General features: G+C 41.5%; 1 protein-coding gene and 1 long non-coding RNA gene across 2 annotated transcripts; both read right to left on the bottom strand.

The window, feature by feature from the left end:
- Positions 1-29,293: 29,293 nt before the first annotated feature.
- LOC116184311 (uncharacterized) lies at positions 29,294-91,340 on the bottom strand. The gene is made up of 4 exons (XR_004149074.2): positions 91,308-91,340; positions 49,577-49,700; positions 49,094-49,333; positions 29,294-29,356 (listed from the first exon to the last, which is right to left on the bottom strand). It is a non-coding gene; the product is annotated as an uncharacterized LOC116184311 (long non-coding RNA).
- On the bottom strand, positions 82,922-84,020 carry CYSLTR2 (cysteinyl leukotriene receptor 2). Its single transcript, XM_021528477.2, has one exon. The coding sequence runs from the start codon at positions 83,962-83,964 to the stop codon at positions 83,020-83,022; it is 945 nt and encodes a 314-aa protein (XP_021384152.1). The 5' UTR covers positions 83,965-84,020; the 3' UTR covers positions 82,922-83,019.
- Positions 91,341-101,453: the final 10,113 nt, after the last annotated feature.

The following is a 101,453-nucleotide window of genomic DNA, read 5'->3' as shown; positions in this document are numbered from 1 at the left end:
AAAGATTAAATACATGGTTTAGAACTCAAATTAATGTATCTTACTTTATTAAAATGGAAAAAATATATTATGTAAACTTACTTGTTATAATATCACTTTTCAAACTCATGTAAAAAAGCTAAAATGCAAACAATGAAAAATGCCTCACAGTTATGTAGACCTTGGCATTCTTGCAACTGATCATTTTGTACCTTGCAAATCTTTATTTGTTGAAATCAGCCACTTAGTTGGACTGTGATTTTCCCATAATGAATTAAAGCTATGTTTTCTTATTATTTTTTGCCTTGCAGTGATATTCAAAACAGTGGTTGTGGGCACCAACAAAGCAATATTTATTGTCCTCATCACTTTTAGAAAACACTGATGTTTTGTTTTCACTTTATGAATTGAGGTATCTCTGAACTGTCTTTAGCCATCTCCTAGTTAACAGTTGGCTTGTGATAAATAAAGTTGAATAATCAGCCAGCCCTGGTTGTAATGAAATTGTTTACCAGAAGCATACTTTGAGTTTGTGCTTCTGATTTTTGTTGGTTGGAAATAATTTTGTAGCCTTCCTTTTCAAACTGTGGTGAAAAGTTAGACATTAAAAGCTCCATTGTATGGAAACAAAGACTCAGGAAATTCAGGTGCAGAATTCAACTAAATATGTTACTGAACTACATTTATTGAGGACCTTTCTCCTTCTTGAATATTCAGGAATTTCTTATGCAAGTTTAGATTTTTCCAGGAGATTTTCGCTTGGGATGAATAGTAGCTTTTATCTGATGGACTACTGAGAGTCAAATGTGAATATCTTTCTTTTGGTGAAGAGCTGTATCTGGCAGAATTTAGGAGGGACTGATTGTGCTTAGGACTTTTTGACCTAGCTGAGTTGAGAGGAAGTTACCTGTCCTATTTGAGCAGCTGTCCCCCTATACTGAGGAGTTCTAAAAAGCACAAGATTTCCATTATCTCTTCCTGAAATGCTGAGTTTGGGGGTTTTGCTGTGAATCTTTTTTTTCCAGCCCTTTGAAACTCATGTTGTGCTTGAAAACAAAGAAGTTGAAGGAAGTTTTCATCAACCTCTTCACATAAGAGTGTATTTCAAGCTTGTTCAATAAAAGATCTTGCAGTGTAAGTCCTTGTCTGGCAAGATAACAGCCTGAGTTTGGTGTGCTCATGGAATACTAATTAGTCTCTTCATTCAGATTTTCCTGGTTTGGTTTTTTTGTTTGTTTGGTTTTTCCCCAATAAGTCTGAATATTTAGCATGTCGCCAACATTCTTTGTGGTTTTCCAGAAGAATTTAACTGTTTCATGGTGGCTTGGAGGTTCCTCTCATATTTATTTCAAGTATTTTTCTTCTAAATGAAGGATCCAGATGGTGTGAAAGCATAATCTGTGTATTTAGGCAAATGCTGTTCACACCTAAAAACTCCATGACAGTGGAAATCAGGTATACTTCATCAGCTTCTGAATAATGAAGCCATTGAAAAATCTTCAAACCAGGATGAGTACAAAGAACAGTCTTGTCTTCTGAAGTTCTGTGCAGTGAAAAGCTCAAATCATGGTTCATGAGATGTCTCAGACATGTTAGCAGTGTCAAGCAACTGGCAATTGGTTCCTGTGACAGGAAATAACTATGGCAGCTCAGTGTTACAAGCAGTAGAAACTGTCCATATTGTTATTGGAATTGTAGTTTCCTCATTTTTAATCATCATGTGTTCTAAGTGAATTTGTTTTAGCCCCCAGAAAAAAACATCTTTTGCTTTTATGTGGTCTCTGTTGATCTGGGAAGAATGGTACTGGTTAATGTGCACACAACTTCTCAGCAAACTGAAATATTTAGCTGGTCACTTGGGTAATGCAAGTGCATTGGCTGCAGAATAGTTTGCAGCATGGCAGGATTAAAAAGGGGAATAAACTTGCCATGAAGGGCTATTAAAAAGAAACACCACCCCTGGCTTAGGAGTCTTTGAGATACGAACTTCTAAAGGATGGGAAAATATTGGTAAGTATTCCTGTGCAGCTGTCCCATTGTGTTGCTGGAAGCAGGGCTGCAGCCAGGCTTTTACAAAGAGCTGCTCTTTGGTCTGATCTATTGGGCCTTTTCATCTACATCTGCTTTTATATTTTTTTTATGTGCAAAATGATTGTTACAAAAAGTAGGTTATCAAGAAATTAAATTACATTGTGTTCATGTGTAAGGAAAAATTATTCCCTGAAATGAGAGACCCCAGACAAGGTTTTGTCCAGCTCTGTATGTTGGTGTAGTTGGTGATGAACATTATTATATCTGAGGCATGAGCAGAAAACATAAGTACCTCCTGTGGTCTTAGATTCTTGGCAGAAAAACTTGCTTAATGAAGTGAAATCCCTCTGTTTACCTTGAAGCGTCTCTTTGGTTCCAGCTGATTTTGTTTTATCTCTGTAAACTATTTTATTCTGCTTTAATTTTCTCCCAAGCAGCCTGTAATCTTTCCATGCACTTCAAGCAGAGACAGTAGGTAGTTAAAACTTGTCTGTGTCTGATTTGGAAGGCTACTGCAGACACTTCTGTGCAAACTAAAAGACTCCACTGAGTCTCCACTGTAGAAGTGAGCAGCTTCTGTTTATTGTTGCATGTTTTTACAAATAGACAACAGACAAGAATAATAAACAAAAAAGAATTAAAACAAACAGTCAATAATAAACAAAAAAGAATCAAACAGTCTGAGCTTCTATTTGATAGTTTTTCACTTCAATGTTCTTTGAATCCGAGGAATGGATATGTTCAGTGATGGTAACTCAAGCTAACTTTCCAAATGAAAACAGCCCTAGAATTCTTGGATCTGTCTTTGGAAACAAGGGTCACACAGCTTGAAATTTCACTGATGGTGTAAAAAAAGGCTAACTATATTTCTTCTTCATTGTCTTTGATCTTGTAGGAATCACTCCTCATTTATTCCAGGGTAGATGAGCATGACCCCAAAGGCCCTGGCAAGTGAGAAGAGTCCAGGGATACAATCTACACAGCATAACCCTCTTGCCTCAGTAGATAACTCTTAAGATCTGTGTTATGCTGGGAAGTTCTATGACTGTCTCTCCCTCTATTGTGCTAAAAATACCGCCCATGTTTGCAGATCAGATTCTCCCTTCAAAAGATGAAACCTACAATATAGTGAAGTTCTCTGTGGACAAAACTGTAATTTGAAACTTTTGTCAGAAAAAGAGGAATCAAGTTAGTAAGAAACAACTGCCCCTCCCCTTCGTCTTTCGTCAACTTTTCAGTTTAGGTGTTAAGTTTGTTCTTAATATCAGTAACTGAAGTGACTGAAGCATGAATGTCACATTTCAAAAGAAAAACATTTGCTTCAGACCTTTGTTCATGTAGTGTTTTGGGGTTTCATGTTGCTGAGGACATTCAAGTATGGTCCTTACACAGTAACATTTATTCTGGAGTGAGCAATTTGTTTCATGCAAAGTTTGAGATGTTTTGGGAAATGTTAATTTCGGATTTCCTAGTAAAGGCATGCAAATTACACGATTTTCCCCCATTTTAGATTCTGGTCACAGTGTGGCCTGTCATTGAAGCCTTGGTTAACTCTTCTTTTTCAGTGCAGGTTACTGGGTCTTCACTCTTAGATCAGTCACAGATCCTTTCAATTTGGTATAATTTTTTATACCTTTGATTTAGACACAAGTATTCTATTTTATATTCAGTATGGTGCAGCCCACATTTTTTTTTTTTCTTTTCCATGTTTTTTGACTTCTGTCTGACTTTAGGTGAAAATTAGTAGAGAACAACTCTGCCCAAATTGTCTGGTGTCAGACATAAATATCTCTTGCAATCTTTCTTTCCATTGGCACTTAGTGATGGAAGATATAGAGTGACACAATGCATAATTTTTTTTGTTGTTGTTATCTTCTGTGATCTGTAGGGTTTCAGTTCCTCTGGCACTTTAACTAGTTTAACTTCAATTTAGGATTATTTTCTTTAATTTACTTCTGCTGCTGACACAATGGCATGCTCATTAACCACTACAGTCCAAGGTGCTTGAAAGAATTCTCTTTATCTGGTGACACAGTTCCAACACTTTTGTCTAATGGAACATGTACTTTTACAGAGCTCCTTCTCTGGATATTTTTGTGTGTCTGGACAGAGAGCCCACTGAAAGGTATGACTGACTGCTACAGGGAGAACAGTTTGGCTGCAAGATAAGGAAATCAGTCTAGACAGATCTATCTATGCACACAGGATAAGATTATTTTGCCTATCTAAAGTCCTGTTCCAATCATTTAGGGCATATTTATATTTTCAGCAATGGCATCTTACTTCTTCAAGGATTTTTATGAGAAGCAGTAAGACTCCTCTAGCCTCACAACCTCCTGCAATTCACAGGATGTTTGAGATTTTAGGTCCTGTGCTCAGGTCTGCAAGTCTTACCAAAGTAATTTGCTTTCAGTGGAGGAAGAATTTCCATACTCTGAATAAAGAATTTTGATGTGCAGTAGCTAAAGAATTTATGGTTATTCTGGTGTTAGGTGTTTTAACATTTCATAGTGTTGGGGTATTTGATGCAAGGTATGTCAAAAAGATGTGGGACTATTTGGGAAATACTAAAGGCTAATGTGGACCATGCTAAGATACTACATTTTTACAGAATCTGTAAGTGCCTTTTTTGGAATAGATTTGTGCATACCATGAGAATAACCCCCAAATATATGCAAGACTAAATTTGTGGGCTGTTAGGCAGAGAACCTGTCTTAGTGTCTTGCACACATCTCTTGGACCACTTTTTGAATTTTCCAGGAAATGTCTGTTGCCTGTAGACAATCTGCCAAGGAATCTCGTGTTAGTGGAAAGCAAGTCCAGTAGCATTTTAGAAAACCTTGTTGGAAAGTGGTTTATCTGGAGTCGCTTACTTCAGATCCTCTCTGAAGTAAGAATACAGCAGGAAAAGGTTCAGAGGAAGGAATAAAACTAGGCTGCTGCGTGAGGCAGTGACAGAAAGGTCAGGCTATTAGATGCTGTGTAGGAACAAACAAGGGATGATACAGTAGCTATAAGCAAGATTTTCCTTCGGTTCTGCAAAAGAATGAGCTCAAGAAGTTCCTGGAGAGGTTAAAATGGCAATACCCTTCAAACTGATGAAATGTGTCTCTCCAAAAAGCACACAGACTTTCAGAACTCATTACTCAAGCATATGTTTTAGCAGGAGTTGAATAAGAATTTCTGCTGCTGCCTTAAATAGAAAACTACATGCAAAAAGTTATAAAACTTAATGTTCCAGGATGAAAGTTAGACACTTCCTATTTAGGGTCAGGAAGACACTTCCTCTCGAAGCACAGTAATAAGAATTGTCCATTACACAACTTTTTGGCTTTCTATCTCAATCCAAATGTCATCATTTATGACAGTGTTTCTCTAGATGAACCCCTGTTTGGCAGCTGCTAGTCTGCTCTCTTCTAAATTTAAATACTCTTCTCAAATGTCTCAGACACTAGTGTCCTAAAACTTGTTTTTTTATTTTGTTATACACAAGCATAAGAAATAACAGGAAATAGTTTCCCAGCTGATCTGAATACATGCCCACTGACTTGTTTAACTAGGATTATGTGTGTAGAGACAGTTTTCTGATAGTTTATTTTCCCTAAGATACTATAGGCTAAATTCCATTCACCTTGGGTAACAAAAGTCAGATTGAAGCAGTGGTTTCTAGTTTAGTACCAGTGTATTTGTACATGTGAGAACAATGAAATACTCCTACATTTTTTGCTCTGGAACTTACCATGAGGGAGAAAGCTACCTGTTAAAGGCATTACTGATGCACCTTATTGTCTGTCCTACTTAAGGAGACTGAAAGTGGATGGGACATTGTCAAAGTGGACAACAGCAAGGAAATGGGTCATCAAGCAGTCCTCAGTGTAGAAAGCAGAAAAATGCAATTAATCTTGAAGTATGAGAAAATCTGCTGTCATTTTCCACAAAATAACCTCAATCAACTGAAAGTTGTTTCAACCAGTTTTTTAAGTGGTAAAATATTAAGTAAGGATGTTCTTTCAGAGACACTGATTTCTGATCTGCTTTAAGAGGTAAATATGAAAGCTATGTTTGGAACTCTCCCTGAAATACTTGTACAGAAGAATCTTGTTCACACGGTAAGCATCCTCTTTTCCTTGATCCCCTACATGGGATGATCTCTATGATCCCTCTGTGATCTCTCCATCACTATGTTGGCAATAGCACACATATTTTGGGCTGTATGCCAAAGTCTGATTCATGAAAGTTGAGGTGTGTAGAAAAAAGCTTTGGTTCACCAATAAAGCTGTATCTCTGAGTGGTAAAACAGTGTATCTTTTATTTTATTAGGCAGACTAATTACAGGGTTGTAGCTATCATCCTGCAGTTAAATCACAGGAGTATTTTTTTTTACTCTGTTACTTAAATTGATCTCTCAAAAGAGAACTTATTTTGCACACAGAAAGCTAAAATGAACTTTACCAAACCATTATGTTACTCAAAGAAGTAGCATTTCTTCAAAAATACAAATATATTCCTATGGGTTTATGCAGTCAATAGCTCAAAATAGCTTGTGTTTACTACAGCGCAGAAGTCACAGACATAGTCCTTCTCACAGAGAAACTTTCTTATGTGTGAAAACCAGCAATTTTGAAATCAAATAATCTGGTTCTTGTTTACATTGATGTGCCAAGAGGTCTTATAGTGGTTGCAGGGGACATTGCACAGACCTTCTGGTCTTGAGCACTGAAGCATGAGACCTTCGCAATGTATATGACCTGTTTTCTGGCCTGTGTGCAGCAGAGCCCTGTGATCCTTTCCTGGCAGTGTGCTGTGGTCTTTGGACACTTTGATGGAACATTTCAGCTAGTTTCTCCTGGCAGTACCACATGGATTTCTTTACATTTTTAATATTGTCTCACCTCCATGTTACTATGTAAGTGAATTTTTTTTTCAGGATCTGGCTATGTCATGATTTATGTGTGGGTGTGTTTGTAGTACTTCATCACTCAGTATGCTGAATAAAGTTACCTTTTACCATAGTCAGAGAAGTATGCTTACCTGGTTTGTATGCATGGGGGTTGTACACATTTTGAAGCAATGTCTCTTTGGTGTGAACTAGAACTTCTCCAAAAAATGTTGAGCAAGGTCATTACTGTAACAGCAGTTTTCATTTCCTGTTAGGAGTGTTCAATGCTTCAAATTTGCTGCTCCTTGGAGCAGTAGTTTTCATCCTTTACCTCTGGTATCAACTTAGGACTACTTCAGATTAGTGAGTTTCTTAATTAAATATTCCTTATATATATACACATACATACATACATACATATATATGTGTGTGTGTATATATATATATATATATATATATACATATATATATGTAAGAACATGATAAGTTATTTAATCTGGCTTTTGGCTTAAATTCTTTTTATATGGTGACGATTTCCATCTCCACTCTATTATTGTTCAGCTGTAGTATCTCCTTCCCTTTGAAGACAATTTATGACGTAATTTGCCATGGAAGGTTCTGAAGCATTATTTATGAGTGCATTCTGTCACCCTCAGACAGTATTCTGAGATGATGTAATACGGCTGTACATAGCATTTCTATATTTTCCTATGCTTTTTTTTTCCCTATACTTTTCTATTTAAAATATAAAGTATAATAATTATTTTATTTTGTGCTAGAATTCTGTAAGAAGACACATAAAAGCTCTGCTCCATTTTTGAAGTTGTTGGATTAATTCCTATAGTGCAAAAGGTCTAGGTAAATTCTGATCAGTTTAATTGAGAGTATAGGCCAACTCCATACTTCTTAATGTTTGTTATATCTGGATTTGTCATTTCAAAGTGTTTTTGAGACTATTTTTATTGTTAGGAAGATAAGTGACTTTTTTTAGAATTCTTCAATGGCTGAGTTCACAGTTAGCATGACATATGAGACTCATTTCCTCATTTGTCACTATTTAAAATGTATACTTATCCTCCCACTCTTCCTGAAAAAGTTCTGTTTCTTGTAGATTCTCTGCCCAAAAACCTCTATAAAAGCTAACTTAGCTCCTTCATCTGACAGACAGTGTGCAGTCCTTTTGAATAATGAATAGGAACAGCTGATGCCTGTGAAGGTCATGTCTCCATGGGCATTTGATAGGGGTTTCTGTGGCAATGCTGTGAATGTTCTGTGCACCAGCCAGGCACTCTAAGTTGCCTTGTAGTCATGGAGAGGAATAGGCACTTCTTGGGTGCAATTCATCTGCACTGAAAGCAGACATGTTAAAGATGTGGATGGGTTGCTCTCTCTGCCTGTGAGTTTCTTGTGCTCCCTGGTCCTGAAAATAATCTCTGCCTGGTTCCAGGTGTAGCACAAAGCTGCTCAGAGCTGCAGTGCCTACCTACAATTTTAGTGCAGCTTGCAGAAGTGACTGAGGTGCAATGCCCAGATAGACTACTTGGTGAGAATAAGTATTATTCACTTTATGGGGCTGCATTTCCTTGGTTCATGGATTCCTCCTTCACACCAAGATTTGCACCATGGGTGTTCTCAATTGTAGAGCTCATTCTGCACTCTGAATATTTGTAAAATATGCTGCATTACACTGGTTAGAAGTACATTATTTTTCATCCCAGCTGCCTATTCTTTTCTTATATCAGTGCTATTGTGTGATCTCCTGGACTTTTGAGATTTTTATACGTAAAAACTCTTACCCCAGGTTTAGTCATTCTTACAAAACTGCAAGCAGACAGAGTGTACAAAGAATAAGAATACTGATTTGCAGGGTGATATTTAATGAAAATTTGCCAATGATATCTTCTTCTAGAGATTTAATGAAATTCAAAGTTGTTTATGATGACCCTATAATGAAAAGGAAAATGTTATCTCCTCTTGTGGTTACTCATGTATTGCTATGTTCAGTTGTGGCAAATTAAGTTGCATCTGAAATTTTGTTTCCTTCATCATGTTTGCTGGAAGATCCACACAGAGTGTTTTAATGTGTTTTCTCATCTTAGCTTTCATTGAATTCCTTGGATTTCTATTACCTGAAGTTTGTAAAATAATTCTGATTTTTTTGCTTGTTTTGCCTTGAATTCCAACCTGAATTCCACAACATTTTATTGTTCTTACTTCACATGTAAATCATTGTTTTCTCCAATTTTCCTTTAAGGAAAGCATCAGGAAAATAAAGCTCAGCCTTTGTAGAAAACTGTCTCCTAAATAGAGAACTATTTTCAGTCTTGCAGACAAAATAGCTACTTTGAGTTGCTTTAGGGCAAATGTAGTTATGCTTTTTTGTTTGTTTGTTTGTTTTTATTTTGGTTTGGGTTTTTTTTGGTTTTGTGTTTTTATCTGACAGAATCATAGGTGAAATGGTGGATTTGGTGCCAAGAAATTTCTAAGTGTGTCCATGATTTTTTTTCCTCTTCTTCATAGCTTTTATGAAGAAAAATTTCTCCCAGCAGGGGAAAAAAAAAAAAAGGCAAAATTTTGATGCTTCTTCTGTGCTTGTTCAAGCAATGCTTCTGCTCAGTCTCCCATATTGACTTTATAGTCCAGACTCTGTCTGTAGATAAAGTAGATAAATCTACTTGATAGAGTTATTTGGCTAAAATATAGCAATTAACAGTCAAATTGTGTTAAGATTTAGCAACTGGTTAATCAAATACAGTTGTCCACTAGCTAAGTCATACATTATTTTAATATAACCTCTGTTTTTTCTAACTTGTCTTTTCCTTGTTCTATTTGAATATTTAATTAAAGCAATCAATTCTGGGTATAAATGGGACATAAGGTATGAGGAATGCATGAGTCCAGACTAAGCTGTGCTGCACCATGTTAAGAGCATAGAACACGGTCAAGGCTCTCCAGTGACTCTTACTGCCCAGAGGAAAATTTGGGGATTTTTCAGATTCGTGCTTTTCTGGTCTGCAACTGAAGACATTAATGGAACCATCAGTACTGACAACAGTCTGGATCTGAGCGGTAAAATAGTATTTCCTCTTTAAAATAGTTTTTCAGTGCTGGTGGTTTAGAGCAGACAGGTTGTGGTTGTGGTTATTGGTGTTGCAGGGACTTCAGAAAACAGAATGGGAGCAGGGGCAAAAAAGGTACAAAACCTGAGTGGGGGCATCTGGACCAGAGCTTCATCTTCCTACACAAGCAGTGGATGAGGATACACCCGAGTGTTATTGCTCACTCTGAGTTGTCCTTGAGAGTGACCTTCCCCTTTCTACTGACTGCCAAGGGAGGTAGGAAGGGTAGTTGTCTAATTGAAGCACCTAAGTCTGGTACTGACAATTGGTAAGACATGAAGGGTGACATAATAATGGGATTGTCCTTATGAATTTTCCTGTGAGGTGTGCTGGCCAGTTAATACTTGCTGATGGTGGTGTTGATGAGACTCGCCAAGTTTAGAGCAGGAAATTGTAGATGATATCTGGGTGCCACCAAACTGTGCAATACTGAATCCATTGGATTTGGTATTTTACCCATTGCTATGCAATGCAGCAAGACATACATTCATCCTGTCCTAGGCTTCCTGATTGGTGCTCTTTGTGAGCACTTTGGGATGTGCAGGGAAAAGATGTTCAGATCCAAAATTTCACTTTACCCCCCTTACACAGAAGGAATTCAATTTTCTCCATTATTGCAGGGAAACACAGAGGGGAACAGGAGATGTTACTAAGAAATGAATGCAGAAAGCAATTTGTCGTTTTCATGTCCAAATCTGTATGACAGTGATACTCTCTTAATTGAAAACCATGTTTTTCTGCGAAAGAAAAAGAAAACCTGTCTTTTCTACCCCACAAAGTTAATTTTGGTTGTTAAAAAGAGCTTTGAAGAGACTTTAGTGATTATTTAAGCCTGCTTTTACTGAGAGTTTCCCCTGGATCTCTCACAATAGAATTAAATGGTGGTCTGAGTAACTGATTATTAGCTATTACTGGACATATCCTTATGTTTATGTTGAGATCAGAGATTACAAAATGGATTTACCAGACTTCTCCACTCAGAGGAAGAGAGTTTGCCAAGGCATACATCTGAGGTATGTCTGGGCTGTGCATGGTGTTAAGAATCCTTGCCTTAGGTCTGGATACGTGGCTGTTCCTGGCTCCAGATCTGGTGTTTTCAGGGCTGGTTTGGTGATCCTCCAGAGTCCTTTGTGCCAATGCCCCATTATGCAGATATATTACCCCCAGATTTTATGGAGAACTGTTAGGTAGGAGCTAATAGAAAGTGGCTCACCAGGTTCGAAGTGATGTCTTACTCCTGAAGAGAGCAAAATAAATTTTAATGGAGTTATCCAGCAGCTTAAGTATTCACACTTCTCACAGAGCTTGCCAGAAAGAATAAGACATCTGTCATGAAACAGTACACAGCAGATGGTCTACAAACTCCCCTGAACTTTTGCTCATCTCACCTTCTAATCGTACTGCCAGCACTGAACTCTGCCATCTTAAAACAAACCATTGAGGAAGACGGTCATCTACCGACCAAGGCTTTCTTTCCCTAGTTTTGCATTTGTGCTTGTAAGCACTGTTCTGGCTGTCCTAACAAGGTGAGATCAAAGAAGCACCTTCCCCATATCCAGGGGAACTTAACTGCTGAGGGGGTATGCTTTCTTAAAGTGATTCTTTTCCCTGAAGTTAACATGTATGACTCACCCCAGACACAGAAAGGGGAGAGTATGTGGGTGTGAGAGGTTTGCACAAAATTATTGTACTCTCTCAATTGCCTGTGTTTCTTGTCACCTGTTTGTAGTTTCAGAGAATCCAAAAATTAACCCTGGATGGAAAGCAAAGCATAGTATTTAAATAATTATTTTCCTTTACTTTCATTTTCTGAGATGCTTTTCTGGAAGTATACTTAACTGACTTCAAAAAACATTTGAGATGTGATTTACACAGAGAGGATGACATGAGTCCCTCCCTCAAAGCAACATGTGCACATATGCTATGTTTGGCTTGTCTTACAGGAAAACAGAGAGATGGGATGGATGTTTGTGTTTTCTGTCTGGGCAAAATGCTCCTGAAGATACTGTTACTGTATTTTTGGGAGGGGTTTACAGTGTGGTTTGCTCAGAAGTCTTTGGGAAGGCTTTATTTAATGTTAATTATTTTTCATAGGTGGCCCCTTGGAACACGTGCGAACAGCTTCTAAATGAAGGAGACAGAGGCAGATACCATATCAGATAAGACCAGAAGAGGAGAAATAAAGAAGCGGAGAAATAAAACTGGAGTGTATTTCCCTGAAGGGGAAAAACTTCTGGAGTTTTAACAACTTTGCTCATAATCCAAGAGTATTTTGGTGGCAAAAGAATAATGTCATATGGCCAACACCAACAGCAGGGGAAAAAGCCATTTATTTGGCAACAGAGTGAGTGCCATGGAAAATGAACTGGGAAACAACAGTGGAGAAACAACCTGGAGAATAGAATGGTGAGAAGCCAGGTGAAATAAAAAAAAGTTCACTGCACAAAAGAAGACAGAAGACACAGGTGAGAAAATGTGAGAAGATGGAAAAGCTAGGAAAAGAGATTAAGAGCTGGTTTTTTGTTTTTGTTTTTTTTTTTTTTCAGAAAGGAAGAAGACAAGAAAGAATAAGAGAGGTAATTGTAGCAGTGGAGAAAGAGGCTAAGCCAGATATAGTTAGAAGAAATAAGATTTTGTAAGAAAAGTAGGCTTAAGGAAATGTTCTTGGAGATCAAACCATAAGTAAATTTGGTAAAATGTTTGGAAGAAAAATGGAAGAGTGAAAAATAAAGTTGCATAAGGCAGAATTAATAAGTAGAGTGAACAAGTAAAGGAGAACAAAGTCAAGGGAGAAAATCTCTGTGCTCTAGGAAACTTGATTCAGACCTATTTTGCTATAACGTGTCTTTAATATACTGAACAGACAACACCAAGGGGGTTTGAGGGAGCCAATCTGGCTGAATCTAAAAGACAGTGATGCTGCCTGAAGCTCTGCAATGGGGAGGGCAAAGGTTGATTCTGAACTTTCAACCCCAGCAAGTAAGCCTCCCTGACCTTTGCAAACTTCTGTAGGGACTTCTACCAGCCCCTCTCTGCCTGGTAACAGGGAGGCAGAGGGTCAGGTTTCAGTTTTTAAGTACAAAAACACTGTCTCAAACCACACCTAGAAACCTGGTGAGGTCAAATCACTTCCTGGGCTATACAACTTTATTTGCCAAAACAGGATGAAGTAATTTAGGTTTACCAGAACAGTACTGAACACAGAGAAGAAAAAAGAAGGGGTAAAGAATGGAATAATAAAATAATTTAAATTAAAAGATCCTCTGTATGTCTCCAAAATACAAATAGTACTGCAACCCCAGGCACTTTGATGGTGCCCTGCAGGACTTATTCCATCATTCCAGAGTTTGTCTTGGACTGAGGAGCCTGAAATCACACACAGTATTCCACACAAGGTTTTTCATCAGAGGAAAAGGCTTTGGGGCTTATATACTAAAAAACCCCTGAAGGTTATAAAGAGAGAGAAAATGTTAGAAAATATCTGTAGCTGCTCTGTTATTAAATTTTCAAATTATAGTAATTTCCATTTTAGCATGACTGCATTCAGTGTTTTAACTCTGATTCAAGAAAAACAATCTTCCAATAGTCTAAAAGCATGCAGTTTAAAAGCCATGTCCACTTAAGAAGTAATTTCTTTAATTTGATATTTAATTTCTTCCTTCTCTCAGATTCCAGAGGGCTTTTTGTAGGGAAAGGAAGTGTTGCTATATCACATCTGATATTACAGAGATTGAAAATAGCAAAAAGCACCAGCCAAATTTAGCATTACCTTGTGCTCAACCATGTTTCTCCATATCTACTATGAAATAATACAGTTTATTGTCATATATTTGTGGTTCATCCACTTTTGATCAAACAAACCCCTCTTACTTGAGGCAATAGAAAACTCTATTAGACACAGATATAGACAAAAAATGACTCGTTAAATTTGTCTTTTTCAGGGATAATGTTAAGAGTGTGGAGCCAAAACTTCATTCAGAGGCTGCCCTGAGGTCCTTTGGGGTTACATTTTTTTAAAAACAGTCAATAACTCTCACCTCCAGAAAGGCAAAACTCATTTCACTGACTCATCTTTCCAATAACAGTCACGTCATCCCTTTGAAAACAAGCAAACCCAACGACCAAATCCAAACAATTTCCTTGAAGGGAGTGTCAGGGAGAGACTGAGCTTTTATTTTACCTCCTAGCTCTACAGTGACAGTCAGAGGTGCCTGATGGGCACCTCAGAGGGTGAGGGAATACACATAAAATAAAATCATTGTAGGTGCTACCTTAGGACATTAGTATCCCTCTACTCTTAAGCAAACCCTGCTGTTATCACAGGGAAATTTTGCTCTGCATTACCCAATGCATACCATTTGCATTCCAAATACCCATTTCATAAATATTTGTCATCCTCACTTGTTTTGCTATGAGCTAGGTAAGCTCTTTAGGGCTGTGCCTCGTGATCTTGACACTGCATTCATTTAGCCATGTTCCAGTCCACTCCCCTATGATTTTTCCTGTTACTTCTGACTGTTAGTAAAGTTCTTTTGTACTTCAGCTCATGACTTATAAAATAGGATCCAGGGCTCTTGCTGGCCAAAGAAAAAGCCATTAACCCTTATGAGGCTCTTGCACACCCAGGTAAGAGGTTGTATTCAGAGGACTCAGGAAGAGCAGTAGGTCTGTTAGAATAAAGGGCTGATAATGTTTTGTAAGAACAGATATAGCCCTCTCTGGGTGGGTGTGTCCCCTTCACCAGGGACACACATACCCACCATGGAATGAGGGAAAGGATCTTCAGTTTCTCCCTGCAAACATAAGTACATGCATTATTATTTACCTTTAATTAATTTAATTAACACACATACTTACAATTAAGACATACCTAGCTGATCTAGTGGAAGGTGTCCCTGCCCATGACAAGGAGTTTGGAACTAGGTGATCTTTAAAGTCCCTTCCAACCCAAACCATGATTCTATGATTTATCAGCTGTCTTTAAAAAACTTATACAAATAGACACTTTCTACGGTTCCTGTGGTGCAGTTAATAAGGTTCTGAACAGTATAAAATGCTCACAGTTATAAAATGCTACAGATAGAGAGACTGCAAGTTAGATAAAGGGTATGATAGATATGAGGTTGCATGCAATTTTTTTTGCATAGTCCTGTGTCCCCTAAAGAGCATCTTTAACCAAGCAAAAGGTTTACTTTTACCACAGGCAGATCAGTAGATGTCTGGCTGGCATATATACATATGGACAAGCTGCTACATCACAGGAAAGATGTAAGGCTCTTTGTAATCTGGTCATGTTAGTATAATTTGCTCTTGGCCTTGTGGAGCTGAATAATAACTTGCCTGGCAGAAAGGATGCTGTGAAGATATGCTGTTTTTTAACCACCTTCACTAATACATATGAAAGATAAGATGATATCTCCCACGATCATTCTGGCAGAAATCAATGAACTTACATTTCTTCACTGCTAGAACCAAAATACAGAATACAATTGTTGCCCTCTCCTGAGCTGTCTGGCCATTTTCACTGTGATATTCCTTGAGAAGTAGAGAGATGATTTTCAGGGTATTGAGGTCTTTGTCATCAATCTTCTTTTCTTACAGATTTTTCTTTGAATTTTAAGTTCACAAAGTGAGGGACGAGAAGTACCACCGACACATGGAGAGAGCAAAGGCATTACTTTTTCAGTCTCAGGATCTTTCTCAAGATATATTAAGATCAAGATATTGTCAGTACATGGCAAAATAATTGGAGGTGACGTTTATCCCTTTTAGAAATTTTCAATGGGCCCTGGCTATTTCTATAATTTTTACTTTAGAACTGAGCTGGTTCCATGCAGAAGAAAATTTAAAATAAATGTTTGTCTCTATTCTCAGTGTCTATTCTTTTTTAGACTTCAGGAGTTATAGTTATGCTTGAAGCATAACTATTTTGCAAATGGCATGAACATTATGTCAGCATTGGCAACAACACATGCTATCACTGTTCCTTGTAAGGTGTTTTTTTGGGGGCTGTTTGTGTTGTCTTGTGGTGCCCCTTAGTCCCCACCCACACCTGGTGCTGTGTCCGCTCTGAGGGATGGAAAGATTGGTTTTGTCTAATTTTACCACCCACTCTGAAGTTGTCATAACCTATGCTGAGTCTCTCTACCTCATGCCAGATTTTGTGAATGGCAAAGAAGCCTAAAAGACAACTTTTATAGTGTTAAGCCCCTTTGTAGGAAATTCATTGCAGAAAATTAAGCCAATCACTCCCTGAACTCACTATATGTATGGTGGTGGCCTATACGTTTATTTAGTTTTCCTTTCTTTTCTGTCCCTGCTCACACATTTGTATATATGCCCATGAACATATGCATACACACACTCACACATTTTGAAGACTAGCAGAGCAATTCAATGTTCCCATTCTTATCCCCTCTCTAAACTGTGAAATTGTTAACAATATTAACAGTTAAATCAGTATCACAGGCATCTGACTGGGAACCACTGAAACTAAAACTCAAAAACTGTAGTTTGGTGCTTTACAAGCTCCTTATGTTTCTGCATCAGGCATCCGCATGTTATACTTTGAGGGCATTCCAAAGGCACTGTAAAGACAGGCTTTGCCTTTTAGAAAAGAAAATAACGCAAGAGTTTTTTTGCAAAAACATTAAGTTTACTTGCAAATGAAATAAAAAGGCAGAGGCTGGAGAATCTCTGTAGGATTTATCCATGTCCAGGGGTCATGTTGTGTTTCCTGAAAGCCATGCACCACACGGAGTACAATAACATTTCAGCCTAGGTAGGAGCTGCCTGTGTGTGTCTGTGCAGCACAGAAATACTCACAACCACAGCAGGCCTGTTCCCTGTGCCCTGCCTTGTAGGGCTCCAGGGGTAGGCTGCTGCCGCTGGCTCCCTGCTGCTACCCTGCTGACACCACTGCAGGAACCCCCACTCTGCCAGACCTACGTAACCCTAAAATTGAATGAGAAGGGAACAGAACAAATCCAGAGCTTTGTAATCTGGGTTCTATTCAGTCTTGCCTTTCCCTAGCTGAATTTGGTCAGTTCCAAACAAGTTTATTACAAGTGTCACAGGATGTTTAAAGGGCAAGCATTAGTCATACTGGTGCAGAGCAGTATGGGGAGACTAATATGAGGCTTGATTCATAACCTGGATTAACTGAGGATACTTTTCAATGGGAAGGTAAAAGGGGCAGCTTTAACATGAAAGAATACATAACATTTAACAACGCTTCCTCTCCTGCAGAGAAATCAATTTTTGGTATATGAACTGGATTAAGATGACAGTGCCTGTCCTCATGTGAAATAACATGTGACTCGGTGTTGACAGTTATCACCATCAAGGACAGAGTCTTCATACAGATGTTCTCTGCTTTATGGAAATCTTAAAGCATGTGAAGTTGGGGAAAATGAATAAAAGTCTCTGCAACTCAATTTGCTTTGCTGAGGAATGTTACATGCTAGAGCTGTTTGCCTGAATGAGACAAAAAATATAAATTACTTGTTTCAAAGCTGTAGTGCGAAAAATGCGGTAACAGCTTTGCCCTGTGCTTTGACCAGTTGTACAATGAATGGTGACATTTGACAGTCTTCTCACTGTGAAGGGAAATTTAACACAACTGTGCTGGCGTCTTAAAGGTCAACCGTCCCTCTCCAGCATTCCATTCTTTAGTAAGAGAGCTTGTGGGAAAGTCATGTTCATCTCAGGGTCTGCCCCTAAATAGCCTGCACTATTGTGCACAGTTGCATGAGTCCATTAACACATCCCTCTCAAATGCCTATTATTTTAATTTCAAGATCATTTAAAGATTAAGTATATTTTAGTCCCATACAAATCTTCATTCTCTTTGATTTTTAATGTGGAAAATTATTTGCATTGGAAATATTCTGACATTGCAGGAAGAGCTCACAGGATCATAGAAATGTTGGTTCCAAAGGGCTCTAGTCTGACCTCCCACTTAAAGCAGGAATATCATTGATGCTGGGTCACATGAGAAGTAGTTTTGTACAGTCAAGTAATGAAAACCTTCCAGGCTGGAGATGCCACTGTGTGTCTGGATCCTTGTTCCAATACTGCACTACCCTCCAAAGGAAGAAGTTCTTTATGCCAAAGGCAAGAAATTCCATAGCAATAGAAGTTTCCCTTGTTAATGGTGTTTTTGATTTGTCACATGGTTAGAGTCCTTCATTTGGCACACACTCAGCTGACTGGTATAAGTCAATGTTGCCCTTCAACAGCGTGAATTACAAACCTGTTATGAACTGAGATGGCAAAGTTCATGCCTGCAATGATTTGTAGTAAATTAGCTGTGCAATGACGTCATTAAGCCACTGAGAACTTCTGTTTGCTTTTCACTGCATAAATAAGTGAAAGTCCTTGGAAGAGAGCACAGAATAAAGTAACTTTATACAGTGTGGAAAGCTTAGGATGTTGCTGTTTCTGTTGCAGAGGGGAGAGAAGGACCCCTGACTCCCTTTCTCTTTCTCAGACCTTTCACTGTGCCAGTGTTTCCCTACAGAGAAAAAAGGTGCTTCTCCAGGCAGGAATCTAACCAGGACCCTGCACCTATTTCCCTTGATGGCTTCATTAGTCACCAGATACCAGCCGGGCTGCCATCATCTGTGCACATGGCTATATGCATGGTGTCATCTTCAGCCACCACCTGATGGGATCTAGTGTGAGCTACTGCTGGGTGGCATAACTTGTCATGGACGTGGGCTATGGGCACTCTATGGTGTCACAGCTCTCCTGCTGCATTCTGGTGTGGGGAGGTGCTGGTAGCTCTACTGGAGATGCTGGTGGGTCTACTGATGGGTTTTCAGAAGGGTGTTTCATGTCTTGTCTGTGATTTTGGAGGAATGTCACTTCCACTCTTAAGGGGCTGCAGTGCAAGAGGGCTCTGTGTCAGTGGTGAGTGAGAGGATCTCTTTGTGCAGCTAAATCTTGCCAAATGCTGTGGAGTTTGTCACAACACTTAATTGCTACCTTACACAGAGCAGTTACTCAGCATAGTCCATGGGTGATGAAATTCAAAAGTTCCCTAAATACTTCATCTGGTCTGACTCAGGGAAAAAACCAAGGGAGCGCATAAAGCAGTCTAGTATCACTACACATTATATAAATCTTCTCTGTCTGATGCACAAAAAAATCTCAGCAATCCTTATTTGTTGCTTGCTTGCATCTACACAGATGCTTCTGCTTCTCTGTTAGGGGAGGAAGTGCCAAACTTCTTCCTCTGGCTGGCACTGCCTGTGGGTTTTCTCCTGCACCTCTCCGCAGAGGAACTGGTGTAAAATTTCAGTTCTTCTGAGATGTCAGACTTAGGGTTTTGCACACATAAGATTTGCAAGTCTTACTCTTTGTAAAAAGCATCAAGGGTTGCTATGATTTAGCCATCATAGAGCTCAAACCTTGCAAGTTTTCCCATAGCTTGTGCTTTAACGCTTTGTTGAAGGACTGTGCCTGCTCCTGGAGCCATGTGTGCAATTCCTGTTGACTTTAATAAAAACTGTACTGGGTATCTGAGACAGAAGTAATTTCATCATATTGTTTTCCTTTCTGCCCCATATTGCTGTATCCTGTAGCATCTGTTTAATAAACTTTCTCCCACTGGAGATTCTCTTCAATACACAGTGGACTGATGACTGCAAGCCAACTGACTGTTTTCATTTGAAGTATTTTAGCTGAATATTTGGGTCATAAAGAGTGAGATGCCAGCCATTATTTTGCTTTTTAGATGTCCACCTGCCTCCACTGAATTCTTCACAGGATCCTGCAAAGTTAACGAATCCCATTTAAAGGTGAGGTTTTGATACCTCTGGAGCAAAAGCTGCTTATGAGATGAAATTCCTCCATGGTCCACACCATGATTGCCAATGTGGGCTACAAACATAGGCTGTGTGGAAATTACCGGTTTGCTTTCCCTGGGGGCATGAGATGAGATCACAGTGTTGCAGGTGTCACTGTGATGTAGAAGTGCTCAGAGGTGAAAACAGCAGCCGCTGTGCCATGATCTCTGCATTTGTCAGGGAGAAATGGAGTGTTGAAATGGCAGGGACACATGGCTGAGGTGGCCACAGCTGCTGGAGATTAGAGCCTTGTCACACTGGGCAGCCCCAGCTCTGCAGCCCCTGTTGGGTGGCGTTTGTGTCCAAGGCACGCAAGGAGCAATTATTCCAGTATTGAGTAGGCAGCTGAAAAATATTTCAGCCAAGATTTCAGTTGGAACTTCTTGGTTGTTTTTATTTTATTTCCTCCATTTTTGAGCACAGGAATACAGATGTTAACTTTCTGTCATACATCAACCTGAACATGAAGTTTTAAGAGTGTTTGTGTGTTCAGTCTTGTTTGTTTCCATTTCCCTTCAGTCCTATCCTTCCTCCAAAGTCTGCTGTCCTTGAGAAGACTGAGGGATTTTCCTGGGCTTCCTCTAGAGGAAATGTGCATGTAAAATCATGGAGATACAAGCACTCCCTGGGACTAATCTCTGCTAATTCAGCTGTCACTTTCCTCAGGTGGCAGCTCTTTCAGGGTTGCTGTCAGGGAACCAAGCATTTCCTTCCCTTTCATCTCTCCCCTGCAGACCCACTGGAAGCAGATGATGACTACAGGCTAACAGAAAGCTTTTCAAAGACAGGTGCTTGCTGCCCTGGGCGTGAAGCAGGCTAGTTTTCACTGAAGGCTTCACTGATGCTCACAATGAACAAAAACTCATTTAGGGGGAGGCTTTCCTTCATATATAAGAAATTCGTTGCTTTTTAAAGTGAATTTATTTTGTATTGAAATGTAATTTCTAAGGGTGAGTGGCTGATGCAGCCTTTTCATCCTCCATGACTAATCCTAACTCTGCCCACATCTGTTGTGACTGAACATTTTACCAAGTCACGGTTGCTCAGTGACTTATTTTAAAAGAGCGTAGGTGACTCAGTTCTAGCAACCTCATGGTGAAAGGGTGTGCCATGGTTAGCCTCAATTAAGTGAATTGCAACAGGGATGAATGTATCTTGTGGAGTAAGACCTCCAGTCATGGACTACAGGGGCCAGCCAGAGCAAGCTAAAGGAACTTGTGGTGAGAGTATTAATGCTGGATCACTACGGTTGTCCAGGAGATGGTGGTAATCCAGCACCTGCTGTGTGCATTGCATCCAGGTGAAATGATGAGAGAAACAAGACACTTTGGAAGGACTTTTGCTGGTTAGCACAGGGCCAGGGATTCTACAGGGATGAGTCTGTATTCTCTTTCAGCCCTCTTGAAGCCTGAGGAAGCTGCTCAAGCTGGGTCTTTGTACTTTTCCACCAGAAATGTGAAGGGGTGGGAAATACAGACCCCTCTCAGCTTCTGTACCAACTGCATGCCAGATAGGAGTACAGAATAGGAATATAGAAGATATAATTTGCTGTGTCTGTTTGAAGTTTGTCTTTATTTAGAAATTAATGAACTTAAAAGTAATACATTTTAACCTATGGGACCGCTGAGATATTTATGGAATGCTCCATGATTTACTCTACTTCGTCATGGGTACTTCTTCAGGGTATTTCACAGTTTAAACTCAGCAAATGGAGAAAAGCTCTCATGAGCAATGTATATAATAAATATGCACTGAGGGGGTAGAACATCTTAGCACCCTTTAATCCCAATGAGAGGGGAGGAGTCAGAGGCAATCCACCAGACTTTACTACTGCTAGCAATCTAGACAAAAATAAAGGCTTGCATGGTCCTACTACAGAGGGTAGAAAGGAAAGGTGTGCTGCAAATATTTTCTTGTGGTGTATTGGGAGTTAAAATCAAAGGCAGGACAAGAAGGGAGACAGGAAAATAATGAATAGGTGTCCCAGAGCTGGGAAATGCAGAACTGCTGCATTTGTTGATCAAAGTCAACATTCATGACCAGGACTTAACTGTGCTTCAGCCTAAAGAATTATCAACACCCACATTCAATTCTGTACAAGCATTTGTAAGTTAAGGTTATCATTCTATCAATATCATGATCTAGGATGGTCCTAGCTTCAGCCCTGTATTAGAGTGAACAATGCAAGGGTGCATGGGGCTCCCTTATTGGGCAAGGCAAGTCCCTAATGATTGCTCATAATATTTTAGTGATGGAATAATAGCTATAGGACTTCCTATAGATTTGATGTTGCTGAGAAACATGTTTATCTAATTGCTGTCAGGCAAACTTTTGGTATATAAGGGAAGTCAAATGAAACATCCCCCTGCTGGCATTCCGAATGTTTAGCTCTTGCTCTGTTATTATCTAAATTTATTTTGTAACTAAAGCAAAGCCATTGATTTTCTTAAATCATTCTCCTGACTAAGTAAGGGGCTCTGTTATCTCTGAGCCAGGGAAGCATTCTGCCTGTATCCGTTCTGGATAGTGCAGTGATTCATAGACATTATAAAAGAGAAAAAAAGCTCAAAGTGAGCAAATTAAGTCAAATTCACAGGAATAAGGATGAGCTAGCTACTTCAGGTCACTAAGATGTTGATGTGTTGCTCTGCATTACTGAAATTATGGATCCCAGCTTTAAAGCTTCCACACTTTCCTAATTGTGTCATTCCCCCAAATCAGAACCACAGGTGACTTCTTTGTAATGGTTTCTGGTAGAGTTTCTACAGAGTAGGTGTTCAAAGTGCAGAACTAACTGTATGGTTCAATGCTGTGTTTAAGATATAGCTTTTTATAACCTGAAGAGAAAATGGAGTCTATTTATCTAGAGACTCTAAAGGCTTGAAATTCACCTTAAAACAAGTATCTTGGTTTTGTGGCTTCTGATGTGATCTCAAAAATTGCTGTTTAGTAATTTATTTAGTAATTATATTGCATGAATAGCATAATGGGGTTTCTTTATTACCATGAGTATCTATGACCAGATGTGTTTCTTCTGTTACTTGATTTTAATTGACTTCACATTAGGAACAGGACTAATGTGAATTTGCCCCAGGCACTTGTAATCTAATCTGGGTGTCACTGCTGTGACACTTACAGGCTGTGGCAGGAGCATAACATTGACTTACATGAGACACTCCAGGGAAAAGACGTGGAGGAGACACTTTCATAGTGCCTAGCTTGGAAAGGCAGAGTTGTCACATTGTCTCATCCTCCATGAGCAGCACTGAGTCCTCTCCTCAAGTCATCTGGATTTCTACTGGATTTTTCAGCAGAAATTCCCAAGTTGATTCAGAAGAGCCAATTACAAGTTCCCCTTTCTGTTTTAAAGGTCACCAGGATTCTGAAAGCTGAGGAGTTGTAGATCCTTGACTTTGAATGCCCCCTTGTTCACTGCATAGCCCTTGGCAGAGATTTTATCCTGAGATCTGTATCTACTTAGGATGGCTACAGACTAGGGGTCAAACCCCTGCCTGCCTCTGCACCAGCTCTACAGCTGTAACACCACAGGACTCATAGACAGAAGTTTGCATTAGGTTACAGCAGCAACAAGAGATTTCTTCTGGTTCTAACACATTTCCTGCTTCATTTGAGGATGGGTATAACAGCTTCCAGGGAAGCATAAACTTGGATATTTCCTCTCATTTTTGAGGACCAGCTTTAGCCACAGGCCCATTTAGTAAGGGCCGTTCTCAGGAACCCATCTAGAGTGAGGAGCTGGCCAGACCAGAAAAAAAGAGGAAATCTTTGATCCAGCTAACTTCTTTCTCCCTCTCTTGTGATCATGGTTCAGATATGTCTCTGCTTGTTTGCCAGACAGAGCCCTGCATTCCAGTTCTCCAGCAGCCTGCCTAGTAAAGGCAGAGAGGAGCATCTTTAAGCCCCCATATCCTCTATATGTAGATTGTCCTGACTATAAACTGCTGCAGTCAAAGCAATAGATGTGTTAATTAGCATGGATTCACTCCTGAGGTTTTGCACCTGGGACTGAAAACCTTGTATGAGTGCTCATGATGAGAGCTGAGTGGCTAGACAGCAGCTCACCAGAAGTGGGCCCCAAGCTGAATATGTCACCTGTGTGCCCTTGCAGAGTCTGATGCATACTGGAATACACAGAAAGAGAAGAGCATAGACCAAGAGAAGAGACCAGTCCCCTCTATTTATCACCAGTGAGATTGCATACTGATTGCAGTGTCCAGCTGCAAGAAAGATGCTGAAAAGGTCAAGTAAGTCCAGCTAAGGACCACTAAAATACCCAGAGGGCTGAGATTAGGCTGGAGAAGAGAAAAGATACAGACTGGTTTTTTAATCTGAAAGGGAACTACTACATGGAAGATGTGGCCAGACAGCTATCTGGGTACACAGAGAAAGATGAAAACCAAGCTGCAGCAAAGGAAATTCTGATTAGACATAAGGAAAACTTCTTCAGTGAGGCTGGTCAAATACTAAAACAGGTTTCTCAAAACCTCCACAAATTCTTCGTCTTTAGAGGCATTAAAAACTTCACTCAATGAGGCTGTAAGCCAGCTGACTTAACTTTGGAAACAGTTCTATAACTTCCAGAGGCCACTCCAACCTCAATTCTTGCATGATTCTATGTGTTTGTTCTCCTTCCAGTGCCCTGGATGCACTCGTGTGCTGTGTTATGGAGAAGTGTATATTTAGGCAAGCTGAGTGCAAACTCCTTGGAAAGTAGCATTCCCACAGTGTAAGGGAGAAAAGGCCCCATTCATTTCTACAAGAATCTCTCCACTGTGCTAAGGAAGGGGGAACTTATGTCATTCTCTCCCTTGTCCTCTTCACTGTAGCTCTCTAGCACAGACTAACACTTATATGCTGAGTTTGAAGGCAACGGGCAAACTCATTCTTATTTATTCTAGAAAGGTCACTTCAGACCTCGCATCTGGATTCTGGGAGGTCCAGCCATAATTCAATCATCCAGCCTAGCTGATTTAGGCAGCAAGGAGCCAACTGCATTGCTCATGTTCACACATCCAGCATGAGTCAAAAGTTTGGCCTAAAGTTGGAACTGCAAACCCCCGGCTGCCAGAGCTTTAGTCTCTCACCTGAAGCCTCTTTTTTTTTGTTTGACTTGACCCTGGTCCTAACTCAATGCTGTCAGAAACCAGATGTAGCAGTGTGACCTCTAACATGGTAAATCTGCACTTTCCCAGTGGCTGAAGAAGCCAGTCATCTGCAGCAGATTTCCCTGGCTGGGTGTCTGTCCAGCACGCACTGACAGCCCATTCTCCATCAGCCCGTGAGTGCCAGGCTGGCTTGCAGGGAGTAAAGGTGAGCCAGTGCCCTCACTGGCAGCGGGTCCAGGCAGGTCTGGAGAGCTCAGTCCCAGCCACAAGGTCTGACTTGAAGACAGCATCACATCTGGGATAAGACTCCACTGAAATTTACAGATGGAATTTATTTGTTTGTTGGGTATAGTCCTTCCACTGTGCTTTCTAATGAGCAATTACAGCCTGGGTACAATCCTTCAAGACATGCTACTTGCCTGCACAGCCCTGATCTGGGCAGGTTGATTTGAGCTACTATCTAAGAGCATCTGATTTGTTTAGTCAGGAACAGTTTTGCAATTAATTAATGTTTATATCTGCAAAATACCTCCTGAAACACTGATTTTGTCAAGGCGATCTGACTCCTTGTGAAGTAGAACATCACTGTGTCCAGCCTTGGAGTTTTTGAAAACAGATTTTTTATATTTGTCCAACCTTGGAACCTTTGAAAACAGATTTCATATATTTAGCTTTTTTTTTAAAATGAGCATTTTGTGGCCAAATTTTCCTATGTCCTTTTTCTTTTTTCTGTTTGAGTGGTCTGGAGGGAGGGATTGCCCTGCAGTGCTAACTAGGGATAGGTTTTTGAGGAAGCACAGCTTCTAAAAACCCATGCTGGCATGGATGAGGTTGAGAAGTCATTTGACTGGACCTATTCCCATGTTTAGCCACTGGTGTTGCTCCATTTGCAATGGGTAAATAAAACAATATGTGGTTAGGAAAGGCTTACTTTGGATTTTATTTTACAATTCAAACCCTCAACAACAGTCATGTGCAGTTTCTGTTTCTTCTAGGTTAGCAAAGTTTTGGAAAATAAAAAGTTTGCAGGTTGGCACAGTGAATGTGAGAACAGCAGTTGTATTCTTCCTTTACAATTTTTCTTTCAACATAGTCTGCCAGAAGAAATGACCTCCCACCACAGCTTCCAAATCTTCCATTTACTGAGTTTAGATGACTTTTAACCAGATCATGTTCTGCAACCCTCCCTTAAGTCATCTATCTGCACAGGCTGCTGTCTCCTTCTCTTGTGAAGGGCTGGTCTCCCTGATGATTAAACAATAAATATAATTTTCTCTAGACTGTGTAATTGTTGTGCAGCAATGGAAAGAATAGAATAAAATGGAATTATGACTCAGTGCTTGGCAGGCTGTGGAGAAGAGGGGTGTACAATAAGTGATTAATATTTTGAGGATTTCTGCACAGAAATTCAGTTTTTAAATATACACTTAGCTGATACAATTAATTAAAATATAAAGTGCTTAAGTACTTGAATAATATATCTGGGACAAGGGAATAAAGCAGTCTATATTTCTTTAGAAGTGTGCAAGTCAAAATAGCAGTATCTACCACTATAGATAAATGCCTTGGCAGAATTCCTGTGATAACCCAGATTCCTAAGGCTTTCTAAGTCAGCTCTTTTCCTTTCTACAGCACACAGTCAGCTGATTCCTCTGTTTTTAATGTGAAATCCAGTTTTAATTAATCCATTTCTAGTTTCTAAAAACTACTAGACATATACTTCCTCAGGTATACAAGCATAATTCCTGTTGATTTTAATGGCAGATGGCAATTAGGGAACTGAGAAAAAATTGCAAAAAAAAAAAGCACAACAAAAAACCCTGTACTTTGAGAAGACTGTGTCTAGACAAGGTTTCCAAAAAAGTGCTTTGTTCACAGAATTTCATTTTCAAAGTTAAAAATCTTATTTTCTGAAATAAGGAGACAGTTACTGGCAGAAGCACTTAACTTGCTGGCTGACTTCATTACTAAACAAATGAATGCTTCTCTCAGAAATTTTTCTCACCCTACATAAAACAAAAATGCCTCCAAGAAAGCAGCTGACAGTCATTTTCTTTTTTCATAGTGCCATGACTAGAGCTGGTGCCTTTGAAACCCTATAGGAGAGCTATGCCAGTGATGGAGTTCCAGGGCAACAGTAAGTGAGAAGGTGAAGACAAAGGATTTCATCTGGGCTGTTGAATGTGTCACCTTCTTAGAGGAACAGCCCTTAATTCTTTTGAGGTATTTCACTGGTGTTTCCCTGCTATCTCCTATTACCAAAGGAGGCCCTGGCTCATCTCCATAAGATTTCAAGTGTGCTCCAGTCTAGGAACAAGCCTAGGGCCCTCTCTAGCACTCTGTCCCTATAAACTTGCTGTGGAATTCCCCAAAGCTTTTCAGGCACACCTGATATTATCCCCCTCCCCCTTCAAGTCTAGTTTAAAGCTCTGCCAAGGAGTACCTCAAACCTGTGAGCAAAATGCTCTTCCCTTGTCAGAGAGGTGGATCCCATCTGACACCTGTGGGCCTGGTGCTGTTTAGGTCAGCCCAAAATTGTGGTGGGAACATCAGCCACAGAGCCATGTATTAGTAGACTGGGCCTGTCTTTCAGTGTTGGTGCCCACAACTGGAAGCAAAGAGGAAAAGATAATCTATGCTCCCGACTCCCTTGCCAACTGTCCTAACACCCTGGAGACTCTTATCATCACCCTTGGACTTCTTTGCCACCCAGATGAAGGAATAGTAACAGCTTAAAGTCTGAGGGCTGTGCCTGTCTGGGAATTTTCTTTGTGACATCCTTAACTTAGGCCCCGGGGAGGCAGCAAGTGAATGTACCTAGGTCTTTTTCCTAGGATGGCATGTCTACTTCAAACCCATTTGTATAGTAAAAGATGGTGTGAAAATGTGTTTTGCATTGTTTATACTGAAATTTAGTTGGAAAAAGCTTGGTACTGCCTTTGCCAACCACAGAATCTATTTGAAGGAGGCAGCCTTTATTAACCTTGAGCTATGAGAACCCTTCTGTAATCTTTTGGAATTGGGTTGGCATTGCTGTTGCTGTAGTGTTTGCAAGCACTCTGAATTATATTGAAACACAGAGGGCTCATGTGCCCCTTATAGCCTTAGTGACTTCAGTAAGGTTCTCCACACCGTGTTTGTATTTGTCATGTGTCCCTCTTATACTGAGAGCCAGGAGTGTGCATGATGGAGGAAGGTATTTAGCTCTCTAACATTAAGAATAACCTGCTTCATAGCTCTGTTGTATAAAACCAGTTAGAAGAAAAGACCTCTGGTTTAGGGGAATTGTATGACTTATAGCATCAGCTGTTTACTTTTTCTTTGTGTAAGGTCTTGTGACATGGACTATAAAAAACACACAAAAATTAAATTTTTGCTGGAGAGTGTTTGGAACAGGACTGTGTGTGTGTAAGGAGCAATTACTACATCTATGTGGGTACTGCCAAAATTTTCTAAGACATTATGAATTTCTAATCATTTCCATCAAAGATAAAGAAGTAGGAAGGGTGGATGAGACTGAAATAGAATTGTTACTCTTGACTACAAAGTCTGACCAAAACACTGCTTAAGGAAGTGGCTAAGGCTGCACAGACATCAAAGGGGCAGGAGTCCTTTCCTTTGTAGCTTCCAATGTTTACACACTGCCTCCTAAGAAATGTTGGCAGGACTACAGTTTTTGACAGTGGTACCAGTGACATGTTTCATTTTTTTCATTACAAATGTGATTATTACTAGTAAATGTATAGTGAGTGGCGAACTTCTAAATATAGAGAAAGGCATATCTGTCTTCTTCCTGAATGACACACACTTGTCCTTTAATTTCACTACAGTGTATTACAAACTATGTTTTAATGGTGCAGGTGTGCTGATCAATCCAGATTGGTCTCTGTGGCAAGTTTTGCCCTCCCCATTTCTTGTCTTCCACATTAGTCAGTGATTGGCTTAGTCATGACATTTGCCAGCAGTGACTTTAGATAGCTCCAAATCACCAGTACAGATTCTGCAAAAAAACTGACACTACTTTGCACATAAATGAGTATCTGTGCTCTCTCTCCAAGATGTTTATTTTTCATCTTTCCAAAGGAAGAAGAAGCCTTAAAATAGGGAAAAAAACATCCAAATAATCCTGTCCCTAAATTAATTTTTCCACGAGATTATTCTGAAAACATCAAAAGGAAACAGAAAATCTTCACCCTTCAGTCTAGAGTTTTTCCCAAGGGATGACACCTTTAAGTTGGTACATTAGGAAAAAGAGAAAACCAAAAGCACACTTTTTCTTCTCTGTAAAAGTGTTTGATCTCTGAGCTAAAGTACAAGAAGGCCAATTCCAGTCCAGTCCTCAGGAGGCTCTCACAGAACATTTTCCAATCTCTGTCAGATGGAAAGAAAGAAAAAAAAAAAAAAGAAGTGAGAAACAAATACTAAAAAAATGGAAAGACAATTATTTTCTGGGTTGATATCTTCTGAAATAATGCCTAGCACAATTATACTTAGCAATATTAACACCTACAATTTGGTAATTTCATTTGTTAATCTCATTAACATTATATTTTCTCTCTATTTCAGTTAATTAAGAAGACAGATCTGACCTGACAATGGTCTCCATGGTGCTTGTAATCACACTTTCCTAAACCCTAATACACTGCTGATTGTTATCACATTTTCTTAGGTTTCCCGTTGTTTTTGAAGACATTTTCTCAATTGAATAAGAGCGGATAGGAGATAGCATGCCAAACAAGATTGTGTGAGTTTTTGCTTTGAAAGCAGCAGTGGTGAGAAAGGCATCATTAGGTAAGATTGCTGGGCAAGGGTTTCAGATAAGTACTTAACTGACAAAACACAGGCTGATGAGAACTAAGCTGACTGCAAATGTATAGAAAGAGCCAGAGCTGTCATATCTTGCAAAAAGCAAGGAAAATCATTGAACTGATCTTCTATTCCTTTATTCCAACATAGTAAGAAGTGGCTTTCCAATTTGGGTCCTGATGTATTTGCTTGCGTCACTGTTTACAAAACAAATCAAGCAAAAAGTAAGGGAGAAGATCTCACTGTTAACCCTCATAGCCTTGCAGTTTTCCCTTGACTGATTGCAAAGTGCTTTCCAAATGCTAATTAATCACATTATAAGGCAACTACATATACTGATATTCTGTCAGTTTTCAATTCCAAATATCTTTGAGCCAACAGACAAGAAAAAGTTAATTAATAGAAGAGATTATATATAGGAATAATTCAACTGGTAAAATGATGAGCAAGGAGAAAAATGAGATCCTCTAAGTAGAGGTAAAAAGGAGAGAAATGAGTGATTTTAGTCTATGTCCAAAATATTTCAGGCAGCATTATGGCTAAAGTACTTTTATTAAAAAATAAATAGGTCACCACCTAAAACAAAATTAAACTTCATTGAACTATACAAAGGAGAGGAAAATTCACTACTAATGGTAGTGTAAAATTTCTAAAGGTACGTGTGAAAGGCAATTTAGCAGGGTGGCTTTGACTCTTATTCTGTATCAGAGATGTCCTGCAAACTCACAGAATTATTGAGCTATAGGAAAATCTGGGCTGGAAAGAGCCTCTGGAGGTCCTCTTGTCTAATCCCTCAGGCAAAGCACACGCAGTTACAGCAAGTTGTTCAAGACTGCGTCTGGATGAGTTTTGAATATCTCCAAAAATGGAGATGCCAATACCTATATCAATATTTTGCTGTCCTTATAGTGAAAAGATGTTTCCTAAAATCTGATTGGAATTCTTTTTGCAGCTTATGTCTGTTGCCTCTCATCCAATTTCTCTACAGCTCTGAGAAGAGTTTGCCTTCTCTGTATCACACCATAATGTACTTGTGGTCAACAATGAGATTACTCCAACCTTTCTCTTCCTCAGGCTGAACAAGCCCAACCCTATCTCCTCTTCCTCATATATCCACGTTCTTCTGGATATCTGCAGTCTCAGATGACTAGAGCATAACTTAGACTCCTGAATTAGGTGTCTAAACACCAGCAGAAGGAGCCTGTGTTAGCCAAAGGAGAGGACAAAGCCAGCAGTCTGTGACCATAATTTGAGACTTGTGATCAAAAACTGTTTCAGAAGCCCCAAGGTAAAAGAACACATGACTGATCCAAAAGAATTCTCTGTTTCATGATGACAACAGAATAAACTCTGGATGAGCTGAAGGGACTCATCCGAATTAAGTCTGTCTGGCAGTGAAGTCTTTTGCCTACTTAGCAGAATACCCCACTCTTGCATCATTTGTTGGATTCAGATGGTTAAGACAATTAGCAGTGAAATGGTTAACTCTGAAACAGAAATCCTAGCAAAAAGACTTTGTATTAACAGCACCAGGAGTTTGTGACTCTTGGACAGCTGTTGCTTTTGTGTGTATAAAGATGTTGTATCCAGAGGCTAAAGAATTGAAGAAAATTAAACTCAACTTCTGAAAAAGCTGAATTACAAATGTGTAATGGGAAACATGGCTTAGAAAAACAATTCACAGTCATTCCTTCTGAACTTGGTAACTTTCTTATAAATAGGAAACAGACTGCAGAACTGAAACCAGTTGTCTTACTGAGATCTGCTTGACAAATGGCTGTGTACACTTCTTCCCACTATGTGACCAAAAGGTCAGACTGATCTTTTGGAGGATGGATTTTGGGAAGAGGAAATACCCACTTTCCAAAATACCCCATGGTCATTGCAATATAGATGTGGATGAGAGAATAAGAAGCTGTTGATCAGCCCAGGGGTGAGGTAATGGGGTTAGGCAATAGCCAGATTATGCAGCTTTTTTTTTTTTTTCAAGTGATAGCTAATGTACAGTCCAGCATGATTTTTCCCTCTCCACCTTTCAGTCCCCGGCAAATTACTCGTGTGATGCATCAAATGATGAGGAGGTGGGAATATGACACCAGGAACAGATTTGCCTCTGACCCTGAAAAGCTTTTCAGAGCTCTGCAGAGGGAACTTAGTTTCAGGCATGTATCCAGCCATCAGTAAAAATGGGGTTGTGTGTGTTGTTCTGATGGACATACCTAGTACAAATTAAAATGAGTCCTCTCAGCAGCAATTTATCCCATTTAAACTAAAGGAGGATTACTAGTTTGTAAAGCTGTACAGGTCTCTGGGGACTGAGATGTTTTAAAGTCCACAATGAACTGAATTTAAAACTTTCTCTCAAAGAAATGATTGACTACAATTTCCAAGACTCCAAACTGAGCTCTATTATACAGGAGAATTCCATAGAGGACATTGAGGTCCAGCATGATTAAAAGTTCTATGTCCTAGCTCTTCCAAGAACTTCAGAGGAGCTCAGCAAAATAACTAGTTTATGTACATTTTCACTTCTTAAAAAAGGTTAACTGAGTTCACTTTAACACATCATAGCCTACGCTTTTTCAATCACGAGCACTGACCATCCTTGTGCACAATGCTTTATCTGGGCTTGCATGGGGACAGTGGAAGGAAGTAACAAGGAAAGAGTTGGTTTTTTTTTTCAAGGGTGATTTGAAAGGAGAAAATCTGGCACAAAGAGAGAACTGCTTGTGCCTCCGTTCTCGATGGAGTTTTGAGTCATTCATGCAGTGCAGTAGCTAGGGAGCCTGAGTGACTCATACATAGCTAACTATGGAGAGAAAAAAAATCTGAGACATTCAAGCATTACTCACATTTTCACTTAGTATCAGCTGATTCTAGTAGCCTTATTCTACCTTTTGGGATTTAGTATAACGGATTATATAAAAGACAGATTGGCCTCAAGCTTCCTTTTAAATGATGTGTTAAATATGGCATCAGACACCTTCCCTAGATTAGTAAGTATTTTGAATGCTCCTCAGTTCAGCATGCTATTATTATCTTTAAAAGGGAAGAGCTGGAAAAATTGAAAAATTCTCATCAGAGTTGACTTCAAAGCTCTTGATAGCTATCTTAACTTACATGCTGTGATTTTCACCCCAAAGTATTTTCAAATGCTTGGTAACTGGTAAACAGAGCCTATCCAGGGATTTATTACCCACTGTTAAGCTAGTAAAATTTCTAGGGTCTTCAGAACTACAGTTATGGAAACATAGGAAAAATTTGAGTCTTTTACAAGATAAGCAAGCTCAGCTCTCTCAGCATCCCCTCATATACTGTGGACTTGTCCCCTGGCCAGCTTAGTAGCTCTCCAGTGGGATTGCTGTACTATGTCCAAGCCTTTCAGTATGGAAGAGCCCAAATTCCAACACAGCATTTGGTCCAGATGTGGTCCCAAAAGTGCTGAGTAAAGGGCAATGGCCTCTTCCCTTGACCTGTGAGCCATGCTTTTGCTACCACAGTCCAGTGTTTGCTTAGTCTTTGCTCTAAGGACCCATGCTGCTCAAGAGTGCTCAGCAGTGACATGGCGTGGGCCACTGCAGGCACATCGTGTGGCTGTGCAACACAAAGATGCCAAATTTGTGCAGAATTATTCTGGGAACCTTAATATAATGCTCTGGCCAGAAGTTTAGTATGAATCAAAAGAAAACTGGATTTTTTCTGGACAATATAAATACCCAGTTTGATTAGCAAACATTACAAAATAAGTAAAACCTCTGTGAGGTCTGGAAAGGCTGAGAATTCTAAGTACAAGCCATGTTTGTCCTCTGAGTGGACAGGAGGAAAAAAAAATTCTGTTTGATTACTTCCACAATGGTCTGATTCAATTTTGTGCTTCTTCCTCTGAAGTCTCTGATAGCCCTTCTCAAGGCTACAACATTGACATCAGACTGGGAAGGTCTAAGATTTCCAATGCTGAGACACTAAAGTATTTCACCAGAGACCACTGACAGCCTTCACTCGTGGCTGAGACTGAGGTTGCATGCACCATGGGTTGCCCATACAAGAAACAAGTGGACAGACTGATTTGGTGCAGTGTTGTTCTCCCCCTAGCATGCCCTCTCCAGCCCTGGTGTCCCTGGAGCTACCACTTGTGTAGATCTTTGGACTGTTACCTTAACCCTAATGGAGGCTTGGGATTGAGACTGATGTCCCTGGTACCACAAGCCCTCAAGATCAGGAAGCTGTGGACAGAGCAATGTTGGTGAAGTGACATGATCTCCTTGGTATGCCTTTTACAGCCCTGGTCTGTGGAGTTTGTAGGCATGGTGGTTCTCCAAATCCATACCCTAACCCTTAACCCTAATGGCAGCTTTCTACTGAGGCTGAGATCCCTGCACCATGGGTGGCACAGATAAGAAATATGTGGAGAGGTCAAAGTTGGTGCAGTGCTGTGCTCTACCTGGCATGCATTTTCCCAGTGCCTCCCCATGCCCCCTTCCTCTACTCAACACTATGCAACAGCATGTCCCTGAAGCTGAATGAGGAAGAACCAGAAGTTTTGAGATGCTAAAGCACAAAAGAACATGGATTTTTTTCTCTTCTGATTGCCTAGCAGAATGCACAGGGAAATATGGGCATGGATGTGGACACAGCAAGCTCAGTCTGGCTCTGTAGTGTACCAGGCTAAGTCAGATGGCAATCACCAGGGCTAACACTACAACTAAGCCTAATTCCAACTCACAATGCATTTGCTTAGGTGCCATTCCTTTTCCTAATAAATAGATAGATGCATACATTGATGCATACAATTTTTAAATTTAATTAATAATTTCTAATGGATTGGACATTTTTAAAGTCTGGCTAACATTTGTTGAAGCCAACAGGTTTCTGTGAGGTAAAATAGTGTTTCATCCTCAGTGTGGTGATCTCCAGTGCTCCGGAGTGTCACAGGGGAGGCAGAGGCAACACCAGGGCTTAGTCAGGCATGTTCTGCAGTGTGCATATTACAGCTAGAGACAGATGGTTGTTTGCTCACTTCAAATATGTAGGTTAATTCCATAGAGGAATGCTTATATCTTTACCTGATTGCACTTCAGCACTTCAGCACTTCAGGGGAACTTTGAGTAGAACAACTTCAATGGGAATTGTGGGAAGCACTGAAAAGTCAGGTCACATTTCCTGTGGGATGAGGTGTAATATTAGACAATGCAGTTTGAAACTGTTGGCTAAGAGGTAAGACAGTGCTATTGCAAAAAGGCTTAAAGGTTTTGTAAGGTTTTTGTTAGAAAATGAATCATTAATAGGTCAATTACTGTTATGTTACTAAGTCATAAGTAGTCCATGAATGCAGCTTGCAGTGGTTTTCCCCATCTCAGAGATAGAAAATTTTGAGAGATGGATATGAGTATAAAATGCTTTCCTGACTAAAAGAAGCAAAGTGGATCAGGAGGTTAAGGCAGCTGAGGTTCTGTAGAGGTCTCTATGTCCCATTGAGGCCCATTGAACTTGGGATGCCGTAGAGAAGGGTGAAAGAAGTAAAGATCATTTACTATTTCTCATGTTGTAAGAACTAGAGGGACTCCAGCCATCAAGTTTTGTACAAAAGTACAAAAGAAAGTACTTTTTTCACAGACTACCTATAAAAGGATGAAACAGGTTGCTGTACTAATTGTGAAGGTGGAAACCATACAAATATTCATGACAGGCTGAACAAATTACCTCTAAATGTGATTATTAAGGTTGCTATTTCAGATCAAATCTCCTGCTCAGAAGGTCCCTAATCCCTTGCAGTGGGTTTACACTGGGCAGATGACAGGTGTTCACCAAAGCTGTGCCATCACTTACATCCCCAGCTGGGCATGGGAGAGAAAAGGTTCATGGTCAAGATAAGGACAAGAAGAGGTCATTCAACAATTATCATTATGGGCAAAACAAATTCAGTTGGGGAAATTAATTTTATTTATTTCCAATCAGATCACAGTAGGGTAATAAGAAACAAAACAAAATCTTAAAACTACTTCCCCTCACCCCTTCCTTCTTCCTGGGTTCAGCTCAATGCCAATTTTCTCTACTCTCTTCACCCCAGAGCTGAAGGGGGATGGGGAATGATCAGTCATCACACATCTCTGCTGTTCCTTCTCAGAGGAGGACACTTCACACTCTTCCCCTGCTCCAGCGGGGGGTCCATCCCACAGGAGACAGTTGTCCATGAAGTTTTGCATCATAAGAACTTCCTATGGGCTGCAGTTCTTCACAAACTGCTCCAGCGTGGGGAGTCCTACAAGTGATGGAATATACTGAAGGAAGGATCACAAGGAGTCAAGGCTCCTTAGGGCACCCTTGAGAGGGTGATCAGCCTTGCAGGTGTTGTGGGATGGCCCAGCCACACTCCCATCCATACTGGCCCTTATCTCCCATTGCTTCTAAAGGGAGCACATATCGCTTTGCATGACCCTGGGGAAGTTTATCTGCATCTGAGGACATTCAGCGCCCCATCCTGCTCAGGTGCCCGGTGTTGGTGTAACAAGGGATATCTCACCATGCAGGTCTCCAGCAGTGCTGAGCAGTAGCAGAGACCAGGATCAGTGCTGCCAGGACCTGCACTGTCCTTGTAGCCTCACTGCTTCTGCAAACCCACTCAATGACAGCAGCACTGGGGACACCCTACTCATGACTTACCCAGTCTGGTCCTGATGTAGAGTAGCTTTTCCCCACAGCGTGACCAGCCTACATGCCCCAAACAACCCAGCCATGGCACAGTTCACCTCTTTATCCATAACCTCCATTTTCATTCTGCCTCTGCTCTGCATTATCCCATGGCTAAGCAGGGATGGATGTAGCCAGGAAAGGAGCTGTGCAATGGTCCAGGCTTTGCTTTGTTAAATGTCACCATGCACATGTGGTGCAGTGCTGTGCAATGGGGAAAGGAGGGCATCCTCTCATTGCTCCCAGACTCTTCATCACATGAAGTTTCTGCTTTAAAGTGGAAATGCTGGAGTACACTCTGCCATTTCCTATTATTCTGTGCATGACTTGGCACAATAAAGCCCTCTGTGGCAGGTCTCCAGGAGCTACTGTAACTCTGTATACACCCTATACATTCTGGAGGAGCCACAGGGGAACTAACACTGCTGTTTTCAGCCTGCTGTTGCAATGCATGAATAATCACAGAAAAAATTTGCATTCATTCAACAGTGTGTGGGAATGTTTAAAATATAAAACCCACTTTAATTTAATTAAGGGGGGAAAATACCAACAAAAAAAAAAAATCATCATTTGTGTTAGGTAGCCTGAGATCCTTCATTTGGTTTTAATGAAAAGGTCGATGTCAGATTAGGTTCAGTCTAGAAAGATGAATAATTTTTTTGATCACTTGAAAAACAGGAGATCATGTTGCCCAGTAACTTGTTATTATATTTCAGCAATGGTGTTCTCACTCAAGGTTAACTAGAATTGTAGAACTGACAAAGCACTGAGCTGCTATATCTCCAGCTTCATGTCCCGTGATAGCTTCTGCTGAAGCAGATGTCCTCACAACAAGACACAAAAATATGCAGAAATAATAAAGAAAAAACTTTCTCTTGAACCTCTGTAAATCCAATTTACATTTATGTGAATTGGCTGTATTTCTTATTTTAAAAAACCCCAAAACAACAATGTAGTAATTCATAGTGGCCAATTATTTCTTAGAATCACAACCTTTTGATCCAAGAAAGATCTTTGGCAGGTATTTTCATTTTTCTGTTCATGGAAGGAGATAATCTCATTAATATGGAGACTGTCTTCTCCTCTTGCCTGTACAGTGTAGGTCAGTCATATCCGCATCCTTCAACTGGAAAATGCCTTGGATAGAGGAAGATCCCAGATGCAGGGTTTCTGGGTTCCTCAGATGTAAGGGTCTGTGACAAAGTGATGGATGTGCAGCTCTGTGCCAGCCCATCTGCTGACATGTCAGAGCTGTGGGACACCAGTGGGACTTGTGCTGCAGGTGTGGATGGTGGTAGTGGACACTGCTGGTGCTTACAGAGGACCTCTCCTCGCACCTTTCCTGAGCAGGATTTGTTCATCCACTCCCTTCTTGTTAGACGTAAGTGCAAATTGTAGGTTGCAGTTCTTGTCCTCCTAAGGTAACCCTCTAGATGGATTTGGTCCTATTCCATTGCAAAAGCACTGCCTGTCTCCCAGGAGAGCTGTGGGTGATCACCTGATGCCCTGTCAGCAAGGAAGGAGTCCAGGGAGTGTGTTCAGTCCTGCTTGGCATGTCGTGTGCTGCCAGCAGACACAACATACCCTGATTTGGGCATCCTTTTCCCTGCATATGGTCTGGTCAGCCTGGCATTCACTGCAGTGGACAATGACGCCAATGGGCTACAAAACATGGGCAAACCCAGACACCGATGTGCCCTTGCTGGCAAAGCATCTTGTTGACCTCTCTGAGAACCCTTCACACCCAGGTGATAATCATCTGACACGTCACTGCAGCCTTTCCCCTGCCCCTCCATTCTGTCATGCAAACAAAAGTCAGTCTGTGAAAGGTCATGGTTTTCTCCCCGGGATCTGTGCTCAGCTGCTCCCTCCACCCCACTGCCTGCTTCCAGTGCTGCCACTGCTCCCTGTGCTTATGCTGCTGGGACATTGAAACAAAGGACTGGGTCTTTTGTTTGTAATGGGAACTGCTGGTTTCTGGGAAGCACATAGAGTGCACTTCCTGATCAGAAGCCGTCATCATGGTTTGGGGAGGGACTGCTGCTTTAGTCCTAGGCATTTTATTAACTACAAGAGAACTTCTAGGAAGACCTCAGGCTGCAGCAAATCTGGATTTGTATCCACTGCCTTATATCCACTGTATCCACTGAAGCATGTCCAGACTGTGGCTGGTGTGGTCATGGGCTCAAGAGCACTCTTCAGGCCTTCTCCTTCGTGACACATCCTTTTCAGGATCCTCAGGTGACTTCTCCACCCTGAAAAGGTCCTCGACTAACACAGCACCTACTTGTCATACCTAAACACTGAGTCAGGAATCTTTTGTTCATACTTTTTCTTTTTAAATAATCTACCCCAAGTCCCCCAGCCTTAGGATGTGAAGACTACTCTGGACTTTCCTACTTCTCCTTATCCAAATACTGCAATTAGAAAAAATGAGTCCCTCTGCTCCTCCTCCTATGCTGTCTCTTTGCCATTTTCCTTTTCATAGTATTTCACCCACCTGCAGTGCCTAATGTGTGCCCAGTGAGCTTTTCACAGCATAGACTATATTTGTTTTTTTGCTTGCTAGAGAAGCTCCTTCAACCTGACCCATTCCTTCACATGCTGCTATGAAACAAACTGCTGTCAAGTGTAAGAAGAGAAGCAAGGTCCAGCTGTGTAGGTGGACCAAAGGTGCCTTACTTGATCCACATCCAAATAAATACAGATTGGTGAAGCTTGTGCGCTGACTACACAGCATCCATCTGACATGCAGTAGTAGCTATTTTCTGACAGCCTGCAGTCCCATCCTGGGGCTGTCTCCTCCGGGCAGCAATGTCAAGACTCCTACACAGCACTAACACATCAGCCCTGTTGTTGCTGTGGATTTCAGGTGAAGTGGTGGTTGTTGTATGAAAAACTGCCACTCGAGAAATCAAGTGGAGGCTGATAAGAAAAGTCATTGCACAAGGCAGTACTTCCTAGCATATAAAAAATATTTTCTGGTTGTCTTTTCAATGCTACTTCACCCTCAAAAGAGTTTACCCCCTCACTTTTCATTTAAGACATGTTGTAACAATCAAGGATTTTTGAACAGAAAAATGGTGTTTTTCCTTTTTCCAAACCCAGCACCATTCAGAACAGTACCTCGCTGTAAAGCAAAGGGTTTCTGAACTTTATAAATAGCATCAGTCCCAGGGAAAATGAAAGGATGAAAACCTCAAAATAATGTTTGTGAGACTGGGCTTCAAAACTGTGGGTGGTAGTCCAGCTTTGGCTTCCTGAACATTGTCTGAGAGGTGTTACACAAACACAGAGAAAAATGATTCAGATATATGCAAACCAACACACTTCTTGCAGTCTGTCTTTTCCAAACACTTGTCTCAGCTCTTCTATAGCTGACATTATTTTTTCTGACTTCATAATTTTCCTTTTAGCTTAAAATTCATTGGGTGCAGTCTAAGATCTTGTTTCAATGAAGTTATCCAAGAAAGTAAGACAAATTCAGCTGGATGTTAGGAGGATGTGTTTAGTGACCAGATGAATAAAGGGTAACTCAAGCTTTCCATTGAGTAGGTGGAATGAAAGAGCAAACTATCCTTGAGGATGGTGTGTGAAAGGAGTAACACAATGTAGTTGCCTGAGATAGCCCAGGCATCCTTTTAGGCCCTACGATTCACATGCATCATTGACATTTGTGCCTTATTCTCAGCTTCTCAAATATTTGTCTTTTGCTGTTATTCTTTTTAGCTTGGTTTGCTAAAGAAACAACACTGATGAAGCTGCCCATCTGGCTGTCTATTGCTCTCACCTGCTCATTCTCCCCAAACCCCTGTGACCTTGTTTTGTTCCAGTCTGATGGTGGGATGGACATCTCAGGGTGAATTATTCTACTAGTGCCATGAAAATTGGCTGCTCCTCAGGGAAAGACACAGCTCTTGCTGGAGATAAGGGCAAGTGAATCCAGCTGTTGGTTCCCTGTCTGTGATAGCATCTGGGTGAGTGCTGGCCATGTGCTTATTTATCAGGCCACTGGGGCACAGAACACTTGAAGCCTGAAACACATCATGTTGTTTCTTGCCTGTGGGAGGATGTCCTAAAGGCCACAGAGCAGCTGGATAATTGACATGCAAAGGCAAGGGGACGAAGGACACATTTCCGCAGATAAACAAGACTTCCCTGCGTCTGCAGCTCACTGAGCAACTTCTGCATCCGTAACCCTGGGTAACTAACGGGTAAAGGATTCAGCTCTCAGGATGCAGCTGATTTTGAGTGTTTGCTTGTTGTTTCCTGCTTTGTGTGAGCTGCTTCAGACACATATTTGATGTGACTCCTGAAGCTGTACATGCCTTGTTTACACAATGCACCTACTCAAATGGGAGAGGAACATGAGGTTTCTTTGGGGATCTTTGCCATCTATATAGGAGCACTGAGTGATCAGTCCCAACTCTGGATTTCCAGAGATGCTGACTAGTCCACCTTTCACATTGCCAAGGTGGCATTTAAGTCCACAAACAAATGTGGTAATGTGGCAGAAACAGAAATGCATGCTCAGATTTGTCCGATGCTCTGCCTCTAACATTAACTGTGTGTCTTTGCAGTAACAAGACTATTCTGTGAGACAGCCTCATGCCTCTGAAAGCTTTCAAGATTGTTTGCATTTCCTCCCTTTACCAGACTGTCTTACTCTTCATTCTTGCAAAGGTACATTTCTTTTTCTGCAGGGCATTTCCTTCCTTCTCAAGTCTTGCCTCGCCTTTTTGCAGGTATGAAGGAGCACCCACTCAGGTGCTCCAGGATCCCTGTGTGACTGGCAGACAATGAAAGATCTTGTCGTTTCATTTTCATGCTTTTTTGCTTCAAAGTGACTCAACAGCCGCTGCAGATCGTCACCTCCTCAGCCAAAGGGAGCTCATCTCCTTTCCATGCCTTTTAAAACATGGAAATTAAACATACCAAAATTAAGTCCACATGTTTAACAAGGAAAGCAGTACAGGGTTATGTACTGGTAAGGTCACTAATGGCAAAGGCAGGATCTGGACAGAGGAAGACAGCTTGTGCCCTTCTCCTTTTTTGTCACTTCCTAATTAGGGTCCTGCTCTGTAAATGTCATTCTTAGTGTTTTGATGCCTAGTGTTTCAACTGCAACCACATTATCTGCTCATCTATAAGCAAAAGGCTTGCCTTGTTTTAAAATATGAATTAAAGTAATGAATTCACCCTTGGCTAAAGTGCATGTTTATTCCTATACTATGAACTCTGCTCCTGCAGAGAGGAAATCATTACACACGTCAATGCCCTCAAAAGGGGGAGCGAGGGGGGGCGGTCTGAGGAGGAAGTAGCACAACCATCAGAAAAAAAGCCTAACGTGGTTGTTATGAATAAAATATCCAGCCCAGCTTTAATCATGGAACAGAATGGCTCCAAATGGTATCGGAGGCCTGGTTTATGAGGCATAGGACTGACACTTCCCCCTCCTGCCATACGAGTTTTATTTTAGGTGATAAAAACGAGGAAAAAAATAGTGAGAAGTCAGGGTGAAGTGGAAGGATACTTTGCAGCACCCGTGTCAGCTCACATCTGTGCGGTGTGCTGCAGAAAAGCAGTTTCACCGCAGCGCGACCTCGCCAAAGCTCCGCTCCCGCAGCCGGGGGCCGCGCTGCTCCCTCCTCCTTCAGTGATCCCTGCGCGCAGGGCGGGAGGTATCGAAGGCACCAGCCCGCAATGCAGCTGAGGATTCCCGTTGCTGGGGACACCTTCAGCACTTTTCTTCCTGGCACTGCGGGAGGGACACATAGCGACCACATGAGGCATCCGTGGGTCGCCCAAGTCTCCTCCCTCACATGAGAGGCTGACGGGGACATGGCTCAAAAGGACATGGCTGGCAGAAGGGATATTGAGCCCTCTCTTCCCTTTCCAAGCGTAACTTTTATTTTACTGAGAATGGTTGCAAAAATACCTTGGAAGTATATTTTCTGCACACCAGCGTCTGTGAACCATTTCTAGCACTATGCAGTGGCATATTTTATATATATATATAATATACTACTGCATTTATGCCCTACATCACAGCAGTGCTGTTGGGGTGCCTCTTCCCAGTCACATCTGGGTGGTGGTAAATGCTTGGAGCACCTCCAAACAGCTAATTTACCATTGCCATTCCTCAAAGGACAAGCAAGGGAGAATCGTCCCATTCTGGTTCTACTTCCAAGCTGGCATTTGTTCTACATTTATCTCCTTTATTGTATATGAAACTATCACTAGCTTTGATAAACGACTTTAGTAATCCAGCTTTTGTTTTGTTTTATGGTTTAATGTAACGACTATTAATTACTTTGTCTACAAAAAGAGTTTACCCCCTTATTAATTAATAGTGTGAAGGATACACTTTTAAGTTTCCAGTGCATTATTTGGTAGGTTTCTGGTGACCAGGTTTTCCTCAGAGTCACCACTGGGTTGTGGTGAGATACAGAGCTGGGACAGAGCCTTAGGCCAACAGCAGCCCAATAGCAATGTCCTTCATTGTCGCTTGACATCACTGGCTGGCCCTGAGTCCTTTCTTATCAACAGAGAGAGCTGTAGCAACACTGAACTGTGTCTGAAATCAAAACTTGGAGGTGAAATAAAAGCCAGAACTGTTGACCTCGCTGTAGCACCATTAACTTGCCCCGTTTCCAGCAGTAAAGCTGTGCTACAGCTTTCACTGCAGTGAGAGGAAATCTATCACTGTTTTCTCCTTTTTGCTGTCTTCAGGTCAAGAGGAGTCAAATACAGCTTTTGTATGGAGTTGAAAGCCCATAAGGACTTTTCCACCTGCAACACCTTTGCTTTGGCTATCCAATTCTATCCAGATGCTGCCTTTGGAAGACATCTTTGTCTTTTTCTTGGATGATCTCTGGGGTCTCTTGTTGAGCTCCGATTTCTGATACCTGCATGATATCACATGTTGGTCATTTTGGGAGCAAGGGGAAAGGCAGGAAGATTTTCCTTGGAGCATACCACACAATTTGCTTGGCCACAGCTGTGTACCTTTAGCAGCATGTTGAACTGGCTGGAGCAGCATTCCCAGATCCCATTAGTTCCTGAAGTCAGCAGCAATGGCATGATTTCCCCTACAGATCTAGGAGATGCCAAAGAACTTTTGCTCAGTGCATACTTGCCTGGTCCCAGACCTTGCTGCTGGCTTACTGGTTGGAAGGGCAGAGATCCAGCTGTTAGTTAAAACATGCCCAGTTGGGCTAGCAATTTTCTTCATGGATTTAGCACATCCACAAATGCTATGGCCCATTTGGATGAACACATCACCCGTGGCTGTCCCCTCACTGGTTTAATATCCATCCCTTGTGTTGGCAATAGTAATGACGAGGCCTGGCCGAAATGACTCTGAATTTCTCAATCAACTCTGGAAGACCTCAGATTAAGGGTGCAGGAACCCAGCGATCCACAGACAACTTTGCCACTAAGGGAGATCTTTTTCCTGGACCAACAGTACCACAAAATACCTTGAATCTGCAAAGTCTTGGATTTATTGAAGGTACTTAATAGAGGCCTGAAAGGTGAGCAGTGAGCATCTCTGGCAGCAAGAAAACTTGTAATCATGTGTCTAAATCTGAACGTTGGCAATTGTGGAGACAGGGCCTCTCTTCACCATGCCTCCCCTGCCATGGGGGAAAGCAGAGCACCAGTAGGGCTCTGCCACCGTGCAGTGACCACTGGGATGAAGCTGCAATGCAGGCAGGGACCTCTGGCTCTGCCATAGGTGTTGCTGCAAAGAACTCATTGATACTCACCTCACTGTCAGTACTGCACCTTTGGAGACTTCTTACAGGTCATGAGCCCAATTGCATTCAGCTCTCTGCCTCTCCTGCACAGTATTTTGCCTAGCTGTCAAGCTGGGGGTTAATACCTCTCAAATTAGCTCTAAAAATTAATATGAATATTAAGTTATTTAAACATCCTGTTCTAGTATTTCCTTTGTTTACAGTCAAATCCATTTCTGGCCTTATTTCACATATCAAGTGTTCCATGTATAGCATCTTTCTTCTTCAGCTTAATATGCAGGCAAATCCGGTCCCATACCATCAAGTTTTCTTGTATTTGTGCTGTCTTTTTTTTTTTGTGGCAAGTTTGTGCCTGGATTACTGAAATGATTTCTTAAAATTTCCAGCTCAGGGAGATGAAATTAGTGCATAGGTTCAGCACCCTGTTTCCCAGCCTCCCGCCCTTCTGTAGGGTGACTTTCTCATGTACATGTCTGAGTTACCAAAGCAGCTCCCAGGGATGACGATTCCTGCCACTTGACATTGAGGATTTGCTGAAGTCTTTCTTAACAACACAGAGAGAAAACTCTCTCCTGTCTGGTTAGGTGTGAAAAGAGAAGTGCTGGCACGAGAGAGGGGGCTGCTTGTCCAAATGAAGGGAGCTAGCAATCACCAAAGGCAGTGTGCCCTGCCAGACTGATCAGGGGCAGGGAGGGATATGCCCTGCTACTCTCCTGGATCAGGGAGTACCTTGTCCTTTACCCTTGAGGAACTGCTTTTCAAGAACTGGTCTGTAAAACAGGGATAAACCTGCCTGTCATAACCATTCCCAAAAGATCCAATAATATTTTCCCCAGTGTTTCCAGTATGTGGTAGTCCTTGGGGACACCTCGGCCTTGCTTGTGATAATGAAGCCCAGCTCTCTCAGCAAGACCTTCAGCTCTGACTTGGTGTGACTCTGTGACTCAGCTCTGAAATAGTGTTTTTCCACTGATAATTTTGATAAGTATAACCTTAAACTGGGCTATATTACAGATGAGAACCCAAGAGCATTTTTAATCTCCTGTTATTTACTTGTAACATTATGAATCATAGCATTGCACAGCGTACATGATATTCTCTGATGATATAATTACAGAGCTCTCTGTATACTGTGCTTTCTTAATTCATTGTATTCAACATTCACCTTTTAGCAAGGAATGCTCTAGTTCTCAATGTTACTCAGTTTGAGACTAAACATGGGAATTGAAAACAAGGCTCAAGATATCACAGCCATGTCACAATGGCTGTGTGTCTGATGTGTTTCCCAACCTCACACTGTAGCCTTTGCTCTCTTCCCATACATGAGCAGCACTGGGTAGTTACAAGGTAGGTGCAGCTGTACTTTAGAATGTGTGATTGGAGCTTGTTCTCAAGCCTTATCACCTGGGGTGTGTTTACATGATGAAAAATACCTCTGTGGTTGTTGTCAGTTGCTTGCTCTTGATGGGGGAGGTCTCAAAGTTATGTGCTGGCAGTGCTGGGTAAGGTGGGGAGTCTGTGCACCTCACTGGTGCCCTCAGCTCCCTCCTTGAAGACAGATACATAACAAATTGTGAGGAGTACTAAAAGAAACCATTTTCCACAGTGCCTCCACATATTGCGTCCCTAAGGTTAATCAGGAAATGAAATTCAGGGCCTTCACAGAGCCTGGGGCTCAGGGGCCTGGTGTGTCTAGGGCAGGGAGAAGCTTATTATTCCATCTCCAGGCATGGCAAACTCCATCAGGATAAGCAGAGCTCATGTCCACCAGACAAGCTCCCATCCCTCCCCAAGGATTGCTGCTCTCCAACCATTACAATTGCCCTGGATGCTGGTTCTGAGTTCATCCATCACCTTCACCTTCTCCTCCCCTATTATTTCCAGGTCAGTCACAACTCACATTTCTACTGTGAAGCTTGCCAGAAAGGAGGAGAGCAGCCTTTTCAGCTCCAGGCTACATGGTTCCTCTTCTGAGGCTAGCTCAAGAAAAGCTGAAAATGCTTGTTGAGGCTCAGTGTTGGATTTGAAAGGCTGCTAGGTACTGAGCTGCCGTGGATCTGCCTGGAGAAATGCCCCTGAAATTGCAAGCAGCAGCATCTCCAGAGCCTCCTCCAAGTGTGAAAGTCAGAGGGGCCATCTGAATCTGTGTTGAACAGGAGCCAATCTGGAGCACTTCCTGCAAATTCCAGGGAAATGTCATTTGCTGTGGTAATCTTTGCTGAATCAAGCATCGATGATTAAGCAGCACTCCAAAACCCAGGCCTTTTACCCCAAGCTTTCTTAAAATTGTAAATTAATTGTTGGACTCTATGATATCAAAGGTCTTTTCTAACCTAAGTGATTCCATGATTCCTTATCTGCTAGGTTCCCAGCTCTGCCTTAGCTCTCCCTTTGCAAGTTACAAATACAATGGTTTGCCCATTATCTAATTCTTTCTGTGCCTCCAAACCTTGCAGAGAAGATGCCAGTAATTTTCCAGATTTGTCCCCTCCATCCACTGTTTAGCCAACACCAGCTGCTGCTGTGTCACTGAGGAGCCATAGCCACCAAAAAGGTTTGTAAACAAAGCCCAGGCCATCGGCAAACTGCCTCATAGGTGCTTTCCCATTGAGGACCACATCCTATGAAGCCTTGGATTTCCTTTTGTTTCCTTGCTTTCTCCCACATCTGATTTTCATACTTATGAACATGCAAATGCAACAGGGAAAATTAGGAAATCTGTTACTAAGGCAACTGATTAGGTGATGATGCAATTACCTTGTTATTTGAAAGTCAGGGTGCTGTGTGTTGCAATAAGCTCCTACCAAAAGGGGAAAATAAAAGTTTTCATAATACTTTCTCATTCAAAGGCAGCACAGCCCTAAAAATTACTTGCCTTGAAAATACACCAAGAATACCCAAAGTCAGCAAAATCTGGCTGCCTTTGTTGTAACAGGAGTCAAGGCAAAATCTCCTCCTTTCTCCAATGCCAACAGGATTGAGGAGGGGTGACTCACTTTCAGAAGATGTCAAGAAGTCCATGAGAAAAAGCACTCATGTGACACAAGCAATTAACAAGACATCCACCTATAATTACATTTAATTATCAAGAAAAGAAATCATAGCAGCAAAGATTTAGGTCTTTGAACATAAATGTTGTACCTAAATGCATTTATAGAGATGACATTGGATTGCAGCACCTCGATGCCTTGTTTGCAGTGAGCATCTCAAAACTGAACATAGAATTTGAGGTGTGGTTGCACCAGTGCCGAGTATAGGGGACAATCACTGCCCTGTCCTGCTGGCCACACTATTGCTGACATAGGCCAGGGTGCCATTGGCCTTCTTGGCCACCTGAGCACGGTTGGCTCATGTTCAGCTGCTGTTGACCAGCATCCCCAGCCCATTTCTGCTAGGCAGCTTTCCAGCCCCTCTTCCCCCAAACTGTAGCTCTGCCTGGGATTGTTGTGGCCCAAGTGCAGGAGCTGTTCCTTTTCCTTGTTGAACTTCACACAATTGGCCTTGGCCCATGGATCCAGCCATGCAGCTGGTTCTGCTGTTTCAGACCCTGTCTTTCCCTGGTCTGACTTTCTAGCCTCCTACCATAGGCTTCTCTTCTTCATTTTCTTTCTCCCTTCCTGGTGTTTTCACACATGCTGCCTCACACCCTTCTATAGAGTCTTGGGCCCATGCAGCACTTCTTTCACTTGGCTGGTGCCCAAAGGCTCTAACTGCATCAGACCCTTGCCTTTGACCTCAGCACACACTGAGCTATGGAGGGAAGAGCAGTGGTGATGGGGACCTAGTCAGCCCACAGGTGAGCATGGTATCTCCTTGCTTTTCCTCCATGCCTATGCTTAGCACATTCAGTCTCTTCACTGCCTGACACAGTCCTGGTACCTGCTGCCTGTGCTTCATGCTGACATTCCTCACTGGACAAGTCACCTCAGGTCTGCTGCTTGCCTTGGGACCCTACTCAACCTAGTGACGCATGCAACTTGGCTGCCTCTGCCAGCTCCCACTGTGAGTTTCCATGTTTCTCTGCACAAATCTGGCTCTTTCCAAATGCCAGGAGTCACATTCTGGGCTTTTTTTTTTTTTTTTAACCTCTATTTTCAATGTTTTTCTTAATAAGTCCTCACAGTGCTCATTTGCTTACAGACAAGCCACAATTGTTATTTCTGGGGACCAAGAAAAGAAAAAAAGGTGGTGGGAGAATCAGTAACTCAGAAGATACAGATCTGAGGTGGTGGGTGTTGGGAGGGCTGCTGGGGTAGCCAGAGGCAGGGAACCTATGCCGGTGGAAAGTGCATGCTAAAGAAAAAAAAAGATGAGGGAGAAAGCAAGTCTTCTGCTTTTGGTCCAAGATACCAGAAACCTTGTAAAGGAGCAGGAAGTGTTGACCTGCTATTCTGGACTCGACATCACCTCTTTAGCCCACATTACTGCCCTTCTGCAGCTGCACAGGTGCATTTGAAGTCATTGTTTTGAACAGCTTCAAAAGCAAAAGCCTGCTTGAGTTTGGGGTTGCACAGTAAGTGTGGTATCACACAGCACCACATGGGTCCTGAGATGTGTGTTGGGGCATCAGCAGGCACCTGATTTGGGGGTGCTCTCTGTCCCCATCTCCTGTCCAGGGCTGGCACTGGCACCTGCCATCTATGTGTGTGTGTATGCAGCTCTGTTCTTGCTGCAGTGATTTCCCAGTGGGCCAGGGAGGAAAAATGAAAAGGAAAACAAAATTGCAAAACCACATCTGCTCTGTGGGAAGTGCTCAGGTAGTATGAATTGTCACAGAGATAAGGCAACCCCCTACCACTTCCTAAATAGAGCCAGCAAGGTTATGTGACACTAGTAAAATTAAAATGATCATCACCTTTCCCTTGAAGAATTCATAGACTTCTGAATTTATTCTCCTGATTGCTGTAAACTCTGCTCTTTTTTCCTTTTCTTATTTTTTGTTGTTTTGTCTGTTTGTTTGTTTGTTTGTAAATATAGTACATTATACCACCCTTTTACAGTTTTAGAAGACATGGTAGCTTGACTGCAAGTCAGTGTGTAGGTGCTGAAATCCCATATAGCAGGCAGTGCTGAAATCCCATACAGCAGGAAGGTCCTGTGGAGAGAAGCAGAAGTGAAAAAGTCAGTGAAAAGTTAAAAGGTAGTGAAAAAGTGGTTGGGGAAGGAACGAGGGTGCCTGTGGGAAGTGGTCCCATGTAGGCAGCCTCCTTGGTGCTTGTTTCTGTCCAGGCAGGCCCTGGGCTTCCATAGGAGGCATTTGGATATGATCCCCTTAACATCTTCGCTTCTCAAAATCTCCACACCTCTAACACTACTACCCCACCTAGGATTTACTTACATTTCTAAAATGGCTTTCCTCTGTGACATCCTTGTGGAATAGTATGAACTTTGCAACATGTGAGATGAGAGCAGCTGAATCATGCCTTCCCTCTGTGCTCCCCAAAGTGGGAAGCTGCTCAGACCTAGAGGCAAAAGCAAAGTTTGCTTTTAGCTGCCTGAAACAAGCCTGTTGTCTTCACTCACTGCCCACGGTGTTTTACTGAGTGCTCTATGCCAGAGGAAACGGTGCAAGGCCATGACCACATCGAAGAGTTTCCCACCTTTGCTGTCCTGGGAGTCAGAACAGCAGGGAGAGGGGCTCACTGGAGTGCTCCAGATGTGAACTGGTGTGCTCCTGCTGGGGGTCTCGTGGGCAGCTGGAACAGCCACCGAGACTCTCAGTCCCCAAGTGTTTCAGCCACCACATCTGGACGATGAAGGGGAGCAGCCCAACCCTTGAACCACAGGCCCCCAGCACAGCTTGAAGGACCACTTCCACCTATATACAATAGGAAAATCCAGGCACAAAAACAGTTTACTTCAAGTGTACAAAATGATGATGTCAGGAATTTCCTCCCTTTCTCAGTCCCAATGAAATCTCCTGCCCTCACATAACCCTCCTTAGCAAGTTGCCCCTTAGCCTTTAGCTGCAGTAAAGAGTTCACTCCTGAAGCCACTGCTTTTCCTTCCTAGAGGCAAATGTGGCTTGATCTTTTTGCATGCTTTCTGGGAAATATTTGCTTTGGTTCAGCTCAGAAGGGCTCTGTGGTGCCTTGGCAGAGCACCCCAAAGAAATGGAGATCCCCATAGTGTCCAATTAGGTTTTCTGCCTTTATATATTTATTTTCCTGATTGTAATATACTTTTATGGCCAAAAATAATTGGATATTTCAGGTTGAAGTCACTCTTTATTTTTATTGTAATGCTTAATATTCATAATTAATTATGAATTATGGGTTAATTATGATGGTCAATTTGCTTTCAACTTTTTATACTTCTGTAGCAACTTCTGTAACAAATTCCTTACATGCAAGGAGCCATGTTAAAACTCACTCTGAAGGGCTTTGCAAAACTGTACACTTACAGGGTTTTTGATGGTAATTTCTATACTGCTTGGGAGTCAGGTCAGAACTGAGGCTGATTAATGGAAATTCACTGTAATTGAAATATGTTCCAGTGCTGAGCCCTTTACAAACCCTTCAGCCCACCTCTGTCTCTTCTATAATTTCATTTGTCCTTCTGTTTTTAAATTCAGCTGTTGATATTTTCACTTTTGCAACAGAGTATTGTACAGTATCATGACTGCTTTCTGTAAGAAAGCACTAAAGAAATATAGCCATGGAATCATACATCTGTTAAGGTTGGAAAAGACCCCCAAGATCAGCTGTCAATCTAGCACTGCCAAGTCCACCACTAAACCCTCAGTGCCACGTCTGTACATCTTTGTGTCTCCACAGATGGTGACTTAACCGGTACCTCAGGCAGCCTGTTCTAATAATTGATGACTCTTTCCATGAGGGAAATTTTGCTAATACCCAATCTAAACCTTCTTTGGTGCAACCAGAAGCTATTTCCTCTTGTCCTATTCTTATTACTTGGGAGGAGAGACTGATCCTCTCCTTGCTAAAACTTCCTTTCTCATAGCTCCAGAGACGCATAAAGTGTCCCCTCAGTCTCCTTTTATCCAGGCTAAACAATACCAACTCCTTGAGCTGCTCCCCACATGACTTGTGCTTCAGAACCTTCACATTCAATCATAGAATCACAGAACAGCTGAGGCTAGAAAGGATGGAGGTAATTTTGTAGTGCATGAAGCCCGGCTCATAGACCAAAACTGTGATCCTCTTCCTGCTTGTGGCAACAGAAATCAGAAGTTAACATTTTCTGTTAGCTTTATTTTCTGTTGCAGACCCATGGTTATGCCATGGAGTTGATTTGTTTTGGCAATGCGCTTGGATTGTATTGGGAGGCAAACTCCAGAACTTCCCAGAGGATATCAGAAGTAAAGCTTTGCCAGTTCCCCTGGACTTCCAATTAGGATTGGATTTATTTGCCCTGCAGAATACAAACTCTCATTTTGCACAGCAGGTGCAGCATTACTGACTTACAGAGCCAGAGAAGTACTCAGGCTAGGTAGGACCACTGAAGCTCATCCTTCTACCAACTTTCCACAAACTGGGTGTGGGTGCAGTCCATCCCCATCACCAGGCCACTGAGGGGCATCTGAGAGGAGGCTTACAGAAAACAGGAAAACATCTCCTGAGTATGGAGGTCAGTCTGAAGTCAGGAGGTATGCCAGTGTAGGGAAGGAACAAACCTGAGCCAGGATCTGAGATAGAGGCAGCCTGGCTGAGAGACCCACCATTACCTGCACATAACAGCAGCACACACATCAGCTGCTGCCAGCAGTGCCAAATCCTATTTTCTAGGTCATCAATCTTACCAGTCACTGCAAAACATTATGTAACTCCACTCCACTTGATATTCAGCTTTCATCACATCTCTGTAAGGCTTAAGCCAAAGATCTGGGCAGATTTTACAAAATCAGATCCAGTCCGTTAATGGGTGCCTCATGTTTTTGTGGCTTAGTGTGTATTTGCTCCCTGCCTCTGAGACACTGTGTCTCATTCACATGGGTTGTGCAAGGGCTGTCAGGCATCCCCCCAAAAGATTACTAAAGCATGCTGCCAAGCTCAATGTTGTGGGCCACCCAGTTAAGTGTCTGGGAGAAGCACGTATCCATGTGATGAAATGAGTTACTAGGCTTTGCTTTGCTGGAGTGCCTTTCTGTAGTGCTGAGCCTGTGCCAGGACCAGCACTGGCTGGCAGTACCACAGCCTTGCCCTCCATCCTCACTGATGGGAGAATAAACAGGGAGGGTATGCTCAAAGGAGGAGCTCATCACTCTGAAACCCCAGTAAAAGGATGTGTGCTGTGTCAGAGCATCCCTTAGGGCTGCCACACAGAAGCCAGGGGTTTTTTGCTCCTTGCATCAGCATTGCCTAAAATATCAATGCACATTCATTTCTGTTCCTTCAACCCACACTCCTCAGTCCAATGTCACCCAACCATACAGAGCTCTACAGTTCCCTGCATCTCTTCTCCACCTTATTCTATATGAAAATTTTTCAAAAGGCAGACTTCCAAGATGTGACAGTTCAAGAGGTAAGAAAATTAGGACAGCCTTAGGGGGCCAGATCAGAAGTCCATCTAAGCAGGAATTCTTATGGTCCCTGGATGGAGGAGGAAGTTGATGCATAAGAAAGAGTGCAAAAACAGCATGGGAGAACCCATGGTGCAGCTTTCCAAATGGATAGCAAACCTACTGCAGCTAATAAGTATCTAAGACCATAAAAGTAGGAACAATCACAAATCTTCTCCCCCTCTGCGTGTGAGATGCATTGTTGCCTTTGTTTTTCAACGTGTTGTGTGGGTGTGACAACAAAAAAATACTAAAAATGCTAAAAGTAATCTCTCCATAAAATTCACCATGGGGCTGCTAGTATAACTCTCTCCTGCAGGACCAGCTGGGGGATCAGCCACACCTGAGAGATGAGAGTTGCTTTGCCAGGGCACCATTAGACAGCACTTGGATTTGGAGGGTCATGGCCAGCCCTGCCTGGAATTGAGATGTGGCTCCTATTCACAAAGTCTTTCCCACCTGCTCTCTGCTAACATTTAATATCTGTGCAGTTCATGCTCACAAACTCTTCAAAGCCCTAGCTAGTCACCACAGGCTAACTCTGCATTTAAATATCTGTGGAGGATAAATATCCCATTTTATGTTTAGGATAGGACAAATCACCCTCTGCCTTGAGTTGGTTAGAGGGATGACTGGTTGGTATGAATCACAAATGCTGTAGTGCAATACATAATTCCAGACTGAGCATGGTGTTATAGCACATGGTTATGTTCTCTGATTTGATGGCTTATTTAACTAATCAGCACAGCAGGAGCAGTTCATTTCAACTATTCCAATAAATGAGAGCTCTGTAATTTGCACATGCAGCTGTAATAGTTGTAATGCTTCATTCCTGCTGTGCTGCTTAGTTACATAAACCATCTAGTTGGAATCAATACTTATTTACTGTACCTAATCAACACAGTTTGAATTATAAACTTTCAGAATTTGCATATAAGGCGAGTCACTGAGACTTCCCCCAGGTACAAATATCTGAGAGTTTCTTAATCCATTCAAAAAGTCAGGAGAAAGGGATGTAAAAAGCAGCAGAATAACTAACAGCCTGTGTGAAGGCTTTGTTTGGTCTTTTCAAGGGAAATGCAGGGGTTTGACATTCATAACAAGAGGCTGCTGGAAACCATGAAGGAAATACACAAGAGCAGCCTCTCCTGTGCTGCAGGGACTTTGACCAGTAATTTTCTGGCAGCTTTCCATCCAGTGGATGGGCTGATGGGCTGGAGACAGAAGGGGGAGATGAAGGTCCAGATCTCATTATGAAGCCTGGTGACATTCAATAGCACCTGGGGCGGGCCAGGGGCTGGTGTAAACCTCCATGAACATCAGAGCTTCTGTATCCCAGCTGGTGAACCTGTCTATTTCTTACCTGGTACCTAACAGACAGCAGAGAGTCAGTGTCTCTATCTAAGGCACACAAGGCTCATTCTGTGTAACACCCTCCTCAAGCCTGAGCTCTTGTCAAAACTGGCATTAGCAGCAAAAAATAGTTTAGGGGGTGGCTGACCACTCACTCCACAGCCCATCTTGGCATCTTCCTTGAAATGCTGGCCATGGAGTACCCCAGGAGCCATGCAGGAGGTAGAGAGGTCTCTGCTTTCATGGGCAGAGGGGCTGCTGGGCCAGGTGGGAGCTGGGGCTCTGCTGGACCCATCAAGGTGGCAGCCAGGATCTGCCCAACTTCCCCTCACAGTGCACCCCTTGAAAACTTAAAAGAACACTGTACCGTATGTCCATTTGAAAAGGAACTGGACAATTTTGATTCCCAAGATAATTTCCTCCTTGTATAAAAATAATAGAGCGAAGAGGGGGGAAGTTGAAAAGAAATTTATCCTCAAAAAGACACAGTTTAGAACTCCCAGTTCTCAAACAGGTTTGCCTTGTCAGTTGTGTTTTGATTTCAATTTAAGGTCTTTGTTTTAATAGAATATTCTACTGGAGGAATGCACAGCCAGTTTGTCACAAACATGTTTAATCAGAGCAGATGGAAGGTAAAAGCTGGTGATTGCTGTGAGCTCATGTGCCTTCACATGGTACATCTGGGCTTGTCTTTCAGAGCTGGCTCCAGGCTTCCAAGTGGTCTATGCAAAGCTGAGTTTTTCAGCTCAAAGTAGGCAGATGAAATGAGCTTGCCTGGGGAGACAGTTTTGCTGCCCTGGCTGCCTTGGTCTGGGAGATGTTGTCTCTGCTGGTGTCCCAGCACAGCCCCTGACCCGTTGGGGAGAGGCAAGCTGGGGAGCCCTGCTTCTCATGGTGTCAGTGCTTGGTGCCTCAGCCCTCCAGCTGAACACCCCTCTTAGCTCACCTGCACAGGCACCTGTTTTCAATGCTCCAGCACACCTGAGATGTCTGTCTGGAATAGCAACAGTGACAGAGGTCATGGGGCAGCACCGAGGGGCAGGTCTGGTTCATTGGGGTGTCTTAAATGCTCATTTTTAAGCATTAAGCACCATGTTTTAAAACAGAAGTTAAAAAAAAGCCTTTTCTGGTAGAGAGAGTGCTGGGTGTTGAATTCCTGAATTTGGAAAGCACTAAGATAAAACTTGGAGACTCAAAATGTCTCCTTGAAGCAGAGTACTTGCACCATGGAAAAAAATATCCCAGTACCAAGGTACCAAAATACCTTACAAGCCACAGCCCTCTGGGCATTAGCTTGCTTTATGAGTCTCCCTCTGGCTTTTCGAGCCATGCTAAAGAAAATTACAGCAAACATGACAGCCTGCTCCTCTGGGCTTAACAGGGCATGTCTCTGTAAAGTGATAAAGGTTCCGAATGGGGGCTATCCCAGCAGACAAAGGTCTATGTCCCTGATATGAGGCTGGGTTTTGGCCCCAGCTTACTGAAAGACATAATGAGATAAAGAAATGGCCTCTGCATGTGCTTTCCCCAGTAAAACATGATGAGTTTTTTGTTTTTGTTTTTTTTTTTTTGTAGCACAAAGTGAAGTATGTGAGTCAGTGAGCACACATGAGTATCTTCTAGAAACAATCAGCATGTAGAGTACTATGCCCCAGGGTTAATTTTTGCTATTATTGGAATTCTTTTACTAATAGGCATCCTCTGATGTACCTTGAACCCCCTCAGCCCCACTGTCTGTGACTGCAGAGTTGGACATCTGCTCCAAACTTCAACAGGAACCCCTTCAAAGCCCAGAGTGTTGTTAGCAATATTTGCCTCATGGCACTTGGTTGCAGCATGCTTTTCACAGCATCCCATAACCTGAATGCATTTCCTTGCTGAGTTTTTGTGGGATGCTGTTAAAAAAGAATAATTTGAGCACTACTCAGATCTCAGCTTGTCCTTGTATGTACAGCATGCAAATCCTGTGATCAAACAAAGAGATTGAACACAAACCTGTACAGATTTTTTGCCTACAAGTCCATACACACTGATGGCATCTGCCTGAGCCTGAGCAAAATCTAGTTAAGGAAATTGAATCTCAGTATCACTTTGAGCATCAGAGGATCCCCTCCCTTAGGATACAGGCACCAGCCAAGGCAGGCAATTATCCTGGTGCACAAAGGTGCTGCCCAGTGTAAGGTCATTCCTTTGCACATGTGTGCCCAGTACACGAGTATAGAGGAGACCTGCACTGAGCTGCCCAGGAGGTGCCTGCCCCTCTGCTCCTCCCCAGTTTGCTTATTTGATGGGAATATTCTGGACTTGCCAGTTTTTTTGTTCTTTAAAACACATGACAGCTGCTATTGCATTTGCAACCTGAGTTTGTCCCAGTGACCTCAGGTTTTGGCTTTGCTGCATTGTCAGGGGGTTCTGTTCACAAAATCTTTGCATTGGGGTGCTTGTTGCTGTGTTCAGGTTATGAGTGGAAGCTGGCAGAAAAATGCAGGGGTTTCCCCCATTTTCAGTCATTAGTTATTTGTGTCTATGAGCATTCAAATAACTGAGTGGAGGTGGATACTCAGATATATTAGTTGGTGCTTGGGTTTACTCCACCACTTCAGATACAGAAGCTGAAATAAAATACTAGGAAAAAGAAAATCAAGACATTTCACAATGTTTTCATTGGGTTTTTTTTTGTTACTCAACAAAGGGTGTTATGTTTTCCTGATAGGTTGGTCCCAGATTTTAAGTAGCTGTCTTCCCTCTTGACACAGCAGAAATTCTATTGTGTGAAAGACACTCCTTTCATTTTTATCTCACATTTCTGCCAATAACCATATATATACCTATATTTAGTCATATGGCTCCATAAGAGGGAAGAAAGCAATTCTGCCATGAATATATTTGTTCACATGCTGAATTTTCATTTGCTTGAATAAAATTCCCTCTCCAGACATCTGCTTATTCATCCATCCATCCACTACTCATCCATCCACACAAGCAGAAAAGCCCATAAAAATATTTGCAGAATAACAGACCAAAAGAGGTACAGTTGCAGCTTTAATAAACTGTAGGTAATGGGAAATCTTATTTTTAGATTTTTTTGACAACCTATCCTTCTCTGATTTATGCTGTGCTGCCAGTATATTTATGACAGGAAAACTAGTTGAAGAAAACAACTAGTTGTTGGCTGAGTAGTTTTTATAACTCTGCTTTAGTGCTACTGTTTACCTTTTGAAATATTAGGAAATTATCAGGAAAGATAACTCGGAGAGAAATTCTGCTGAACTCTCCTCTGGTGTGTTTTCTCAGGCAGATGTATTAAGTAATAGGAAGAGAGTTCTGCTTTCTCTCAGAAGGCAGGTAGGTTAGAAATGCAAATGTTTAAAGAATGAAATTTGTTTCACCTTGAGAAGGGGAGGCTCAGGGGGACCTCATTGCTCTCTACATCTCTCTGAAAGGAAGGTGTAGGGAGGCTGGTCTCTTCTACCATGCCTGCAGTGAGAAGACCAGAGGAAATGGTCTTAAGCTGAGAGAGGGGAGATTCAGCTCAGACACTGGAAAAAATCTTTCACTGTGACAGTGGTCAGGCCTTGGAAGAGGTTGCTCAGGGAGGTGATTGAGTCACCACCATCCCTGGAGGTGTTTAAGAGTTGTCTGGATCTGGATGATGTGGTTTAGTGGCTACAGTGGTAGTGCTGGGTTGATGGCTGGACTGGATGATCTTAAAGCTCTCTTCCAACCCTAATGATTCTATGATTCTATTTTGTCATTATGATAAACTTGGTACTATCAAATGGTGGAGGGAAGAGCTCTGCACAGTCATGTTCAAGTGGATTATCTGCTTAAATCTTCCAAGTGCAACTTCAGTGGTCCTTTAGGAGTCAGTAATAGATGTGGAAGAGGTAACACAGAATTATGTCTGACAAAGGAATATATCTGAGGAGAAACATTTAAATATTTTAGCTCCTTCACATGGTTTTGGCACCACAGGCAGTAGATCTTGTTGTGAAGGTATGAGAATTGTATCTTCCCCTTTGACTGGCTGCAAGTTTGTGATACAATATAGGACACCCCAAGAACACCTAAGCAGTGCTAAATAAATGATCTTTGTATGAAATTGTCTATTTTTTCAGCATCCTTCACCTTCTCCTCTGTCTTCCTGCATACCTGATAATTTCCTAGCCTCACCTCCCACAAAAGCATGACCAAAAACTAATGGCCTTACACTCACTGTTCTTCACCAAATCTTTGATGCTTTAGCTCCTTCTTGGGCTTGATGTATTTTGCCCAGCCACCCTCCCTGGAAATCATAATCTGTCCAGCTCCATAAAGCAATATTCTTTTCCCTTTGGGTGGTCCCTTCTTCTCCCTTGGAATCCAACAGGAAAGGTACAATAAACAGCAGGTGAGGGAGGTCCCTTATGGGAATTTCCCTCTTGATCAGCTCCACTGAAGTGTCTGAAGGGAAGGGCCTTGGCCAGGTCAAACACAGAAGTGTTTGCAAGCATGTGCTTCCATGGAGATGATCTTACACCTTTTTTAGGCAGACTTGACATCATAGGGACATCAAAGTCAGTATGGGGCATGCCAGAATACAATCCTGAGCTTGTGCTGCTCTCTTTACATAACAGTCACTCAGGAGATTTTCCATTATTTATTCCTCACACACCAAAGCCATTGATTGATTGATATCTCCATCCTAAGGAAGTGTTTAGATTCCCTTGTGGCTTTGATACCATCAATAATTTAGATACTGCTTCCACTGTGAGCATCATTTCTGTTGGTCCCCAAGGATTGTGCTCTACCCTGGCCTGCTCTGCCCTGGGCATCCTCATTATTTTACAGAGGATATTTAATCTATAAAAACTATTGACAAATCTATTCCAGAAGGAAAGCAGAAAAATCTGCAGGTGATCAGACTTCAACATCTTTGGTTTTAACATTAAGACTATAGTAGATTTCAATACCAGGCATTTTGTTACCACTAGAAAAGTGTGTTGAAGCCTATGGGCTAAATAATCTTACAGGATACTGGAACGTAGTCTCTAAATTAGGGAAATGGTGTAGTTCAGATATAAAAATGGAATGTGGTAAGCTAACACAAGGAAAGTCAATTCCCTATTATCTCCCAGCATTTCCAGGTCAGTTGCACATCACAGAACATGAAAATGGGGAGAAAACAGGCATATTTCATTCCCTGCCTTTCAGATTTCAATAGCAATGATGAACTCTGGCCAAACTACTTGTTTGGGAATTTATGATCAATCGAGGTTATTGGGCCTTGGCCTTAGGTCAAGCAGTTCCCTAGGAATCATTAATATCTATTAAATGCTCTGCATCTCTTTTATTGCTGTTTAAATGATGAGTAACTGTGAATTATAAGTGTTGGCCATATATCAAGTGTCCAAAGGTTTCTAAATCTGAAATACATTAACAGAGGCAAACTGAGCTCTAATTAAAAGTTTGTTACCATTCACTTGTACTTTCTGTCACAGACCTGGTTGTTGGGCTGTACTGAAAGCTGATCTGAAATAAAACTTGCAGTGCTTTGCAGAAAGAATGAAAAAGAGGTACTGGAAAATACAATATAAAATTGTCTTCTGTAATGCCATTTATTAAAGGAGATCTTTAGCCTCTTCTATGAGATACACTTTATATTGGCAGCATGAGTCTTGGAGGAGGCACAAAGATGGGGGAAAAATGAGGGAGGAAGTATATTTTACATACATCTCATTTTCAGAAAATGAAATGAAATGAAACAGTTTCTTAATAGATAATATATTTTCTATAACAAAAAAAGGCATTCTGAAGATATTTATATTAAATTGATCACAATGGACAAAGTAATATTTACAACATGATTTGAAGGGCAAAAAATAAACAGTGTGAAAGAGAAGGTGCTGTGATCCACAGGTGTTATTTTCTAAAAGGAAAAGTTCAATACATCTCCCAGGGAAAAAACTAAGCAGTATGGGAAGTGCTTCTGGCCCTAGACCAAGAAATCATATAAAATTTCCCAATATTGGGTGTAAACCTTTGCCTGAGGCATACCTCTGCACTGTGACTTTTTCTGATGCAGGGTTGTGTGTTCATGCTGGACTGGACACAGGGAGCAATTTTGGCAGCTAAGATACCACTGACCTCTGCTGGGAGTAATCAGATACATTTAGCTTCTGTTCTGGGTCCTGTGCTGCTCAGATGTGGTGGAGATTCCTCTGGCAGAGGCTGGTGTGGATGTGTGTGTGTGTGTGTGTATATATATATATGAGATATGCACACCTATGTGTAGCTGCATGTACCTTCCATCCTTGCTGTCACTGCAATTTTCCAGGTGGCCAAGAAGAAGCAAAAATAAGTTCAAAGAAGTAAAATCCATCCTGGACTTGCAAAATGAAATTTTCTTGGCAGTGAGGAAGATTTAGACCTCCTAAAGAGAAGAATCCCTACCAGTTTTGTCTAGAATACAACAATATACACATACAGATGTACAAGATTAATGGATCTTTGGGTTCCTAAGGGTTGAAGGGTGATGATGGGATTCTAAAGGCATGGCCTGGAACTGATGTGGCTGACAAGCAGAGGTGTTTGCAACGATTGGCACAATTTCCAGTTTCCTGATGGACAAACTGCAAATGCACTGAGTATGAGCAATACAGTTCCAGTTAAGTAAAAGTTTGAACTGGCAATGCATGAAACAAAGACAGATTGTGCAAACAAAAGAGCTCAAATAAAGAGGTGTTGTCACCTTTGCCATCAAAGTATGGCTAGTACTGAATCATTTTCTAGATAAAAAAAAAAAGGTATTTCTCTTCATGACATCCAGTGTAGGCATACGCAGTCAGTGGCTCAGAGAAGAACACAAGATGGAAGCAGCCCATTGGAGAAAATGTTTTGACAGGAAGTGTCAGAGATTATGAACTATTTTGTTTCCTTATAGTGGAATGAAGTAATTACTGTAGAGCAGAAAACAGATCAGATGAACCTACAATGGGGTAGTAAAGGAAATTCAAATACCACAGGAAATTTTGTTCAATAATGTTGAAAAGTGGTACTGATCATGCAATTAACAGCACACAGTACAGGACTACACCTGAAGTCTGCTCTGTCCATGGAGAAAAGTCAAGCTATGATAAAACAACAAATCATTCAGATTGAACAAAGAAAATGTAGACAAGCAGAATTTATTCCCATACTGATACATTCTATCAGCATTCCAGTTATCTATGTGTTACAGGGATTTATTGTCATAAGGACAGAAAATGAATCAGGTATTAAGACTGGAGATAACAATGAAAGAAGACTGATCTTGATTATAAAAAAAAGAAGTGACAAGATTTAATGAGACAAGATCTAGTGTGGTTGAAGAAGAGAAGAGAGGACAGATTACAGGACAGAGACAAAAAAACCCCAGAGTTGTCCACAGTGACAGATAATGCAGAAAAGGCCAAAGGGAAGACATCTGTGTTTCATTGAAAGGAACTAACATTTAGATGGTGAATAGACATGCATGAATGTAGAAGGAACTAAAGGCAAAGCTGAAAATCAGAAGTTGAGCTGGGTTAGAAGCTCAGCCAGAAAAACAGTATCTGAAACTCTGGGAGAGGTTACAGTTGCCATTAGAGAATATGCAAGAGGACAAAACAGAAATGAGGAATCAGGAGGGGAAAAAAATACTTTAAATATCTATAAGGAGAAGTATTTTTTCTTTTGTGTATGTTTGAATGATCTGGCAGTATCTTCACTTAAGTTGTCTCTCTAATATGGAAGAAAATTGTCAGAAACAGAAGACACCAGGGAGAAAGGACTGGAACTAAAAAGAGCTGGTCAGACTGCACCTCAAACTGCAGCAGGATTTAGTTCCATTTTCAGGCGGAAAATATTGAAGGTACCAGCTGCTAAACATTACTAATCAGCCATGGAGATCCATCCTGTGCTAAAAAAAATTTCCATGTGACCTTCAAATAGCCACACAAAGCTGTTCAGCATTCTCCAGCTGGAAGGTGGCAGAAAAGACAACTGTGGCAAGTCCCACATGAAAAAGGAAAATCACATCCTTTGTGCTGTGCAGTCAGAAAAGACAGAGAGCTATTTCTCCTTCCTTCAGGCTGTATGGGTTGGTTTTTATAAAGCAGCTCAGCCTTTGACAAACAAGAGCCATCTGTGAGCTGTCATCTTGTCCCTCCCAGTTGCAATGATCGTACAGATGCTGTCAAACTCCCACTTTCACCTTCTGGTGGGTAACACAGGTCTGCACTCAGGTAGCATAATATGGTCTTTCACACACCTGTCTCTTCTAAAAACAAACTACAGTTCAACATCTTTATGTATTTTCAGTTATTTTTTGCTTATCTGTGGGAAAGGACACACTTTAATATTCTTACTGCTTAAAATTCCAAAATATTTCTAAATAAATAATTTGGTCTATCCTTTCTGACTTGAAGGACTTTTAGACATGGTCATGGAGGCAGATAGAACCAAGATTGTCTGTCCTTATGCAGGCTAGATGGTAGTATCTTTTTCGCATGTACATTTTTGTCATATTTCATATTAAACACATTGTTAGAGAGCTCTGCATTAGCACTCTGGCCTGTCCCTGAGCATTTTTCTGGCAGCTCCTAAGTCCTTATGACCACCCCAAATGAGACAGGAATGGATTTGCTATGTGAGATTGTCAGAGTCATAACTTAGCTGTTCAGAAAGTAGCTAGAGGAAAGATATTTTGCCAAAACAAGGTGCACATAAAGATCTCCCACTGGGTTTTTACTCTGTTGAAATACTGAACTAAACCCAGCTTTTGGGAAGTAACTTTCAAGCAAAGTTACTAGCACGAAGTACTGCAACCAAAATTTCAGCAAAAAGCGTACAGCTTTTAAGAGCATAAAACCTGATATTAATGTGCACCCAATGTCATGCTTATTAATGACAGATATGGAAGAGTTAGCAGGGAAGGAACACAGGACTAGTGTGGCAAAAGTTATTTTAGATTTGTTTATTTAATTAACTGGAACACAGTATGGGTAGAAACAGTAGGTGCCTTGTGCAGACAGAGCAGCATAGGTTGAACTCATCAATATTGAAGCAATTACCTGTAGAGATGTAATACCAATGATCTGTTACAGCACTGAAATATAAAATGTTACTATATTGCTATTTCATGCTCATCTTGTCAAATGACTAGGGAAGGATCCTGGATGGGCAAATGCCAAAGCCCTCTGTTCAGTCTTTGTCTTAGGAGGTAATAGTTCAATTTACCAATTTAATTTGGTGGATTTCAATTTGGGAAGGAGAAAAATAAAAGTGCTTGAGTAAGCATTTTGTGGCTTGATTTGAGGCTTTGCTGATATTGATCAAGCTGTACTGAAAACCCAGGGGAAGGATTTGCAGTAGCAAATTTCTTTGTGATTTAGATATTTGGGGTGGGCTCCAGGTCCAGCTTGGGTTCTTCCACCTGGGTGTCCATGCTGCCAGGTCTAGCCAGGGGCATATTGTCACCTGATGCCCTCTGAGATGCCCTGTGGTCCCATGACAGAGCTGGCAGAGAGGACACAGTAATTACAGTGAGTCCATGCCCTGTTACACCAGATAGGAAGGATATCCTGCACCATTTAAATCAGCATCAGGTTGACACCACAAATTGACTCCATGTTTGTAGATATGTTTGGACAACTGAAACCCAGTTCTCTGTTGGTGCAGCCAGAGGAGTCTAATGAGCCTCTGAACTGAGAAGCTGTGAGAGGGAGTCCCTGTCAGCATCTGTCATACCCTGGGATGCCCTCAGGTACCTCAAGTCCCATTGTCATGTCTCTTGGCCCTGTGACCATGTTGAAGGATCACTCAGTGGCACTACATGTGAGTGGCTGAATTGAGCCTTGAATCACCACTGTTGAAACTTTAATCTTCTCACTGACACAGAGACTGGTCTGCATCCTACTCCAGCTGTGTGGGACAGTAGGAGACCACTGAGTGTGTGTGGACCTGTTGAGAAAGGGATTTTCCTGCACTTTGAGATCTGGCAGTCCCAAACAACAGCTCCCAAGACCAGCAGGTGGGCACCATCAGGCTCATTTGGGAATAGACTCATGCCTAAGAGACTTCCCTCCTGCCAGTGAAAAGTCTTTGATAGACCAGGTTTGTCTCATGCCTGTCCTAGGAGTGGTAGTTTTGAGATAGCTATGCAATAATAAGTGAAATAAATGTCTATGAGAAAAATTTTGCCCGAAAACTTTTTCCAGATTTCTCAGGCTTCCCTTAGCTCAGTCCATGTGAGTGGTAGGTGTCCAGGGAAATGGCTGTCTGCTGCTCCAGTGCCCAACCCTGTCCATGGTGTGGCTTGCTGTGCTCTGCTGTTTCCATCTCTTGTCACTGGCAAAGCAGTTTCCTGGTGCGAGGAGGTGGTGTGCATTTGTGTGTGGACATTTATAAGAGTTTACTCAACAACTAAGAAATCCCAATATAAAAGCAAAGTTTGCAGCAGCTTTTAAATTCTGCTGCCACTTCATCTGACAGGTGTGGTATGATCTGGAGCTGCAAGTTCCTCAGCATATAGCAAGCTTTCAAGCTAATGATGAAATAAATTATCAACTATCCTGTTAATAATAGGTGGGTAACTTAGTTGGCTATATTGATGAGTACCTTTGTTTAGATCACAGACAAACTGTTCTTTAGAGTTCTTGAGTTTTGGTCCTTGGTAGATGGGCAGGTGTCTGTAAGCTGGAACAAGCAGAGGCATGCTTCATGGGTGAGACATATGGAGATGTGTCTGACTCCAACAAGACACCACAGATGAGGAAAATCATTTTGAGCTGCCACTCATGAGATCTTAGTTCTATGTGTGTATGAATGTGTATGCAAGAGAAGGATTTGAGACCTTACTGTGCTATTCCTATGGAGAAACCCTTCCAAGCTCCCTCCACCTAACAAATCCAGTGACACTCAAAAAAAACCAGAAAAGCATCCTGATTTTCCACCCATTAATTCTTTACCAGAAAATTGCTTTTCCTAGTACAGTGGGAAAACAAGATGTTTTATAACAGGAAGAAACATTGTATCTCTAGTTTTTACTATGGCACCTATAGATTCCTGTTCCCAGTGCACAAATCCTACACCCTTTTGTGTACCTTGCTGTAAGACAAATTTGATGCTCTAGCTGGGAGGACAAGTGATTGCAGCCTTTTGCTCTTTTGGGCAATGAATCTGAGTGTCTCTCATCTCCCCGGCATCATTATAAAACATACATACCTTTAATATAAAGACCTATTTCTTAAAACCTTCACCTCTCCATTGTCAAATGGGCCATAACTGGCTTGTACATTCATAAGTTGGTGCAGGGAAATGACAGGCTGATGACATGGTCATTTGACTTTGTTTTTATAGTGAAGCAGGGTACAAATACAGATGACAGCAAACACTTACTGGGCTGAGTTCCTGGGGATAAGCAGAGGTGTTGGTGATACTGGCAGGGCAGAAAAAAAATACTATCCCAAAGAGGCTGCTGAGAAACACCATCAATTAATCTCCTGGGTCCTCTGCTTTCAGCAGCTCTGGAAGTTTTTGGGATGCAGTTTACAGCTGTAGCAGGTGCTCAGATCCCTCATTCATCCCTCTGCATAGGGGCTTGTATTTTACAAGAGGTTGCAGCTGAGGAGAACTCATGAGTATCTTCACAGTCTTTAACTGTGAGCAGGTACCAGAAATGACCTATGCCCAACTGAGGATATTTCCTGCAACTCCATTTCCTAACACACTCCTTCTGCTCCTCCTCCCTCCAGGCTGTAGTCTGTGGGTAATGGGATTTGTCTGTGATAATCAATAATTCATTGCCTTATACATTTAATCTCTATATTTTCCTTGCAAACTTTCTTTGCATATGGCTGAAAGCACCAAAATGACCTTAGAAGTGACTGTAACAAGGCATTTCTCCTCCCTGATAATTTCATTTTCTGATGAGGAGTCTTTATTCACCTGGGTGCTTTCCCAGATAATGAGCTATTAAAAAATCCATCTCTAGTATAGTGAAAAATTTGTTTTCTCCCTTCAGAACAATCAGCAGCTCTCACATTAGCTGCACCTGGTGCAGGGCTGATGCAGCTAACCCTAGTTTTCCCTATAGTCAATAAAGCCTATAAACCTTAATAAAGGTAATGAAGGTATAAACCTTACAACTGGTTATTATTAATTGCAGGAACTTTTATAAAAGGGTCTCGCCTGCCTTGCAGCTATTTTTTCTTGTACCTGACCGCTACATTCAGTCCAGTTCTGCTGTTGTTGCAGGAACTTGAGATAAAACTTGTTAGCCCCAAAAAGGTGAGGGAACTCAGCCATGAAAACATCCCAACATGTTGAAGATTTCCAAGTTGTCACGTTCTTGTTTCTGCTGTCAGTGGGGAGCTCTAGAGATTTGTCCTGCTCTTTGTGGACAGAGTTCTGTGGACCTTGCCTCTGCTGCAAACCCTGAAAATCTAGGGATAGGGTACAAAGAATAAATTTCTTTATCTAAGTATGTAAGTATGTAGGTATATGAAAGTAAAAGAAAACCATGTCAGGCTAGGGGGTTGTCGTTTAAGTAGGAGATCACATTATTCATGCTTCTGGCAGCCACTTCACTGAAGGACAGATTTTGTTCCATTTCCATGTAAGGCAAGGCTAAAGCCATACACAAATGGACAGAGATCCTGAGAAATGAAGCCTGAACATAAAAATCTCCCATCTCTCAGATAGTGGTTGCTGGAAAGGCTTCTTGACCAGCAAGGTCTCTGGTCTTACAGTCTTCAAACAGTTAATCTCTTCAGAAATGCAAGCAGGTAATGAGAAAATGTGGGATTTTCAGGATACCCATAGCATCTTCACCCATCCATTTTGGGTCCAAAATCCATGACAGCTATGGCTGAGACTGCCAAGGTCAGCTCTGAATGTTTTTGCTGGATACTATCGCACCATCTCCCCTGCTCCTGCACAGGACCATTTTTACAAGGTATGTTTGGATACAGTCCATCTTCACTGAGAACTTATATGGGATAATTTTATGATACAAGAGCTTATGAATCCAAGCCAACACATGTTAATTCTCCTGTCCCAGGAGAACACAATGCTCATCCTCAACAGTCATCCTGAAACTTCTACATTCTCAAAATGTGTTGTGAGCTTTGACTCTTTGCTGTGAATTTCAGTTCTTTTTATCTTTCTGTATGCATTGTCATTTCCAAGCTTTGTTCTGCTCAAGGACTTTGATTGCTGGCAACCACCTCTCTTCTTGTCCTTTATCTGGAGTACTGGAGACTGGAAATGTAAGAACTCATCCCTACACCCTCATATGTTCCAGTGCATCACCATCAGCCCATCACTGTGGAATTGCTCTAGCATAGTGGGAGATGGAAAAGCCCAGCAGAGCATCTTGACAGGACTGGCAAATACTTTTAATTGTTTAAAAGCATCACTTTAACAGCCTTAAATCAGTCAGCACTGACACAGGACTAAATTTATCTTCAAATCCAGAGAGCCCTCTCTGCATTTTAATGTGTAGTTTGAGTGTATGCAATTTGCTGGTACTGTGTATTTTTAGCAAGAAAAGTCTTTTGTTTGGCTCAGGTAGGTGAAAGTTTGTCACTTAAAGAGCTGGGTAGTGTCATCAATACCTAGGGATTTACTTGTATGAGCTTGCTCTATCTGTTGCTATGTGATGACTGCATTTTAAAAGCTTGCATTGAAAAATCATGTTTAGGAATGCCAGGCTGCATGCAATAATTATTATTATGGAGTTTATCTAAAAGTCTATGTGTTGAGGCAGGATTTGCTTAATTTTCCATCTCCTCATTTTTATTTAATTTTTATTTATTTTTACTAATTTTTATTTATTTTAATAAATAAATTTTCCATTTTTATTTATTTTTATAAAATGCTTAATTTTTATTAATTTTTATTAATTTTTATTAATTTTTATTAATTTTTATTTATTTTTATTTATTTTTATTTATTTTTATTTATTTTTATTTATTTTTATTTATTTTTATTTATTTTAAATGACTGCAAGGCTGCTCACATTTCATAGCCAGTTTCACCTGTAGGAATCTGAAGCACCATTGACCTCTGTGGCAGAGAATTTATATATTGGTGCAACAATGCAAATTATTCATACTCCTAGGGCCCTACTTTCAGCTGAAATTCTTCAAACACTGATAAAAACCTCCTCACTTGCAGTTTAAGAATGGGGATATTAGAGTTACAACTGCTGTTTTAAATCACACAGGTTTTCATAGTACTTGTTGCATTTTGTTTATGGGAAAATTTAAAGCCACTCACATTTAAGTGAGTGGCTGAAATTCACGTGATGGAGAAGTAACAGAGTTTGCTTGGGGCAAAAGAGCAAAGGGAATTGTACAAAGAGGGTTGCCAGTGGACCAGGGCAATTTCATCTCTCCTTATTTCAGACATCTCTGCTGTAATCAGTACCTCAACACAAACCTTCCCCTGATATCACTGTCTGTGCCTCTACACTACTAAAGAGAACAATCCAGGGTCTCTTACTTCACTCTGAGACCAAGTGATGCATCATGGCTTTTGCCCACATGCTAAAACTCTCTTTCTCTTTGCTCCCATGTGAGCAAACCTTTTAGACTGGTGTCTCAGACCCTCTTGCCCTCTCTACCACCCTAACATGCAGCCTTTAAGTGCTGATTTGTATTGGGTTCATGCCGCAGTCATAGCATGACTGATGTATATTAAGCTTTTCTGTAGTACTCTAATTACAACATGTATCTTCCTCTCTGTCACTGAATGGCTTTCCTTCTTTGTACTTCAGCAGTAAGATTTTCTTTCTATCTCCTTTCCCTTCGCTCTTCTGTCCCTTTTCTTTTGCTCATACATACCCACTCTTTCTCTTTTTTCTCCTAGTCCTCATGTCCACACCAATGTATGCTCTCCTTCCCTTTGCTTCCCTCTTCCTTTCCTTGGGTCTGTGCCCCACTCCATTTTTCTGTGGCTGCAGAAGTGATAAGTTTGCATGGTTCCAGAAGTTATCACCAAAACACAATTAGAGCCATACTCCTAGGACCACGGAGTTTCTCTCAGCATCCATTCTGGTACAAAGACCTCACTCTCCAAGGCATTCATTTTTTCAACATCATCTTTCCCTGATCCTCTTCACAGAGGCCAGATCTCCTGGCCTTCTCCCAGGAGTAGCAGCAAGGACCTGAGTCTGCCTGGCTGGTTCCTCACACTTTGTCTCCTTGGACAAGCTTTTCACTCAGACACTGACAGCTATTTCTCATCTGACAAATAAGGAAAGCCAAAGAGAGATGTCCCTGAACTCATGAGAAAGATCCAGCTCTGGTGCCTTAAGCTGCTATGATGACTTATCCCTCAAAGAAGTTTCCATTTCTATTTTCTTTCCCATTTCCCTTTCTCCTTTCCCTTTCTCCTCATGACTCTTTTTTCCTGCTTCTGCTGTCCCCTGCATCACTGTCTTCACATTGCTTTTTTGGGTGCATGTTGGTACAGTAGATGGGAAAGTCCCCACTTGACCATGTTGATAATTGTGGTCTTGTCAGTAGCCTGTTCCCTGACAAATATTTTATAGACCTACCCCTGAGTAGAACCATTTCAGGCTCCTTAAGTTGGTGTGATGACATTCACATGTTCTGATGTCACCAGAAATAAAAAACATTTCAGTATCTCCCTCAAGTGGGAGAGCACCTAATGACCAGCAGTCAGTACTGTTACTTAAGAAGGAGCAAAAGAGATGGAAGTAAATGAGTCTAAAAAAACCCAACATATGTTTATCCCTCTCTTAAGAAAAGTCACTTCAGGCAGTGCTAGGGGAAGGGGATTAAAGCTTGAAGGACCTTTGGACTGCAGATCCTCCAGAATCAGACATGAAATTCACCCTTTTTTACCTTATTATTGACAATCCTCGCACCAAGCTTTGGCATATGATAGAGAATTTAAAGTAAAGAGCACCTCCATCCTCTTAAGAAGCCTGTGGGAAATGGAAATCAGGAACAACTTTAGTAGTGCAAAAGATGAAACCACAAGCTCTTTGAGTGTTTCCACATCACTAGATAAAAGAGAACCAGGCCAAGTCCAGAGCTTCTCTGCACCCTCTTATTTCACTCCCAGCTCCATTTTGGAGGATGCTGCTGGTTCTATCCAATGCACTTCTACATGACAGTGTGGGTGTGAGCTGGTCAGGGCTTCTTGGCCTCATCTTTAGCAATGTAGGAGGTGCTATAAAGACTAATGAGAAAAAGCAGAAAAATTATTTTTCTCTGATAGAGAATAAAAAGATGGGATGTATTAAAGTATGCTAGGTAGTCACTGGGAAAATACGAGCCCCAAGAACCTGATGCAACCATGAGGTAATTCATTGTGGTTTGGAGATTTACCAGTTGAGTGATTTCTTGACAAGGCAAGAAAATAGTCCATTGCTTATTTTTCTTTCACGTCAGCTGAAACACCATGTACAGTTCTAAACATACATGTCCAGGAATATGCACTCAGCCTCAAGTGGAGGATGATCAGGATGATCAAAGCAAATGAAGAAGCTGTGCCAAGAGTATGTGACACTTTTAACCTAGCAAAAGCTAAACCAAAAATGTGTCCACTCAACAGTGTACCTGGCAGACAACCTCTGGATGGGGAAAAACAGCTTTGCAAAGCACAGGGGAGAATCAAACAGGAGAGTGGGAACTGGAAAGTTACTTCTTGCCATCAAAGCATTGTCACCTGGAAAAGCAATGTCAAAGAAATCTTTTCTTAAGTAGTGTAACCCTTTTCAGGCAGCTCTGATTAGTTTGTGTAGATGGACACATGGTGATGTTGTTGCTAGAAAAAGCACCACATCCCAGAAGACCTCTTCCAGTGCTGTGTCCCTGCAGTATTCATGAGTGAGAACTGGAAGATTTAAGATGGGATATGTGTTGCCCAAGAGTAGTTATTTGTAGGAAAAAGGATGGAGCTAATCACCCTGGGCTGCCATTAAAGGCGATGGGAGCGACTCCTGTCAGGATGACTCAGGAAGCAGGTGGGGATGCCTTGGCTGACAGCAGCACTGACCCCGTATCTGTCCCCAACCAGGGATGCTTGGCTGGTGGAGTGAGCACTGCTGTGCTGCAGATAACCAGCCTGGGCAGAGATCAAGGAAAAAGGAGTCAACCTTTGCAAGGACAGACCAAAATCCATCTGGAGAGAGAGAGCCAACCTGAAGCAGTTCTTGCAATGGTGTGTACTGGGGAAACCTCAAGGAGCTGGAGCTGGTTTCCTACCAAAGATCTGGGGAATGTGGTGTCTTATCTTGCACTGAATTCTGTGTTAAGAAATGACACCATATTTAATGTGCTGGAGTGTTTTCTTAAAGCATGCTGGGGCTTCCTTCACAGCCTTCCAGCTTGGGGCATGCATCTCCAGCCAAGATTATCCAAGGTGAATCTCCTGCACTGGAGTTTTTAGCTGACCATGGACAGAGGTACTTGGGATGCTCTAAATCCACATCCTTCACTATGTGACCTCTTCTCCTCTTGTGATTTCTATCTTAATATGGTTTGTGAAAAGGAAATCCTTGCTTTTTAGGGCACTGTCTTGTGGATTTCCACAGTCACAGTTCAAAGTTGACTTTGTCTTGACACCCATTCCATATGGGTTTACTGTACACCACAGTATGGTACAGAAATATTGAGATATAAATAACCTCACTAATTCTAATTAATCTCACTTATTTCAGTTCAGGAAGGCATCTGACCACACCAAGACACAACTGCATGTTCATGAATTTAAATTTCTTCAGAGTTATGTTCTTCATACTCACTTCTCTTCCTACTCAGACTTATTTTTTTACATATCTCACCCCATAGAAATTAAGATAATGATCAACATAGTTTTCTATGTTTCTTGGGATTGGAAACTTACTTACTAAATACTCTGCTTGGAGTTTGAAAATCTAGCATCAGTGCAGGTTGTATCTTCTTTTATATTTTTCCACAGTTGCTAGAGGCAGCTGGTCAATCCCACAGTGCCTGAGCAAAAGTCCCCAGGGCAATAGAACAATATGACTCTGTTCTGTTACCACCTTCACTTATAGTACATCTTTTCTGAAACAATAAAATTTGATTGCTTCTTATATATTTGTGTATGAGAAGAAGATGTAGTACTGTCTTCTATTGGAAGATTATATTGGCCTTCAAATCAATTTCAATTTCTCATGAGTCTTCAATAGAATTTTATTTCATCTTTATTTTTGGGTATTACATTTTCATCACTTCATTCTACTTTAAAGATTGGAATTCTCCTGATGCCCTCCACAATGATAAATTAGTTGTAATTGGGAACATTGCCTTTGATGGTAGAGAGTGGGTTTAATCCTAAGTATTTTAATAGGAACCTTTTACTTTCTTCAGTGGGATGTTTAAGGGTTTGAATTTTGCTAGATCTCTTTATTGTCTTAATACAAGTGGAAATGCTCAGGATCCCAGCCAGTGTGCAGTGATCTCCCAAGGAACTCGTGCAGAATTTCTCAAAATGCAATGTCAGCCTTGCTGCTTATACAGACTTGTTTATGTGTGCTGGTAGTGCTTGCACAGAACACATATTTGCATTTTGGTAAGGGACATGTCCACATTTGAGAATGATGCTTTGTGACAGCTTTCTGCTTTCTTCTGAAGGTGTGAACCTTCCAATAGCACATTTGGTCTGACTAACAACAGATTTTATGTTTTTTCTTACACACTGTGGTCTGAGAAGAATCTGTGGAGCCCACCAGCTGCACACCACAGGGTAAGAAACGTTATTTTACTATACCAGCATAAGGCCAAAAACCTGTTCTTAATTTCACAGCTGTCAGTAGAAATTTTTGAAATCTTTTCCACATGATTTTCCCAAGTGTGAAAAATAGACAGCTTGTCAACTTCTTAAAAAAGACAGCATGTCAAAGGTTTTACCTGTCACCTTAGGCCAAAGGGAGAGTCACAATGAAAATGGAAGCAGAAATTTTCTCATAATAGGGATGTCAAGCAAAATTTAGCAAGATGTAGTACAAGAGGTATTTGGGTTTGAATTTCTCCCTGTTGAAGAATGCTCATCAGAGAAGGTATGAATTTTGATACATCACTTAGGGAACAAGTTTTGCTTTCTTATACTTCAGATCTACATTACAATTTCATGATGGTGCAGAGTTAGTCCTGAATATGTTGTTTTTAAAATCCATTACTGAGCTATTAATGGAATAGGGTTACACAAGACATTAGTTTTGAGACGTTTGACACTGATTGTTAAATATGTATTCATTGACTTTGCAAATTAAGATCTATGGTCATGTACATAAATATATAAAGACATTAAAATTGAAAAAATTAAATTAATAAATATGAGAGGGTGTATGTTCCTGCATTTGTATATATATATATAGTGTATGTATGTATGTGTACACACATATATATATATATACACACACATATACTTAACTCTCTTACTTCTTATGGGTAAATAACCTGCTGTTGTCTTTAATTACTAGATGTGAAGTATAAAATCCAAGACTAATAAATCACAGAATAGATGGGGGTTGGAAGGCACCCCTGGAGACCATCCCATCCAATACCCCTGGTAAAGCAGGCTCACCTGGAGCATGTTACTCAGGATTGTATCCAAACATTTTTTGAATATTTTCAATGAGAAGACTTGTATGGGCAGTCTGCTCCGGTGCATGGTCACTCACACAGTAAAGAAGTTCTTCCTCATGTTCACATGGAACTTCCTGTGCATCGGCCTCTTGTCCTGTTGCTTGGCACCACCTAGAAGAGCCTGAATCCATCCTCTGGCATCTCCAGAGTACTAACATCATTTAACAGCAATCCCAATTTTTTGCCGTTCTTCCTGTTGTTACTTGACTACTTGAAGAAATAAGGAATCAGGATGGCACTCTGAAGACAAGTATATTATAGTGTGATGGTGATGACAATGCCTGCTATAAGCCGGAAGTTAAATGTCTTGAAATGTACTGTGTGTGAAACCCAAAGGAAGTTCTTGGCTGTGAGACACAGTCTAAGCATAGACTGGCAACAGAGGCATGGTTCTTTGTGACTTTTGAGGCTCCTTCCTGATATAGCAGTTCAAAGTAGATGAATTTCTGAAATGGAGACTTGGCCATGACTTTCAATTCACAGAACACAGAATCACAGATTACCTTGAGTTAGAAGGGACCCACACGGATCATCAAAGTTCAGCTCCTGGCCCTGCACAGGGCACTCCAAGAGTCACACCATGTTCCTGAGAGCATTGTCCAAATGTTTCTTGAATGCTGTCAAGCTTATTGCTCTGACCACTTCCCTGGGGAGCCTGTTCCAGTGCTCAACCACCCTCTGGGTGAACAACCTTTTCCTGATATCCAAACTAAACATCTCCTGACTCAGCCTCTTGTTATCCCCTTAGTTCCTGTCACTGTCACCCCTTAGAAGAGATCAGTGCCTGCCCCTCCTCTTCCCCTCTTGAACTGTGATGAGATCTCTCCTCAGTCTTCTCCAGGCTGAACAGACCAAGTGACCTCAGCTGCTCCTCGCATAACTTCCTCCCAGAGCCTGTCACCACATTTGTAGCCTTCCTTTGAACACTCTGTAGGAGCTCCATGTCTTCCTTATATTGTGACACCCAGAACTGCCCCCAGCACTCGAGGTGAGGCAGCCCCAGCTCAGAGCAGAGTGGGACAGTCCCCTCCCTTGCCCAGCTGGCCATTCTGTGCCTGATGCACCCCAGGACAGGGTTGTCTCTCCTGGCTGCCAGGGCACCGCTGACTTATCTTTAAATTGCCACTGATCAGAACCCCCAGGTGATTTCCCAAGGTGCTGATTTCCAGACTCTTAAGCCCCAGTCTGTCCATACATCCAGGTTTTCCCCTCTCTAGGAGCAGAATCTGGCACTTGTCTCTGTTAAACTTCATCTAGTTGGTGATTGCCTAGCCCTCTAATTTTTCAAGATATTTCTGCAAGGCTTTTTCCTCTTCAGGGGAGTCAACAGCTCCCCCCAATTCCTGGAAATATATGTAGTATAGAAATACTATATATAGTATTCTTCATAGAGGTTTCATAAGTCCCTTGATTTTTGCAGCTTTCTGAGAAAGTGTCTGGCATTCATGCCCTGTCTGTTGATTTCTCTTTGCTAAGTGACCCTGGTTCCGAGGAAAAATGCAGCTGAGTCAGTCATATCCACGCTCAGCTCAGTATTTTCCCTCTGGTTCTCTGCTCATTGGACTTTCAAAGTAAGAAAGTTGTCATATATCTCTTTGAGTGGAGGGGGAGACAGGGAAGATGGGTGTCAGGGTATTCTTGATGGCCAAGCAGCTCAGGAATGATTGCTGTTATTGTCCCTTCTTTTTTGATCAGGTACAAATCCTCTGCCAATGTGTCAAACTGTCTCCATAGTTGCCTTTCTCACATGAACCCTGTCTTTAGATGAGGTACAGACTGTAGGAATGGAAACAGCAAGGTGTGTGTCAGGAGAGGCATAGGAGAGGGTGTATTTTGGTTTGGCATGTTCCTTTTATCAATGGGTTTCTCTGAATCAATCTTGCTAGTTTGGTTGAGAGGGTAGCTGTGTGTACAGTGTTGCTTTAGAAGATGTCTTAAAGGAGAGCACAGTTGACTAAGGATTTTCAGTAAGAGATCCTGTGGCTTTTAAAAGCCCTTACTGATGACTTATTCAGGGGGAAAAAAGGCCTTATTTGGGTAGTGGTGCTGGGAAAGGCTTGTTTAGATGTACTCTGTCTTTGCCTCAGCATGCTGGTGACCATGTTGTCAGCTCCGTTGAGGAAGGATTAGGAGTATCTCTGCCCATGGGCATTTGCAGTGCCTTGGATTAAAGCCAAGGGACATGTCTGTTGTGGATGGTGGCTTTGAGGGCCTGATTTTTTTCATGGCATTGAAAAATCCCAAGAAAATATACAAGGAGACAGCAATAACACTTTTCAGTCACAAGCATGTTTTGACCATAGCCAGTGTAAATTGCATCAATGGAATTGGTGTCTGAATCACATCCAGCACTTCCATATTTTTTCTCTCCCACAGCATCACCCAAAGAACATGGTCTTCTCCCCATTGCCAGGCTGCCCGTGTCATGTCCTCCTGTGCTGCTGAGCTTTGCTGATTTTTAATCAGGTCTGCAGGATCCCTCCAGAAAGACAGACCATGCAAGCTCTAGATCAGATGGTCAGAAAACAGCAAGAGACACCACAGACCATGTCAGTAGTTCCTGAGCTGCTCTTGCTCCTTGCAAGCATGAAGATGGATCTCCCTGTGAGAGCATGGCCTGCTACTTGCTCTGTGATGGCCCTGACAGTAAATGTTACAGTGAGAGATGGTTCTACAGGTGGGCATCAGCTCCTTTGTCTTTGGGCACTGGCTTGAAGGTCCCATTCCTCTGAGAATGGCAACACGTTTGCCTATGCCATTCCCAGCTGGGCTGTATGCCCATCCACTTACATTTCCCAGGGCAAACTTCACCTACATAGCCCAGCTAGCTCAGGTGCTCAGGTGTCACTAGACGCCATTAGGAATTTGAAGGGAAAGGAACTGGGAAATGGCCAGTCTGGAATTGTACCTGGCACTAACAAGTCAGTGGAGGTGGTGTGGCCAGGCACGCTTGGGTGTGTCACGCATGCTGGTGACCTGCTGGAGCATGTCCTTCCCATCTGGTCTCTGCACCTGGTTTTCCTTTCCATGACAACCAGGATACATAGGTGTGGGAAGGGCCAGGCTTGTGCTGGTGTGGAGTCAGGTGTATCTGGACTGTTCCCAGGCAATGGGAAGGTTCACAAGCCTGGCTGGCCACAGGGCACCCTTCTGCCCGGCTCCACAGACTGCCCCAGTGACTGTGTGCTCGGGAAAGGCTGGGGTAGCAACACTGAGCCAGGTACTCCACACACCACCTCCACTTCTTGAGGATCCAGGTGTACCTGTGCTGCTGATAGCAGCTTTACCAGGGAAATTCTACACGCTTCAATGTCTTTAGTGGTTGGATGAGCAAGATTCAAAATTAAAAGAAAGAAAAAAAAAAAAGCCTGAGAGCACTGTTTTTAAGAGCATATTCTCATTCATTATCTGTGTCTATATTTTCTTTTTTAATGTTGAGGGACCACCAGAAGAGATTGCTCCAGCTGCTGTAATGAAGATCAGAAGATGGAAGATGGCTGGTTCTTGAACTGGATTATTTTTCTCATTCCTTCTGGATTATTTGTCCTCATAGTTGCCAACAAAAAGCTAACTTACAGTATGTAAGGAGTATCTTACCAATGAGGAAAACATCCTTAAATATCCTGAAGCTCTGGTGAGAGATTGTTTGCAAGGAGAAACTAATCACAGGAAGGTATTAATCTGTTATGGAGGGCTTTTTGGGCTGGACATCAGAGGGTCCTGAAGCTGGCCTGCCAGAGACAGTCAGTCTCCTTGCCTCCAGAACTGAAAGCTGGTTATAACATAAGAAAAATCTGCAGAGAACAAAGATCCCTTCTTCAGGGGTTCATTTGCCAAAATTTCTGTAATGAAACACAGCTCCATGCCGAGTGCATCATCCCCAGTTGCATCTATCACAGCTGCTCAGAAGACATTTTATCATCCAACAGTTAACATGCTCAGCATCTCAGCATCTGGAAATACAGACAGCAAACATGACAAGCAAACCTGCCAACCACCACTCTGAGCATTCAAGCTTTGAGTGATGCAATACGGACTAAAGTCCAGAGCTTTATTTCTCAGCTTCAGAAGTAAAAGCTCACATTTTGGTCCTGTGAACAGGAATGTGACTTGTGTGACCTGGTCCCTGTGTCAGGCAGCTTCATCCTTTCAGCTGTAAAATCAAAAGGAGAAGCAGTGGTGGAATTCTGGCCAGTTTTTCTGAAAGGCAGAAAAGGAAATTGGGACAAAGAAAGTTACTTAACTTCTTTGGCCTCCTTAAGCTATTGCCTGGTGGATGAACAGATCATGCATAACATCAGCTGAATGCAATTAAACATACTGCTTGTCTTTGCAGATGTCCAGTTAAGTTCCTGTATATACACAGCACAATGTGTGAGAGGGACAGGACTGCACAGCATGTTGGGACAGTCACAGTGCCTGGCTGTCGCTATAGGACATGAGAAAGCACAACACTGCGATGGCAAGGTAAAAAAGAAAAAGGTTTATTTTCTGACTCCAACTTTTATACTTTTCCAAAGGTGACAATGGATTGGAGAGTGAATGGGCCACCTCTCCAAAGACATTGGACAAACCACCAGTACATCAACTTCCTCCACCCCCACAAAGGAATGCAAAACAATATGTTGTTTATAGAAAATGTGTGGGAAAGTTTTCTAACAGAATGTAAACTCAGAAGGCTTTAGAAAATCTTAAGAATCAGGGCGACACCTGGCAGGTCATGCTCAATGCTGGCCAGAAAGCTGAAGCACATCAAATAATACTGGACTCTCTCAGGAAATCTGTGCTTGCCTATCAATAGTCTTTTAAATAGACCATCATTTAAGGTGCCTCAGATATAATGCAAGAATTTGAAACACTAGCCCGGGGATGGTATCACTGTTGAAACAGCATCTGACTCCTCTTGACTGTGATTACACTTGGTTGTTTTGGATAGATCTTTTTCCACTCCTATCAGCAGCAGGTGGTTTCTATCTTGCCCATCCCAAGTGACCAAGAGAAGTGTCAACACCTCTAAGATGGAGGAAAAGTCTGCTGCCAGCACAGTGTGCTGTTGTAGTATAAAGGAATAGGCACCTCAAAAAGGAGGTACTGATCAGCAAAATCTGCACCCCTTTCTCCCAACACACTTAGGAGCCAAAGCAAAAGATAAGCTATGGTGACAGGATGTATGTTGAGGAAGGCAGAGGATGTATCATGAAAATTAGTGGGATAATGCATTGATTAAAATAAAAATAATAAAATCATAGAATGATAGAATGGTTTGGGACCTTAGAAATCATCTAATTTTAATCTCCCTACTGTGGTGAGGGATACATTTCATTAGACCAGTGTGCTCAAAGCCCCATCCAGCCTGGCCTTGAACACTTGCAAGGGTGGAGCATTGCCAATTTCTTTGGGCAACCTGTTCCAGTGCCTCACCATCCTCACAGTAAAGAATTTCTTCTTAATTTCTAATCTAAACCTGCCCTATTTCAGTTTCAAGCCTTTTCCCCTTGTCCTATTATCAAAAATCCCTTTCCAGCTCTTCTGTAGCCACCTTAAGGTACTGGAAGGTGCTATAAATCTCCCTAGAGCCTTTTTTTCTCCAGACTGAAATACCCCCAACTGTCTCAGCCTGTCTTCATGGGAGAGGTGCTCCATGGCCCTTCTCTGGACTCGCTCGAACAGGTCCAAGTCTTTCTCATGCTGGAGACCCCAGAGCTGGACAGAGCTCTCTTGGAGGAGTCTCATCAGAGTGGAGTTGAAGGGTAGGATCACAGTCATGAGATGCTCCCCTGCTCACTGTGACACTACTCCTTCAGGCATTCACAGCCACACGTGGTCTCAAACTGGGGCTGAAAAGCTGATGTGAAAAGTGGTGTTACTATAGGACACAAAAAGCCACAATGGTGTTACACAAAAAACCACAGTGGTGTTACTATAGGACACAAAAAACCTTTGTTTTTGTGATCGTAAAAGAGAAGAAGTTTATTTCTGACTCCAACATTTATAGTTTTCTAAAGTTGACAGTGGAATGGAGGGTGAAAGTGGCACCTCTCCAACGACACAGGACAAACTATTAGTCTATCAAATTTCTCCTCTTCTATGAAGGAATGCAAAGCAATAAGTTATTTACAGAAAGTTGTATGAAAAATTTACTACAAGAATGTAAACTCAGAAAGCTTTAGAAAATCTTACAAAATCAAGACAACAGAGTGGCATTTCCTTCTGCTCTCTATGGCTCTAGTGTAGCTTTGAACTGAAAAATTAACTTTGTCTAGAAGTACCAGGAGTTCCCTGAATGACAGGAAAATGTGCATACGAGGGTAGATCATTTGCTGCTGCGTAAGGGTCCCAGTCACTTAAAGACTTTATTTCCTCTTCTTATATCTCCTTCAAGCTCACAAGTTTGCTGTTGCTTTAACTTTCTATGCACACAGATATTTTTAGATTTTACCTCCTAGAAATTTGAGGAAACATATCAAAGTACTTTTTGAGGGGAATGTGGTCCCTTGAGGGACCTAAAGGTATTGCTAGCAATTTAACTGTCATGAGCTTTATTTTTTAGAATACACATGTTGGTGCTTTTTAAACTACATTTTTTACTATGATACTTCCACAGTGAAGAACCCGAATCTTCAGCTCCATGAGTAGAGACATGCAAGAGCAGTAAATGGAGAAAAGGCAGTAAATAGAAATGCGCATGTTATACAAGTGTTGTTGAAACTTCATGAGAAAATCCCTAACAAGGATGGTCTAGAATCCTTTTGTAACTATGTCATAATTTAAAAATTCTATTACTTTATCTCCTCAAATTTTGACTCGTGTTCCCCACTGTTTTGTCAGTAATGTGAATAAATGTGAATAAGGCAGCAGGATGTTCTCACACCTCCAAGGACATTTCAGTCTTGTGAAATGATGGCCCACTTACAGAACCTCAGTATCTGTTTCTTGTTCCTTCTACCCTGTAGTCAGAGGAGATCCCTTGTTAGCTGTGCGATCAATAAAAAACGTTTCTTCAGCCACAGGTAAATCTAGTTTATTAAAACACAGTTCTGACAGTTAATTCAATTGCCTACAAAGTGGTAGCATGGTCAATACAAAAAAAAGTGACTTCATAAGTGAAATACATATATCTTCTAAATGCAGAATTATCTGATTGGTGCACTGGGCAGATACAGACAGAAGCATGTGGGTGAGATTAGACAGTGGCTAATTTTCTGCATTCTCTTGCAGTATTTGAAGTGGACGGTGTCTCATGAGAGGCTTCACTTGTCACTCGTAACTGTTGAGGTTTCCTCCTTGGTGAAAACCACAGAAGAAGAGTTTCACTCTTCCTTCCAATTACGTTACTGCTATATCTGCACTGTTACCATCTCAATCATATTCCCATTTCAAACCACTGCTATTATTCCCTTTTTCATCGACAGCATGGGATCAAGGAGTTCACGTGGCATCATTAGGTCAGCTCTCCGGTATGCTGCTGCATTATTGAAATAAGGATTTGAAGAATGATCTTTAGTGAAGACTTCTGATAAAACTCTGTACTTGCATCAAAGGCAGCATCAAGTGACTGAAACAGATTGAATATAACCTTTAGATAGCCAAGAAAAAAATGTGCCTTTTACAGTGATTTGCCAAGTACTTTTCCACCTGACCAGCAATGATTTGTATTCTGCATATTTCAGAGCTAAAAATAGCTTGCTGCTGTTATTTTTGTTTGGGAGAAATAACATTCAGTTTATGGAGTTCTTTCTCCATACAAAGTTCAGAGCATTGAGAAGTATATTCACAGAAAGAAACCTTTCTTTGTTTGAATTTCACAGTGAGGGAAGGCGTTCAGCATTTTTGTTAGTTTTCATATAAGCCCAGTTGCTTTCTTGGAAAATATGATTAAATTTCTTGTCTGTTTTTAGTAAAAGATGATGTAATTAAACCCAAAATCTAAATATGGCCTGAGTCTGGAGCCTGTATTCTCTTAGGTCTAATTTTTAGAAAGCATATTTTAGAAAATATTCAGAGACTTACAAATATACAGCCATTTGATGAAATTTTCCAAAGTACCCACAGGAGTAGATTCCCATTGCTTTCTAAAAAAGCTCTCCTCCACTGTCTCTGTTGCCCATCTTTCTTCCTGTACCTGGGTTAGTGCTTCCCTGTTGCATTCTTTCATGTTTGATGTAGGAAATTCAAACCAATAGGAAGTTAATCCTATGAAAAAAGGGATCATTCTCCTCCTCAGATGAGACTGAAGATGAACAATTGGGAATGCCTTTGGCAGCTGTTTGGTGTCAGACTGATTTACCTGTGCAGAGGAAACCACTCCCTAACAACCTTTTTGGACCAAAATAATTTTTAAAGTTTGTCTTTGGATCCCTGCATGGGAATGGAACTGCTTAGCCTCAGCTTTGTGAAAAGCACTGGCAACACTGGGCATGAAAAAGAAGTGTTACAATGACCTTGAAGGAACTGACACCACATGAAGAGCTGCAGGATGCAGCCCAATGCTCTGGGCACCCATGTCCTGCCCACACTGCCAGCAGGCATCTTACTCACAACAATCCAGGACGATGCCACTTGCTTGAAATCATTCTCTCCCTTGACAACCCATGAAATGTTAAGCAGAATACCTTGGTGGCTGGCTCAGAGTGGAAAATTTAGAAATGTTAGCGACTTCTGAGCAGTCTGAGCCAGTGATGGATCCTGTTTGCCTCTCTTCCTGCTTTTTAAGTCAGCCTCAGTAGAAAGCATCAGTGATCTTTTGTATTTCTATAATGTGCAACCCCTTTGACAGTATTTGCAAGGAGAACTGGCAGGGTACTGTGAATGTGTAGGTAATCACAGTCTCTGAACCCCTGCACATGCAGGGAAATGGAGTGCTCAGAGGTTCAGGCACAGACACTGAAGTGGTCGGGTGAGCAGTGTTCCTTTCAAGTCGCTCAGTATTGTGAAATGAAATAATGGGACTCCAGTAGCAAGGTGGATTCCTTTCAATGCCTTGTCCTGGGGAGAGTGAACAACAGAGGTATCTCTACACTGCTAAACAGAAGTCAACCAAGGATCATACCCAGCCACCTGTCCTCAGATCATCTGGACTCAGTTTTGTCACCCATAAGGACCTCTGTCCCAGAGACTTCTGCTTCAGAGATGCCTGACAGTGAGTGAGCAGCAGAGCTGCAGGCTGGCCAGCAGCACTCACACAGCTTCTGTCATTGAATAGTATGAGCCCAGTCTAGAAATCCCATCAGGACTGTATATTGTTTTGCAATTCTGCACCAGCTATCTGCAGCACAAACTTCTGATTTTTGCTTTGAAATTTTCAGCAGCAAAGTAATAGAGGAAAGGGTCGAGGCAGCTGTTCATGGCAGCGAGGCAGAGAGTGACCACCAGCGCCTTGTGCAGGCTGGCCTGGCTGCAGGTGCTGTACAGCAGGTGGACAGTGCGCAGGATATGGTATGGCAGGAAACAGATGAGGGAGAGGATGAGAGTGATGACAATGGTTAACAGTGCCTTCCTGTGACAGATTGCCCTCCTGCTCCGCTGAGCCCTGGACTTGAGCAGCGCTCTGATGGCAAAGACATAGCAGAACAAAATTGTGCAGAACGGCAGAATGAAGCCCACGACCAGGACAAAGCTGTTCATCATGAGGAGCCTGTGTGTGCTGGGGGGGTGGAGGTCCAAGCATTTGACTGGGTTGCTGTAGCCAGCGATTCCCTTGTTTAACAGAGGGCTGGCAGCTGCCAGCACAAAGATCCATATGGCTGCACAGGTAATCCTGGCATACTTCGTGTTGGTCACTTGTCCGTGTTTGAATGGGTGGACGATGGCTACAAAACGAACCACGCTGAGCACGGCGAGGAAATAAATGCTGCAGTACATATTCATGTACAAGGTGTAAGTCATGATCCTGCAGAGGATGTCACCAAATACCCAACGTGATCCCAAGAGGAAATATGAGGCCCGAAAGGGCAAAGTGCTCACAAACATGAGGTCTGAAATAGCCAAGTTCTGCATGTAAATGTTTACTGAGGTCCTTTGCGAAGTCTGGAAGAAAACATAAATGGAGAGGCTGTTTCCAACAGCACCCGGGAAGAAGATAAAGAGATACACGATGGGATAAATTACTTGTTTGAAACCGTCAATTGTACAGTTGGAAGAGCTGTTAGTGAAGCTGCCATCTACTGCCACCTTGGAAATGTTCATAGTCCGAGCCAGCGTCTCCATTTTTCTGCTAAAAGGAAAAGAAGTGGTGTGAATGCTGGGTTATAGGCTGGGCAGGGAGTTTGGCTATTTGGGACTGTTTTACTGAAGGCAGAAATTGCAAGATGCAGATGACAGTGGGAAGTAAGGGCTCGTTAATGAGTAATTACTTGTGATGTCCCAGTAAATACACATCTCAAGACACAAAGCCCCAAGTAAGCTCTAATGAGTTTCAGTACTACAGCAGCTGGTTCTGTTCTCAGCCTGTAAAAGTGCTGCTTTTAGACGTTCTGTGTGTGTGTTTTAATGACAAGTCTCTGATCTTTGCTGTGCAAAACAAGCCAGCTTGCTGTCAGCCATTTTGTGGCAGGGAAGTTTTGAGTCCCTAGTCACCTACCATGGAAACATCAAAACCTGATCAGAAAAGAAATCACTGTCAACTGCTAGGCCTGCATTTCAAATAAGGAATGAAACCAAAAGAACTGAATCTGCCTTTTGGAACCAGGAAATTTTTTCTGGTATGTTTTTGGTAGTATTTCCTGAGCAATACCACATGTATTTTGATACATGTAAAAATTAAGGACATTTTGACCTTAAACACTTTGCAAACACTGTGCTAATTATGCACAATTCATTTTTTAACTTCCTCCTCCATGCAGTGTATTTCTTCTTGTTAGCTTCTGGTGGCTTTCTATGTCTCTTTTCTTGGAGCCTTTGCTCCACGTACCACTCTCTTAACCTTTTTTGTGCTCAGCCTTTCTGCACCAGTCATCCACACACACTGCAGCTTCCAGGGCAGCCTACATTTGCAGCCCTAATGAAAATAGCCTCTGAGAAAATGGGCCGTGCTCACAGAGAGAGGCATTTTTCCTCTGTGAGACTATGACTCAATCAAATAAAATCAAAACTGCCCACCACTAATACACTCTAAATAATAATATTTTTCTGTCATTAATGTGTATTTTCTGAACTCTTGATTTTTTATCTCAGCTGTCCTGCAGCTAGTAGTATTTTCAAAGGAAGGTGTCAGTATTGTTTCTTGTTGGACAGTGGGAGCAATTCCCTCTTTATTATACCAATATATTCTAAAGATGGGGCATGGAAATTTTTAGCCTGAAAACCACAACTACATGGCATTTTCAGATGCATGGAAAAGAAGCTTTTAATTTGCCCCAGTGAGAGTGATAATGTGCCCATGGCACACAACTGCATCCTATCTCTTATTCTGAACCTCACTAGCTTCACAATTTGAAACTAATTTATTTGTACAGGTGAAGCCTCCTTAGGGGTAAATTTGGCTTTACATTTGGGTACTTCAAACACCCAGCTACCCAGTGTGCTGTAAATGGGAGTTAATTTGCAAACTGAAGCCATGATGTGGAAGCCTGAGCTATGTTCAGAGCAGGCCATTGTATCTCCAGGGCTGTGTCTCAGAGTCTGTCCCAGTCTCTTGAATATAGCAAACAGATGTGCCCCAGCAGGCTTCTTTCTATCCAGCCCCACTGGGATGGGGAGCATGGGAAGCACAACCCCAGGCTGGGCTCCCAAAGAGTACTTCATGGATATTGGGTCTCAGCAAAGCCCTGGACTGACTAAACACATGTTCCTAAAGTTCATCTCCTCCTCATTTGCGATCCTCTTTCTTCACGAAGAAGATGGAAAATATATTCTTCTTCAAGACAAATCTTTAACAATCAAAGGATTCTAATTAAATCAAAATTTAATTGTTTTGGTTTTCTTTATGGAATAACTGTCTGATATACACACTTTCTGTATGAAATCAAAGACCAGCTTTTCTCCAAAATGAGTATGATCCCCCCATTTTTCAGGGAAACATTACAGCCTGAGGTTCAGTGAAGGGAAGAGCCCTTCTGATTCTGTTTTCCTGTGGTCCAAGCATCCTTGCCTTTAGAAACCCCAAACACAAAAGAAATATTAGTAAAGGGATCTGCTACCTGTCAAAGCATTCTTGTGTGTGAAAGCCGTGAGGTAGAGGAGTCAAATGAGGTTGAAGAACTTGGACTGTGGACAAATTTCACACCCTGCACAGTAGTATGAGTGATTGCTTGTGTCCAGTGCTGTCTGATGAAGGATGAGACTGGGACAATGAATATTCAGTTGATGAAAAGCCCTTGGGTCCCTGCATCCTGGGAAGAGCACTACACGCACAGGGCCTGAGGCACTTAGCTAAGGCTCCTCATATTGAGGGTATCTAGCCAACAACTGCCATTTAAGATGTTTTTAACTCTAACTGCACAAATGTTCCTCAATTCTCTTTCCAGCTAGACCAAGACTAAGAGTAGAATAGTGCATGTGCAATTGAGAAAATTCAGCATCCTTCACCCTAGCAAGAAAATCAGTCCTCAGACTCCTCTCGAAGTTATTCCAACACCTAAATTTCAAGCTGTTATGGGATGTCCAAGAGAAAGAAATTGTAGACCAGTCAACTGAAAGCTCCTAAAGCACCATGGTTCCTGCACTCAGTACAGGGCCAACAATGACCCATGCACTTTTCATTGTAGATGCTCCTGTTAGCTATGTCTTGACACACAGATCAATGTGGAAGGGAAGGTGAAGTGAAAGATATATTTCACTTGGGACTACCTCAACCAACCACAGAGGATAAGGGGAGAATTTTATCCTTCCTTGAATCCAAGAACTGTTATTATCCAGCAAAGGTTAGGAGATGGCTACTTGATATACAGAATGAATGATCTATCTGAGGACAGACCATAAACTTCATTTTCAGAAAAAGTGTCCAGATGGTCTCCTGGGTCATGAATGAACATGATGGGTTAAGAGTGAGAGACTGGACCTATAGGAATTTTCTGTGTCTCCCAAAAGAAGGGAAATTTGCAGTAAGATCTAACAGCCCTCAAAAAAAAAAAAAAAAAAAAAAAAAAGGAGAGAAAAAGACAAACTGAAATGGGATTCTCTCTTCAGTGATACTGCAAGACTCCTCTTATAGAAAATTTTGTAACAGGAGATTTTTTCTATATATGAGTTTCACTGATGGAAGCTATCAAATGGAAGCAGCTGACACATGTCCTGAGGCTCTGACAATCTCCCTGGCATGAGAAAGAGAAAATCAGCTGAGAAAGAAAAAGGGAGCCTTTTCTGAAATAACTGCTGCATGAGTAGATTAGATGTAGAGTTTGGGTGGGTTTTTTATCTTTTCTTCATCTCTGTGAAATCTTTTAAAAATATTTACATCTTGATTAGCAAGGATTTTATAAAGAAATATTTATCTTTCATTACAAACACATCTATATTATAAATTAAACATATTTGTTATGAATATATATTTTTCCTTTTATCTTAGTGCAATTCTAGGTAAGATGATAGCAGAAAGACATTCCTCACCTAAGGCGAATTTTACATCCTTAACAAATGGATGAGTGTGCAAGACGGGTGGGGGGCTGATAGAGCAAAAGTAAGAGGAGATTTATTTAATTGAAGGATATACTAAACTAATAAAAATGCCTCAAACCTCTCATATTTTAAGCCCAGGATCCAACTACCCACAAATCCAATAGACTGGAACATGCTATCTTGAACATCTGATCAAAAACAAATCTCACATGTAATTCTGCACTGATCTCAAACCTGAAAAAGAGACAGAGCATCCATCAGGCTTGGCATGAGACCAAAACCCTGGTGCAAAGGAAAGCTCAGAGACCTGCAGGAGAAAGGATAATCAATAGAAGCTTGTGTTGCCATGCTACCAGCTTTATGGTAATGATGCTGTAGGATGCTCAGGTGGAGGAGTGGCACTGTGCAGGAGGGACTACATAACTCACAACACTGTAAAAATATTGTGGCTAAAGGGAAGCACAACAGTGTTCTTGTAGGCAGATTCTAATAATACAAATATGCTACTAGGAATGCACTACCGAGCTCCTTACTACCTTATGACAGTTGCCAGAGCACATTAAGTAAGGGTAAGAAGATAGAAAGCAGGTAGCAATGGAAGGAGGTTTGGAGCGTTGTTATAAAGATGCAATGCTGCAACAGGATGAGATGTTATGTCCATAAGCAATGACTTCCTGATTCCTAGAATAATTAGACCTGAAAATAAAAATCCACAACACAAGATGACATTCTACCTTGGTATTCTACCTCTACAAGATGCCATCTGATCTTTAGTGCTGCACAGGTTTTGGTGGAGGTAGGTCTGTACTGTTAATCACAGTACAGCTGGGCTCAGCAGCACCGTGGGACAGAGAAGCAGTCCCAGAAGGAAGAAGCCTACATAAATTTGGGGGCTGTGAAAACAAACAGGAAATTCAACAAGCCTACATTCCAAAAGAAATAGGCATTTTAGGAAATATTGAGTCAAATGTCTATCAGTAAAATAGTTACCAAGACTACTCAAAGGAAAAGATCTCCATTTGGAAAACAGAAGTCTTGTCAATATGGGGAGAACAGGAAAGTCTGCATCATGACAGATCAAATGTGGAGAGGAAACAAGGAGCATTAAAGAAAAAAAAATAGTGAAGGGCTTCTGGTAAAGGATGTTCTGTGTTGACAGTAAGTTTTGTAAACCTACTGAAAGATGAAAAAAACACTTGGGAACTAGCAGGGGAGTTTGGTGGCAAAAGATCTCTTAGAAACTAAGTCATAGCAGGAATACTCAGGGAATTCACTCTTCCCAACCAACGATGTTGGGATATTTTCAGGGCTGGTGCAGTAAAAAGAACAGAGGAGCCAGCTCCACTCAAGAGATGTGGGCAGGAAGTATTAAACCAACTAGATAAGTGAGAGTCCAAAAAGTAATTGAGACCAGATGGCACTCATATCAGTATCCCAAAGGATCTCAACTGTGAGACTGCCAGCCAAGGCACGTAACCCACCATTGCAATCAGGCACTGTGCCAGGGGACTGATGTGTCATCAGTGCAGCTCTCATTTACCAGAAAGGCTTGATAAGGCTGCTCAAAGCTCGTCATCAGTCCTAGGAGCTACTGACCACTAGGACCGATTTCCGCCTCTGGGACATTTTGGGGGCATCTGTAATGAAGAATGAAGGCACTGAGCTCATTGCAATGCCAGTCTGCTGAGAAAAAGTCATTATGTTTTCTGAAAAGGGAGATCCTGTTTGGCTTACCCACTGCAGGGCTGTGATGACAATGGATGAAGGAGACCCAGTGGTCGTTTGATATATATATACATATATATACACACACACACACACACACACATATATATATACACACACATATATATATATATATATATATCTAGCCAAGGCAGATTTTCTTCTCTACTTCACTCTTGTGAGACCCCACCTGAGCACTGCATTCAGCTCTGAAACCTTGACATAAGAACATCATGGAGATGGCCCAGGGCAGAACCATGCAAATGGCTAGAGGGCTGGAGCACATCTTCTGTGAAGACAGGATGAGAGAGATGGGGCTGTTCATCCTGGAGAAGAGAAGACCCCAGAGAGAACTTAAAGCATGTTCCAGTACATGAAGGGGCCCTACACCAGAGTTTCAGAGAGATTTTTCACAAGGGCATGTGGCAATAGGACAAAGGGGAATGGAATCCCTGGCAGAGTTCAAGGCCAAGTTGGATGGGATTTAAGCAAGCTGGTCTAGTGGAAGGTGTCCCTACCCATGGCAGGAGGCTTCAAATGAGATGATCTCTAAAATCCCTTCCCACTCAAACCATTCTATGATTCTGTGATACCTGTGTATTTAGAATTGCATTTGTCAAAGCCTTCGACATAGCTCTGCAACAAAGTACCTTTCTTAAGTTTCTTAAGTATCAAAGTTGCCAGACAGCTGGAAGGCACATTCATTTGTGGGCTGAAAGCCTGGCTGAAGTGTAGGAAGCAAAGTGGGAGCTCAATAAATAAGCAATGGAGTCCTCTAGGGTTTGGCACTCAGATTAGATTTATCCAGTGTCTCTATCAACAGTCTGGAAATGACAATTCTCCATGCTAGCAGATACCATGTTGATAGGGTGTCAGATGAGAATTAGTATATTTGAATGTAAGGTGATGCATACTGTGGAAAAGTGGAAAAACAATCTAAATTGTGCCTAATTACATGAATTTTAAACTGGCTGTTGCATTCAGGAAAGGGCACTTGGCACTGGCATCATTGACCATTTGCTGAAGTCAGTTCTGCATTGGCTACAACAGCAGAAGAACCAAAATTGTCAGCAAAAGGAGGAGTACCATCCAGTAGGGTATCACCTTGTATAAAATATTGATGCATTCCCATAGTGGACAGTGCTTGTCTCTACACTGAAAACAGAAATTATGGAGCTCGAGAACATGCAGAGAAAGGCAAGTAAAGTAGTCAGCAGCCCTGGACTACCCCTGTTCTTACATAGGGCAGTCAATCAAGTCATATGGTATCTCAGCAGAGAATGGGATGGATTTCTGTGCCATGCCTGGACAGAAGGACACAGTCCTTTTGAAGATATGTGGTGGAGGGGTGCTGCTGCTGAAGGGCTAAATATGAAACCCCCCCTGTCTCTAAAGGTGTAAACAAACTCTCCATTTCCAAACTGTTGAGCTGAGATCTGCTGCTCTAAAACACTGCATTCACTATAACATGAATAATGACAAAACAACTTCATTTTAATAAGATGTTCTCCATATGCAAAGTTAAATAGGGAAATCAGGCTGTTCCATCAAAATATATTACTTTGCTATGTAAAGTGAGAAGTAGTTAGAACCTCTTGTATGATCTTTGCATCTATCATGGTAACCTTTTGTCTAAAGAGAACCCCAGACACTCGAATCTGTTTTTTATTTCCCAAATAGGAAGGCAATTATAATATTGCTGCCATAGAGGAGATCATTTGCATTTGCTACTGCACTTCCAAGAGAAACAGAAGTTCTCATGTTTTTTTAAAGTTCCCACTGGCTTTTTTGCTTTTTTGCTTATTCACTTTGTGTTTCAGGAGCAGCATTACCAAGAATAAATGAAAAATATTGCAATATTTTGAATCAACACTAAGTTCATCAAAACATGGCATATTATTCACCTTTCTAAATGCAGAATAATGAACAAAACCCCAAGAGTCTGACATTTAACACCTTTTATTTTTAAAGTTCACCATGAGCCAAATACATGTTTTTTTATCTAGTTAAAAAACAAGGCTCAATTGATCAGATCCACAACTTCATTGTTATCTTCCATCTGGCAAACAATCCTAGTTACATAAATCTACCCTTTTTTCTGCCAAAAAAATTTCTCAACACTAGCTTTGTCATAGAGAAATTTGGTCAGCTATCACTGTTTCTGGCAAGTAATACCTTAACTGCAAATAATGAGAAAGAAAAGTATGTTGTATTTTAATAATTGCAACCATTTTATCTACAGCAGAGAAAGTAAACAAATCTTGTCTTACCTCAGCTCATGGGCCTTCTGGTGTGCTCAGTATTTCCTTCTTCTGCTTGCTGTTGCTCAGACTGCAGGATTTTCAATGAAAAGAAAACCCGCAAGAACTTGATGCAAAATCCAAGTGCTACTAATGTAGAAGCCAAAGAAAAACCACAAACAGGGAAGTAACTCCTGATATAAATTTCTTACATATTCTTAAAAGAGAAGTATTCTCAGCTTAAGGAGTGGTGCTAGCAATCACAGGGTGTCTTTCATTATTTTCACCCAATGAAAGAGGTTTTACAGCTACATGGAATGTTGTGAAGCATTCTGAATTTCTGTGTTTGGTCCCACACTTCTATATATGTGCTTTCATTAGTCAGAGTTGCCCAAAATATTAGTGGGATTGCCCAAATAATCTTCCCATGAATCATTAAATATGTTCTTGGAATTAGGGAGAGGATATTTGGTTTTGTTTACTTCCCAGAAAACACATAAATAACAAAATTGTTAACAGGCTCCTGGGATTTGGCGCATAATCTCATTCAACTCGTAATTCAAGGCTGAGTTAACAAGCTGAGGGACTACTTTTCCTTGAATTTTTACAGGAACAGATAGAGCTCTTTAGGCCATGAGCAAATGGCTGCAGTGAATGCCTTACCCCCTCTTAAGCTTCACTACTTCTTGGTGGAGCAATGCTGACTGCACAGATGGGTGCTCTGATCCCACTGCTGTTGTAAAATACGTTTCTATACACACTGTAGATGTAAGAGCTTCATTATTTCTGTTCTTGTATGTGCTGTCAGCACGTGCAGGTGGACCAGACATATCCAAGTGCTTTCTGGTTGCTGTGTGGTATTTCATATTGGCAGCAGGTCAGGAGTCCACAAAGGGCTGCTTAGCACAGCAGATGAAATCTCCAAAAAAACCCAACCTTCTTGCCATCCACACTTGTAGTTATCTATACTGCAAAGTGCTTTGGATAAGGACTGTAATTTCTCCTCTAATTAACATTTGTACATGTCAACTTGAGAACAGCCAAAGTAGTCCTTTGGGTGTGCTCCTCATGTGGGGTCATGGTGGCAATGTGCAGTAGTTGCAAAGACTTGTGTCACCAGAGCTTACAAATCCCTACACACAAACAGCTCTGTGGGTCCTCTTTTTTACCATGGGGCTGAAAAAGGACATAGAAAACCAGCTTAGCTAAGAGCTAGACTAATTCTTTTGGTCTCCAAGGTGGGCACAAAAGGTGGTTTTTGATACTCGCCTTTATTTGAGGTGAAAGAGCAAAGTCAACTTAAAAAGCATCCCGACAGATCCACATAAAGTGGATTTTCAAGGTGCAGCATGACAATGAATTAGGACCCTCTTGAAACCACTGCTTGCCTACTCTTGTGACACCCAAGCCCATGGATAAGTGTCCTCTTCCAGCTGTGGTTGTGCTGGCTGCTTTGGTTGCTGTCCCAGCTGTTTCCCTGTCTGCCAAGGTCTGTCTGCAGAGTGGCTCCTGGGTGCTCCCTAACCCCACAGAGTCGTTGAGGCAGGTATTGTAGACACCTGAAACACCTGGGTGATGTATCTTCTCACCCAGGTCACATAGACTAAAGCAGGGTGGAAATGATCCTGTCAGCATCTTTGTGGAGAGTCCTTTGGGAAAGAGACAAGACATGCATCAGGGATTGAGGCCACATCAGCCAGTGAGACCAGTGCCAAAAGGCAGCTCTGGCCGCAGTCTTCACTTGGGCAATGCCCCAGTAACTCAGATCGCATCTTTTCTGCAACTGGCAGAGACTAAATTAGGCATTGCAGTAGCAGTCTGATGACATCCCCATCACAAGGCATGTGGCGATAATCACTTTGGGACTGATAAGCAGGCTGTTCTCAGATACAGAATCAGAGACTGAAACATGCAGAAAAGTTAATACATTGATCACATTTTATTTTCCTGAGATATTTTGAGAACAACTTTTTCACCATGTGATATGACTATCTTCATTGCCTGGGTAATTTCCCATATTCACCTTCTTAAACACCCTGCTTTCTGGAGAGTACTGCTTCCTCCCTTTTATAAAGTAACTCTGTGTTTTGCTTTAAGCCTGGCTTTGAATAAATGAGGTTGGCTGCCAACTCACCCTGCACCTGATGAGCTAGATCCGGAGTGACTGCTTGGAATTTTTTAGAAACATTCACTGTATGACTCAGCTTCCGAGGGGAGTTTATTACATTTCTTACTAATAAAAACTTCAGTAATTCTGGAGAAGACATATCAGAATATCATGAAGAATCAAAGACTTGCATCACAAGATGCTGCGTGTATATCACATACTTAACAGGAGCCTAGACTATTTCTGAATTTTGAGTCCCTAAAATGCATAGATGTTTGAGGGCACAGCAGAGTGCAAACCACCCTTCTGGACTGCAGTCTCCATCATGCCTCTGTCTCTGTTTCCTTTTGCAATTCTGGCTCCACAATAGTCCAGTTTCAAGACAGAAATGCAAGAGGGGGTTAGTCACCCTATTCCTTCCCCTTGTTCATAAAAATACATGTCCTCCAGCCCTGCACAGAGGTACTGCCCACAGGGGAGGGCCCCAAATGAGTGAAGAAGACAGATTTTGGGTCTGAAATAAGTACTCTGGACTCAGTAGAAGCAAAAATTTGGATTCTCCTTCACCTTTGCAAAGTTTTCTATAGGGTAGCTCAAGTGTCCCTGTGGGCTGAGCACTATCTGCTGGAGTCAAGGAGCCTGTGCACCATGCTCCCTCTATAGGACACCTTGGACATGCCAAATACACATCAAGCCATCATGTGCTCCATAGGCCAGGCTTCCCCCTCCAGCCACCCCAAAGTCAGGTGAGGTGCTGTCTCAGAATGGTCATCCCTACCCCCTTTTCTGGTGCATCCCTCCAGCACTGCAGTCTCACTGGCCAGCTGTCACCTGATTCACACCTTAGCAGAGGTGCTGAGAGCACCTGAAACCCACGTGGGTCTTGCTGAATGCACAAAGCCCAGAAGAGTCCTAAAAGCTTATCAGCTCACAGAGCATGGACAGCCTTGTGCAGCAGCTCCAGCATCTCAGCTTCCCGGAGGCACAAGGACTGTGCATGTGAGACGCGGCAATCCCCAGCACCAGGAGAGCTGGGTGAGATACCAGGTCTCCCAGGCAACCCAGGTAAAGGAGCCTGCATGTTTTTCCAGTTGTTCAGTCAATGTTTTGCTGTCTGGAGGCACAAAATTCTAGTGGCAGAGTTTCACTTTTTTTCATGCCAAAAGATTCTTGGTAAAAATGGATCTGTCAAAAAACCAGAAGGGATTACCTCCATTGAAGATTTTAGCACTGCATGACTTCAACACGGCAGCTTAGCCTACTAACACATATCTATTTCCAGAGACCAAAATTACAAGCCTACATTCATTTTCTGTGCAATCCAGAAAAAAAAAACCAGCATCCAATGTTTGTAGCTCATCTGCTGTCAGCCATAAGGCTGGATGGATGGGAAGACAAAAGTGACAGCTGCACGAAGAAAGGGGAAAAAGCAGGGGCAATTTTAAAAGGAGTTTTACAGAAATGAAAAACACAGACGGTTTTCAAGCTGTTTCTTTTGCAACATTAGTAATGACATCTTTTTTAATTGCCTGTGGTCCTTTCTTATTTATTTGCAGCTCCTCATTAAAATACTGTTGAGTGTGGAGGAGCATTAATATATAGCTGGAATGGAAAAAGACATATAATGTTGTCTTTAAATAAAATAAACTGTTCTTTTTTAACTATGAAGCACTAAAACTGGTAATGTTTTTGCCAGCTCCTTCAAAGGTGGCTGTGGGCCTTGGGAAAAATTTATTGTCTCTAGAAGCTGTGTAGCTGATGGCAGCTGGGAGCATTAATGCTCTTCCCAGAGAAAAATCAATCCAGTTCTTGATTCTGAAAAGACTGGACTGGAGCAGGACAAAACACCAAACACCTTATGAGGCCTTCTTCTAAAATCCATTGAAGTCACTGGAAAGAATAGAGACTTTTGGGCTTAAAACCTAAGACAATCAGACTCAGAAACTGTGAGATTAAAAAAAACACCTCTTTTTCTTTTTTTCTCCAGCTAGCTAAAAGCATTTCAGATCGAACATGTGCAAGCTTCTCAGCATGTCAGGTATATTCTGTCTTTTCCATGTACCTCTCAAAACCTTTCTGCAGCCATTTCTCTACCTATCAATCACCATGATGCTGAAATTCCTTTCTGCTTATGTTATTATTTCTGGTTTGCATGTTAGACATTGCAAGAAGGATAATGAAAGTGTGGAATTTGAAGGATTTGGCAATGAATCTAGTTACCTCTCTCCTAAGATTTGGTTTCTCAAAAGTTGTTATTTGTATATGTTGGCACATGCATGCATGCACGCACACAGTGCTGTGTTTTGGTCTCTGTTTACTACATATTAAATGTTCTGTGAATCCTGAGAATTCTGCTGAACTCTCCTTCTTCACAAATATAGAAACTCAAAGCAAAACAAGCTGCCTTTTTGATCTTTTTCTCATAATATCCCTGACCCAAGAGCTGGATAAAATCCAACCACAACATTCTAAAATCAGAATGACCAGATGTAGATGCTCTACTTCTTCTATCCAATGTCCAAGCACCACTATAAGATACAACCTGCAAATCCTTCCACATAACCCTCTACCACCAAATCCACTTTCATATCAATGTACTCATTAATGATAGTCACCAAAAACTTTATGAGAGACCACAATGTCCCTCTCTGTACAGTGTCCCCTAATCTTTTAATCTGAGACTGATGGGTCTTGCCTGCCAGAGGTCCCTCTCTCTGGGCATGTGGGAAATTCTTCCTCCAGGCATTGGCTGCTGCCAACATAAAGCATGTTTAAATTTTTGTCCTCAGTCTGGATTTTAATAATGTTCCTTCAGATAAAACTCAAATGGGATTAGATCTCAGTAGATGTATTTTCGATTCTAGTGACTTTGGAAGATGGTTTATTGTGTGCTGTTTGTTTGATGTTTTTTAAACTGTATTTTCTAACACTATATAAAATTATCTATAGATGTGATTTTGAAAAAAATCATAACATGACCTTTTGTCCCTTTTTCCCCACTCAGAATTTCAGGACAATATCCATGTGTCCGGGATGGGCCATAAATACATTGAAAGAATGTCAATTCATTAATAAAATTTCTAGCTATGAAAATTGCTAGGATTACATATTTCTTTCATAATTAGTTTGCAACTAGTGTCCCCCAGATAAAAAGAAGAATTAATTTAAGCGCATCATTGTCACAGGGTACGTGTTTTTGTGACATTATCTTACACTCCTCATGCTAATGAGTCCACACGGTTTTTTATATCTCTTATCATCTTTTTTTCAGACAGGGAATCTCCACCTCTCCAGGCTGTAATCTCCTCTGTATCTTCTGGTTACTCCATCATTTCCTGGAAGGGATATAAATTTAAGATCCCAGATACCAATCTTTGACTCCCTCAAGCTTTGTTTATTGAAGCTTACCAGGGTAAGTTTAGCAAACTTCAGGTTTTGGTGATTTAATGATCAAAATAACAAGATTCTGTAGAAAATAAACTTAATTTGTGCTGTCTACAAGTGGGCACTGCTTATGAATAACAAAACAACAAATTTAATATTAGTTGGGAATGTTAGATAATTTCCAATATCAGCACCAATCTTTGTGGTTGGTTGTCATCAGGTGAACTTGTTCACCAGTTCAAGTAGCATTGGGGACCAGTCTGGGCAGCTCTGACATGGAGTGGCTACAGAACTGGGCGATAGTCAGTCAACCTTGCACAGGGTTTTACAGTGATGACTCAACTACCTCATGTTTTGCCTTCAGAGTCCTCAGTGTAATGTGGAGAAGCAGGGCAGAGGATGATTGGTCTTTTTCTGGAAGAAGAAACCAAAGAGAAATACACACTTTTACTCAGTTTTGTTTGGCATAATGTTTCTTCTACTTTGTTGCTGTACCAGCACTGTAATTCTCTGGAAATACAGAGCATGCCACCAGAGAAGAATTAGCTCAATGGTTTTACTCTTACGCAACTTTCTGAACACCCAGGGACTGATCATTTAGAACAGAATAAACAAAATGAAGTCAGATGTTTGTTTAGCGTGTTCTAACACCCGTCCATCTGCTTCCTTTTGTACTCACAGTCCCTCAGCCACAACTTTTCTTATCAGCCACATTCAAAAATATGACTCATTTTTCACATAATAGACTGGGTGGAAAGTAGAGAAGTTTTTATATGTAATAAAGCTTTCTCTTGCCGAGAATCTCCTGCATTAGCTCATATTTTATTTCTCATTAAAGAGAATGACTAAATGAAAATGTACTCTTTCTAGCCCTAGTTAGCTGCAACAGGACTCACTGTCCATGCCACAATTAGCTTTTCTTGGCTCTTCACAGGACCAGGTACATGAAGCTTTGGTATAGCTAATTCTAGGACAAGGAGGAGCCACAAGGGGACTAAGTGTTAGTACAGTCTATACACAGTCTTCCCCTCTCTACTCAGGCATCTTGAAAACCCAGATAACACACTTTCATGGCTGCAGAGCAAAAGCCACTCTGAAATGTGAACATTGGCCAAAACATCTGCCCACTCAGCTCCCTCAGGTTTTGAATCTGTGTTGCAACACCATAAAAGCCATATCTCCAGGCAGATGAAATGGTTCCATGGGAGAGGTCTGTGTAGTCTGCCCTGCTGGTGACATCTTCAGTAACCATCCCTTTTCCATGGTGTCGTGCTGTACTCTGCTGGCAAAAAGGCTGATCCTGGATTCCCAGGTGAAGGCTGTGTTTGCCTAGCACATTTATCCCCGCTCTTGCTTTCCACATGCTAGACTGGTTTTAACATCTTGCCTGGCTGAGAGACAAGAGGCAAAACACACAACAGGCTGTCAGTAGATTTCCAGTTCAGATGAAATCTCATGGCTTTTGTCACACAGATTTTGTTCTTTGTGCCCATGAGACCTCATGTGCATCAGACAACCACTGCTGCCGCAAGAATCTCTCATGAGCTCAATTGATTTCCCTAGGATCAGAATGTAAGTGCTGGGCTGAGGAAAGCTCTTATCAATGTAAATTGTATGTCTGACTGACAAACTTATGTTTTGTATTTCTCAGTGTTGACCAAGGTAATTTTTCTTTCTTGCTACAATCACAAGTACTCATCCACAGGACAAGAATGGGACTGAGTCCCATCACATCTAATTGAGATGCTCAAACTTTGTGAAGTTAATTTTGTGACACTAAAGTTATTACAGACAGTCAAAGGCTTATGTAAAGATGAAACAAAATGAGGTTAATATACTTTAAAATCAAGGCAGCAACTCACCATTTGTATCTGATAATGACTTGATAGAACTCCATGATGCAGACTAAAAACATCACTGAGGAAAGTTCTAAAGAATAAGACCTTTAATATGTCTTTTGCACTTCATTTGCTCCATTCTACATTTTAATTTCTAAAGCATAGCCTAAGTGCATTCAGCAGGATAGTAAGCATAATTCCTATGAGCTAGCTAAATTACCTCTAGCAAATTTGTATCAGCACTTATATTGTATTAGCATCATTACATTATAATTTAAACTTTTCATTTCACCACTAATCAAAGACAATTTTTGCATATAAACCAAATCTTCTAATTTGCCTACAGTCTCATGTCTTTTTTTTTTTTTTTTTTAATAATTAAGCATGGTTCCTATAGCCTCTGTAGGTAATAAAGTAGCTTCTACATATCAGCAACATCGGCTTTTGTCAAGCAAAATTCCTAGGTCTAATATCTTCTGCTTGCAACTCTGCAAAGCAGCATTATGTACAATATTCACTAGATATAACACTGGAAAATTCTGCTTCTCTTTGACAGGCAATACTGAAAACATCTGCTGGTGTAAGCAAATTGGCTGAGGAAACTGCATGCTCCCACTTTAGGAATGTTTTCTGTTCATTTTTCATTCTCTCTAGTGCATAGATCCATCACTTGTATTGCTGACACATATTAGAACAGGAATTGTAACACTAAAGTGCTGGAATTATCCAAAAGATGAAAGCACAGTTTTGCTATGTCAAGAGTTTGCAAATGGGTGATAGAGCCTCTTTGCTATTTGAAATGGCAAACTGTAGTAAACCTAACACAATTATAAATATTCTAAAATGAAAACTTCCTTTGCTTCAGCACAAGAAATCTTAGCCACAGCTAGGATTCTCATCAATAAAGATACCATCCAAATTACATTTGGCTCTTTCTTGAGATGCAATATACAATGTCTGCAGGCCATAGCCATATAAACATATATATTTTGCTTCCCTTTATGCAACTGTTCAGTGGAAGGAAAACAGAAAGCAAGCTAGTGATGAAGAGCTGGCTTATATGTATGAACTCACTCCTGGGTGGCCATCAGGCCATGCTGGTGTTCACCAGCAGCAGGAGAGGCTGTAGCTAGAAAGCAGGGACTGCCTTTGATAGTGCGCAATAGGAACCTTCTTTAAGCTATTCAGAATGATAAGCTATACAATAAGAATTAGCCTTGTATCTCCACCATTAGTGTGTGCTGGGAAAAAGCTCTTTCTGGTGTCAGTGATGAAAATAAAAGAAATTATATATCCAACATACCGTTGCCATTTGACTGCTAAAAAAACCCAAGCTTTAACCTGAAGATCAAATTTTGGAAGATCAAACCTATGGAGGTACACACACATTCTTCACATCATTGCAAGAGCAAGTCAAATGTCAAGAAAGGCCACACAATATCAGTCAAAATGCTCACTTTGCCTGACACCTTGATTGTAACAGGGAGATATCAAGGATGCCTGTGGAGCAGTTCAATAAAAAAACAAGTATGTAGTGATGTTTTCCTAGAATAGTCTTTCAGCTGTCTACAATTCTTGCTTAAAGATTTGCTGCAGAAGAAAAGTCTGGAGATTTAATAACCCTTGATGGCTTTTCCTTCAATGAATGTCAGTCTTTGGCAGCACAGCATCTTACACAGAAGAATTCCTTGGAATGAGTACATATCATGGAAAAAATGCTGCAGAATTAGATCACAAACATTAGACATAGATGCATTAGAACTACCTGCATGAAAATCGCATCCTTTCATCTTTATTGAACCTGCTGTCACCTTTTTTTAAGACTCCTTGCTTCTTCCACTGAAAAAGGAGAAAATATTGGTTCAGAATGAGGATGTACCTAGAGCAGCATCCAGTCTTCTGTGTGCATGACAAAGAAGTAGAGGAACATATATATTTATATACTACTTCCTCTTAGTATTATATACTTACATACTTATATATAGTATATAAGTATATATATACTATATATAAGTATACTATATACTTATATAGTACTTAAAAGTTATATACTACTTCCCCTTAGCATTCCCAGCTTGCAATTATTTTTAGCATGGACAATTTTGTTTGCTTATTCTAAATTATTTTTGGCCCCTTGACCCAGTACAGAAAATCATGGTGCACGTGACAGAAAGCATGCATCTTTCTGGCATTTGCATAGGGGAAGGATTTTCTTTGATTTCCAAACTTAGTGTGAGTACAGTCAATTTGTAATCACCCCTTCCAGGCTGTAGACTTTTGACACAGTTCCAGGTCATTTCTGGAAGGCTGGAGGGCCCCAGCTGACACATTTATTCCATATATGCAAGCCAGGTTGCTCTCCTGGCTCATTTTTAACTGTAAACCTTATTGGAGTTAATAACCACTGAGCAGAGGCTTTCAGTGTTGCACAGAATGTAAAAAAACTGTATTTACCCAGTGGTGCAGTAACTTGGAGGTTTTCTCTTCTCTTGAACTCCTAGGTCTCCATACAATGAACTTTTGCGTTTGAGACGCAGCTGTGAGCTCAGAGTGCCCCATCTTAGGGATAAAGGTAAATGCCAAACACAGAGGCTTCTGATGCACATCATTTTGCATCCATCTCTGCTAAATTTCATGTGTCATTTAATTGCTCCATTATTCATACTCACATGGTGCTTTTTCAGCTCTTCAAAGTCAATCCTCATCTTTGCTGTTTTGTAGAATAGCAAAGTATTCTGCATATCATCTTCAAATGTTATCTCCTCACTTTTTACCTTCCTTTCTAGACTGTTTTATTATGTGGAACAGCTAAGTCTCAGTAAAGGCTTCTGGAACACACCAGTAGCA

Source organism: Lonchura striata, chromosome 2 (assembly GCF_046129695.1).
Source record: "Lonchura striata isolate bLonStr1 chromosome 2, bLonStr1.mat, whole genome shotgun sequence".
Lineage (NCBI taxonomy): Eukaryota > Metazoa > Chordata > Aves > Passeriformes > Estrildidae > Lonchura > Lonchura striata.
Note: the sequence above shows the minus strand (reverse complement) of the source record. Positions and strands in the feature narration are given on the sequence as shown.

Bases quoted from the DNA above. Each gene is read 5' to 3' on its own strand.
- CYSLTR2 (XM_021528477.2), bottom strand. From the start codon at position 83,964: ATGGAGACGCTGGCTCGGACTATGAACATTTCCAAGGTGGCAGTAGAT.